The 144,179-nt window shown below is 44.4% G+C and overlaps 2 protein-coding genes, 2 long non-coding RNA genes, 1 other non-coding gene and 1 pseudogene across 7 annotated transcripts; 3 read left to right on the top strand and 3 right to left on the bottom strand.

The window, feature by feature from the left end:
• Positions 1-39,002: 39,002 nt before the first annotated feature.
• LOC693603 (uncharacterized) lies at positions 39,003-102,772 on the bottom strand. 3 transcript variants are annotated; one of them, XM_077964286.1, is made up of 4 exons: positions 102,158-102,772; positions 98,352-98,481; positions 73,790-73,871; positions 39,003-39,233 (listed from the first exon to the last, which is right to left on the bottom strand). In XM_077964286.1, the coding sequence occupies exons 1-2, from the start codon at positions 102,638-102,640 to the stop codon at positions 98,458-98,460; spliced, it is 507 nt and encodes a 168-aa protein (XP_077820412.1). In that variant the 5' UTR covers positions 102,641-102,772; the 3' UTR covers positions 39,003-39,233; positions 73,790-73,871; positions 98,352-98,457. The 3 variants fall into 3 exon arrangements, with proteins under 3 accessions (XP_077820412.1, XP_077820411.1, XP_077820413.1); XM_077964285.1 differs by lacking the exons at positions 39,003-39,233; positions 73,790-73,871 and adding an exon at positions 79,395-79,727; XM_077964287.1 differs by lacking the exons at positions 39,003-39,233; positions 73,790-73,871 and adding an exon at positions 89,775-89,892.
• Positions 42,576-42,682, top strand: LOC114672599 (U6 spliceosomal RNA). The gene has a single exon (XR_003722986.1). It is a non-coding gene; the product is annotated as a U6 spliceosomal RNA (small nuclear RNA).
• A 5,272-nt stretch (positions 102,773-108,044) lies between the features above and the next one.
• Positions 108,045-109,928, bottom strand: LOC144334464 (uncharacterized). The gene is made up of 3 exons (XR_013404297.1): positions 109,807-109,928; positions 109,613-109,698; positions 108,045-108,183 (listed from the first exon to the last, which is right to left on the bottom strand). It is a non-coding gene; the product is annotated as an uncharacterized LOC144334464 (long non-coding RNA).
• A 304-nt stretch (positions 109,929-110,232) lies between these two features.
• On the bottom strand, positions 110,233-110,667 carry LOC144334463 (uncharacterized). Its single transcript, XR_013404296.1, has 2 exons — positions 110,531-110,667; positions 110,233-110,405 (listed from the first exon to the last, which is right to left on the bottom strand). It is a non-coding gene; the product is annotated as an uncharacterized LOC144334463 (long non-coding RNA).
• Positions 110,668-121,817: 11,150 nt separating this feature from the next.
• Positions 121,818-122,856, top strand: LOC106993473 (hsc70-interacting protein pseudogene; annotated as a pseudogene).
• A 7,700-nt stretch (positions 122,857-130,556) lies between these two features.
• On the top strand, positions 130,557-143,832 carry PLET1 (placenta expressed transcript 1). Its single transcript, XM_028833970.2, is given in 5 exon segments — positions 130,557-131,006; positions 135,848-136,049; positions 140,113-140,168; positions 143,529-143,672; positions 143,675-143,832. Coding segments are annotated over 5 exon segments (615 nt in total). The 5' UTR covers positions 130,557-130,822; the 3' UTR covers positions 143,704-143,832.
• The last annotated feature ends 347 nt before the right edge of the window (positions 143,833-144,179 follow it).

Genomic DNA, 144,179 nt, shown 5'->3' with positions numbered 1-144,179 from the left:
GCACAGATCCAGGGACCAAGAGGCTCTCGGTGTGTTTGCGAGACAGCAAGAAAACCAATCTGGCTAGAATAAAGTCTTTAAGGGAAAGAGGGGGTAATAGGTGAGTAAGGGCTCATAGACCAAAGAAATGCCTTTGGATTTCATCCTGGGTCTGATGGGGAATTGGAAACAGTTGGCGATTTAGACAGTGACATAATTTGATTTACATTATTAAACATCTCTGGTAGCTGGGTGGGAAATGAATCCAAAGGCTAGAAATAGGCATCAGCTAGGATGCCATTCTATAATTATCTGCATTATGTATTGAGGGCTTACTATGTCATGTATTATTGTATATTAACTCAAATAATGCTTACAACAACAAAAGACACCTTTTAGTATGTCCACTTCATAGTTGAGGTGCTGAGGCACAGAGAAGTTAAAAAAGGGATAGAGGCAGATTTTGAACCCAGGTCGTCTGCCTCTGCCCTGCGATGCTGCGCTGCCTCTCTGCAGTAGTCTGGGCAGATCATGGTGGTTTGGACAGCGATGGCAGCCAATAGAGGTGGTGAGAAGTGATCAGATCCCAGTTATACTTCAAAATTTGTCACTAGCATCTGAACTAGCTGGGAGGTATGAGACAAAGACACGTGGAGACCATTGCTTCCAATGTGCTAATTTCAAAGTCCTAGTAAGAGCCACACCTCTGACTCAGTAGTTTATAAACCTGGAAACTCAACAGAAGCTTTCACAAACACAGATTCTAGATGCTTATTCCACATTCACTGAAGGAGGCATTTCAGAATGGGGCCCAGGAACCTGCATTTTAAGACCTCTTCTCACATGATCTTGAGGTAGCTGGTCCCTGGGCTGGCATGGGGAGGCCCTGCAGTTGGCCTCACATCATAATTCTTGGAATGTAAGGACTAAGAGCACCTGAGAGATGACAGTGCCACCTACCTACAGATGACAATATCAAGGCCCTGAGATGGAAGGGACTTGACCCAGTTAATAAGTGGCAGCCCTGGGACTAGACTCCTGGGCCAGCGCTGCATCCACTGCCCCATGTTGACTCCTCCAGACAGCACTGCATTGCTCACCTGCCTCAATCCTCACTCAAGGTCAGGCAGAGTACCTTGAATGACCTCTGAAGCCATGGGAAGAGCATTATACTTGGAGCCAGAGATGTGGGTTCAGGCCCAGGCCCAGCCACCTACCAGATGAGAGCTCCTGAGAAAGTCCCTTTACCTCTCCGAGCTTCAATTTCCTCACTTATAAAATGGAAATATAAGGTCCTCCTACTATTGCTATTTTATTGGATGAAGTAATACGTGTAAAACATGTGGCAAGACCTTAATGCTAGTTACTGTTTGGGTTTTTATGGCCATTAACCCAGATTTCCTGGTTCCTAATACAACGTCTTTCTCTAAACATGTGTTCATGAGGATTTTGAAGTTTTGTGTCTCCAGGGTCAAATGCAGGTACTCCAGCAGGAAAGAGCAACTCTAAATGTTGGAACCAATTCTATAAGGAGCTTGAGAGTCAAGCAGCAGGGAAGAGGGCACAGAGGAGCATGTGAGAACTGGGAGAGAGGAGTGACAAATGGCAGAAACACCATCAGCCCTGACGCAAGTACACAGAGATTCCATAACAGGGAACGGGTCCCTAAATAGCTTTCTGCATTCCCAGAAAATATCAGATAAATCTCTTAGATTTACAGGCCACATATATATCCTGTTGCAAATTCTTTTTTCTTCTTCTCTTATTTTACAACCCTTTAAAAATGTAAAATCCATTCTTAGCTGACAGGTTGTACAAAAACAAACCTGGGGCCAGATGCGGCCTGTGGTCGTTGTTTGCCAACTTCTGCTCTAAACTATAAGCTCATGAAAGGCAAGATCCACATGTAATGTGTGCGCCACTGCATCCTTCAGAGCCTAAAATATAGTAGGGCACTCACTAAACAGTTGTGAAATGTAATTTAACTAAAGTAGGTCAGGCAGGATTTATTATTCCCACTTGACAGATGACAAAAAAATGAAATCAGAGTCAATGTGACTTACCCAAAGCACGTAGCTAAGAAACAGAGCTGCAAAACCAGTTACACGTGTATAACAATTTGCATCTCACAGAGTGCTTTCCATAGATTATTTCATTTGAGCCTCAGAACAACCCTATCAATTAGCTGTTACGACTGCCCTCCATTTTAGAAATGAAAAATTGAGGCTGAGTTCAATCATTTGCCCGGATAACACACTAATATGCAGCAGGACACCCATCTAGATCAGTGCTATCCAATGGAAATATTATGTGAGCCACAAATGTGATTTTCAATATTCTAACACCACATTTTTAAAAAGTAAAAAGAAACAAGTATAATTCATGTAAATACTATATTTTATTTAATTCACTATATCCAAAATAATATCATTTTAGCATGTAATCAATATAAAAAATTTAAACTGGGATATTTTTCATTTTCTTTTCCTACAGTCTTTGAAATCCAATATGCATTTTACACTTACAGCGTATCTCAATTTATGAGCCACATTTCAAGTGCTTAATCGTGACAGTGGCTTCTGTATTGAACAGCTCTAGAGCAGGTATCAGCAAATTTTTCTGTAAAGGATCAGATAAGTATCTTAGATTTATAGGCCATATGCTCTGTTATTGCATATTCTTGGGTTTTTTTTTTTTTTCCAACTCTTTAAAACTGTAAAATCCATTCTTAGCTAACAGGTTGTACAAAACCAAGCCATGGGCCAGATTTGGCTTGTGGATCATGGTTTGCCAACTTCTGCTCTAGACTATAAGCTGCTGGAAGGCAGGAGCCACGTCAAATGTGCGCACTGCTGCATCCTCCCATGCCTAAAATATAGCAGGCACTCACTAAATAGCTGTAGAATGGAATTTAACTGAAGTAAGTCAGGCAGGATTTATTATTGCCACTTGACAGATGACAAAAATTAAATCAGAGTCAATGTGATTATCCAAAGCACACGGCTAAGTACAAGCCCCAAACTGTGTGGCTTCCAGCCACTTCTCTTTCCTGCATCAAGCTTCTTTTCATACCTGTTGCCACCTGTTTCATAGCTGCATTGGCGGTCACTCTGATTTTTAGTTCTTCTGTCTCTTTGCCTCCGGATTTGATCTTGAGCTCCCCGGAAGCCCCAGCCAGCCTGGCAGAGAGGAGGAGTTGTGGGTCCTGCATGTTTTAGGAGAGGAGCACGCTCCCGGCGGGCCCCATCATTCATGATGGACAGCCCAGGTCATGCTCCTGTCCCTCCAGTCCAGGATCTCTCTGGAAATGAGTGCTCTTTTATGTTTAGAGAAAATGCATTTCTATTCTCCTTTTCAGGCTAAAAGCATCTGCCTTCTTCACAAAGAAGTTAGTGAACCCGTTATAATTACACACCATACCCTGGGGAGCGTGAAAGTGACATTTAGCAACACTTAAGCCTCGGCTCTGTGGTGGCTGCAGTAAACATTATATAATTGCTGCGGCATCGATCCCAACAATTAACGCCAAAGAGCAGAGACAGAATGGAAGTTCTCCAAGAAGCTGCCACAACCTGAGAGTAACATGGAGCCCAAAGTCTCTCTTGGAGATGATTCTCCCTCCTCCAAATGTTAAGACTTTTTTCTCTTTTTTAAATGTTCTCAATCCAAACAGCCTTTAGTACAGTTTTCCAGGGCTGAGGGGACCACGAAGCAGGCAGGCAGGTGGAGACGCAAACACGAGGAAGTGCTCTGATAGGGTGGTCTGCTTCCCCGCCCCCTCTGTTCCAGCCTATGAAATTGGTGAATGTGGAGAACTGCAAGGTCAGTGTGGCTGGACACCACAAGGCAAGGAGCAGGGCTCAGGAGAGGGGCCTGGAGAGGTTAAAGCCCAGGGAGGTCAATGATCAGTCGTGCCTGGAAGCAATGCAGAGCCTCTTGGGTCAGGGCAGGGTTATGTTCTTAGAAGGAACAGAGCCATTTTACTTTTAAAGAAGCAGGGAGACAAAGAGAGACTGGTAATGGCTGAACTGTGGCTTGGGGAAGGAAAGAAGTGGACATATCCAAGGGGTCTTTAAGAGAAAAAATGGACAGGGCCTGATGAGGGATGGGACGAAGGAGAATCAAGAGCATCCCAGGCTTCTGCCTTTGGTGACTGGGATGCTGGTAGTACTGACCCCTGGAAGGAACGAGGACAGGTTTGGAGGAAAAAAACAATGTGTTCAAGTGTTGGGTACCTTCATCATAAGGTGCCTGTGGGGTGTTCAGATAAAAAGGGAAACTGGAAATGGGGCTCAGAAGAAAGGCTGGATGGAAACCAGGAAATGTGGGTAATCTGCATCCAGGAAGTGACTGACCGTGGAAGTGAGTTGCTGGGACGAGAAAATCCAGTGAGTAGAAAAGAGGATCAGGGACACACCGGTGAAGGATTGAGTAAAAGAAGAGTCTCCAACCATGGAGACTGGGAAGGAACAACCAGAGAAGGCAGAAGAGAAACAAGGAGAGCGAGGAAGTCTCGGAAACCAAAGAAGAGGATTTTGGAAATAAAAGAGGTAAACAGCCATGCCTGATGCTGCAGCAGGAAGAAATAAGATGCACTCAGTCATCAGTCCAAGATTTATCCAGCACTACTATGTACCTGCTACTATTCTAGGTGCCGAGTAAAGCAGTCAAGTGAACGCAACAGGCAAGATGCCCTACCCTCATGGAGATTTCCTTCTAATGTGGAAATACAGATTACAAGCAAATAAATAGGTACATTTATTAGGTATATGTAGTGGGTTGAATAGTGGTCCTAGAAGATATGACCAAGTCTTAACCTCTGGTGCCCGTGAATGGGACCTTATTTGGAACTTACATCTTTGGAAATGTCATTCAATCAAGGATCTCAAGATGAGATCATACTGGAATTAGAGTGAGTCTAAATCCCGTAACTGGTTTTCTTATAAAGAAGAGGGGAATTTCAGACATACAGACACACAGAGGCGAAAACCATGTGAGATGGAGGCAGAGATGAGAGCAATGTCTCCACAAAGCAAGAAATGCTAAGGAGTCTAAACCCCATAACTGGTTTCCTTATAAGATAAAGAGGGGAATTTGACACATATGGACACACAGAGGTGAAAATCATGAGAAAATGAAGGCAGAGATGGGAGCAATACCTCCACAAGCCAGGAAATGCCAAGGATTTTCAGCAGCCACCAGAAACTAGGAAAGAGGCCTGGGACAGATTCTCCCAGAACTTCCAGAAAGAACCAGCCCTGCCCACACCTGGATTCCAGACTTCTGGCCTCTAAGACTGAGAGAACACATTTTTGTTGCTTTAAGCCATATAGTTTGTGATAATTTTTTATGATAGCCCTAGGAAATTACTGCAATGTGTGAGAAGGTGATAAGTGCTATGGAGAGAGAAACAGAGAGAGAGAGGAAAGTGGAAGGTGGGGAGGTGGTCAGAGAAGGCTTCACTGAGGAAATGAGGGAACTAGTCATGCAGCTGTCTGGAAGAAATGATAAAGTGAACAAACAGTGCAAGATCCCCAAGGCAGGAATCTGCCTGAAAGGTTCAAGAAAAGCCAAGGAGGCCGGTCCAACCAGGTGGGGTTGTCAAGAGGCAGAGTAGCAGGCGATGAGTTCCGAGAGAGAACATGGGGTGGGGAGTAAGGTTCTGTGTGCTACGCTTCTCCAACTGCAATGTGCACATGAATCATCCGAGTAACATGTTAAAACACAGATATAAGATTCTCCCTTTATAACAAGCTCCTATACTACGCCACAACTGCTAATGGCTGTGTCTTGAGCATGAAGGTAAAGGACAATGTCTTTCAACCCAGAGTGCTTATCAGAGGCATCTGAGAAGCCTTTGGGGTGGGAGAAGATAATAGAGTCTTGCCCCAGACCAATTAAATCAGAATCTCTGGGAGGTGAGACCCAGGCACAGATAATTTAATAGCTCCCTAGGTGATTCTAATGTGCAGCCAGAATTGACAATCACTGCTCTAGAGCCTTGCAGATTTTTTTTTTTTTTTTTTTTTTTTTTTTTTTGAGATGGAGTCTCGCTGTGTCGCCCAGGCTGGGGTGCAGTGGCCGGATCTCAGCTCACTGCAAGCTCCGCCTCCTGGGTTTTTATGCCATTCTCCTGCCTCAGCCTCCCGAGTAGCTGGGACTACAGGCGCCCGCCACCTCGCCCAGCTAGTTTTTTGTATTTTTAGTAGAGACGGGGTTTCACCGTGTTCGCCAGAATGGTCTCGATCTCCTGACCTCGTGATCCGCCCGTCTCGGCCTCCCAAAGTGCTGGGATTACAGGCTTGAGCCACCGCGCCCGGCAGAGCCTTGCAGATTTTTAAAGGACTTTCTTTTTCTCTGAAAGAACTGGAAAGAGATGAGAGAGTTTTGGGCAAAGGAGTGATGTGATTTGATTTACATCTTAAAAGAATGACTTTGGCTTCTGGCTTCTACTCAGGTTGTAGAAAGCTGGAAAGACCATCCCTTCCACCATTGTAACAACAGAAAAGCCACATAATCTGCAAATTAACAACTTCTTGGAAGCTGAGGTCTCTGGGCAACCAATTAACCTGAAATCTAAAGAAAGGTATGCATAAAGCCTTACCTGGGTTCTTCTTCCCTCTCTCCTCAAAGAAACAGAAGTCTTCAGCCAGTGAGAGGAGAGCAGCAAAACCTTCCCTGTCACTCTCAGGCCAGAACTGAGGATTCATTATAGCTTGGGGAGTGTGTATGAGTCTGCTAGTGCTGCCATAACAAAACACCACAGGGTAGGTGGCTTAAACAACAAAAATGCATTTTCTCACAGTTCGGGAGGCTTAGCGTTCAAAACAAAGGAGTCAGGAGATTTGATTTCTTCTGAGGTCTCTCTCCTAGGCTTGCAGATGACCATCTTCTTGTTGTGTCCTCACGTGGTCTCTCCTCTTGTGTGAGCTCCCCTTGTGTTTCTTTTTGTGTCCAAATTTCCTCTTCTTATAAAAATACAAATCAGATTAGAATAAGGCCCTCCCTAACAGCCTCATTTTAACTTAATTACCTCTTTAAAGGCCCTATCTCCAAATATAGTCACAATCTGAGGTACTGGGAGTTAGGACTTCAACATATGAAGTTAGGAGAGGGAGCACAATTTAGCCCTCAACAGAAGGGAACTCCCCCCAAAACACTTTTAACCTTGGAAGGGGACCAGGGAAATGTACTGGACCCTAATCATTAGAGATTCTCTGCCCCTGAGGAAGGGATATAATTACTGAGGATGTCCTCTCACCAAGATTTAATGTTACAACACCTAAGATTTGGGCTAAACAAGAAAAACAAAGAATGCCCCCTACATCCCCCATCATGAGACTATCAAGCAAGAATTAATATAAATCTAGTATTGGAAGAGGAGCAAGAGCATGGAAAATACTCTCTAAGATGTATGTACAAATGGAGACCTAACCTCTGGCAAAACAGTCACCTCAATAAGCATGGGGTAACACCAGAAGAATTTAAATGATAAAGTGCTCTGGGGATAACGATTAAAACAACAAAACCCAAGCCCAGCTCCACTCTTAACTAGATTGACTCAACCCCCAAAACTAATGATCTAGCAAAGGAAAAGGTCAACTCTTTGCAAGAATAAATATTGTTTACGTCAGTCACTACTGTTGTTACAGTCTCAACAATGCACCACAAGCAGTCTCTTGTGAGGTATCACCCAGAGTTCTTTGTCTCATGACCAAGAGAATCAAGGACTGTGAACACAAAGGGTGAAGTTGGAGCAAAAGTTTAATAAGCAAAAGAAGAAAGCTCTTTGCCACAGAAAAGGAGCCTGGAAAAGCGTTGCCATTTTTACAGTTGAATGCAAAGGCTTTTATAAAAAAACAATGAGGGATGGGTGTCTCATTTGCATAAGGCATGAAGGTCCACCACATCCTAATGTGCATGTGGGTGCTTAGCTTTAGTTACTCTATACTGCTTTGTTCGCCTTACTACTCATATGTCAGGGTATGGAGTTTTCCATTGCAGGTATGTCTGGGCAAGTCACTTGTATAGCCTTTTTTATCTGTGTGGCTGTGGGCATGTCTTAGGTAAGCCCCGCTGTGCAAGTTCCCTTATCTGTGCCTGCAGGTTGTTCTTTTGTTTGAAGGGATTCAAACAAAGACATACCCTAACTGCTTACCTGACTGGGATTTTTCCCTTTCTCCTCTCTCACTGTCTTACACAGGGCAACAACTTTCAACCAAACATCACATGACACACAAAAAAATTAAAAATGAAATCACTGATAAGAGATAAAGTAATCAATAAGACAAGACTCAAATATGACCAAGATGTTGGAACTATCATCTAGAAAAGCTAAAATAATATTAATTAATATATTCAGGCCTTTAGCAGAAAGAGTACACAGCACGCCTGAACAGATGTGTGATTTTATCACAGAGATGAAAACTATAAGAAAAAATGAAATGAAATTGCTAAAAAAAAAACACAGTAACAGAGATAAAGAATGTCTTCAATAGCCTCATCAATAGAATAGACACAAGCTGAGGAATCAGTTTACCCAAACTGAAACACTAATAGAAAAACAGAGTGAAAAAAGAAAGAGGAGGAAAAGGAAGCATCCAAAATCTGTGAGAAAATAACAAACAGTCTAACATACCTGTTACTGAGATTCCAAAAAGGGAAGAGAGATGAAGACAGGGGACAAAAGAAATACTTTTTAAGGCCAGGCACGGTGGTTCACGCCTGTAATCCCAGCACTTTGGGAGGCCGAGGCGGGCAGATCATGAGGTCAAGAGATCGAGACCATCCTGGCCAACATGGTGAAACCCCATCTCTACTAAAACTACAACAATTAGCTGGGCGTGGTGGCGCACACCTGAGGCAGGAGAATCACTTGAACCCAGGAGGTGGAGGTTTCAGTGAGCCAAGATCGCGCCACTGCACTCCAGCCTGGTGACAGAGTAAGACTCCATCTCAAAAAAAAAAAAAAAAAAAAAAAATTATAAGATAAATAATGAGCCTATAGTGGATAAAATGAAATCTTAAAAAAGAATTAATCCAAAAGAAGACAGAGGGGCCGGGCGCGGTGGCTCACGCCTGTAATCCCAGCACTTTGGGAGGCTGAGGCAGGCAGATCAGGAGGTCAGGAGACTGAGACCATCCTGGCTAACACGGTGAAACCCCGTCTCTACTAAAAACACAGAACAATTAGCCAGGCATGGTGGCAGGCACCTGTAGTCCCAGCTACTCGGGAGGCTGAGGCAGGAGAACGGCATAAACCCAGAAGGCGGAGCTTGCAGTGAGTCGAGATAGCGCCACTGCACTCCAGCCTAGGCGACAGAGTGAGACTCCATCTCAAAAAAAAAAGAAAAAAAGAAACAGAACAAATAGCACATAGAATAGAAAACCAGAAATTAAGATGGCAAGATGTTAGATTTTAATAATATAATAATTACATTAAATATAAACAGTCTAAACACACCAATTAAAAGACAAAGAGTGTCAGATTGGATATAAAAGTAAAACTCAATTTTATGCTCTCTAAACATAGGGAGATAAACTAAGAGCAAAAGAATGGAAAAAGATACACCATGGAAAAGAAAACTGATATAAAACAACAAATAAGGTTATTATATTAATATTAGACAAAGTAGAAGTCAGAACAATGAATATTTCAAGCAATAGTGACTTAAAATAACATTAAAGGATTAATTCACCAAGAAGCTATAAAAATCCTCAATGTATATACAACTAATAAAAGAGCTTCAAAATGCACGAAACAAAGAATAATAGAACTGAAAGGAGTAATAAAGAAATCTACAATTATGGGAGGCTTCAACACATTCTCTAAGTATTTAATAGAACAGTTAAACAGAATATCAATAAGGATAGAAAAGACTTGTACACCACCAACAACCAACTTGACCTAACTGAAATTTTTAGAATACTCCACCCAACGACAAGAGAATACACATTCTTTTCAAGTGCACATGAAACATTTGACAATATATAACATATTCTGAGCCACAAAACAAATCTAAAAACTTTGAAAGACTTAAAGTCATAAAAAGTACATTCTCAGATCGTAATGAAATTTAGGTAGAAATCAATAAAAGAAAAATATCTAGAAATTAAGCAACATACTTTGAAATAGCCATGGACAAAGACAAAGACACAAGGAAAATTTTTTAATGTTTTGAATTAAAATAAAAATGAAAACAACATATCAAAATATGCAGAATGCATTAAAGAAAATGCTTAGAGGGAAATTTATAGCCTTAAATATTTATATTGCAAAAGAAGAAAGGTCTTAAATTGAATACACTTTTACATTAAGAAGCTCGAAAAAGAGAAATTAAACCCAAAACATACCAAAGGAAAGAAAGAGCAAAATCAATAAAACAATAGAGAAAATTAATGAAATAAAAAACTGGTTCTTTGAAAAGATCTATAAAATCAATAAACCTCTATCTAGACTGACTAAGAAAAAAGGAGAGAAGAAATGAAATATTACCCTCAGGAATGAAAGAGGGGCCATCATGATTACTATCATTACCACAGACATTCAGAAAATAATAAATAAATATCACAAACAATTCTATGTTTATAAACTTAACAATCTGATGAAATGGACAAATTCCTTGAAAAACACAAACTTCTAAAACTCACTTAAGAAGAAATAAATAGCCTAAATAGTTCTATTAAATAAGTAAAATTTGCATTTTAAAGACCCCAACCAAAAAAACAAAACAAAACAAAACTTTAGGCACAGATGGTTTCACTAGATAATTATATCATACATTTAAAGAAGAAATGATAACAATGCTCTACAAAATCTCTCAGAATCTAGAAGAAAAATGAATACTTCCCAACTCATTTTATGGGGCCAGTTTTATCCTAACACCAAATGAGACAAATATATAACAACAAAAAAAAAACTGTATACCAATATTCTTCATAAATATAAAAGAAACAATCCTCCAGAAAAAGCAATACTAGCAAATTAAACCCAGCAATAATTAAAAAGGATAACAATCAAGTGTGACTTATACCAGGAATGCAAGGGATGCTTAACATTGAAAAGAAAAAAATTAATGGATGAAATTCACTATGTCAACAAACTGGAAGAAATACTCTTATTAGTTTCCTAGAGATGCCATAACAAATTACCACAAAATGAGTGGCTTAAAACAGCAGAAATGTATTCTCTCCAGGTTCTGGAAGCTAGAAGTCTGAAACCAAGATGTCAGCAGGACCATGCTCCCTCTGAGGGAAGAATTCTTCACTGTATCTTCAAGTCTCTGTCTCCTTTAAGGACACTGAGTCATTAGATTTAGGGTCCACCCTATTCAATATCACCTCATCTTAAATTGATTATACTTGCAGTGACCTTATTTCCAATAAGGACACATTTACAGGAACTGGGGATTAGGACTTTTCTATTATTTGAATGACGGTCTCCTGTCCAAAATTCATGTTGAAACTTAATCTGCATTGTGGTGGTATTAAGACATGGGGTCTTTTTTGGGAAGTGATTAAGGCATAAAGGTGAGGTCCTTGTGAATGGATTAGCATCTTATAAAAGAGCTGGAGGAAATTAGCTTAGGCTGTTTTTGCTCTTCCACTCTGCCATGTGAGGACAGTGTTCATTCCCTTTTTGCTTTCCGTCCCTTCAGCCATGCAAGGTCATCTAGATGGTACCATCTCTGAGGAACAGGTTTACAACAGACACCAAACCTGTTGGTGCCTTGACCTTGGATTTTCCAGCTTCCAGAACTGCAAGAATAAATTTCTATTGTTTATCAATTACCCAATCTGTGGTATTTTGTTATAGCACCACAGATGAACTAAGATAGCCTTCAACAAATATTTTGGGGGTACACAATTCAATCAACAAATACCACATAATTATTTCTACAAGTGCAAACAAAGCATTTGAAAAATTAGATACTTACTCATAATAAAAATTTTCCGCAATAGAAGCAATTTTTCTCAACTTGAAAGGCAGCAACTGCAAAAAAAACTTCCAGCTATTAACAGACTTGCTAGGTCAGGGAAGTCCTCCTGGATAGTATCCTGAAGTGTGTTTTCCAGCTTGTTTCCATTCTCCCCATTTCCTTCAGTTACTAAAATCAATCATACATTTGGTCTTTTTACGAAGTCCCATATTTCTTGGAGGTTTTGTTCATTCCTTTCATTCTTTTTTCTCTAGTTTTGTCTGCATGCCTTATTTCAGCAAAATGGTCTTCAAACTCTGATACCCTTTCTTTCACTTGGTCAATTCGGCTATTGATACTTGTGTATGCTTCATGAAGTTCTCGTGCTATGGTTTTCAGCTCCTTCAGGTCTACATTTCTCTCTAAACTGGTTATTCTAGTTAGCAGCTCCTCTAACCTTTAATCAAGGTTCTTAGCTTTTTTGCATTGGGTTTGAACATGCTCCTTTAGCTCAGCGTATTTTTTTATTACCCATCTTCTGAAGCCTACTTCTGTCAATTCGTTCATCTCATCTTCCATCCAGTTTTGCACCCTTGCTGGAGAGACATTGCGATCACTTGGAGAAGAGATACTCTGGCTTTTTCGGTTTTCAGTGTTTTTTTAATTGATTCTTTCTCATCTTCATGTGTTTCTCCAGTTTCGATCTTTGAGGCTGCTGACACTTGGATGGGGTTTTTGTGGGGGCTTTTTGTTACTGTTGATGCTATTGTTGTTGCTTTCTGTTTGTTTTTCTTTCAATGGTCAGGTCGCTCTTCTGTAGGGCTGCTGCAGTTTGCTGGGGGTTCACTACAGGCCCTATTCATCTGATTTGCTCCCGTGTCTGGAGATGTCACTCAAGGAGGCTGGAGAGCAGCAAAGATGGGTGCCTGCTCCTTCTTCTGGGATCTCTGACCTCGAGGGGCACCAACCTAATGCCAGTAGGATCGCTCCTGCATAGGGTGTCTGACAACCCCTGCTGGAGGGTCTCACCCAGTTGAGTGGTACAGGGAACAGGACCCACTTAACAAAGCACTTTGTCCCTTGGTGGAGGGGGTGTGCTCTGCTGGGGGGGAAACCCTCTCGTCTGGGCTGCCCAGATTCCTCAGAACTACCAGGAGGAAAGGCTAACAGAGACGCGGCCAACCCTCCCGCTGGGGGCTCAGGCCCAGGGAGATTAGCATTCTGTCTCTGAGCCTCTGGCTGGAGTTATTGGAGTTCCTGCAGCGAAGCCCCATCCAGTGAGGAAGGATGAGTCAGGGTTAGGCCTGAAGAGGTACTCTGGCCACAGTCTGCCACAGCCCATGTGTTGGGCTGTGAGGGACAAGTCTTCGGACCAAGCCATCCAGCCTCCCTGGCTCCGGCAGGGGAAAACCACAGCCCGGAGCTAGAGATGAATGCTGCCCTTCCCCCACCCAGGGAGCTTAGCGTGTTGGGCAGTTGTGAGCCCCCATGCTGGCTGCTGCCCCTCCCACGAGGAGATCAAATGGCCCAGACAGCAGGCAGCCAAAGCTATGGTGCTGGTCACCCTTCCCTGCTGCAAGCTCGATAGGCTTAAGCAGATTCCAGCTCAGAGGCTGTTGAGAATTTGCCTGTCTCCAGGGTTGGGACATTAGGCCCCAGTGGTGTGGGTTCACAGGTGGGATCTTCCGATCCGGGGGGTGCACAGTTCCGTGGAAAAAGCACTATTTCCTCGGCTGGGTAGCACATTCACTCACCGCCTCCCTCGGCTGGGGGATGAGGGCTCCCCTGTCCCATATGGCTCTTAGGTGGGCCACCGCACTATGCTGCTCTTCCTTCCTTTCCGTGGATCAGGCCAGCCTCCTAGTCAGTTCTGATGAGAGAACCTGGATACCCTGGTTGCCTGTGAAGGATTCACACACTTATTATGGTTCTTTTTGGTGGGAGCCTCGGATCGCGCCTGTTTCTAATCAGCCATCTTGGCCCCGCCCCTGTTGACAGACTTAATGGTAAAAGACTAAATGCTTTTCCCCTAAGATGAGGAACAAGGCAAGGATGCGTGGTCTCACTACTTTTATTCAGTATCACATTGCAAAAATGCAAGAAAAAAATAAATAAAAGCCTTGCAAGATTGGAAAGGAGGAATAGAACTGTCTCTATTTTTAGACAACCTGATTTTCTATGTAGAAAATCATGAAGACTCTTCAGCAAAATTACTAGTACTAATAAGTGAGTTTGGAAAGTCACAGCATACGAAGTCAATATACACAAAGCCATTGTATTTGCACTTACTAACAGTGAAAAATTAGAAATTGAAATTTACAAAAGTGCTATTTGTAATAGCACTAAAAATTTATAAACACATATATGGACAAGTCTAATAAAGTATATGCAAGATCGGTATACCAAAACTAAAAACAAAACAAAACAAAAAAAAAAAACACTGAAATCAAGAAGACCTAATAAGTGGAGAGAAACATTGTTCATGGATCTGAAGACTTGATGTTAAGATGTGAGTGCTCCCTAAAGTGAGCAACAGATTCAATTCAATTTCAGTCAAAGTCTCTGCAGGAATTTTGCAAAAATTAATATACTGATTCTAAAACGTATATGAAAAAATAAAGGAACTAGAATAGATAAAACAATTTTGAAAAAGAACAAAATTTGAGAAATCACACTGCCTGATATCAAGACTTACAAAGCCATAGTGATCAAGACAGTGTGATACTGGAAAAAAGGATAGACATAGTGGTGTGCTGCAGCCAGCTCATATCCGCTCATCAGAGCCAATGTCAAAGTTTCAGAAGTTTTACAGGCTAGTTGTTGTCACATTGATTGCTTGAAATTATGCACTGTAAGAATATATTAAAAACGGAACTCAGCAAACAACTACAAATCAGGACTTTCCTCTCCCACCACCCCCCAGAGTCAGTTCTTAAATATGTACCAGCAGCCAGGTTGCGGTGGCTCACACCTGTAATCCTAGCTGAGGTCAGCGGATCGCTTAAGCTCAGGAGTTCAAGACCAGCCTGGGCAACGTGGTGAAACCCCATCTATACAAAAAATACAAAAAATCAGCCAGGCATGGTGGCACATGCTTATGGTCCCAGCTACTTGAGGGGCTGAGGCAGGAGCATCACTTGAGCCCAAGAGGTCAAGGCTGCAGTGAGCAGAGATTGCACCACTGCACTCCAGCCTGGGTGACAAAGTGAGACCCTGTCTCAAAAAAAAAAAAAAAAAAAAAAAAATTGCCAGCGCACCTCTACATTTAGATCTAGGGAACAGAATTCAGAAATTGACCCAGGTGAAGTTGGGCAACTTATTTTCAATAAAAGTATGAAGGCAATTCAATGGATAAAAAATAGTCTTCCACACAAATGGTGCTGGAACAAATTGCACATCCATACGCAAAAAAAAAAAAAGAACCTCTATCCATCCGTTGTATCATATACACAAATTAATTCAAAATGAATCACAGACCTAAATGCAAAATCTAAAACTATTAGATAAAATCACAGAGAATCTTTGTGAACTTGAGTTAGGCAAATATTTCTTAGATGTTACCCCAAATTAATAAATTAGAAACCTCTGCTCTTCATAAGACACCGTTATGAGAATGAAAAGATAAGCCACAGACTGGGAGATCAAATCATGTATCGAATAAAAGACTTGACACAGGATATATAAAGTATTCTTAAAACCTAAGAGTAAGAAAACTAACAGCCCAAGTTTTAAAATAGGCAAAAGAATTTAACAGACACTTTGCATGTCAATAAGCACACAAAAAGATGTTCAACATTATTAGCCACCGGGGAAAAAGACATTAAAGCCACAATGAGATACCACTACACATCTGGTAGAATGTCTAAAAATATATTATCAGCTAAAAATAATTTTTATAGCTTTTAAAAATAATATTTTTAGCTGATAATATCAGGGGCTGGTGAGGCTGCAGAGCAACTGGAACTCTCATACATTGCTGGTGGAAATGCAAAATGGTACACTTTGCAAAGCAGCCTGGCAGTCTTATAAAATGAAACATACTCTTACCATACAACCCAGCAATCCCACTCCCAGGCATTTACCCAAATGAAATAGAAACTTAAACTTCCAGAAAAACCTGTATGCAAATGCTTAGAAAGCAACTTCATAACTGCCAAAAATTGGAAAGTATCACACATCCTTTATCTGTTGCATATGGATAACAAACTGTGGAATATTCATTATAAAGGAGTCCTATTCAGTATTAAAAATAATGAGCTACTAACACACACAACATGAATTAATCTCAAATGCATTATGCTAAGTGAAAGAAGCCAAACTCAAAGGCTACATACAATATGATTCATTTCCACGCCATTCTGAAAAGGCAAAAAGTTTAGAAACAGAAACCAGCGGTTACCAGGGACTGGGGGTAAGGAAATAGGTTGGTACAGAGGAATTATTTGGAGTGGAAAAAAAAAAATTTTTATATCTTGACTACAGTGGAGGTTAAACCACTGCATGTGTTTGCCAAAGCATGCAGAATTGCGTATTAATACACTTGAGTTTTACTATGTATACATTATTTCTGAATTTTAAAAGGTTCAATTTTTCAGGAAAAGGTCACTTTGGCTGTTGGGTTGGGAATAGATTGTACGGCAAAGGATGGAAGCAGGGGACCATTAGGAGACTACTGCAGTAGGCCTGGTGACGGATGACAGTGACTTTTACCAAAAGAGGCTGTGGAATCTGGAAGTATGAAGGGTTCATCGGTGACCCTCGTGGAGGAAGTTTCAGTGAGGGCGCCAAGGGAAAGGTAGCCTGCAAGGGCCAAAAGTGGGAGGTGAGCATGCGCAAACAGCGCCAGATTCCCTCCCTACTCTTTCAAGAAGCCTGCAAGGACCTGCCCCTGGATGAGCCCAGACTCTGAGTTGGGCCTCCGCCTGGGGTGACCAACCCTCCCAGTTTGCCTGGGACTTTCCTATTTTTAACACTGGAAGTTTTAAAACTTACAGGGAAACCCCTCAGTCCCAGGCACATCCGGAAAGCTGGTCACCTAAGCCCGGTCCCCGGCCAGCCCCTGTGGTCTCCCTGCAGTTCTGCTGTCCCTGTAGGGTGATGTCCCTGCCTTCCATTACAAGCCTCTGAGCTCCTGCTACTGATACGGCTCACTGATGCCGGGATGCAGAAATGCTCAGGAACAGGAGGGACATTCTGCTCCTTGCATGCCACCTTATGAAGGCTGTTCCATGACTCCCAGTATTGGAAAGAAATAAATGAATGATTTTGTCACTCCACCACTACCAAGTCAGGAGCACTGAGCTGGGAACACGCATTTCACCCCCATCATGTTTCTGAAATGCCTGTCTTGAAAAAGATTCATTGTTTTTTGCATTGGTCTTGTCCTTCTATCTTCACAACTTTGAATACAGAAAAGCACTTCCTCCTTCTTAAGATCGCTCCTTTGTTGCCTCCATACTCCTCTCTTCAGTGTCTCCTCCTGCCTTTCTGATATGTGTTTCTCAGTCTCTTTCATGGCCTGAGAAAGCATGAACCTTCCTCATACACGCTGGTGAGGCAGGCCAGGGTTACGTTTGAATGCCTGGACATTAACATCAAATGGGACCAGGACTTGAATCCCAGATTTGCCTCTTTCTGGAACTGCAGCCTTTGACACATTACTCCTCAGACCTTCATGTTTCCCTCTGTAAAATGGGTCTAATGGAGTCTACCTCATTAGATTGCTATGAGAATAAAATTAAATGAGATTATGCGTCAAGGGAAAAAGCTCAGCAAAATACTTGGAACAGAGCAAAGCAACAAATAAAAGCTGCTCTTGGTATTATACAATGTTCCCAACAGTAATGTTCAACAATAGAGAAGTGGTTAATAAATCAGGCTACATACACCATGATTTATTTATAGAATACTATATGATACAGCCATTAAAAATAATGTTCTGAAGAATATTTAATGGCACAGCAAAATGTTCACAATATAATTTTAAGAGAAAAAAATCGGGCTATAAAACTCAAGTCTCAATTCTGTTCTTTAAAGAAAGTATGTGTGTGTGTTTGTGTGTGTGTGTGTGTGTGTGTGTGTATGTGTTATGCATGTATTTAGAAAAAAGAACAAAGAAGAAATATAGCAGTATAGCAAAAATGTTGGCTGGTTAGCCTTTCTTTTTTACTTCTTCTTTATAGTCTTTTGTATTTTTACATTTTCTCTAATAATATGTACAGCTGACCCTTCATATCTGCAGGTTCTGCATCTGTGAATTCAACTGAGGATCAAAATATTTGGAAAAAATAAAAAATATATAAATTATAATCATTTACATAAGATTTACAGTGTATTAGGTATTGTAAGCATCCAGAGATGATTTAAAGTATATGGGAAGGCCAGGGGCAATGACTCACACCTGTAATCCCAGCACTTTGGGAGGCCAAGGCAGGAGGATGACTTGAGGTCAGGAGTTCAAGATCAGCCTGGCCAACATGGTGAAACCCCATCTCTACTAAAAATACAAAATTAGCTGGATGTGGTGGCTCACGCCTGTAATCCCAGGTACATGGGAGGCTGAGACAGGAGAATGGCTTGAATCCAGGAGGCAGAGGTTGCAGTGAGCCGAGATCATGCCACTGCAATCCAGCCTGTGCAGCAGAGCGAGACTCCATCTCAAATAAATAAATAAACAAAGTATATGGGAAAATGTGCTTAGGTTATATGCAAATAAATACTACACCATTTTATATTAGGTACTTGAGCATCCTTGGACTTTGGTACCCAAGGGAGGTCCTGGAATCAATTCCCCATGGTTACTGAGGGACAACTGTCTTATTCTCATAACAATAGATGTTATTTTAACATTTCCATCATCAATTTATTTATTCAACAAAGATTTTTTTTTCTGGCACATACTGTATGCCAAGCAGTATTCTAGACCCTGAAGATACTGTGTTGAAAAAGTCAGCAGGCAGAATTTTCTTAAAACACCCTCTAGCCTTGCATTTAATTCCCCTTAATTGTTTTATGTATTAATTTTGTCTCCAACACTAAATTGTTTACTCCTTAAGGGAAGAGACCTTGTGTTTCCCTTCTCTGTAGCCCTATATCACTCCCTGAATACAGGAAGAAATCAGTAATAGATTTCACTTCAGCAACGGGGCTGGATTGAAAGCGGCCAGTTTTCTGGAATCAGCTACTATAGTAAGAAAAGAGAAGAGGTGCCTTCCTATGTTGGGTTGGTATCTGCCTCTTCCTCCATTGTCTTGGGAATGATGAGGTTGAACATTAAAGACTGCCACCTCCAGTGGATTTTCCTGGCAGCACAGGAGCCAAATGGCTGGCCTGGCCTTTTGTCAAGGAAGCTGCTCTTTCTTCAAGCACCATATCATACACAACACACCTGCCTTTTTGCACGTTAAGCAACTTGAGAGCGTGGCAGGTGATCATGTCCTCTTATATCAGGAGATTTTTTTTTTTTTTTTTTGAGACAGAGTCTCACTCTGTTGCCCACACTGGGGTGCAGTGGCGCGATTTCGGCTCACTGCAACCTCCACCTCCTGGGTTCACACAATTTTCATGCCTCAGCCTCCTAAGTAGCTGGGACTACAGGAACATGCCACCACGACTGGCTAATTTTTGTATTTTTAGTAGAGGCGGGGTTTCACCATGTTGGCCAGGCTAGTCTGAAACTCCTGACCTCAAGTGATCCACCCACCTCGGCCTCCCAAAGTGCTGGGATTACAGGCTTGAGCAACTGTGTGGAGCCATCAGTTCTTTACTGTCTTTATATAGTGGATTCCTTGGGCAATCTGAGGAAGCCTACTGACCTTTCTTAAAATAATGTTTTTTGATGAATAAAATAAAGGCATAGGATTACAAGGAAAACCAAGTATGTATACTGAAGTACTATTACCAAAACAGTATGTTTAAAATATATATTACATAGTAATAGATTTGCTTCTTTGAACCACATTTTAAAAAAATCAGACATTGCATTTGAAATACAGACAAATTAAAGTAAAATTTTATTGTTTAAAAGACATACCCATATAAAGGCTGTTTTTGCCTAGCTTGAATAACAACATGAGACAGCGGGATGTCTTTGATGAGATAATACACTTGTCATGCTGGAGAGCCAATTGATTTTGATTTTTTTATAGTAACGATTAAAAATCCAATCCCCAAATGTATATTGTTGAAAATGGAATTAAAGCTTTTATGGCTCCTTTGCAAAGTAGACAGAGGTTTCTGTCAAGGAGCACCAAAACTCTCCAAGACTTTTTAGCTAAACTCTAGTTGTAGCTGTTTTCCGTCCCAAGATCGATGTTTGCCATCTTTGGCTAGGCGAACACCTTTGAGACAGTTTGTATCAACAAGAAAAAGAATGTGATTCTATGGTCCAACTTTGACACCATCAAGATAGAAATAATTTTTAAAGGAGTTCTACAGTGTTTCTAGGTGTTTGTAGATTTCTCTTTTCAAATAAACTGACAGTATTTTGTATGTCAACTTCATTGAGGTAAAGCACTTCCTCCAGCGTCGCAAAAGTTGGCAAAGATGTCAGCCTCAACTCTCCTTTCGTATTGGCAACTGAGCCAAAAAAACTGGTAAAGATTTCAGGATCATTCATAATGGTGGTGTCAGGGCCTCAAACTGGAAGATTCATCTCATTCAGATGGTTAAAAATATCCGCTGGGTCAGCCAACCCACAGAAAACATTTTTTTTTTTTTTTTTTTTTTGCTACGTGTTCCAGGAGTGGATTTTCTTTTTCTTTTAGAAAACAGTGAATCTTTCCCCTTGAAAGATAGTGAGCTTCTCTGTGGTAGAGAAGCACTTCATTTTTTGCCATCATTTCTTGACAAAACCTGCAAAAATGCTGTGATTCAGAGACTAGATAAAAGTTGATGACTTTTATGGCTGTTGACAAAACTTCTCTTGGGACTTACTGAAGAGCCAGAATATGTTTGTGTGAAATGCGGTGAGTGAGAACAACGTAGGTACTCCGTTTTACTCAAGTGGCGAAGTCACACGCACAGCCACGCATTGCGACAGCACTGTCTGTGCTAGGAAATGAACCTTTTCTGTCGAGTCACTTTTGTTTGACACAAGCAAAACAGAACAAAAACCTTTATACCATCTGCAAAACATCAGCAGCCTTTGTAGTTTCCGAAGACACTCACAAAACAAAATCTTTCTTTGTTGAAGTCAGCAGGCGCATCATGCACAAAACACGCAGGTGGTTACCTGGAAGGATACCTGTAGTTTCACAGAGTGACTTGTGGGAGTAATGGCGAGGCGACCACTTCCTCCATAACTTGCTTCAAGACATGCCTATTATTCTTCATAGAAGCACCTCATCTGACTAAATAATCACCTCCAGTTTTTACCTCTGTTTCTATTCACAAATCTACTCCATATTCCCACTGTATGTGGCTTTAGATAAAGTTTCTCCAGTAATGTGAGGCTTTTTCTGTTTGGCATCTGGTAAGAAATTTCAAGAACGCTTCAAGAAAAGGTTTTTATGCCAAATCCACATTTTGAAGTATCTGAACTTTTTTTTCTTTTTCTTTTCCTTTTCCTTTTTTTCCCCCCCGCGAGGTAGAGCTGAGGTAGAGTACAGTGACGCTATTATTTCGCCCTGCAGCCTTGACCTCCCAGTCTCAAGGGATCCTCCTACCTCAGCCTCCTGAGTAGCTGGGACCACAGGTGCCACACCAACACACCCAGCTAATTTTAAAAAAAAATTTTAGAATCAAGGTCTTGCTGTATTGCCCAAGCTGCAAGCTTTTTCTAACTGAACTTCCTTCATACACATGCACACAAAACTGGGCATTTTGGATACATCTTCCAGATAGACAACGGTGGGTCCTCTTTCAGTCTTCCTGACTTCAAAATTCCATTCCCAATAATTTTTTTCACAAAAGAAAAAAGTCATTGTGACTTTTTCTGTCCAGTCACTTCATTAATGTAAACAAAGCCAAATACACAGTTTTCATCAGGCCTTCCTTTTCTTTTCCCAGCCTGAAGATAAATTGGGTCTGTAAAAAATAAATAATAAATAAAGCTAAAATAAAATGTTTTATGCCACTAACATTCTTTGAAGCATCATATTTTCTTTATGATTCCTAAGTAATTTGTTTGATAGACCTACATAGGAGGCAATCATTTGTATATTAATTAAGTAAAGTGTCAAATATTTGTTAAATTTTATGACCAGTGAGTAAAATAAGACAGGTTTTATGATTACCCAAGGTTTCAGTACTGTTAGTATCTTTTAACCTCTGCACAGATGTGGGATTACCACAGTTGATCACGAGTCCTATCCTACCTGGAATTTAGCTAGTGCTGCATGTGATTTCCTGTGACTTTTTAGAAATAATGATTCTTATTTCTGATATTGTCAGTGTTTCTCACAAAGGTTTTTTTTTTTTTAGGTATGTGATATTTTCACAAAATAATAGTGCAAGAACAACATGTGAGTAACATAGTGTGCAGGTAAGACTGCACTTCATATCACAGACATTGCACAAATACAGAGTAAATCCAGAAAAAAAATAGAGAACACTTCTGCTTCTCCCAGAGCTTATCGCACCGTGCACGACCTGCATCACCGTGCAATCTGTCAGCAATCACAAGAAGTTGCTTTAAATATCACACTCCGACAGTTCACTCAGCAATCAGACGTATCCCAACTCAGCTGTGCCACCCAAGGTGGCACTGCCTACGGAGAGTTAAAAATTCAAGTTAGAACAGTTCAGATTGCAAAACTTCACAAACCATTAAAACGATTCAACTCCTTCTGCAAATTCATCCACAAACAATTCAGTTAAGGGATGCTGGAAAGTCTGGGTCACCTACAGGAAAACACTCAGATCTGCTGCTTGATGACTGCCCTGTTGAGGTACCAAGTTGCCACAAGTGGCCAGATGTAGAGCAGGAGAGTCTGTGGGGAATTCTGAGCTCACATGCTGTCTAGCAGCCAGTCTGAGAGCTACTGTGATTTCAAAATAGTCGTGGGTGTTAATGACATTTCCAGATATCTACAACAACTGTAATGTGATACGAAAACATTTGCGATTCTATTAATGACAAAATCACAGTTAGAGCTAATATGACTGGTTTGTTGCCACATTTGTAATTGAAGGAAATGCTACATTTCACATAGAAGATAGTAAAAAAAAAAAAAAAAAGCTATAATTTTTCTCTACCCAAGTTCATGGAGCCTCTGGCTCCTATTCCACAGACCCCTTAGCAGTAGGGTGGCAATCTACAGACTCAAGTTAAGAACTTCTGCCATATATAGCTCAGAGTGGTCCCAAGAGACTGGTTCCCAAATTTCAGATAAAAGAAATGAAAAAGAGTAAATGTTTAATAATGCTAAACTTATGAAACACAAGGATTCTTTCTTCTTTACTTTTAAGATGTTCTTCTAATGAAATGATAGAGACAGCAGATGGTATTTTTTTAAATATTTACTAGGTGAAAGTGAAAAGTCAGCAATCCTATGTCAGTTCCCCCACCCACTCTTTGTATTGTGTTTATTGATCTAAGAAATTCAAAATCTGAGACGTGTTGGTCCAGGGCACCATGACAAATCCAATGAGCCCCCATGTCTAGTTCCCCTAACAGGACCCTGGGTTAGTTCATTTGTCCACTTTTCAGAGAAGATGACCCCATTTGCAATCCATGGCGAAATTCTTATCAGTCTATGCCTTCACAGTCATCCCATTTTCCTGGCAGAGCACACAGCTTGACTCTGTGTAGCCAGATGAGCCTGAGAAGAATGTGGTTGTGACTGGGTGTCTGATACCTAGAAATGCCAAGGTCACCTTGCCACCACCAGGGAAGCTGGCCCCAGTGGGAATCAGCAGAAAGAGAGAGAGGGAGCCTGAGTCCTTGGTGACATCACAGAGCTGATTCTACCACTGGGGCAAGTGCTACCACCCATGGACTTCCTGCTATGTGAGATGATTTCTGATTGTTTATAACCATTGAGTTGGGGGATTTCTTACCATGCAGGTGAAGTCATCCAGACTGATATAGCTAGACAGCTTGGGAAGCATTAAGAAGGGGCATTTTGGGAAGCATTAAGAAGGGGCATTACCGCTAAAGCACAGGTTCCTAAACCAGGGTATCAAATGTGCTTGCCCATCTCAGTTTATGTAGATTATGTCTCCTGCAACCCTTAATTCAATCCATCCCCCCATGTCTTGCTGATTTTACCTCCTAAATATCCCACTGATCCTTCCTATTCTTTCCATCTCCTCTGCCAACTCTAGCCCAGCTACTGCCAGCTCTTGTTTGGTCTAAGGCATCAGCCCACCAACTCCCACTACAGCCTCTTCCACACAGCAGCCAGAGGGACTTTGTGTTAGTGCAGATCTGTTCACATTGCTTTCCTGATTCAAATCCTGATGAAAACCTTTGTTCTAAGTGTAATAGCAAACTACTTAAGTTACCGACAAAACCCTAGAGAACCGCGCCCTCCACACCCTCCTCCAGCTCCAGCCACACTGGCCCTCCTCCTGCCTTTCCCTCCTGTGTCGGGTTAAAGCATTCAGATCCTATAGAGGTCAGTTCAGAAATCACTTCCTTAAACACAACTTTAACGACCACATTCTCTGCCAGCCCGAGGCTGGCCCCTCAGTAATACTCTCACAGCCCTCCATCAAGCCCTGCCAAGGATTCAATGCGATCTTTTTGTTTCACCATTGAATTCGCAGACCCTAATACAATGTAGGTGTTCAAAACATATCTGTGAAATGAACAGATGGATCTTCACAAACAATCCTAGATACACCTGGGGAGTAGCTTGTCCCCAAGGTGTATCTGGCTTCATAAGCAGTGCACAGAAGCCCTCTTCACAGTTCCCTGTGTCCTGCTCACAGACACAGCAGCCTGCCCTTGACTACTCCCTCTAGAGGGAGGGAGGTGTATGCCTCCTACCCTGCTTCTAACGGTGACCCAGTGTTCCCCACCCATACTTTTTCTGTATCGTGGAAGGAAGCAATATTGCATAATGCATATGATGAATTAAATGTCTGTGTCCTCCCACAATTCTTATGTTGAAGTCCTAACCCCCTTTTGTGTTGGCATTAAGAGGTGCAGCCTCTAGAAAACAAAAGGTTCAGACAAGTCCTGAGGGTGGAGCTCCCATCATGAGATTAGTATCCTTATGAGAAGAGTAAAAGACTCTCTCTCTCTCCCACTGGCTCCCCTACCTTCACTCCCCCTTATGCAAAGATAGAGCAAGAAGGCACCCATCTACAAACCAGGAGGAGAGGCCTCATCAGATTCTGCTGGGACCTTGATCTTGGACCTCCCAACCTCCAGAACGGTGAGAAATGTCTGTTGTTTAAGTAACCCAGCCTGTGGTGTTTTATTATAGCAGCCCAAGCACACTAAGATAATGCATTAAAGGTGTGGGCGACAGAATCAGACACACGAACTCATTCCAGTTCTGCCACTTCCCAGTTGTATTTCCCAGGGCTAAGTTCATAACATCTCTAAGCCTCAGTTCCTCATCTGTAAAATGGGATAATAAAAGCATGAACCTCACACAGTTGCCATGAAGATTAAATGAGATCATATATGTAAAGCTCTTAGCAAAGTGCCTGGCACATGGCCTAAACATTCAGCAATGGGTATCTTCACTGCCACAGAACTGAAACAGAGTCTTAGAGATCAACTGCAGTTGACCCTGGACCAACACAAGGGCCAGGAGTGCCAACCCCTTGCCTCCATGCAGTTGAAAATCCACATATAACTTTTGACTCCCTCAAAACTTAACTCCCTTAAAACTTAACTGATAGCCTACAATTGGTTGGATGCCTTACTGATAATATAAACAACACATATTTTGTATGGCATATGTATCATATACTGTATTCTTACAATAAAGTAAGCTAGAAAAAAGAAAATGTTAAGAAAATCATTAGGAGAAGAAAACACATTTACTATTTATTAAGTGGAAGTGGATCATCATAAAGGTCTCCATCCTCAAGTCTTCACGTTGAGTAGCCTGAAGAGGAGGAGGAAAAGGAGGTCTTGCTGTCTAGGGGTATTTTATGGAAGTAAATGATAAAAGAGACTAGTATCTACACATATTTTATGCATTCGTGACATAGCTTTTCTTAATTTTTTTGACATTTCTAGGCCACATGGCTCATCTGTGAGTTGTTTCAAATTGTTGTACATTTCCCTCCCCTAAAAAAATCCCAATATGTTTGTTGAACAAAATCTGTGTAAAAGTGGACCTGTGCAGTTCAAACCCATGTCATTCAAGGGTCAACCATAGTAAACAAGCTGATTTCACAGAAGAGGAAACATGCTGTGAAGGGGCTCCAGTGGCAGTAGCAGCAGGAGGAGGCTGACGTGATTCCCACCCCGTGCAGTTTCCCTCAGAACCTGGACCCACCCTGATTCTCTGTGCTCTGATGACTCGGGGCCCTCCCGGGACTCAGAGAGGGTCTGCAGAGGGAGCAGCCAGGAGATTCTCTCCCCTGGACACATGGTGAGTTGAGATATTTATTGAATAAATGCAGAAGAGACCAGAACCAGAGGGGTGCTTCTTGGCCCCAAGAGACCATGTATTGCCCCAGAAACACAAAGTGGCACCACCCAGGAAAATTAATTAATCCAGTACTGTTCATCTCTTTCAACAGGCCTTCCTGGGAAGGACATTCCAGACTGTTTATTTATTAGGCTTTCTTTCCACACTATGGTAGCTTTCTCCCCTTCCTGGGATCCACGCAGATGAAATTCCTGCTAATGGCATCCTCATCATGTCGATCCCCAAAGGTTATTTTGCAAAGATGCAATTCAGAAACAGCTTTACATGTGCACGCATCTGAACAAAAAACATACTCCTTGATGCCTGCCTGATGTTTCAGCTGAGGGCAGCTGCTTGACAACAACTGGGAAGATGAGAGAGAGAGGCAGAGAGAGGAAAAGAGAGAGAGAGAAAGAGCCTAAGGAGTGTGGATACCAATGGGAGCAACACAATCAATCACTTCTAAAGGGCACATTTGCCCTGGAGAAAAGGTTTAAGGAAATAAGCAAGCAGATTTAATGAAAAATTCTGAGTCTATTGATTGAAATCTGTTGCCTATTCTTACTATTCAAGAACACACCATTTTTGCATTAGGCAATTGGTTTATGACTTATGTAAACATAAGAATACATAAAAACTTTTCAAGAGACGGGAAAGTTCAGCGAAGATGTTTCATTCAATTGCCCTGCAGTGTTCATGTCTCCTTCCCTGTTGTCTTCATGATGAGACTGGTCCAGGCCCCTTCAGACTGAAGCCCCCTCTGCTCCACTGCTGATAACAATCACAAACAAAGACGACAAAGAGCTGCTCTCAATCACACCCGCCTCTGTCTCCTTCCTCTGCAAAAGCTGCTCCCTCTGCCTGGAACCCTACCTCCTCTGGACTCTTTACCCTCCCCTTGACCATCACTGTTAGCCTAGAAGGCAGCCTTCCAACACTATCTCCTGCCAGGAGCCTTGTCTGGTGTTCCCACACGGCATTAAGAGCTTCCTCCAGTGGGTTCCAGTGGTGTTTTGTTCCCACCCGTTGTGACAATGATCACACCGCTGTAACTATCAATTCCAAGACACATTTTTCCCCACATTTTCATGTCCTGATAGGTCAATGGGCCCACTCCTATTGTGAAAATGATTACTCTGTTCATACTGCTCAATTTTAAAACCTGTTTTTTCACACTTGAGTGTTTCTGAAACCAGAATATTTTGCTAATGTGGACATTGACTGTGGTAGTGTTTCTGACTTTTTTTCTTCTGAAAATCTGTTATTATATTGACAGTACATTTTAAGATCAAAGAGCTGTGTTACTTACTTGTGTGTCTCGACTGAGAACTCTTAGGGAGCAGGAACTGTGTTCTAGTCATCTTTGTATCTCCATCCCTTAGCACAATACAGTTATGCAGCAATTGCTCAATAAAGGTTGGAGGGAGTGAGGAATGTCGGGGGGGGGGGGCTTCTTTTTGTGCTGCTATAACAGAATACCACAGGCTAAGTAATTTGTAAACAGAAATCTATTGGCTCACAGTTCTGAAGGCTGGGAAGTCTGAGGTCAAGGCATCAGCAGGTTTGATGTCTGATGAAGATATTCTGTTCTTCCACGATGGTGCCTTGCACGTTGTGTCCTCACATGATGGAAGGCAGGACAAGAGAGAGAGCCCACTCCCAGAAACCCTTTATATGGCAGCATTAATCCATTCATGAGGGTAGAGCCCTCATGACCTAAACACCTCCCATTAGGTCCCACCTCACAACACTTGCCTTGGGGAGTACCTAACATATGACTCTGGGGGGATGCATTCAAACCATACCAGGGAAGAAAGAAAGGAAGAAAAGAAGGAAGAAGGGGACTGTATACAATTTAGATATCACCTGCTCATCCCTATCTCATTCATTTGGTTTCTCATAAGAAAGCACTGGGGTTTCTCCCCGCAAAACCTTGCCTCTGGGCTTCCCTCCTCACTGTTCTCTGGGCACTCACCTCTGTGATGGATTATCAGCACAACACAAGGGTCGTCAACAACACAGGGCACACACTATGATGAGAGAAAACAATCAAAAGGAAAGTTATAGGTTCAGGGTTATCATTCAATTCAGCTTCACCAGCCAGGAGCCAGGACACCCTTCCATGAACTCTATATTCCCCAGGGAAGAGCTCACCTCCACACCTTCTACCCATCTCAGCTCCTCCCTGGCCCACAAACCACGCCCAGATCTGGGCTTTCCCTTACCTATTCCACCCCATTTCTGAAGACTCCAGTCAGCTGATTTCTTCACCTTGCCCAGCTCATGCCCTGCAGTGACATCTTCCCCAGCCCCTTCCATCAAGGGCCTGCTCAAGCTTCAGCTCCTCCATGGCTTCTTCCCTGGTGACCCCTCACCATCCTCTGAATAGCCCTGGTCATCTGAGCCATACCAGTCACCGGTGTTGATTCTGTGGCTGTTGTTTCATAGCATTTCCCACAGCACAGGGCTATACACAAAATCAGAGCTCAAACACATGACTGACATGAATTAATACAGCAACTGGCTTTTCTGCAATGCTTCATCCTTTATCATTTCCTTGGTGCATCCTTCCTTCTTCTCCTAGCCCTAACAAATCCCTCTCTCTGAGGCCCCCTGGTTAGCTAAGAATTATGCCCCTTGCCTCTGTTTGTTTGTTTTTTATTCAGGTATTTTGTTAGAAACACCCTCCAATCACACGGCATGCAGCTCCCCAACACTCGAGCCTATAAGCCAGCCCTGACTTCCCTACAGACATCTCTCTGAGCTGGCCTCTCTCCTTGGCTGCTGCACTTTTCTTACAGATTCTTCTCTATCCTCATCAGAGGAAGTTTCATGGGTTCCTCTCCAATATCTCGTACATCAAGGGGGCATTAGAAGTAGAAGAAGGTTGTTAAGTTTAAGGTCAGGTTCCAGCCCATGCTGAGGTCTGAAGGGAGTTGGTGGATGAATGGCAGATGGATAGGAGGAACACTTAGGGAGCCATAAGTAGGTGAAATGTAACTTTATTCAGCAGCTCTCTTACACTGTCTGTCTCTGTCTCGGCTGCTTGCTCCAGCAGCTCCCACATACAGCTACACAACCAGCAGTCCCTTCAGGGTAAACAGCTTAACTCTTGCCCTGTGGGCACAAGCGAGCCAAGCTGTGTCCTGGCTCCCCCTCATCCATTTACAAAACGGACAGCTCTGGCTTTCTCTGGCTTTCTCTGGGCACAAGCATGCCTGTACAGTGTCAGCAGGGCAATTACACCTTTTACAGACGATAGTGGCTCCAAGCCAAGTGATGAGCCTTCCCATATTATGGCTACATGGCTGTGATTATACAACAAGTGGAGCTATGCTCCTGCACTACAAATTGGCTGAGTCACGCAGGATGTTTACCTCGGCCTATCCTTGCTTGGCTGCAGCACAGCCATGTTCCTTACAAAGGGGCAGCCACAGCACCACGTCAGCTTGTGTGGAATTCATAGCCAACTGACTCTATTAGGTTCTGTTGACATGAGCTGCTGTTAAGTCAGGTTTTTCATCCTTTACAGAAACAACTGATTTTGCGAACCTAAGGAGTGTAATTTAAATTTATCCCTGTTACATTTCATCATGTTTAGCCTGATTGTTCCAGTTGGTGACGATCATGTTGAAGCTTCACTCTGTCCTTTCGATTTCTCAGTAGGGTGGAAACAAACTCAGTGTTTACAGCCTTAATCGGTGGCCTCAGTGAAATAATTAACACCATGTCTACATTGGGGTTTTAATTCAGTTCTCGACCCTGAGATCATAACAAAGTTGGGTCAGCTGAACTGCCTTTTAGGGCTCATTTTCATCACCATAGATAAGATAATCGTTCATTATCTTCTCCCAACCTCACTTCCACCGTTAGGCTCCTCCACAGCACCCCCTGTCTCAGTAAATGCACTGCCATCCTACAGGTGACCATGCCAGGAACTGGGGTTGGGGTGGGGAGTGCAGATTCCCAACTCCTGTCTCTCCATGAGCCCCACAACTGAATCAGTTCCTTAGCCTTATCGATTGATGATGCCTCCTAAATCAATCCAGTTCCTCAGCCACCAATCTCTCTTACATGTCAGCCACGCCTTTGTGCAGGCTTCCTCCTGGCCTGTGCGCTCTTCCCCCTCCTTCATCTATTTATCTTCTATCCTTCAGGTTTCAGCTCAAACCTTGCTTCCTCCAGGAAGGCTTCTCTGTCCCATAGATATGATCGGAGCCTCCTGCCAGCAGCTTCCGTAACATGGTGCTTTCTCTCTGATTCACCGAACTCACCGCACATTGTTGCTGGTGGAACTCTCCCCAGCTACTCCTAAGTTCCCTGAGGATAGAGAAGGATTCTGTTTTGCTCATTGTATCCCTAGCCTACAGTAGATACTCAATGAATATTTCTTGAATTATTGCATTAAGTATGGTGCCATGAGTTTGGTTGCACAAGGTTTAAATCACTAGCAAGTGAGTTGGCTCCAGACCCTTAAGACCTCTGGCATGGGGAAAGCACACCAGCTTTGCCCTCTACACAGCAGCGGGACCTGGGTGATTCTATGAGCCTCAGTTTCCTCATCTGAAAAGTGAGAATAAAAACGTATCATATGGGATTGTCACAGGGTCAAAGGAAATCATGCACATGAGCTTGCTCCCAAGCTGAAAAGCATGGTTCAAGCACAGGTAAAACCATAGCCACCCAGTCCCTCTGTGAGTGACTTTGCCCTGGCTTTGGAGGCTGTGCCAAAGTTGCATAGGCTCAACCTTGACCACGTGACTCAACAGTGTGGGCTCAGTAAAGTCCAGCAGGTCTTTCTTAGCTCCTTCTCAACCCTTTCTGCTATCCTCATTCTTCTGTACTACTGGGCCACTTCCAGAAACTTTCATAACTGCAACTTCTATTGCACTCTCTTGGTGGAGGGTTTAATGATCCTGAAGGCCCTAGAAATACACTGAACTTAAAACGCCAAATGGAGAGCATTGTGCATTTTAGTGAAACAGCAATTAGGAGCAGCAGTCACCACGTACTTGGGAGGGCAAGAGAGCCGAGGAGAAAAGTAATAAAGTGACCTCATAAAGACACTTAATTTCATTACCACCAGACGCAGTTTCCCATTATTGCTCTTGGTGTTTAATGGTTTTATGATTTCATCTATTGATGCTTAGCTAGTTCATTAACTGTGCTGCTAAAAATACAATTATTTCCAACAAACCCTTCATCACTAATAAATGGGGGGAAAAACCTCCATCATTACCAGAAAGCGGTGGGGTGGACACACCTGTGCAGTAACGCTGCAGCCCCAAAGTTCTCATAGAGACTGAGACTGTAACCACACAGGTTTCATGTGGCCAGTTTAGAAATTCAGTCAAGCAACTGCTTTATTATTTGGCTGATTCCAACTAACTAATGGACTGATTTTGTGCACCCAACTGACATAGACTTTGATTGAGCAGCTGAGTCACAAAGCTGGTGGCCAATGTGAGATCTGAGGATCTGCTTAACTGCTCATTCATTCACCGGGTATTTACTAAGCCCCTACTGGGTGCCAAGCCCCAGTCAGACATGCAGTGATATGTAAACAGGCAGGGGTTTTGTTTTGGGGAAGCCTGTAGCCTAGTTGAGAATCTGTGTCTGCTGGGATCAGGGGAAGGAGAATCCCAGTAATTGAGCTGGGGGTCAAGGCAGAGAGCTCCACCCCTGACTTGGGGTGTGGGGAGGAGATAGCGGGCACTCAGCAGGGCAGAAGGTTTTCCATTTCACTTAGCATCAAAGCTGAAGCCATCATGATGGCCCTGCAGGGTCTATCCTCCAGCCCCATCCTCTGACCGCTCTATGGTCCTACAAGAGGAGGAAGGGGATGTCAGTACAAGTCACCCAGGTCATGAGTCAGAGGGAGCCCAGGGCCTAACAAAAACCTACATAAAGATTTTTTAGGTAGCCCACCTATCCTAAGGAGTGCTCCTTTTTTTTTTTTTAATTTCTGGAGCCCAAACTGCTCAGCTGTATCCCCCTATCTCCTGTATCTCCTACTGCTTCTCCCCTTGCACACTCTGCTCGGGCCTCTTTATTTTTCCTTGTCCAAGGCAGGCCTCAAGGCCTTTGCCCTTGCTGTATCTCTGCCTGCTATGCTCTTCCCCAAACACCTCGGGTCTCATCGCCTGGCTTCATCCAGGTCTTTGCTTAAACTGTTCTTAGTGAGACCTTTCCTGCCCACCCACCCACTCCCACCACTCCCTGCCCCCTTCCTGCGTTCATTTTTCTCTGTAGCTCTTACTGCCGTGTAAGAGATTACATATTTTACTTTTTTTATATGTTTGCTGACTGTCTCCCCAACTAAGATGCTGGCTCCTAGATGGCAGGGAGTTTTCTATTTTGTTCCCTGCTCACTCCCCAGCATCACAACAGTGTCTGGCATTTAAAAGGTACTTAGGAGGCCGGGTACAGTGATTCACGCCCGTAATCCCAACACTTTGGAAGGCCGAGGCAGGCAGATCACAATGTCAAGCGATCAAGACCATCCTGACCAACATGGTGAAATGCCGTCTCCAGTAAAAATACAAAAATTAGCTGGGCATGGTGGCGTGTGCCTGTAGTCCTAGCTGCTCAGGAAGTTGAGGCAGGAGAATCACTTGAACTTGAGGAGTGGAGGTTGCAGTGAGCCGAGATTGCACCACTGCACTCCAGCCTGGCAACAGGGTGAGACTCAATCTCAAAAGAAAAGGTACTTAGTAAATATGTGCCGACTGCCTGAATGTACTTATTGTTTGTCTATTGCCTCCCAGGCCCAGCACACTCTCTGCACACGGCTCGGTCACACTTGGCTCCTTTGCCAGCTGACTTCTTCACAAGCTCTCTCAATAAGAGATGCTGGGAGAGTAGTGCTGATCTTCTATTCCTCTCACTCTTTCTCTCATTCCTTCTTCTCCAGGTGATGTCTCTCAAGCAGCTGTGCCATTTCCATCATCTCAGCTCTAGCTGCAGCGGTCCCTCCTCCACAGCACTGCTCCTCCTCTGCATCCCAGATCCTAATGGTAACCCTCCTTCTTTTTGCTCCCCCAGCTGGGGCAGCAGCTTCCTACAGGTCATAAGCCCTGGGCCACCTCTCGGTCTCCCTCTTGCCATCCCAGCCTTCCAACATCTACACATTCTATAGCCAGTGTGAAATTCCTCTGTCGGATACACCACGCCTGGTTTGTGTTTTCCTGCCTGAATCCTGACAAATACAATGAACCAAGGAGGGAAATCAAGGCACAAGCACAGCCCCAGGGACTGAGCCAACATGGAGAAAGGGCCAGAGAGCTCTGACAGAGGCCCTCCCACCCTTCCCAACTCTGCGAGGAGCAAAGAAGCTCCAACAGCAACGAGAAAGCCCCGCAGTGCAGACTGGTCTGCCAGATCCCAGCTGAAGGCTGACCCCTCTCAGTGGTGGGGCAGACACTGAGGAGCATGCTCTGACTCAATTTGGCTTGACTCCTGAAAGTCTGAACCACAAAGACAGCCAGCCCTGTGCATCCAGCTGAGAGATGCTGGAGAAGAGAGACGCAGGACTGATTCTCTGACACTCCGCATCCCAGGCCTGGGAGATGATGCAGAGCAGTCTCAGTGGCCTCCCAGCATGGTGTATACCAGGTGATCATTGAGGCTGCCGTCTAATCACAGTCATGGTTATTGCCTCACACCACATGGATTTCTCCTTCAGTCCTGTGACCACAGCTGAGACAATGCACAGTCCAGGGGTGCAATTTTTAATGTGCCTGAGGTTGAAATGTATAAATTTAATGGGTAATTGACACATTTTTTTCCTGAGAAGGTGTTATTGGTAGTGCATCTCATTATGAATAGCATCTGGAATTGAAGAATGGAAAAGCTGTCATTCCCAAACATAACTGCTTCTCAGAGTCTCACTGGGAGTGCCTCAAAAATTCACATTCTCAGAACCCAACCTCCAATAGTTTCTATTCAAGGGGGCAACACTGCAGTCCGGGAATGCATTTATATTTTAAATCTCCTTACGGCATTAGCAAGAAAAACTGAGCACTTTAATGTGCTAGATGGTGCCGTGCCCTGTCACTGAGCCCTAGAAGCAGTCCCACTGTTCCCACTTTTATGAATAGGAAATGGAGGTCTGAGAGGATTGCAACTCCCACAGCTTACTAGTGCTAGATTGGGGATTGAGAAGCCCGTGTTCTTTCCATCCCATCATGCCAGCCATACTCACACCTTTGACCAGGGGAAGGGCTGAAAGGCAGATTCTGAAACGAACTTTTGGTGTCAGGACCCTCTCCCAGCCTGGTGGTGGAGAACTAGAAGCAAAGAAGTCCCCCAAGAAAATTCAGATTTTCCCAGGCATCTTCCCAATGGATCCAGGACCCATCTGGCCAATCCATCTGGTGAACTTCTCCTCTGCAAGACAGAAAGAAGTACTGGACATGGCCCCACCCTTGAGGTGGTTCCAGTCTCATTAGGAACAATAACAACAAAGAACAATGGCCAGGCACGATGGTTCACCCCTGTAATCCCAGAACTTTGGGAGGCCAAGGTGGGCCACCCTGGCCGACATGATGAAACCCCATATCTACTAAAAAATACAAAAATTAGCCAGGCATGGTGGTGCACACCTATAATCCCAGCTACTCGGGAGGCTAAGGCACAAGAATCGCTTGAACCTGGGAGGTGGAGGTTGCAGTGAGCCGAGATCGTGCCACCGCATTCCAGCCTGGCCAAAAGAGTGAGACTCCATCTCAAAAAAAAAAAAAGCAGGGTGGGGGGGAACAGAGAGAAAAGAGAAAAAAATAAAGAACAACAGGCAGTACTGTCAAATTCCACAAAAAATAGGACAAGGATCATGCATATAAGGCTCCGGGAGACAAAACTTTCCAGAAACTGAAGGGCATCCTCAGCCTTCACTCTGCCCTTTGGGGAGAGCATTTGAGTGTCAGGAACTCTGGTGGTGCTGTGGCTCCCTTTGGATCCTCACACAACCTCCCAATATAGGTCTTGTTAGTCCCATTTTACAGATGCCCTAGGTCATACTGTTGGTGACAGTCCAGCTGGACTTGAACCTCGGTCTGCCTGCCTTTTGAAATCCATACCCTTTCAACCACACCATGTCCTCAGTGCATGCGTGTGCACGTGTGTGCACTTACACATGCGCGTGTGCACACACACACACACACACACTCCCACACACACACACACTCATGTGTCTTATCTACTGTCTGCAGAGGTAATTGTTTTTTGGAGAATGCAATATAGAATACACTGCCAGGTGCATTCAGAGAAGCCAAATGTCCCATAATCCTTGCTGGGGATATTGTTTGCCAAGAGAATGGATTTTTGTGGGGTTTGTGGGGGTTTTCTGTTTTATAGTCTTGGGGCTTTTTTAATGATTAAAAAATAAAGCACACGGGTTGTAACATTTGAGATTTATTCTTTACCTGGCAAGCAGCTTTGTGCAGAAACAGGGCTATACTCCCAGTGCTGGCCTTACCACCAGGAAGCCTGCTCTGTTGGGCACTGGGCTGAGGGATGAGGGGAACAGCAAGCTTAACAAATGCCAATCAGCCAAGGACTTGACCAGGCCACCAAGTGCCCCAGGAACATCTCTTTTTTCATCTAACAGATATGCATTCAATGCCTACAGGGTCCCAGGCACTAGAGGTAATAAAATAGCCCTACCCTCAAGGTGATCAGTCTGATGTGATAGAACAAAATTAGTCATTACAGGCAGAGCATAGTGGCTCAGGCCTGTAATTCCAGTACTTTGGGAGGCCAAGGTGGGCGGACCACTTGAGGTCAGGAGTTTGAGACCAACCTGGCCAACAGGGCAAAACCCCATCTCCACTAAAAATAAAAAATTAGCCGGGCATAGTGGTAGATGCCTGTAATCCCAGCTACTTGGCAGGCTGCGGAAGGAGAATCACTGGAACCCAGGAGGCGGAGGTTGCAGTGTGCCAAGATTGCACCACTACACTCTAGCTTGGGCAACAGAGTGAGACTCTGTCTCAAAAATGAAAAGGGAAGGGAGGGGAGGGGAGGGGGAGGGGGAGGGGAGGGGAGGGGAGGGGAGGGGAGGGGAGGGGAAAGGAAGGGAAGGGAAGGGAATCATTACAATACAATGTAAGGAGTGATACAGTGCAGGCCTGCGGCAGCATCCAAGCACAATAGCAAAGTCTGCAAGAATGGATGGGGGGGAAAGGTGTTACAAAAACACAAACAAAATTGGAGCTCCAGGACCAGAGCTTTGAAGATTAAGGAAGATTTTCTTTTACATACAGAAAAAAGAGGAAGAATTCCCGAGGGAGGAGACAAGAGAGCAACATGACGAACAATTAGTAAGGCACAGTGCAGTGAGGACTGTAACATACCTGGAGCAAAACTGGGATGCAGGGGAGGTGGGTTGTGGATTGTACCTGGGGAATGAGTCCTAGATTGATGAATTGTCATTTGACTTTTTCCTAATTCATGCTCACACATAGCCTGATGTATTTCAGAACGTGGCTTAATTGATATTTTAATTATATGCTTCTACCCTGAAACAATTTCCAACGACAGCAGGTACATGAAACAAGATAACACAGTGAAACCACTTAGAGGGCTATGATGTGTTAGACCAAGTACTGTTGGTAAGGTTGTTTTCGTGTTTTTCTAAGATTCCTGGGGCAGATTACTCTGCTCATTCCCATACCTATTTACTGAGGCCCTGCTACATGCACAACTGGGGCCAATGAGCTGGGAGGGCCGGGGGGAAGGGACACAGCAGTACTTCCTCAACACCCAATTTGGTGCCATCCATGGCACGGTGCCACCCACCCTGGCTGAGAATGTGTGAATGTCAGCATCTGTCACTTAGACCAGTGAGGAGGCACTGAAATGGTAAACGCATTGGCATAGCAGTGCTGGGTGGCTGAAGGGTAATGGACTTAGCCTCCACTCCACCTCTCTGCCTAGAGGCCTTGAGGGGCAGCAGCTCTGGATCTCAGTGTTCTCATCTGGAACATTCAGAGATAATGGTGATGGCCCCCAGTATCCGAACTCAGAAGCAGAGTCCCCACACGTGCCTCATGCATTCGTACTGGCCGCCCCAGGGAAAGAGGTACAGGAGCTGCAAGAAGCGCAAAGGAGAGAGGTTTGGACACTCCAGATATCTCGCTGAGCAGCACTTGACAGACTTGCTTTCCTCCCCTGACAGAAAGAAAAAAAAAAAAAAAAAAAAACTGCCAAGGAATCTCCAAGTCCCAGCTTATTCATTAGCGGATACCAAATGCCACATCCATTCATTAACTTAGTAAACATGGATGGAGTATCTTCTGTTTATAGGTAACGCACAAGGCACTAGGCTACCAAGATTTTTTAATAAAATATTTTTAAAATAACAAAAAGACATAGCCTCCCAAAATTCACACAGCATTCTAGCCAAGCTAAAAATAAGAATATTTAAATTTTTAAAGTCAGTGATTTACCTGGTGTCTTCTGGGGTAAAGAAATAATTACAAAACAGTGGTAACAAGGGTTACTTACAAGAGAATCTAAATTTTAGAACGAGGCTCTAACATAGGCCTAGGCACATACAGTCACCGTTCAGTATCCAGAGGGATGGGTTCCAGGATCCCCTACAGATGCCAAAATCCAAGGATGCACAAGTCCCTCACAAAAAATGATGTAATATTTGCATATAACCTATGCACATCCTCCCTTACACTTTAAATCATCTTTAGATTATTTATTATGCTTAATACCATGTAAATGCTATGTAAATAGTTGTTATACTATATTTTTTATTTGTATTTTTTCCAAATATTTTAAATCCAAGGTTGGTTGAATCTGCAAATGCAGAATCCACAGATATGAAAGGTCAACAGTAGTTGGTGTTCAATAAACATTTGTTGAAATAATAAAGGATGGCCGGGCTCAGTGGCTCACACCAGTAATCCCAACACTTTGTGGGGCCAAGGTGAGCGGATCACTTGAGCCCAGGAGTTTGAGACCAGCCTGGCCAACATGGCAAAACCCCAGCTCCACAAAAAGCACAAAAAAATTAGCTGGGCAAGGTGGTGCATGTCTGTAGTGCCACCTACTCGGAAGGCTGTGGCTGGAGGATCACCTGAACCCTGGGAGGTTGAGGCTGCAGTGAGCTGTGATTTTACCACTGCACTCCAGCCTAGGCAACATAGTAAGATCCTATCTCACAAAATAAGTAAATAAATAAAAGAAATAAGAGAGGTTATAAGAACAGGGCCTCATGAAATCATCTAGGAGCAGTACCCAGCCCATGGGTGGGGTCAAAGAAGGCCCCCCGGGGGAGCAACTCCTGATGGCTGCAATTGCCTCAGTTGGATCCACTTGGATTTGCTTTGGGGAAAACCCAGGCTGAGGGGCTGGCAAGAGCTTTGCTTTCTGGGGGGCGTCAGGCAAGAGAGCAATGGCCACATCCCACATTGCCTCTGCTGTGAGTCAATGCTGCCTTTGCCAAGAGATGCCCAAGTAGTATACAATGTTTTTAGGGCTGGGGAGGAGGTGGTGGTGGCAGATGCAGCCTCCTCTCAAGTTGAAGTGTTTGCAAACATGGCCAGTTGGCCACACCTACCTGCTCGGAGGGCGCCTTTCTGGCACCTCCTCTCACTGAGTCCCTGGCTATCTCATTTGGCGAGAGCACAGCAGAATCCAGGCCTAAATTCCTTGTTCCATCTCCTTCCTGTAACTTCCTGATAGAATCATCTTGTCAGGCATTTGTCCACATGCCGGAAGAATGAGCTTGCCCAAGGCCAGCTCCATCAACTCACTCTTTTATCCATGTAGCACTCGAGTCAGGCTGAAAAATAGGATTATTTCACTTTTTAGCTGGTGGGAGTACCGCCTGGCAGAACTGTTTTTGGGAAAGTGATTGGTAATGCAGATGGCACAAGGCAGGGAGAAGAGCACCAGCTCAACCACCCACTCACTCTGGGGCCCTGGGCAAGTCACAGAACATCTCTGAGCCCCCATTTCTCTGAAGCAATTGGAAAGGACAGATCACAGAATGCTCAGGAGCCGAGGGACAAATTATAAGCAGCAGCATAGCAGATGCATCACCCACATCACCAGAAGTGCACACTGTTGGATGCTTCACGTGAGGGCATCTCAAAAAACCCACTGTATTAGGGGCATAGCAGAATAGATGGCACTCAAATTAGATCGTTCAGGGAGAGATTAATAAAAAGATTATGTATGAAGCTGTGAGTGGGACAGAAGACCTTGGGGGAATAGTGCAGTGTTCTGAAGCTAATAACAGCCTTAGCATCCTAATAGGGCAGAACTGGGAGCCCAGGTTCAGGGGGGTGTCTGCAGAGAACCTGCTGGGAGCTGCAACCTTCAATGGAGAGATGCAGCCAGACAATGTCGACCCCACAGGGAGGGAACCAGAGGAATAACTACCCCAGCATCTCTCCCCTGATTCTCTCCAGACTCTTGCCTGGGACTCCCACTCACCAAAGTCAAGCAGACACTGAAAGGTAAGGGAGCCCTTTGATACATTCTACATGCGCCAGCCCCGGAAACAAAGCAGGGTGAAGGAGGATGAGAGGTTGGCTCTGGAGAGACAAATAAAGATATCTAGCACACCCCACAAAAGCAACCCACAAGAAAAAGGGTCAACTTTGAATGCCTACCAAAACAATGAGGGCACCAAAACAGCAAGATCATGACAGTCCCAGCCAAGTAAGCTCTTTCCTGCCCCTCCCGCTTCTTCTATGCTCCAACCAACCCTACAGAGTTCAGAAACTGCAGTTAGTAAGTCAATAGGATTAAGGATGGGATGAGGACGTACCAAGGAGGATAGTAGAGAGCTCATTATGCCTCCTTTTCCCAATGCAGGCTTTTAACCTGACACAGACCACAGATGGAGAACGCATCAGTTAGAGTGTGAGAAGCTGCAGTAACAAACAGTCCCAAACATGCAGTGACTCAACACAGTACAAGTCTGTTTCTTGCTCATGTAACAGTACAGGAAGGTGCCAGTTTAGGGTAGTAGGGAAGGCAGTGGGCTATGCTTCATCCACAGAGTTAGGGTACCAGGCTGATGATCTTTAAGAGACAGCTCCCACACGCAGGCTACGTTGAGGACTTAACACACAGCCATCACAGGCAGGTGCTACTGAGAAACAAAAACACTTCAGTGGCAAATTATAGAGAGATGTGGATCACTCCCATCTCAGCCAACCAGAAAGAGGAGATAATATGAACAAGCACACATGGGAAGTGTTTCAGGGATAGGCCTGGAAATGAAACCTATCCCTCTGTTCACATTCCACTGGTTAGACCTCACATGGCCACTTCTAACTGCAAGGGAGACTGGGAAATGGAGTCTGCTGGCCAGCCATGAGATTAGAACTTTTATTATAAGGGAAAATGGATTTTAGTGGACAGTTGTCAGTCTTTATTACAGAGAAATTTTAAATCTTGAATTTTGCTTCTACACAGAATGGACATTTTAATCACTGACAGAGGCCAGGTGCGGTGGCTCACACCTATAATCCCGGCATTTTGGGAGGCCAAGGCAGGCAGATCACTTGAGATCAGGAGTTTGACACCAACCTGGCCTACATGGTGAAAACCCATCTCTACTAAAAATACAAAAACTAGCCAGGTGTGGTGGCAGGCACCTGTAGTCCCAGCTACTTAGGAGGCTGAGGCAGGAGAATCACTTGAACAGGGAGGTGGAGGTTGAAGTGAGCCATGATCTCACCACTGCACTCCAGCCTGCATGACAGAGTGAGTGAGACTCCATCTCAATAAACAAATTAATTAATTAATTAAATCACTGACAGAGTTTGTTTTGTGATTAAAAGTTATAAGAGAACTTTCCTCATTTGACAGGGAAAAAGGGAGTCAAGACATCTGCCCTAGATTTACCAAAGGAACAAAACAGTACCAGGCAGAGAGCAGGTTTGAGTCAACTTGAACAACAGTTTGAAAAATAGTTCGGAGGTTGTTTGTTTACACTTTGGGGATTTCCACTTGCGCAGTGCGCCAGTTATTCTGTGATCAGAATATGTGTAAACTTTTTCTCTCTCTTTTCACTTCTCTGAGAGAAATTTTCTAAATTGCTTAAAATAAATGTTACTTTTAAATGAAGAAAACTATTAAAAATGTATGTATTTTTTAAAAGTCAGTGAAGTTACTTGATCTTCTTATTCTGACTGCATTCAGTTCTTTACTGACCACCAGTCCCCTATGCTTTAAAAAGCCATGTGTAATATCATCTTACATATCATTTTTCCTCCATTAGTGGTGTCTTTTTTGCTCACGTCAACTCAACACTGTTCAATCCCATTTGACTCTTCCTCCCTCACCCCAGCACCCAGTTGATGACTAACACCTTGTTATGCACAGGGAAGTTGGTCATGGCAGCTGGGGAAGGGGACAGAGGGCTGAGGACGGCAGAGCAGAGCATGCAGGCTACGTTTAGGACTTACCAATGCACAGCCATCACAGGCAGGTGCTACTGAGAAAAAAGAAAAAGAAAAAAAAAAAAAAAACCACTTCAGTGGCAAATTATAGAGAGATCTGGGTCAGGATCCAGGTAAAACCAGTAAAGAAGTTTTCCAGGGATGACAGCGCTCATGGATGTCATTCAGAGACCAAGTCCAGGGCATGCAATTTAGACAGTGTATGGCTTAATCCTGCCTCAGTTCTTTTTTTTTTTTTTTTTTTTTTTTTTTTGAGGCGGAATTTCACTCTTGTTGCCCAGGTTGGAGTGCAATGGCACGATCTCGGCTCACCGCAACCTCCGCCTCCCAGGTTCAAGCAATTCTCCTGCCTCAGCCTCCCTAGTAGCCGGGATTATAGGCATGTGCCACCAGGCCCAGCTAATTTTGTATTTTTAGTAGAGATGGGGTTTCTCCATGTTGGTCAGGCTGGTCTCGAACTCCTGACCTCAGGTGATCCACCCGCCTCGGCCTCCCAAAGTGCTGGGATTATAGGCGTGAGCCACTGCGCCCGGCCTCCTGCCTCAGTTCTAAGTAACTCTCCCTACCAACCACACGCCACTCCCAACCCCACCTCCACTGCCGTCATCATCTGCATTTGATGTCCAAGCTATACATGGTGAAGCCAGGAACCAAACCAAGAAGTCAGTTCAAAACTGTAACCACTCTACACTGAAAATAATGCTCCCGTGCTCGCTTCAGCAGCATATATGCTAAAATTGGAATGATACAGAGAAGATTAGCATGGCCCCTGCGCAAGGATGACACGCAAATTCGTGAAGCATTTCATATTTTTTTCTTTGACAAACCTGATAAAAACAAGCAATGGGGAAAGAATTCCCTATTTGATAAATGGGGCTGGGAAAACTGGCTAGCCACATGCAGAAAACTGAAACTGGACTCGTACCATTACGCCTTATACAAAAATTAACTCAAGATGGATTAAAGACTTAAATGTAAGCCCTAGAACCATAAAAACCCTAGAAGAAAACCTAGGCGATACCATTCAGGCCATAGGCATGGGCAAAGACTTCATGACTAAAACACCAAAAGCAATGGCAACAAAAGCCAAAATTGACAAATGGGATCTAATTAAACTAAAGAGCTTCTGCACAGCAAAAGAAACTATCATCAGAGAGAACAGGCAACGTACAGAATGGGAGAAAATTTTTGCAATCTACCTATCTGACAAAGGTTTAATATCCAGAATTTACAAGGAACTTAAACAAATTTATAAGAAAAAAACAAACAACCCCATCAAAAAGTGGGCAAAGGATATGAACAGACACTTCTCAAAAGAAGACATTTATGCAGCCAACAAACATATGAAAAAAAGCTCATCATCACTGGTCATTAGAGAAATGCAAATCAAAACCACTATGAGATATCATCTCATGCCAGTTAGAACGGCAATCATTAAAAAGTCAGGAAACAACAGATGCTGGAGAGGATATGGAGAAATAGGAATGCTTTTACACTTTTGGGAGTGTAAATTAGTTCAACCATTGTGGAAGACAGTGTGGCAATTCCTCAAGGATCTAGAACTAGAAATAGCATTTGACTCAGCAATCCCATTACTGGGTATATACCCAAAGGATTATAAATCATTCTACTATAAAGACACATGCACACGTATGTTTATTACAGCACTGTTCACAATAGCAAAGACTTGAAACCAACCCAAATGCACATCAATGATAGACTGGATAAAGAAAACGTGGTACATATGTACCATGGAATACTATGCAGCCATAAAAAAGGATAAGTTCATGTCCTTTGCAGGGACATAGACGAAGCTGGAAACCATCATTCTAAGCAAACTAACACAGGAATGGAAAACCAAACACTGTGTGTTCTCACTCATAAGTGGGAGCTGAACAATGAGAACACATGGACACAGGAAGGGGAACATCACACACCAGAGCCTGTCAGGAGGGATAGCATTAGGAGAAATACCTAATGATGATGGGTATTTCATTATCATTAATGATAATGAATAGCTTTAGGCAACCTGGAGGTCCTGGTTGGATGATGGATTGTGATTAAAAGTTATAAGAGAACTTTCCTTATTTGACAGGGGAAAAAGGAGTCAAGACGTCTGCCCTAGATTTACTAGATGATGGGTTGATGGGTGCAGCAAACCACCATGGCACGTGTATACCTATGTAACAAACCGGCACATTCTGCACATGTATCCCAGAATTTAAAGTATAATAAAAAATAAAAGAAAAGAAAAAAAAAGAAAAGAATGCTCCCACTGCAATTGATGAAATTATACATGTACAGTGCTTACACTAGCTCTGTGAGTTTGCTAGGGCTGCCATAACAAGATATTGCAGACTGGGTGGCTCAAACAGAAATGTCTCACAGTTCTGGAGTCTGGGAAGTCCAAGATCAAGGTGTCAACTGATTGGTTTCTTCTGAGGGCCATAAAGGAAAGATCTGTTCCAGACCTGTCTCCTCAGCTTGTAAATGGCCATCTTCTTCCCACGTCTTCACGTGGTTTTCCCTCTGTACACACCTGTGCCCTAGTCCCGTTTTGAAGGGATGCAAGTCATACTGGATCAGGGTTCACCCTAATGACTTCAGTTTACCTTACTTGCCTGTATAAAGACCCTGCCTCCAAATATAGTAATGTTCTGAGGTACTGGGGGCTACAGCTCAAATATCAATTTGGCCAAGGGTGGCTAGGGGGTCACAATTCAGCCCATGCTACTAGCTAAGTGATCATAGCTATTACTAGGATCCTGGAATTCAAGGACCCCCATAATGTCAACATCCAAATCAACTTTCCATTCAACTTTATGTTTCTTACCCCCATCCGAATCAGAGGTTTACAGGCACTTTTGACCAAAACACCACAAACATTCCCTCCTGCAAGCATTTTCTCTACTGTGATGGCCCACCCTGTAATCTACCTTGTGAGGACAAACACACCAAACTCTCCTCATAGTGAAAGATGCAGCTCAAGCCCCATCCTGTATTCTACGTCCCCTTTACAGGTTAGGAAACTGAAGCTCAGAGTGGTTAAGTAATCGTGTCCAAGTTCACCCAGCAAGCGAGGCAAGAAATGCGATCCTAACTCCACCCATCTAACTCCAGGTACAACGGTCCCTCCATGCTGAACTCCTACAGCAACCCTGGCCTGAAGCACTCGCAGGGCAGTGAAGCTTGCAACGTCCTGATGTCCTCTTCATCGTCACCTGGAGATTTCAGTTTGAGCTTTTAAATCCTTATTATCAAATTTCTATCCACATATCTTTTCCTCCTACCTATATTTTCAGCACCTTGAAACAGGAATGGACTTTTCACTTATGCAGATCCCTTCATAGCCACTGGCAGGGCTCGATGGAGATGGCTGATGTTGGTGTAGGGCCAGCGTGGGGGTCATTCTCTGAAACCTAAAACACGTACCCACTCCTGCAGGGAAGTGCACACGCTCCTCAGAGAGCTGGCTTTAGCCAGCTGGACAGATGGGGCTCTGCCTCCTCCAAACACAGTGGCTTCATGAACCAATTGATTCCAGAGATGGATGCTCTGCCATCCCCTTTCAGCCCCACGTCCCTCCCAGAGCTGGAAGCTGGAGACCAGGCCTAGAGCTGGAAGCTGCAGACCAGGCCTCATGCTTGAGTGGGGCACCCCAGAGCCCAGCTTCTAGAAATAGGGCTGGATATCCACACTGACACATTTGCCTCTGTCTCCTTCTGCTTTCCCCCTTCCTTTCCTGTCCCCAGTCTCTCCTCTCTCCTCTTTCCAGGACCTCCAGGTTGCCTAAAGCTAACCTCTGCTACTTAGTGGCTACTGTAGGCCAGGCACTACTCTAAGCACTTTAGAGCTGTAACCACTGCATTAAGCAAGAAGGACTCAGGAAGTGATGTCACAAAGGTATTTTTACTCTGAGTCTCACAATTTATTTACGCCTCCTCGGTGGCGGTGGGCTTTCTTGGATAAAAGCTCAGTCCACATGGTTCTTTCCATTAGCTGTGTCACCATGGGCAAAATGCCTAACCTTGCTAAGCCTCCACAACATAGTATCTACATTACAGAATAGTTGTAAAATGAGACTTAGTAAAGGATTTGTAAAGGGCTTAGACAGGTAACCAGCATTTGATAAAAATCAGTGTCTGCTGCTGCCGCTGCTGCTGCTAATTCACGCATTTGTTGTGCTCCTTCCCTGATGTAGTCACTGTGCTGGCTCTGAGATAAAGAATGGAGGCAGATGCGCTCCTTCCCCAGAAGGAGCTCATGGCCTGGTGAGGGAGGCAGGTAGATGAGTTGATGGATAAGAGCGAGGCATGAGGCAGGTGCGATGAGAGGGTGAACATGGGGCCAGGCAGTAGAAAAAGGATCCCCTGTGACCACTTCCTTCCAGGCTTGGCTTTGGCTTTGCTGACCCATCCCTTGCTCAATGCCCCAGGATAAGAAGTCCACCTCTAACTTCAACATCCCGGATCATCCATTGACTCAGAATCACCGAGTGATGCTGTGGTGGCAGGAAGCGGCCCAGTGAGGAGATGGCTGTGTTTGTAGCTATCTGAAATACCTGCTCTCTAAAAAAGAAAAAATAAGTATCTTCTGAACCATAAATGCTGCTGGTAAAGGCTCAGAGATGGCATATGTCCCCCAGATAAGTTAATCAAGCTTATAATGGGCTCCTCACGCATCACCAGAGGCTGCCTGGGAAGGCAGTGCACCTCCCTGGGACTGAAACCATGTCATTCCACCCTTTGAGCCAGCTCAGTGACCGGCTCAACTCAGAGGGAGCTGGCTTCCCTGCCCAGAGAGCTAGCCTCCGGTGCTAGCACCACCAGAGCTCCCAGGCTCTCCTCTCTCACCAGAGATGCTGCTGTATTCCAGGCAGGACCTCCCTAGGAAGAATCAAAGCCTCACAGGGCTGGGGCCCAAGGACGCTCTGGCCTGTTGTGGAGACTGTGACTTTCAGCATGAAAGCCACAAACCTACTGGAGGTCTCCCACCTCATTTTCACTGCACCCTTCCTCCGACACCTTCCAGGCCCAGGCAGGGGCCAGCTTCTTGCCCCACAGGCCTCTGCCAGGTGCCTGGCATCTTTTGTCCATCTGCATCCTCACTGCCCCACCCTTGTTCAGATGTGCCTTATGACCCAGCTGGACTGTGGCAAACAGCACCTACTGGCACTCTTCCCTCTAACCTCATGCCTCCTGACGCCACTTTGATACCTGGGAGACGGGGATATTTAGCTCTCTCCAGGCCATTCCCCTCCTCAGAAATCTCCCCCAGCTCCACCCTGCCCAGCAGAGGGACAGACCCATGGGCTCAGGTCAGACGCAGTGTGCAGATTGGTTTTGTTTGACCTGCGTAGTGTTTTTTAAATTTTTGAATAATTTTAAAATCAGAAAATGCATATAAAACTTCAGGTTTCTGGCTTGTCTCGAGCACCAGGAAAGCTAGCAAGGGTCCGTATGTCTACCTGGAGTCATCAGCCGGATCTGGGTCGCAGCAGCTGCCCACCCCACCAGCTTCACCTGTTCACCCACATCATGGCTGCTGTAGACACGGGAGTGTGGGACCCCAGCCAAACGTTTAAGTCCAGACTCTTTGGGCTCCTTCCCTTAATCCCTTCCTAAGTCTTCCTCCTAACCTGGCCTCTCACTATAGACAGAGTGAGCACATGATGTATCTTTCAAACTGGAACAATTTTGAAAGTAAAAAGGGACACCAGGAATCATTAACAGTTGTTCATTGATCCACAAAAGTCATAAAGTGGGACTTTTTCTGGGCAACCTGGGCATAAGGTCTCCCAAACTACTGGCCCCAACTTGGGCATCACACACCCCAAACTCCAGCCAAGACACACTGCTCATGCTTCCTTAATGGAGCCTACATTGGCAGGTCAGCGCTTTCACCCCTGTTGTTCCTGCTTCTAGAGATATCCTTCCTTCCCATCTCAGCCTGTCAGGATTCAGCCAGCACTTCAAAGCCCAGACCAAATGTGACTGCTTCCTGGAAGCGCTTCCGTGTTTCCTACTTGGAATTCCACTTCCCTCTTCTGAGTGTGTAAATCTGCTACGACCCTTCCTTGTGCCTCACGTTAGAATCATGCCACACCTTCACTCAACAAACCTTTATGGACCACTCAGGATCCTGCAGTGAGCAAGGCCAAAGTTCCTCCCCTCGGTGAGCATGTATTTGACTGCACGTGTCATCCTCGCTCATTAGCTTATAAACTTCTCAAGGCCAGGAATTGCGTGTGGAAGGTCTGGTGCTCTGAACCCAACAGATGATCAAGAATATTTGCCACATTAAATTGTAAAGACCTCTCTGAGCCTTATCCTCCTCATCGGCCACAGGGGGACCATACCCACCCTTCTTCCCTTCCAGCATAGCTCTGAGGCTTCATGAGAAGCCGACGGATGGTGCTTTGTAAAGTTAAAAATATTTTAGCGCTATCGAGTTCTAAAAACAGTAGCTACTGAGCAATGCAAACTGCGGTCAGCACATCCTGTATCACCTCCTTTTAAATGATAGACATTATCATTCCCTGTTAACAGAGGAAGAAACTGAGGCTCAGAGAAATTGATTGGCTGGTGAGGGAGAGGCAGGCTCAGTCCTGAGTCTGTTTGGTGTTTGGCTCTGGACTCTGAATGTTTCTGCCACACCATGCTGAAAATTAACTGGATTCCAGTGTGACCCAGTTTCTCCTCTTAGGAACAAGAAGGACTAGAAGTGCATCTGAGGGAAATCTAACTTTAGCATCCTCCTGGGAAGTACCTTAGCAGAGACCGTTTCCACCCTAAATGACAGTGGAGAACATAAACAGTGACTGGCATGGAGGGACCAAGATGTCTGGGTCTCTGGGCCTAAACCTGTCTGCCCCCACCCCCACTCTGCCTCCAGCATCCCCCATGGACGTTGCCCCCTTGGCCTCTCTGGGCAGTGGGGACCTTCAGAGGCTGCAGCAGGCCTGGTCTAGGGCTGTGACAGGTGATAAATCTCCCTGAAGAGGCGGGTCCTATCTGTGAACGTCCCCTGCCGTACCCCCCAACACGCACACAGGTCTGGAGACTCCATTTAGCACAGGGGAGGGAGGGGATAGTGGCAGGAGAAGCACAGTGTTCTCAGTTCACCTGCTGAGATTGTGAGTACCTTTCACCTGGGGCTGTTTTCCAGGCCTGAAGTCAGTGCCTGGCTCTCTGCAGGGCCTCTGGTCATTGCCAGGAAGAAGCACAAATTGGGTTAAAAAGCCATGCTACCATGATTCCAGAACTCCCATTCTGTGAGGCTGTGCTTCCCATGTCAATGAACAGCCAACTCCCTGTAAATGTCTGGTGGTTTCTATAATTACTTTGGGAAAATGTCATGTTTGCCACTGTGCTATTAGTGTAGCACACAGGCTAAGATGCAAACAACTCCACACCAACATAAATATTTTTAATGGCGCTGTTCCAACTCTCTGGTGCATGTGCTTCCAGATGATCACACAAGAGAAAATCAAAAAGAAGGATCTTCTGTTATGAAATGTAGTCATACGGAGGCTGCGTCTGAAGACAGACAGTTCCAGTCGGCTGTGAAATCCAGTGTGATCCTGCATTTGAAGCCATATTTATTCTCTCTTGCTTGAGACTTGATCACTACCTGATTTGACTGTGAAACAAAATGCTGGATATTTAAGCAGTTTTCACAGGAACCCTTAGCAAATGTATCATAGGAACTGAAAAAGGGAAGAATCAGGCTGACCTTTGGGTGAGTCAATATACTTCCTTGGGCCTAGGTCGTCCCATCTATAAAATAGGGATAAAATGTCAACTGACCAAAGTGAAAATGACTTTCTTGCACTTCCTTCAAGCTCTGAAATACATGATGCATTGAAGGCTTGCGATTTCACGCCAAAATAACCTGCAGATAAATGTCAGGATTAGCCAAGGGGGCTGGCTCACGCTTGTAATCCCAGCACTGGAGGCCAAGGTAGGGGGATCACTTGAGGTCAGGAGTTAGAGACCAGACATAGTGAAACTCTGTCTCTACTAAAAATAGGACAACATGGTGAAACCCCATCTCTGCTAAAATACAGAAAAATTAGCCGGGTTTGGCATTGTGTGCCTGTAGTCCCAGCTACTCGGGAGGCTGAAGCAGGAGAATTGCTTGAACCTGGGAAGAGAAGGTTGCAGTGAGCCGAGATCATGCCACTGCACTCCAGCCTAGGTGACAGAATGAGACTCCATCTCAAAAAAAAAAATTAGCTGAATGTGGTGGGGCATACCTGTAATCCCAGCTACTTGAGAGGTTGAGGCAGGAGAATTGCTTGAACCTGGGAAACGGAGGTTGCAATGAGTCAAGATCGCACCACTGCACTCCAGCCTGGGCAACAGAGTGAGATTTCATCTAAATAAATAAATAAATAAATGCCAGGATGCCCTATAGTTTCTGCTGACTCTAGGAGAAGTGGTCAGGCCTGCCCTAACATTGGCAAGACCCAGGGCAAGATTACAAATGGAGACCCATGTGTTACAGGTCACATTTAGAAGTTAGAAATCAAGTTAATAAACCATTAAGTAAAAGATGTTTTTGTTCTTCTTCCTTGACAAAATAGGCCTTCAAAATGACCTGGAAGGCCAGGATGGACTTTAGAATTCTTGACTCCTTAGGGTTCCACACCACGGTATTATAGTTGGAAGAGCCTGCCCCAGCTTCTACCCTTTTCTCCCACTCCTGTCTCCGTCTCATTATCTCCATCTCAAGGGGCCTTGCACACCTGCTTGTGAGCAATGCAGTGTGCATGTCCATGCTCTATACACGCACACACACACATGCACACATACACAACCAACAGTTCCAGGAGTGTGTGCACTAGCAGCATAATCCATTCTCCAGAGAATGGACCTGGGAAAGTTAATGGACTTGGGGCTCTTTGAGCTGGAAATCCCAGGGTCTTGTGTATCCTTAGAGTAACTGAGAAGAGGGAGCACTTCCACTGGTTCCACACCCTACAGAGAACTCTAAGCCCGTGGGAGGCCAGAGTGGGGCCAAGACAAGGACTCCTCTTGACTGGAACTAAAGGCAGCTCTAGAGGTGGTGCAAATGACGTGCCATTGGCAATGGCTACTTTCCCCAATATATAAAGAACTCCTTCCAATCAGTGAGGGAAAGTGATAGAGACTCCTCTACAGAAAGTGAAGAGACTTCATTTAAAAGAATATGAATGGCAGCCAGGCACCGTGGCTCACACCTGTAATCCTAGCACTTTGGAAGGCTGAGGCGGGCAGATTACCTGAGGTTGGGAGTTCAAGACCAGCCTGGCCAACATGGTGAAACCCCATCTCTACTAAATATACAAAAAATTAGCTGTGTGCAGTGGTGCGCACCTGTAATCCCAACTACTCTGGAGGCTGAAGCAGGAGAATCACCTGAACCTGGGAGGCGGAGGTTGTGGTAAACCGAGATAACACCACTGCACTCCAGCCTAGGGTACAGATCAAGACTTTGTACCAAAAAAATTTTAAAAAAGAATATGAATGACCCCTAAAAACAAAAAGGTTGGAAGTTTGGTAGCACATTTTGTCGACAAGGGTGTGAGCAGCAGACATTCTCATCCCACTGCTGGTAGGAGTGAAGGCGGTGTGAGCTCTTGGAAACACATATTAGAAACTACTAGAAAACTTACAAATGCATATACTCCTTGACCCAGCGATTCCACATCTAGTTATGGAAGCTTGAGAAACTCTTCAACAGGAAAGAATATTAATTGCAGTATATCTTGTGATGGCAAAATACTGGAAGCAACCTAAAAGTCTGCCAGTGTGGAAGTGGTTAACTCAGCAATGTCCTCCGTCCAATAGAATGGCATGAGGCAGATCTATATGAGCCCATACATGGAATGGTCTTCAATAGACATTGCTAAGTGTTGAAAGAAAAGTGCCCAGGACAGTGGCGGTGTGCTGAAATTTGTGTGAAAAGAAAGAACTCACATACACATACATACATATTCATTGTGCAAAAGCTCTCTGGAAGGACAAACAAGAGACTATTAACAGAGGCTACATTCAAGGAGGGGATCTGTCTGGCTGGGGAGAGCTATGAGTTGGAGACTTACTCTTTTATTGTATCTCTTTTGTGCCTTTTGAATTTGTACCATGTGTATGTTTTATTTATTCCAAAATATTCAAGTAATAAAAAATAAAACACTTAGCTCAACACCCTATCTGTTCCTTTTTTTCTCTTTGTTTCTTTCTCCTTCTCCTTCTCCTTCTTCTTTTTTAGAGGAATACAGTGGTATGATCATAGCTCATCTCCCTGGGCCCAAGCAGTCCTCCCACCTGAGCCTCCTGAGTAGCTAGAATAACAGGCACACACCACCAAACCCAGCTAATTTTTTTTTTATTAGAGATGGGTTCTCCCTATGTTGCCCAAGCTGGTCTCAAACTCCTTGAGCTCAAGCAATCCTCCTGCCTTGGTCTCCCAAAGTGCTGGAATTACAGACATAAGCCACCAAGCCTGGTCTGGCCCTTTTTCAACAGTAGTTGTCTTTTCTACCTTATGCCATCATCATTTATACACTATTTTTGCATCCTCATCTATATTTTACAGTTTGTGAGGGCAGAATTCATGTCGAATAATAACTAACATTTTTGAGAATCTATCATATGCCAAGCCCTGTTATCAATTCTTTATGTGCATTATCTCATTTATTTCTCTATAATCACCTCTGGTAGTAGGGACTGTTATTATCCTCATTTTACTAGCAAGGCGTTAAAAAGAAAACTTCCCTAAGGCCACCTAGGTATGTGCTGCAGACGCTGTCTGATCCCAAGACTGTTTGACCCCAGTTCTGTCTGACTTCAAGTTTGCCTTAATCATTGTACATAGCAGCTCATTCTTCCTCTGATACACACACACAGTACCTGAAATCGGTAATGCATAAGTGAATGAGTGAGTAAATGAGTGATGTACCCGCCGCATCAACAGTTATCCTGCTTGTTGTGCTTCTAGGTCATAGCATGCTATTCCTAGATTTAGGGAGGACTTCCTTACAAATAACCAAAGGTTTCCATTCCCTGCTACTGCCTGGAGGGAAATATGGAGATGGAATTTACCAGCTAAGGAAGATGAAGGGGCTGGTGGTTTCACATAAGACAGGATATTTTTTAAGCAACGGTGCTGGGGATTAGACAAGAGCCTGAGGGCCTATTCTATCACTTCTGCATGAAGCATAGGTCACATCTCAAAGCTCTGAAATGTCAGAGAGCTGACTGTATGGTCCCTGGTCCTACAGAGCCCAAGGGTCCCTTCCAACAGCAGGGCAGCCTGTACATGCTTATCCTGCAGTCTGAGGGCCGAGCAACCGTGAATCCCATGTGGGATAGCCCTGTCTGAGCATAGAAACAAAGGTTTCTGGTCCCCTCTACCAAAACAAAATTGCCGACATGTTCGTGTACCTGTTTGTTTTCCACACTCCAAACAAAGACCACTGTGAGCTTCCATAAGACAATTTGAACCAAGCCTCATGATCCTTACACACAATTCTGTCTCCTCCTCTTGCATGATTTATATGGGGTTTAAATAATAAATCGCATGGATGCTGTAGAATTTATAGTGCTCCAAGTAGGTCATTAAATAAATCACTGTATAATTTATATAAACGAACCTAAATCATGCAGTAGGAGGACTTCATTAGAAAATCAATCCTGTGAGTGGATAAACATGAGGACCGGCAGGTGCACTGTTGCTTTTGAAAAGTCCCTGCGTCTGTGACCGCATGTGAAGGTGCTCTGTGCTGGAGGGCACTCACTTCTCCCAACTCCACCCTCCCCCTGCTCGGTTGTGGGTGCTCCCAGGAAGCTGGGTTCAGGCTTGCAGTCTCCAAGAAGATCTGCTTCCACCTCTGAGTTCCCAAGCTCTTCTAGCAGGAGTCCACACAGCCACAAGGACTAGGTCACCTCACAGGCAGCCAGCCTCTTACCATTTCCATGGCAGAACTGAGGATAAAAGATAAGGCTTGGTGCATTCTGAGTAAGGAAATCCACAGGGCTCCTGCTAACTACAAGCCCAGTCTTGGCTTGAACACAGGCCAAGAAAGAAGTCCAAATATCTTTGGCTGGCAGGAGTGTTCACCTTGCCATGGGCAGATGTCTGCTTGATGCTGCTGCCCGCCAGCTGTGCTTCCCCCAGCCTCCCATGGAGAATGTATTCCAGTCTCCATCAGGAACCCATTCTTGAGGGGACATATAGGACAGATGGGTCCAAGAGGCAGGTCTGATTAGGACAGCTTAAACCCCTCAATTCCTCTCCAGATCCATTCTGGGACAGGAGAGCCTTGGGATCTCCACCTGGCAAAGAGAAGCACATCATTAACAGCAGCCTGGGGCAGCTCTGCCAATTAGGGTGGGAGGCAGGAGGCTGACGACTGAAGGCAGAGACATTTTAGGACATGGGAATCTCAGGCGAGAGGAGGTCCTGTATTTTTAAAACCTCTGCTTGAGACAGATCATCGAGATTGAGTTAAACAAGATGGAAGATGAACAAATGGCCTATTAATAACAAGCTCTCTGAGAAACTCTACAGGCTCGGCGAGGCTCCCCAGAACCCTGTGGGAAGTTTGGCAACAAGGGAAGCTGAAAGAGTCATGATGTGGCAGGCCATGGGTGTATCCTGTGCTTTTTAGTCACTCTAAGAATATGAGTTTAAAGACTCTGATCCCCCCAACACCTGACTTCCCTAATTCCTTGACTTGCACACTCTGAAATCCTGCAGGTCCAGGGGTCAAAGTGGCTCTTTGCTCCTGAGAGGGGTGGCAGCTGGGGACATGGCCCCAGAGGGCCTGTGAGGACCACAAAACTGCCCACCCCATGGATTGGGGACACGTGCCAGGCTCCTCTTGCCCTCTGCTCCTGTGGGTCACTGTTGCCCAAACACTCACAGGTGGCTGTGCCCATTGTCTTCATTGAGACCCTTTGGTGTTGATGCCTAAGAAATAAGAGAATGAAGCCCTGATAGCTGGGACATCCTTTGAACTTCCCAGATACTGTACAGTCTCTGTCTTAGTGACCTGAGGCCAACAGCTATAGAAAAAAAAAAAACTACCACCTGAACAGCTCACCATCCACCAAATTTCCCCACTGGATCATTGTCTTAGCCCATTTAGGTTGCTATAACCAAATTCCATAACCTGGACAGATTATAAACAGCAAACATTTATTTCTCACAGTTCTAGAGGCTGGGAAGTCCAAAATCAAGGTATGGCAGATTTGGAGTCCACTGAGGGCCCACTTCCTACATGGTGCCTTCTCCTTGTGACCTCACATGGCAGAAAGGGTGAGGAGCTCGCTGGGCACTAATCTCATTCATGAGGGTGGAACCTCATGGGGCATAAACCATAGCAAGTATCGTGATCACCATGGAGGTAGTGGCAGAGGGGACCAGCACACACTGTGCTTCCAAGATCTCATTTACAGTCACAACTGAGATTTTTCCCATTCTGAAAAGTGAAGGAGATAGAAGAAGAGAGAGAAAAAGAAGGAAAGAGGGATAGGAGGGAGGAGGGGGAAAGACTTCTTGTGAATCTACTGACTCTATTAGTCTCTCAAGCTACTACCCTAGGTTTTTTCTCTTGCCTTTATTGCTAATTATTGTTGTCTGTTTGTTTGTTGTTTGCTTGCACTCTTTTGCCCAGGCTTGAGTGCAGTGGCACAAGCATAGCTCACTGCAGCCTCAACTCCCTTGAACCAAAGCGATCCTCCTGCCTCAGCCTCCCACATAGCTGGGACCACAGGCATGCACCACCACTATGCCTGGCTTTTTTTTTTTTTTTTTTTTTTTTTTTTTTTTTTGAGAAACAAGGTATCCTATATTGTCCTGGCTGGTTGAACTCCTGGGCTCAAGCAATTCTCCCACCTTAGCCTCCCAAAGTGCTGAGAGTACAGGCGTGAGCCACTGCACCTGGCCCCAATTACTGCTTTTCTTTTTTTTTTTTTTTTTTTTTTCTTTTTGAAATGGAGTCTCACTCTGTTGCCCAGACTGGAGTGCAGTGGCATGATCTCCCCTCACTGCAACCTCTGCCTCCCAGGTTCAAGCAATTCTGCCTCAGCCTCCCAAGTAGCTGGGATTACAGGGGCCTGCCACCACGCCCAGCTAATTTTTTGTATTTTTAGTAGAGGCAGTGTTTCACTATTTGGCCAGGCTGGTCTCGAACTCCTGACCTCAGGCTATCTGCCCACCTCAGCCTCCCAAAGTGCTGGGATTACAAGTGTGAATCACCGTGCTCAGCCAATTATCGTTTTTTAAGCAAGCCCCACCTGTTGCCTTTTCTGCTCAGGGGCAACTCATCCCTTGGCTCTGTGCCCACTGCTCTCTGAGAAGTTGCCAGCGCCCTCCTCCTGTGTGCTTCTGTTCTCACACATTTCAGCATCCCCACTGCATTCCAAGTGACTGGGTCCCCACCCTGCTGAAGCCTCCTTCTCCCTGCACCTACGAAACTCACCTGTGGCTCTTGTTCACTCTTTACTTCCCAGGACTCTTTGACTTGTTTTCTCCTTTTCCTTCCCTCAACATCAGCATCTCCATTGGTTTCAAATGTCATGTCTATGAAGATGACTCTCAGATCCACATTTCTGACTCTCACCCCATGTCTGCATGATAAGCAACCACCTCTGGTTATCATTACATTGCTCTAATTGGGTGCCCCACTACCTAAAACTGAACTCACCATCTTTCTCTCTGCAAATGGACTTTCTTCCTTGGACTCATTATCACCATGAGGAATATCTCCATCCTCAAGCTCCTGAGGCCTTTTGAATGCTCCAGTTATTTTAACACCCCATGTCCTTCATAGATGCCTGCCAATTATTCCTATGATGTTTCTCTCACATCCACTCCACTCCCACAGCCCTCACCGCAAATGAGCCCTCATGGTCTCATACGTGGGCAAGAGAAATACACTTTTAAAGCTAAGAGGAATCCAAAGCTAGGAGTTAATTCAACCTTAGCAAAGGTTCAGAGGAAATGTCCCAAGGTCACACAGCTGTTTAGAGTCAGGACTTACACCCAGGCTTCACAGCTCTGTCCCTCGCCTTTCACCTTCACCACAGGTAAACTTCACAGTGGCAGCCTAACTCCTTTCACTTTTCCTTATAACCACTTACCAAGACATTTTTTGGGGTGTCCGCCCATCTCACCCACAAGGGTGGAACCCAGCAGTTATATTGCACCATGTGGTCTCCCTTACTGGTTAGAAGTTACCGGATGAAGGATGGTCATCTGACTATTCAAGACAATCAGATTTTTTCTCCCAATATTTGGAATTAGAGATAAGAAAATTCTAATTCAGTCTAAATTCATCTCTTGAAAGTGGCCTGTCATTCACCCACCCTCTGCTCTAAGGTGCAAAGAAAGGTGGGCTTCAGAGTGATGCAAACACATGGCGAGAAGCAGACAGGAGTGGGAGAGAGAAGCCTAGAGAGTGGCTTGGGGGTAGCAGGACTGGTGACTTTATCTGACCTATTACCTCCATCTATGTCCCTAATCCATCCCCAGGTAAATATATAATCTGAGCAAAAACTGGGTTTGCCATGAGAACAACTTCAAGTCTTCTAGCCCTAGAAGTTTTTGCTTTAAGCGATCTCAATTTGGTTTCTGTTGCTTACAATCAAAGAGTTCTAAGTAATTCACCACCCATCCCAACCAAACCAAACATATGCACACACACACACACACACACACACACACACACCATGAACCTATGCAGGGTAGAGGGTAGTTTCTCTCAAGCCCCTCTAAAAAGCTTCTCCAGCCAGAAGATGTAGGCGAATGTTTTTCCATTCAACTTGCTCTCAGCTCCCCGCCCCTACCTGCCACTCCTGGGTGGCTCCAAAGCCTACCTGAGTTAATGTTCCTTGGAAAAGCTTTCCTGCTGAGGCTCATCCAACTCCAATCAGCACCTCCAGCCTCAGCCCCAGCTCAGCTTCCCCTCCCTGTAGAGAACTTGTCCATAAAAATACACTCAGTAACGTAATGTCAATTCTATGTTCTGGCTTTTCTGGTGTGTGTCCTAACTTCCTGGTGGTCTATGAGCTTTTCAACAAGGAAGACAGGCATCCCTTCCCAGCAGCATCCGGTGCAGTACTTTCTACATGATAGACACTCAATTAATTTAACTGCCTGACTGGTTAGAACAGGAAAGGTAATAAGCCAGCATCCAAACTTGCTCCCAGCAGGCCTCTAACTTCCTCCCTGAAAATGGCAGGCATCAGGAGCTCCGGGGCCCTCCACTCACTTCCAATCCTGAATTAAGATGTGGTGCTGCAGGAATGACTCAGCCCTTTGGAACCATCTGAACAGGGATCAGGTGCAAAGCAGAGCTAAAGGCTGCAGGGCAGGATCTTGGAAAGCAAGGCCTGTCAGAGAGTGCGTGGGCGTGAATGTGAACAACCAAGGCCCTAAACTAGGACAGGGAATAGCCCTAGGATCAGCCCTGGGCATGCACGTGAGACTAGGGACCTCCAACCCAACTCCAAACTATCCCCACAGCCTTCCTCTTCCAAAGCCCACTGTGAGCACCCGTGCTTTTCTTTACTTCAGACCTTACATCCCACCCATCGCTCTTAACTACTTCCTGCAGATAGGGGAACAAGAAAAACCTAATGACTTAGCAGTATAAATCTTCAAAGAGTGTCTTCTTTTTGGCAAAAAAAAAAAAAAAGAAAAAAAAACTACAGCTGCTACTCTATGCCAGTCATTATAACTCTATTAAGTAAATTACCATTAATTATTTCTATTTTACAGAAGGGAAAACTGAGGCTCAGAGAGATTAAGTCTTTTGCCCAAAAGTATAAGTATGCAGAAAGCCATTCAGATAGGAGGTGGTAGATCTGGGATTTGAATCCACATATTTTTTTGTGCAGAAGTTGAATATTTTCCTGTATACTTTGCTGCCTCCTGAGATAAGGCAGCAAGACCCCACGCTAAGAAAAGCTTGGCCAAACTACACAAGGAATCCTTCCTGGACAGCAGCAGGTCAGGAAGATCAGCAGGGATGAGTGTAGGTGAAGGTGAAACTGAGCATGAGAGAGAGTAAGATCATAGTGAGACCCTGTGTCCCACCCAGAGTGCTGCGGCCCACCAGGGCAAAAAGAGCATTAATTGAGAGCAATAGGTCAAATAACAAAGGTCCAGAACAAAGGTCACCTTGAAGGTGACCATCTGTTTCCTGCAAGAAAGAGGAGAAAAATTCAATATATTTTGTTCTCCTTTCCCACTATCAGAGATTAATATATTTGATTTTACCATCATCTTCATCATCATCAACTAACACTTATTAAGTGCTTGTGTACTACATACTTGACTTTTATTATCTCATTTAACCCTTACAACAACCCAGGGCAGGGATATGGGTGTTATCCTCCCCACCTTTAACAAATTAGGAGACTAAGGCTCAGAGTGCTGCATCAACTTTATCCAAGCTGCACGGCAAGCCAATGGAAGAACCAGAATAGAACCTGAAACTGTTTGCCTCTAGAACCCAAGCCCATGACTATGACTACAGCAAGGGCTGCGCTGGTCATCACACTGAGGGGTAGTCGTTGCTAGCTCTGAGGTTTCAATATACTCAGGACATTGAGATGTGTGTGTACTATGGAGAAGCAGGATGGCAGCCCCCACTGCCACCCCACCCCCAGAAGCTAGAAGAGAAGGCCTGTATGAATAGGGGTGGTCATCAAGTATCAGCCCTGGGCAGCCTAGGGGAGCAGCGGCAGGAAGGAAGCAGCACAGGCACTAACCCTTAGTCTTGAAGCATCCAAAGGACCAGTGCTGCCTGAAGCACAGAACCCTGAGTCCCTTTGCTTCCTCTCTGCAGCATCCTATTTTTACCCCATGTTCCAAGAAGATTCCTCTTACACAGTCACAATCACGTGTTACCAGAGCCTTCTCAGGGCTATGACTTTCTCAAGACCAAAATAAAGCCTCCATTTGCTATCCCACCCTGATGCCGTATGAAATACTTCATCACCATGGTTTTTGTTGTGGGGGTTACTTGGTAGAGAATCTGAAAACATATAAAGAGAAAGGTATGGTAGGACTTACATCTCTTTTTCATTCCTTAAGAAGAATTGTTATTTTGGTAAAGAAGGCTTGCAGCAGCATTGATTGCAATGCTGGGGGTTTCACAGTTGTGCTAATGCAGTCCTTTTTCTTTAGAAGCCAAGCCTGTTAAGCAGGGTGGATGCTAATGACTGCATAGAAATTATAGAGCAAAATTTTATTCTAGGAAATTGAAATTGTAACTGATCTCCACTTTTATATTCTGTTGGATACTGATATAACATAATCATCATGAAAAATTCCACAAATACCTATGGATAATTTGCAATCTTAGATAATTGTGCTAGTGTCTTTCTTAAAAATAAACCAGATTTATGGTATTCAGTAAGTCACTGACTGAGACCACATGAAAAGGCAGTACAGTGCCAAGGTTTGTGAGTAGGGCTGGAATCTGAGAAACCAGGGTTCAGTTCTCAGCTCAGCCGCTACTTGGGGTGGCGCCTCAGAAGCTCCCCAGCCTCTGCTCCATTCTGCACCTATCCATAAGGTGGGAGTGATAATAATAACCCACCTCCATGGCTGATCACTGAGATCACATTGGAAGGTTACCCAGCAGTAGCAGAGGATTCCCAAATGTGTTTTCTTCTTAGCAGACAGGTTTATTGTGATAATGTTCAATTTCACCTGAGCCCTATGCTCCTGGAAGCATGAAAGGTTCAAAAGTCCCCCACCTGGCCCACCGCAGTGGCTCACACCTGTAATTCCAGCACTTTGGATGGCCCAGGTGGGCAGATCACTTGAGGCCAGGAGTTTGAGACCAGCCTGGACCAACATGGTGAAACACTGTCTCTACTAAAAACACACAAAAAATTAGCTAGGCATGGTAGTGCATACCTGTAATCCCAGTTGTTCAGGAGGCTCAGGTAGGAGAATCACTTGAACCCAGGAGGCAGAGGTTGCAGTGATCAGAGATCACGCCATTGCACTCCAGCCTGGGCAACAAGAGTGGAACTCCACCTCAAAAAAAAAAGGTCCCCCACCCTTTTGTGTTCTGGTGAATGCCATCCTGCAAAGAACTCCCCCTTCCCCATTTGACTCACATAAGAACCATGGATGCCTCCCTTGATCACCTGTGACAAAGTTAGACACACACTCTCCAAACTCCCATTCTTTGCCTTATAAATGATCTTCTGAACCATTTCATCCCAAACCATTCAATAGGAACAATCCAAACAAAATGCCTGTAAACCAAACATTAGCTAAGTTTCTCCCTTTCATCCAGTCCCTGAACTTTGGCTCACCCTCACCCTAAGCCAGTAGACGGCCCATCTTGAGAGCAGGCAGGTCTCAGGATTATAACATTCTCTGAGCTACTGTCCCGATCCTGTCATCCCACTCCTTCACAGTGGTTCTTTCTAGCCTTGTTTACTCCTCCCTATAAAAGAAAAACCATTTTTGCCTAACCTTTGAGAGACCTGCAGGTACATTAGTCCCCCGGCCTTATCCACAGTTTCACTTTCTGGAGCTTCAGTTACCAAAAGTCAACTATGGTCAAAAAGTAGATGAGTACGTTAAAAACATCCCTGTCTGACTGCTCTGAAGAAAGCAGTGGTTCTCTCAGCACGGCGTTCGAGCTCTAAGAACAGACAGACTACCTCCTCAAGTGGGTCCCTGCCCCACATGTAGCCTGACTGGGAGACACCTCCCAGTAGGGGCCGACAGACACCTTAAACAGGCGGGTGCTCCTCTGGGACGAAGCTTCCAGAGGAAGGATCAGGCAGCAATGTTTGCTGTTCTGCAGCCTCCGCTGGTGATGCCCAGGCAAACAGGATCTGGAGTGGACCTCCAGCAAACTGCAACAGACCTGCAGCTGAGAGGCCTGATTGTTAGAAGGAAAACTAACAAACAAAAAGGAGTCGCATCAACATCAACAAAAAGGACATCCACACCAAAACACCATCTGTAGGTCACCAACATCAAAGACCAAAGGTAGATAAGGCCACAAAGATGGGGAGAAACCAGAGCAGAAAAGTAGAAAATTCCAAAAACCAGAGCACCTCCTCTCCCCCAAAGGATCGCAGCTCCTCGCCAGCAAGGGAACAAAACTGGATGGAGAATGAGTGTGATGAGTTGACAGAAGTAGGCTTCAGAAGGTCGGTAATAACAAACTTCTCTGAGCTAAAGGAGCATGTTCTAACCCATCGCAAGGAAGATAAAAACCTTGAAAAAAGGTTAGATGAATGGCTAACTAGAATAAACAGCGTAGAGAAGAGCTTAAACAACCTGATGGAGCTGAAAACCACAGCACAAGAACTTCGTGACACATGCACAAGCTTCAAGAGCCAATTCAATCAAGTAGAAGAAAGGATATCAGTGATTGAAGATAAAATCAATGAAATAAGGCAAGAAGACAAGATTAGATAAAAAAGAGTGAAAAGAAATGAACAAAGACTCCGAGAAATATGGGACTATGTGAAAAGACCAAATATACATTTGACTGATGTACCCGAAAGGGATGGGGAGAATGGAACCAAGTTAGAAAACACTCTTCAGGATATTATCCAGGAGAACTTCCCTAACCTAGCAAGGCAGGCCAACATTCAAATTCAGGAAATACAGAGAACACCACAAAGATACTCCTTGAGAAGAGCAACCCCAAGACACATAATTGTCAAATTCACCAAGGTTGAAATGAAGGAAAAAATGTTAATGGCAGCCAGAGAGAAAGGCTGGGTTACCCACAAAGGGAAGCCCATCAAACTAACAGTGAATCTCTCAGCAGAAACCCTACAAGCCAGAAGAGAGTGGGGGCCAATATTCAACATTCTTAAAGAAAGGAATTTTCAACCCAGAATCTCATATCCAGACAAACTAAGCTTCATAAGTGAAGGAGAAATAAAATCCTTTACAGACAAGCAAATGCTGAGGGATTTTGTTACCACCAGGCCTACCTTACAAGAGCTCCTGAAGGAAGCACTAAACATGGAAAGGAACAACCAGTAACAGCCACTGCAAAAACATGCCAAATTGTAAAGACCGTCAACATTATGAAGAAACTGCATCAATTAATGGGCAAAATAAACAGCAAACATCATAATGACAGGATCAAATTCAAACATAATAATATTAACCTTAAACGTAAATGGGCTAGCCCCAATTAAAAGACACAGACTGGCAAATTGGATAAAGAGTCAAGACCCATTGGTGTGCTGTATTCAGGAGACCTATCCTGAATGCAAAATGCAAAATGCACCTAGGCTCAAAATAAAGGTATGGAGGAAGATCTAACAAGCAAATGGAAAGCAAAAAATAAAAAGCAGGGGTTGCAATCCTAGTCTCTGATAAAACAGACTTTAAACCAACAAAGATCAAAAGAGACAAAGAAGGCCACTACATAATGGTAAAGGGATCAATTCAACAAGAAGAGCTAACTATCCTAAATATATATTCATCCAATACAGGAGCACCCAGATTCATAAAGCAAGTCCTTAGAGACCTACAAAGAGACTTAGACTCCCACACAGTAATAATGGGAGACTTTAATACCCTACTGTCAATATTAAACAGATCAATGAGACAGAAGGTTAACAAGGATATCCAGGACTTCAATTCAGCTCTGGAACAAGCAGACTTAATAGACATCTACAGAACTCTACACCTCAAAGCAACAGAATATACATTTTTTCTCAGCACCACATTGCTCTTATTCTAAAATTGACCACATAATTGGAAGTAAAACACTCCTCAGCAAATATAAAAGAACAGAAATCGTAATAAACTGTCTCTCAGACCACAGTGCAACCAAATTAGAACCCCAGATTAAGAAACTCACTCAAAACAGCACAATTACATGGAAACTGAACAACCTGCTCCTGAATGACTACTGGGTAAATAATGAAATGAAGGTAGAAATAAAGATGCTCTTTGAAACCAATGAGAACAAAGACACAATATACCAGAATCTCTGGGACACATTTAAAGTAGTGTGTAGAGGGAAATTTACAGCACTAACTGCCCACACAAGAGAAAACAGGAAATATCTAAAATCGACACCCTAACATCACAATTAAAAGAACTAGAGAAGCAAGAGCAAACAAATTCAAACACTAGCAGAAGGCAAAAAAATAACTAAGATCAGAGCAAAACCGAAGGAGAAAGAGACACAAAAAAACCCTTCAAAACATCAATGAATCCAGGAGTTGTTTTTTTGAAAAGATTGACAAAATAAAATAGATAGACCATTAACAAGACTAATAAAGAAGAAAGAAGAATCAAATAGATGCAATAAAAAATGATAAAGGGGATATCACCACCGATCCCACAGAAATACAAACTACCATCAGAGAATACTATAAACACCTCTATGCAAATAAACTAGAAAATCTAGAAGAAATGGATAAATTCCTGGACACATACACCCTCCCAAGACTAAAACAGGAAGAAATGGACTCTCTGAATAGACCAATAACAGGTTCTGAAATTGAGGCAATAATTAATAGCCTACCAACCAAAAAAAGTCCAGGACCAGACCGATTGATAGCCGAATTCTACCAGAGATATAAAGAGGAACTTGTACCACTCCTTCTGAAACTATTCCAATCAATAGAACAAGAGGGAATCCTCCCTAACTCATTTTATGAGGCCAGTATCATCCTGATACCAAAGCCTGGCAGAGATACACACACAAAAAAAGAGAACTTTAGGCCAATATCCCTGACGAACATTGATGCAAAAATCCCCAGTAAAATACTGGCAAACCAAATCCAGCAGCACATCAAAAAGCTTATCCACCATGATCAAGTCGGCTTCATCCCTGGGATGTAAGGCTGGTTCAACATACACAAATCAGTAAATGTAATCCATCACATAAACAGAACCAACGACAAAAACTACATGATTATCTCAATAGATACAGAAAAGGCCTTCGACAAAATTCAACAGCCTTTCATGCTAAAAACTCTCAACAAGCTAGGTATTAATGGAACGTATCTCAAACTAATAAGAGCTATTTATGACAAAGCCACAGCCAATATCATACTGAATGGGTAAAAACTAGAAGCATTCCCTTTGAAAACCGGCACAAGACAAAGACGCTCTCTCTCACCACTCCTGTTCAACATAGTGTTGAAAGTTCTGGCTAGGGCAATCAGGCACAAGAAAGAAATAAAGAGTATTCAGTTAGGAAAAGAGGAAGTCAAATTGTCTGTGTTTGCAGATGACATGACTGTATATTTAGAAAACCCTATCATCTCAGCCCAAAATCTTCTTAAGCTGATAAGCAACTTCAGCAAAATCTCAGGATACAAAATCAATGAGCAAAAATCACAAGCATTTCTATACACCAATAACAGACAAACAGAGAGCCAAATCATGAGTGAACTCCCATTCACAATTACTACAAAGAGAATAAAATACCTAGGAATCCAACTTACAAGGGATGTGAAGGACCTCTTCAAGCAGAACTACAAACAACTGTTCAAGGAAATAAGAGAGGACACAAACAAATGGAAGAACATTCCATGCTCATGGATAGGAAGAATCAGTATCATGAAAATGGCCATACCACCCAAGATAATTTATAGATTCAATGCTATCCCCATCAAGCTACCACTGACTTTCTTCAAATAATTGGAAAAAACTACTTTAAAGTTCATATGAAACCAAAAATGAGCCCGCATAGCCAAAACAATTCTAAGCAAAAAGAACAAAGCTAGAGGCATCACACTATTTGACTTCAAACTATACTATAAGTCTATAGTAAACAAAACAGCATGATACTGGTACCAAAACAGATATATAGACCAATGGAACAGAACAGTGGCCTCAGAAATAACACCACACATCTACAACCATCTTATCTTTGACAAACCCGACAAAAACAAGCAATGGGGAATGGATTCCCTATTTAATATATGGGGCTGGGAAAACTGGCTAGCCATAGCTAGGTAGAAAGTATGGCATATGTAGAAAGCTGAAACTGGATACCTTCCTTACACCATATACAAAAATTAACTCAAGATGGATTAAAGACTTAAATATTAGACCAAAAGCCATAAAAACCCTAGAAGAAAACCTAGGCAATACCATTCAGGACATAGGCATGGGCAAGGACTTCATGACTAAAACACCAAAAGCAATGGCAACAAAAGCCAAAATTGACAAATGGGATCTAATTAAACTAAAGAGCTTCTGCACAGCAAAAGAAACTATCATCCGAGTGAAAAGGCAACCTACAGAATGGGAGAAAATTTTCGCAGTCTACCTATCTTACAAAGGGCTAATATCCAGAATCTACAAAGAACTTAAACAAATTCACAAGAAAAAAGCAAACAACTCCATCAAGAAGTGGGCAAAGGATATGACCAGATACTTCTCAAAAGAAGACATCTATGCAGCCAACAGACATATGAAAAAATGCTCATCATCACTGATCATCAAAGAAATGCAAATCAAAACCACAGTGAGGTACCATCTCATGCCAGTTAGAATGGCAATCATTAAAAAGTCAGGAAACAACAGATGCTGGAGAAGATGTGGAGAAATAGGAATGCTTTTACACTGTTGGTGGGAGTGTAAATTAGTTCAACCATTGTGGGAGACAGTGTGGTGATTCCTCAAGGATCTAGAACTAGAAACACCATTTGACCCAGTGATCCCATTACTGGATATATACCCAAAAGATTATAAGTCATGCTGCTATAAAGATACATGCATGTATATGTTTATTGTGGCACTATTCACAATTGCAAAGACTTGGAACCAACCCAAATGTCCATCAGTGACAGACTGGATTAAGAAAATGTGGCACATATACACCATGGAATACTATGCAGCCATGAAAAAGGATGAGTTCATGTCCTTTGCAGGGACATGGATGAAGCTGAAAACCATCTTTCTAAGCAAACTATCACAAGGACAGAAAACCAAATACCACATGTTCTCACTCATAGGTGGAAGTTGAAAAAGGAGAACATATGGACACAGGGCAGGGAACATCACACACTGGGGCCTGTCGGAGGGGTTGGGGGCTGGGGGAGGGATAGCATTAGGAGAAATACCTAATGTAAATGACGAGTTGATGGGTGCAGCAAACCAATATGGCACATGTATACCTATGTAACAAACCTGCACGTTGTGCACATGTACCCTCGAACTTAAAGTATAATTTTAAAAAAAGTGAGTACAATTCGCTAAGATATTTTGAGAAAGAGAAAGACCACATTCACATAACTTTTATTATAGCATATTGATATAATTTTTCTATTTTTAATTTATTTATTATTAGTTACTATTGTTAATCTCTTACTGTGCCTAATTTGTAAGCTAAAATTTATCATAGATATGTACGTATAGAAAAAAAACATTGAATATATAGGGTTTGCTACTATCCACGGTTTCACTCTCCACTGGGGATCTTGGAACATGTCCCTGTTGGAGAAAGGGGAATGACTCTATTACGATCAGAGCATTCTCCCTATCGCAATAGTCTCTTCCTATCCCACTCCTTGAAATAATCCTTCCAATAAAATCTATTCTAAGTCCAGACTTGTTTTTTATTTGACAATGGCCATGGATGACTCTAAGGAGGTCTTAGACTCAACAACTGTCTTCTAAAACTGATCTCCAGTCCTGGAAAGTGCCATGAGCCAAGCATCTGAGGGCAGGTAATATGGCCACACTTTAGTAAAGACATTTGTCAGGGTACTGCCACCGCCAGATGCTGTTGTGGCTCCCATGGATGAATGCTAATTATCCTTTCTTTCACCTTTCTGTTTGCATCTTTGAAGTCCTGGCATCAGATTCAAAGTCCTGGGAGGGAGTGTGTGATTGGCCTGGCTCAAGTCCCATGCTTGTGTCCTGAGGTCAGGAGCCAGGACAGAGAACCTCCCCAAGTTGGTTTCTGAGGACACAGGCAGGGCCCTGCATCCCAGCAATATTACACACAGTGGGGAAGACAGCTTGATGTCAGGACACCCAAGGAAAACCAATAAATGTCTGCTATCTTTCGATCTAGATCCTAGATGTTTGTTTGTTTGTTTGTTTTTTTGCAGGGGCGAGGGGATGCTTGTTGTTGTTAAAAAAGACTCCAAAACTTGCTCTCTTCATCAATAATGTTGGTATAAAGTCCATAAATAATGATGTGTGGCTAAGGCTTCACAGAGCAGTGTACGGTTTCATAGACAACACATCTCTCAAACTCCCATCCTCAAATTGCCCCCTGTCCACACCTTCGGCTTTGATTAATCAACCCAGATGCTGAGGCAAGAAGCGTTCTTCTTGCTGCCCTCCATGGTCTCCAGCTGCTGATACTGTCCCCCTAAGCCCGAGCCACTTATCACTGAAGAGGATCCTGGGCCCCACGTGACAGGGGGAAGTGAAGGCACCAGCGTTAACCTGCTACCTGATTCTGCTGGGGCCTCTGCCAAATGCCTGTGGGGAGCTGCAATAAATTGTCATGCAACATGCCAACGTAACAGCTGGTGACCAGTCATTAGGGTAATCCACTGAGCATGGGAATTTCAAAAACTACTCAGCACGCACAGAAAATGAGAATTATTGCAAAACCAGGTGTTCCGGTCTAATTGCACCAAGTGGTTTGAAATGTTAATCTGCTCCCAAAAACTGCATTTTGCATGTGAGGAGTGTGGAAGAAATACTCCCAGCCAAGGCTTAATAGAGGAGAGCAAATACTTTGTTCCCTCATCTATTTACTCCATTGAGGTTGTTTCTAAGCTTTTGAGTCATAGAATCACAGAGAATTGTGGCTGGAATTGACCTTGAGGGCATCAGCTCTGTGCCCTGCCATAGTGCACAGCAGTCAAACTGTGCCAACCTGGTCCTCGGCAAGGTGAGCCTATACTTCCTAGAAACCTGCCCCAATCTGCCTCTCAGATGACATAGCAGCCAGACATGCCTCCCATTCACCCAGGGACTGTCATTTTTGCAGTATCAGCCACATGTATCTGTTGTGGGAAGCAGTCAACCCTGGCCATTAAGAGAAGTTCAGAGGCAGACACAACTGGCTTCAACTTCTTGCTCTGTCCTTGCTGGCTGTGTGACTTGGGGCAAGTTTCTTCACCTCTCTGAGTTTCTCAAAGCCTCCATTTCCCTCCCTCTTTTGAAACAGGGATAATGAATCTACCTTACAAACAGAGGTTAGGATTAGCTCAGGTAATGTATGTAAAGCACTTAGCAAAGTCTGTGGTCATGGCAATGAAACAGTAAAATAGCTCTTATTATTAATTCACTGGATTAGCTAACTTTATTCATTTTCAGAAATCAAGGGATCTTCCTCGTGGCTACATATTTAAAGACAGCACAACTTTCCCATGAATTGACGCCTTCATCCTTTCCTCTCCAGGCTCTGTTACTGATGTTTAGGGCTTGCTGTCACTCGGCCTTTGCTGCTGCTTCCGGTTAATCTGCCATGGGTTTGCAACCCCATTCTTTGCCCCCACCCTCATAATCTGCTCTATCCTGTTTCTCAGGCACTGGGATGCTCTTTCTGCCCTCTCTGCCCTCCCAGACCTATGCAACTTCAAAGCCCAGCTCAAGTCCTGCCTTTTCCACAAAACTTCTTCTGGCTGCCCCAGCTTGTTCATTCAACAGCACATGCTGACTGAGCATTGGCACTAGGCTAGGCCTGTGCCTCCCTAAGGCTGGGGTGGAACATAGACAGGACACACTCCATTCAGCCCTACCAAGCACTCCTTTCCCTGAACCACAGTGGCAGATTACAGTTTATTGCCACCCATGTTCATGGCTGATGTGCACATTATTCTTGCCTTTCGGATGCTTAATTCTTTGAAGAAATTATGCAAGGCAAAGCTGTGGAAGAAAGGACGCACACTGTGAGATCAAAGAGTCCTAGATTCAAATCCCAGCTCTGCTTCTTGCTAGCTGTGTGACCCTGGCACGTACGTGGGCTCACTACAGGAAAAGATGTGGTATCCCTGCAGAACCAATGCCCTGTCACAGTGTGAGGACCACTGGCTCCTGCTGAAACAAGCTGCAGACGCTGTCTGACATCTTAGCATCACTGTCCCTTAGCTTTTGTCATTGTAGAATCTGAAGAATACCCCAGCCACTCTAGACTGGACACCAGGAAATGACTTCTCTCTCTCCTCAAAGTCTATGCACAATATACAAGGAATAACACCAGGGTCTTCTTTTATCTAATCCGTTCACAAAACGGTTGAGCCAGTTTTTCTGCAGAGTTCTTTTTCCCCCTTCTCTGCAGAGTTGTTTATGAACATATTTTTTAATTGTCTGAGAAACATATATAACTTGTTATTCCAAAGCTAGGTTACCATAACTCTGACTTCTGCTTGGGGGAAGAAACTAGGAGAGAGTGAAATAAACTCCAAGTACCCTTTCAAACAAATCCCACTGTTTCTGTGCAATATTATTTGAGCATCCTCAGAGCGGTGAGACTGTGGCGGAATCCTGCAAACCTCCCACAGCCACAGGTGTACTCCCTCAGGATCTGCCGTCTACCCAAATCACTTGGACACAGTAAAGGACAAAAGGGCCTCCAGCCCTGCTTGTCATTGCCGCTTTGCCCTATGTTCTCTATTTGTGGCTTGCAGGCTGCTTTGGGGTGTTGGCAATAAAATATACGATGAATTGATTTGCCTTCGATCAGAGAATCTTTGTTCTATTTCCACTCTGAGTCTGACCAAAAAATACACTTGAGTCCATTGAAAGGTGAGTAAACAAAGCAGACCACTCCCAAAATCCACCAAAATGACAATTTTATTTTTTATTTTTTAAATTTTTTTGAGACAGAGTCTCACTCTCTCACCCAGGCCAGAGTGCAGGGGTGCGATCTCGGCTCACTGTAACCTCCACGTCCTGGGTTCAAGCAATTCTCCTGCCTCAGCCTCCCAAGTAGCTAGGAGTACAAGCACACGCCACCACACCTCGCTAATTTTTGTATTTTTATCAGAGACGGGATTTTACTATGTTGGCCAGGCTGGTCTTGAACCTGAATAGTTATATATAACTATTGAAGAAGAACTACAAGAAAATATTCTAACATGGAAAGTAAAAAGACAAAAATTATATGAAAGAAAAAATTAGAGACATAGAAGATTAATTAGAGCCTATATCTATCTCATAGAAGTTGAAACAGAGAGAAAGAACCAAGAGAAAGGAAGGGAGAAAAGAATCAAATAAATATTTCAAGTCTCTATGCCAAAAGGCCCACCAAGTACTAAGCAAGATGATTCTCAAAAGACTCCTACTGCCGGGCGCGGTGGCTCACACCTGTAATCCCAGCACTTTGGGAGGCCGAGGCGGGCGGATCACAAGGTCAGGAGATCGAGACCACGGTGAAACCCCGTCTCTACTAAAAATACAAAAAATTAGCCGGGCGCGGTTGTGGGCGCCTGTAGTCCCAGCTACTCAGGAGGCTGAGGCAGGAGAATGGCGTGAACCCGGGAGGCGGAGCTTGCAGCGAGCCGAGATCGCGCCACTGCACTCCAGCCTGGGCGACAGAGCGAGACTCCGTCTCAAAAAAAAAAAAAAAAAAAAAGACTCCTACTTAGACATAAATATCCTCATGTGGTTTCAGTACATGGAAAAGGGAAAGTTTCTAAAACCACTGGAGGAAGCAGTTTAACCTACAAAAGATTGATCATCTTCTCAACAACAATTCTGGATGCTAGGATGCTAGGAGACAGTGAAGCAATTCCTACAAAATTTTGAGTTAAGTTATTTTGAACCCAGAAGCCACCCAAGGAACAGGACAAAAATAAAGATATTTTCAGACCTGCCAAGATCCAGAAATTTTTACCTGAAAAAAAAAAAAAGTTGCCTGAGGATATGCTCCAGAAAAGCAAACAAACAAAAAAGAAGCTGTGGAAATAAACAAGCACCAACCAAATGAGAACAAGCAAAGGCTATTTATTCAGAGCTTGCTCGAGCAAAAGAGTCAGCTGCCATCCATTGCATTTTGGCGAGACTCAAAAACAAGCAGAGAAATGGGAAAGCTCTATAGTAGAAAAAAGGAAAGGTTTCGGGCATGCCCTGATTGGAGGCTGTCGGCATGGGGAGGTCGCAGGTGGATTAACGAGAAGCTCAGCATCCCACAGGATTGATTACAGGTGCGTATCTGGCTTTCTCTGGTTGATCCCAAATTGGAAGCAGAGACAAAGATTAGGGATGCTGTCAGATATTAATCAAGTCCTGACTGTTGGAGACCCATTGCTTCTGAGGTTATTGTTAGGCTTCTTGGGCTGAGTGCCGGAGACAGTGGTCTGACTTACTACACATCTGACTTATCGATAATAAGCTGGCTTCTTGGGCTGGTTACTGTAGATAATGGATTGGTTTCCTGGGATAGTTGCTGCAGTTTGTGAGTCAATGTTTTGTTTCTTAATATGGTTTGGCTATTATCCATTTATTTACTCAGTCCCTCAAACCAAAGAAAGAAAGATGTGGGACCTATCAAATGGTGGAACTAAAGAGTGCATCAAAAAAGTTCAGGATGACACAGCTAGAAAGTCTGTTTCAAATGGGCCACTTTCCAAATAGAATGATTAAGAAGTTGGAAATTCTTAGTAACATGGTGAAGGCATGTCAACCAGAAAACAGACACACACAATTATAAATTCCAGAATGAGACTCATGTTCCAGATTGAAAATGAGTTCTTATATTGAAGAATTGTTAGCATACAGCAAGATTCTGTTTACCTTGATGCTTGGAACAACCTCCTTTGGACAGCAAAGATTACATCAGAACATAGGATTACATCTCCTCCATAAAGCCAAACACTGTTCTGGTTCTGCAGCGAATAATCTTTACAAAATCACAGTATTGTTAAAGCCATGTATTGATTTTCAATTTTCAGCATCAACTTGCATATAAACAAAGCATGAAAGGGACTAGTTGTGGGTACGATATGAAGTGTAAATGTTCTACACTTTGACAACATAAAAGTAAACTTAGTGCTGACCAATACTGGGGAGGAAGAGAAAGGTGGCAACATGGAGTTAATTTCCTTACATTACATGATAGAGAAACAAGACATACTAAGTTAATGCATCAAAGAATGATGGTTTAGGCACATTATTTTAAATTATAGAGAAAATATATAGAAGAATAAACATATAACAAAAATGGGCAGGCAGAAGTTGGGGAGATACAGGCCTCATCTATCACAGAGAGGAGTCAATAGCTACTGCTTCATATTGATAAATCAAGAAATGCGAATGTAAGCATATTATTTGAGTTATGGACAAAACCACCACCAACGCTTCCTCCCCCCAAGAAAGTCGGGTGAAGAACAGGACTAGCAATGGCAGTGAAGAGAAAGACTTATGTTTTATTTCACACCTTTCTGTACTATTTTAATGATTTTTCCCCAGGCACGTGTACTTAATATTCTTTTCTTCTTTCTCTTAACTTTAAAAGAAGTCAGGATTCAGAGACAGCACTCCAGAACTCCCACAAAGTGAACTCTTTTTTCTCTGTGCCCCAAAACAGCTTGGCTTTATTGTTTGACATGGCCTCACCAAGTTTGTGTTTTCGGCTGCACTTTCTCAGACCCGCATTCTTGGGGACGTAGAAGAGACATTTCATGCATATTTATTGCATAGATGAGAAGACAGTAATTCCTTCCTTGAATAAACACGTTCAGAGAACCTACTGTGTGCTGGGCACCAGAGATACAGAAGTGAACGAAACAAAGTCACTGCCCTCATGGAAAGTGTTTATATTCTTATGGGCGAGATAGACACCAAGCAAGGAAAACCTGCCCTTCCTTCACCTGCTGAGAGAAAAGCTAGACAAACCCACGTCCGCATCTCTGTTACCAGCTGCAAGATCCTGAGCCAATGACTAAACCTCTTGGAGCTTTTATGTCCCCATCTGTAAATTGCAGATGCCTACCTTTCAGGGTCATCAGAAGAGTAAACATGGTTCCAGGTTCCCACGTTGAGTTACACAGACACAAATTGGAGTTTTTAATAATCTAGAAAGGAAATATAAAATCAATTCAAGTTTCAACACTCTTTGGGTAAGAGCTTATAACAATATAAATATCAAACTATTTCTAGTTTAGTTGAGAGAAGTATAGATTTTGAGTCTTTTGGTGTTGATGACTTAGAAAAATCAGCAGGATGAATCTTCATTCAAGTAAGACTCTATTTCCCAAAGTATGTTTGGTGAAACGCTTGTAGCAAGGGCTCTACAGCTAAACAAACAGTAGAAGTGCAGCCTATGATAGCCCTCTCTTAGAAAGTCACAATGCGCCCTGGTGTAATAAAGGTCCTGAGAAGTCCTGCCACAAACAGGCCTGTTCAGCCCACAATTTCCCAATTGACTTCATCACGAAACTCTTCCACCCACTCTCCATCCACAGAATGGGTGGAGTGCTGTCCCACACAAACATCTCCTACCCACCGTAATTCCACTGAATTAGTACTTAGCAGAATACACTTTAGAAAATGCTGAAGTAGAGGGCTTGTGGCCTCTGTTTAGGTCAAGCCAGAGATAATAGTCTTCACGAATTCCCTAGCACTAAAAAAAGCTCACCAGACTCAAGCAAGGCCCATGTGGCCAATAGCAGACCCCACTGAACAGTTTCTCTCTCCTAAAGGCCTTTCACATTGTGTGGACGGCACATGAATGCCGCTAGGACGCGATGAACGTATCTGCACAGCCTGGGAACCCTCCTGAGGCCCCTCTGGGCTCCTGCCATCCCGTCAGGTTCAACAGTGAATCGGAACCATCCTGCCACCTAACCGATGCCAGCAAATCCACCCCAAGAACACCTGTTCCTCAAATAGCCAACTAATCCTGCAGACACTTCTCGAACACACAGCCTAACACGTGAGGGGTGTATGGCAGCAGTTTCCAAAGATGCCACCGTGCCCAGCCCTACAAGCCCTCGAACCTCCCCCTGCACCCCTCCCCACCCACATCACACCCCTACGCACACACACACAGAAAGCTTCCTCCTGGCTTCCAGCACACGCAGAATAAAAGCTGTTCTTGGGCCCTATGGGCTTTGCCAGAAAAAGAGTTTTGGGGACAAAACTGATACTGCTGCTGGAGTAAACTAGCAAATCAAAGGACAACTGACTGGCATTTCCTTCTGTTCCTGTGACATCTTCATTTTGTGCAGAAAGTGCAGTTTGGATACCACTGACAGCTGCTGACCCTCCTGTAGGAGGCTGGAAGCCCACGATCCCTCCAAATGGCAAGCTCTGCTGTTCCCTCCTCTTATGCAGTGACAGGCAGGCTGTCACCTGGAGCCTTGCCTGGCTTTGTTCCCTTCCACAGAGACTCACCACGGCAAGCCGTGTGTGCCGCTGCCACTCACAGCCACTCTGTTCAAACCATATCAAGTAGTTGGAAAAGTAATACAAAGCGGATGGTAGAGGAAGAGGCAACTGCCTCCCAGGAGTGATCAGAGCATGAAAGGCCCTCTTTCCTCCAAAACATTCTCCCCTGCCAGCTGTAAATGCCTAAAATATTAGAGTAAGAGTTTAATTCCTTCGACTGAAAGCAGGTGGTACGTGGGAGGTGCGTGGCGCTTGCCCCTGCCTCCTCCTCTACGTTCGTGGCAGGCGTCGCAACCCAATCCGGGAATCTTTCCTGCAGCTTTGCACCCCCTTCCAGCCACTGCCCTACTAAGTTTTCCATTTATTCCCGTCAAATATACCTTCCCGTATTTGTAGGGAATCGTTTAAAATAATACAGAAAAAAAAGTATAGGGGGAGATAAGTGAAGAATGGAAGCAAAAATGATAGACTGTTGATAAATGTTGAAGCCGGTGGGTATGTATGGGTTCATTATATTTTCTCTCTATTTTTGTGTATATTTAAAATTCCTATAATAAAAATCTAAATTAAAATATATATACAGGCCAGGCGTGGTGGCTCATCCCTGTAATCCAAGCACTTTAGGAGGCCGAAGCAGGAGGATCACTTGAGCCCAGAAGTTCAAGACCAGCCTGGGCAACATGGCAAAACCCCATCTCTACCAAAAAAATACAAAAAAAATTTTTTTAATTAGCCAGACATGGTGGTGCATGCCTGTAGTCCCAGCTACTCAGGCGGCTGAAGGGGGAGGATGACTTGAGCCTAGGAGGCAGAAGTTGCAGTAAGCCAAGATCGCAGCAGTGTATTCCAGCCTGGGTGACAGAGAGAGATGCTGCTAAAAAAATATATACATATATATATATATATATATATACACACACACACACACACACACACGCACACACACATACATATAGTATATGTGTATATATGCCAGTTTCCCTTCCTACCTGATATCACTTAGATATCAACTTAAATTATAACGTGAATGAGTTTCTGCATCTTTTTGAGAGCAAATTTTGACAGTAAAAGAATAGAATAGCTGAATTCTCAGTGAGGCAGGAGGAGGCCACCAATTGGGAGGAAAACAAAGTCAAACATAATTGAAAGGCAAGGGTTCCCAAAAACCTGGAAGGGTATTTACTTTACAAACTGTTAAGTCAATGCTATTCAAGAACAATCAAACTGGATTAGGGAAGTTTGGTGGAGAAACTAAATGGCCATTTGCTCTCTCGGCATTGTTGGTTTCTGAAGTGTGAATTTTTGCTGTTGTCCACCACTGCTTTTTGCATCAAGCAGCTGAGTGTTAGAGGCCAAGGTGTTGATTTAAGGTATGAACTTTAATAGTTTGTGGACCAGCCCCTGTTATTTCAATGAACCCAGTTTTCAAGTTATTGACTCTATACTGTTCTCTGATCCCAAGGACACCAATGAATCTGTTTCTAGCCTCCAGCAGATTTAGAAGAGTTCATTTCTCGCCCGTAATTTACTGAATTATTTTCATTCAAGATTCTTAGATGAAGCCACCCTTCAAAATATTGCGACATGGGAGAAGTTGTCCAAGACCTGCTCTTTCCATTACATCCCCCTTTAAACACCGGCTGTTCCCCCATTCAAAAGTCAATCAATGAAGATGTAATTCTACTATGGGAACGTTAAAGCATTCGGCAATAGGAGTCTGGTTAAATAAACTGAAGTTATACACACAATGCAATATCTATGCAACCATCAAAGAGGATGAATTTGATCTTTAGGGGCTGAGATGAAAAGATCTCTAAGATACACTATTTAGTGTGACGCAAAAGCCCAGTTGCCCTGTGGACGTGAAGGGACAAGATGACCCCCTGCACAGACAGGAAGTGTTTACCGCTAGTCACCAGAACTGAAGGCTCACCAAGCCTGCCCCTGAGCACAAAGACAGATGGAAATGGTGGAGCACAGGGGGATGGCAGAGTTTGAAAAAGGTCATGTGCCTTGTTCCAGAAAAGAGTAAAGCTGCTCCCCTCTACCTGAGACCTGAGAGCAGCTAAGAGGAACAAAGCCTCTATCATGATTTTTGCATATTTGTGCCTGCCTTTTGGAAATAGAAAGCAGTTACCTTAAGATCCAATCATGTAAATTGTAAGTTTCTGAGCATCTGGCATTTTCTTTATTTTCTTCTTTTTATGCCTGAGTACTATATTTAATAAAGTTCTTGGAAAATGCTTGGAGAGCCAATTCATGCTAGAGAGAAAGAAGGAAAGGAGGTGTCACACCCCCTGGGTCTAAATTTCAAAGGTGAAGTTGTGTGCCCTCAGGTGGGGTAAGGTCAAATAAGTGAGAAGATGCACGAAGCAGGTGAACTTCAAAGGTTCAAGCTCTTTCTGTTCACACTCACAGCTGGATATTTTATTTTCCTAACTCTTCTCTGCTGGAAATTTTGTGGTTAGTTTTGCAGGGTGTGGCAGAGACTGCCACATTCTCCTCTTATGCTAATGTGTATTCTCTGATCACTGGCTGGGCAAATAGCTGTGTGGAATAAGGACCAAATGTCCCAGCCTCCCTGGCTACTAGGTGTGGTCAATTGACTAAGTCAAAAGACAAATCAAGAGGGTATGGTAAGTGTAATTGGAACATGTGATTTCTGGGCAGAGCTCTTAAAGAGAGAGATCCCAACTCCTCCCCCTCCTTTTTTCTACTGGCTAGAATGTGAGCATAATGGCTGCCTTTTGGACCAAAAGGCAGAAGCTTCATGTTGAAGATGTAGAGCAACAAGAAACATGGAGTCTGGCTTCCTGATCACTGTAGAACTGACAAACCAGTTTAGGACAGCCTATGTCTACGGGATAAATAAACTTCAATTTAGTTTAGGCCACTGCAGTGCTGGATTTTTCTGTCACTAATAGTCAAGCTTAAACGTGGCTAACAGAGATAGAAAATTTTCTAAGTCTTTTGCCTGAAAGAGTCCAAGGGCTTTATCAGGGCTCTGTGTGTGTGTGTGTGTGTGTGTGTGTGTGTGTGTGCACGTGCACGCGCATCTGGGAATAAGGTTACCATGGATCACTTCAGAGAGGGGGCATGTGCCTCCTCTTCTTTCTGTGGAAAAGTCTCATTTTGGGGGACGTGTCCTCTGTTCCATTTTTCTCCAGCTTGCCCCTGTGAGCACTGGCCAGGCTGCAGAATCTGTGGGCACTGGGTGAGAAGGAGGTTCTCTTAGAATCTCTGCTTCATTCAGAACAGCTTCAACTGATTCCTCTCATAGTCCAGGTGACTAAGTCAGGGTGGTCTCATTACAGGGATGATTGTTTCCTCCGAGTCTTTAAGTAAGAACTTGTGATACTAGACCTCTTATTCTCTTTTCCTGCAATAACCTAGCTTCAATTCAGCTTCAGATAAATTTGAGTAAATTTCATCAGAACTGAATCTTCCTTTCAGATCCGTAGACCCACACTGCCAAGATGCAGTTTGGGCGTCTTGTTAGGACTTTCATGAAAGCCCTAACAAGAAAGACTATTATTCTCAAGGTTGAACCCACAGATACAATAAAAAAATGTGAAAGCTAAGATTCCTCCAATCAACAGGGGTTGATTTTGCTGGCAACTGGAAGATGGATGTACCAATGTCTGATTATAAAATTCAAAAAAAGGCCTCTTTTGCTGTTGAGGCTTCATGGTGCTAAGAAGTTATCCTATCATGCTCCCAAGAAGAATAAGTCTAAGAGAAAGAAGGTGAAGTTATTTGCTCTGAAATACAATAAGGTTGATGGAGATTGGCAAAATGGGTCGCCTTCTCCAAGGGTGTCCTTCCGATGGCATCTTCATGGGCCACCTTAACCCACTTACTATGCGAGTGCTGTCTAGTCCTTGCTGCAACAAACCAGAAGATAAGAACGTGTGTGTGTGTGTGTGTGTGTGTGTGTGTGTGTGTGTGTGAATATAAGACTAGAACTACTTTAACTATTGGATTTTATGCCAACATTTGAAATACAAAGATTTATATTTTATTATTGAAAAGGCAAAATTATGGTGATAGAGAACAGATTAGTGATTTCCAGGGGCTATAGGTGGGGTGGGAGCATAAGGGAGTTTTTTTGGGAGTCATGAAATAGCTCTGTATCCTGATTGTGTTGATGTGGTTCCACAAAGGTATATATGTGTTAAAACTTACAGAACTAGACATCAAACAAATTCAAGTTTACAGAATAATTTTAATTAAATTTTAAAAGGTCTTTCTGAGCATCCAAAAAATAAACAGACCCATAGTTTTGTTTATATGAAACAAGGAACGTACAGCAAATTCTTGCAGGCACTCCCAGTATCTACATATCAGTATTCACACACTGAGGCCACTATGTCACTTAGAGATGGCTACAAGGATGAGCTCCCAGATCATAGGGGACCAGATCACTGGTAGGACAGTGGGACAGTAACCAGTCACAAAAACCATTCCATCTTCTTACAAAGGGACATTCTCTGTGCACAGTGATTCACAGAAGACCCCCAAAGTGTGCAAAATAAAGACACCTGCAACAGAGAAAAAGAAAATACTCAGTTTGTTCGACCTGACTAGTTAACTAGAAGAATTACCACCATATACACACAAAAAATCATGCGCTATGTAAGCATAACAGTGTGCTCTCTATAAATATCTGCCCGGAGGCTTCCAGTGGCTCACAGAAACCTGGAACCAACTATGGAGCTGGGAAGAAAGTTGGCATACAGGGAGGAGAGTCTCAAACGAGTTTAAATTTCTGACTAGCACAGTATGATGGGAACATGGAGTCAAAATTAGGTTTACTTACGGGCAAGGACAGAATTGGAGATTTCTTACCCATCTGAGTTTGGGGACTGGGATTGGTGCCCCCCATCCCAACCAAACTCACGCACCGTCACTCTTGATAACCATGCGGTAACCCTCCGCTCCCCACTTCCTAGCTCCAGGAGTGACTAGGATGTGTTTCGCGCCCCCACATCACTTCCCCTCAGCCCACCAGGATTTCCGCTGCAGCTGTGACAGCCAGTCCCCATGAATGGTGCAGGGGACCACCTCCAGCATCCTGCTGGTCTGTTTGTTACCCTCAGGGCTTTTTATCCGAAATTTCAGGGTCTTAGTGTGCAGGGCAGTCCGCAGGCAACCCCAGAAGGCAACCTCAACCAATGGTTTGGAAATCAGAGAATAAATGCACCCACCTCCCCTCCGGAGTGAAGCGTCCAAGGAGACATTCCTGACAGATGCTCACCAGGACTGGGCCCAGCTGACCGCCATGGCAGCCAACTCGAGACTGACTCTTCCTCCTTCCCTGCCTGGCTCATTCTGCTCCCTCACTCCCTTGCCTTGGATCACTCCACAAATAAACTCACTGCTCCCGAATCCTTGTTTCAGGCTTAGTTTTCAGCGAAACCCAAACTAAGACAAATGGCTAGATTATGACTCTCTACTCTATCTCACTCGCTCCGTGAGGTCCCAGAGCCAGCTCCCGGAACATAATTGCACATTTCCATCAAATGCCATTGGCTGGAAAAACTTCAATCCTCTAATGTCGGTAAATGGACTAAGACGTGGGCTCCGTCTAATGAGGAAGCTTTGCAGCTACCTCCCTATACCATTTCAAGAAGCTGCCACTTTCCAGTTCCAGATGCCTCTTGTCCCCAGCCCCGGGTCCCCTTGGCCCCCAGGCTGTAACCAGCAGATCCTGACCATTCCTGTCTTCTGCCTTCATTTGTGTAAAGAGCCCCAGGAGGCTAATGCTCTGAGCATTTCAGTGCCCATTGGAGGGCTGCAATTTCTTCACTAATTAGGCAGGTGAAAGGGCTGTGCCGAGGGGCCTTTGCTCCTGCATCTAACACCAGCGTTACACCAGGTGGCATAGCTTTCCCCCTCCTTCCTCAGTCTGTTCAAGCCCATTGCCTCCCAGCCACAACTGCTCAGGTTAAGATGCGTCAAGATGGAAAGTTGCCACTTGATTAAGATAAAAATAAAATAATCAAAATATGTACCACGTTCCTTCTTTGAACAGATGGCCAGGAAGCTTGCCTCATAACATTGAACATCAAAAATGAATCAGAGGCTCATCTTCCTTCATAATCAAGAATTTGCTCACTGTTTGTACTACAGCCAGGCAGGGAGTGGAGATTCTATCTACAAAGGTTGAGAAACGACAGAGAAACCACTGGTTCCATCGTGAGGCTCTCCCTAGTCTTTTCCTCAGCCTGTCGGGCAGCACTGGCCTGCATCAGACATCGTGTCAGTGTGTGCAAGAGAAAGAGGAAAGAGGATGCAGAGATACGAAACAAATAAAAGATATGTCAATTCTGCCCCTCAGGAGGGCCCAGAGCAACCCTTTATCAAACCATACTCGTTGCCATTTTTTCTCCAAAGAAAGAGTATTCCAGACACTCACGTTTTTTATCTCATGGAGACATCCCACTTGTCACTTCACTCCAGTTACAATACTTGAGCACACTGTATGATGATTTATGTGTTTACTTGTCTGAGCTCCCTTCAGCTCTTTGAAAACAAGGATCATTTCTTATGTGACTTGATATCACAGAGCCCAGAACAGACATAAATGAATGTTTGATGAATGAATGAATGAAAATAATCAGAATTGTTGAAGGAGTCTCTCAATTGGTCTAGCTTCCTCCATTCTCTTTGCTCTATTCCACCTGGCCACTGGTTTAAATCTGTCTAAAAGCTTCAATTAGATAGACCTATAGGTGCTGTGAAATTACCTCCAAGATATACAGTGAGGTGTAAAAGTAAGATACAAAACAATAGACATGTCCAACTGATTTTCAAGGAGAGGAGGAATATGTACATAGATAGTTTAGATATCCCTAAATGTTTCCAAGATATACAAGAGAAGGAAAAAAATGTTCCATTCTGGGAAACAAGAGTTAGATGCTGGGGATGGAAAAGAACCTTGCTTTTTAGTACACATCCCTCTGAATTTTTATCTTGCACATCTATTTCTACCTTTCCATTTAAAAAGCCAATTAATAATTATTTTAAGAATTATGGTTAAAATTACTCCCACATTCAAAAATATTCATCAACTGCCTATTTCCTTCAAGCCAATTAATCTCATAAACCCCAATTTGACTTTCTAACTTTTTCCTGACAATACCCTGCACAGACCCTCTCAATGGTAAATGAGTCTCTATGTTACAGGATCGTTTATGGTGGCATCACAGCTGCCCACAAATACGCCAGTTCCGCCTCCATGCACATGGTAGGGTTGCACTTCCCTGCCCCCCTGAGGTTAGGGGTGGCCATGTATCACACCTTAATGGGCTAATGGAGGTTGAAGCATACAGAGTCTATGCTAGGCACCTTCCAAAACAGTTCCCAGTGACACTTGCTTCCTGGCATGTGTACACTTGTGTGGTCCCTTCCTCTAGAGTGTAAGTGGGGCCCAGCCAATTGTTCCTGGTGATTAGAATATGGTGAAAAGGATGGAATGTCACCTCCAAGGTTAGGTAATAAAAGACTGTGACTTCCATCTTGTTGCACTCTCTTTCTCTCTCTGGCTGTTTCCACATGGCTTCCCTAATGGAGAAGGTCACCTGCTAATAACCATGTGAATGAACTTGGAAGCTGACCTGGCCTTGTTGAGCCTTGAGAAGACTGCCTCAGCAGACACCTTGATTGCAGTCTTATGAGAGACCCTAAGCCAGACCACTCAGCTAAAGCACATCTGGATTCCTAACCCACAGAAATGGTGACATTATAAGTGCACATTGTTTTAAGCCACAAGTTTTATGGTACTGTGTTATGCAGTGGTAGACAACTAAGATAGAGCCACTGCACCATTCCCTTTCCCCTGCCAGGTGATCCTAAAAGCACAGGTGGAGATGGACCCTGTCCCTGAGTGACTATGATGAGCAGGGCAGACTCACACACAGTAGATGAATGAGATGAAAATAACGAACAAAAAAATTTATGATTGTGTCAAAATGAGTGTATAGAGGAGAATAAGAGTGTGTGAATTCATTCTTTCATTTAAATATTTAGGTGTTTGTGTTAGGTACTGTGGTAGATGCTGGGAATATAATGATGAGTAAAACCCACAGGATCCCTGTCCTCATGGAGTTTATATTCTAGTAGAGATGACAGGCACTGAACAAATGGAATGGATACACATATAATTAGTTACAGTTGTAATAAGTGGTAGGAAAGAAAAAGTGGGGGTGGGTGGTTAGCACTCAGAGAATGGAGCAGATTGCTACGGACCAGGGTAATTAGAGAGTAGTTTGTGAGAGAGGTCCAATTGAAGAATGGTTGATGTGAATAGCTGGAGAGGAAAAATGGGGTCCAAAGTTCAGGACACAGGAACAGTGTTCAGATGTTAGTATTAATAGTTTATACTTGGATTATGCTTTCAGATTTCATGGTGATTTCACACACATGCTGCATTAGTCAGGATAGATCTGCCCCATTCTCTGAGTGCTAACACCCACCCCCACTTTTTCTTTCCTACCACTTATTACAACTGTAACTAATTATATGTGTATCCATTCCATTTATCCAGTGCCTGTCATCTCTACTAGAATATAAACCCCATGAGGACAGGGATCCTGTGGGTTTTACTCCTCATTATATTCCCAGAATCTGCCACAATACATAATACAAACACCTAAATATTTAAATGAATGAATGAATTCACACACTCTTATTCTCCTCTGTACACTCATTTTGACACAAACATAAAATGTTTTGTTCGTTATTTTCATCTCCCACATGTTTGTTATGGATTGTACCTCCCAAGTAGATTCTGAGTCCCTGGAGGCATGAATTGCATCCTTCAATTGGGCAGGACACTTCACAATCACGGCAGTGCCTTAAGCATCATATAATACCCAGTGCAGTGCCTTGCTCATGGCTGGAGCACAATTACTGCTAAATTCATATTATTCCATGTGCTCAACAAATTATTGATAAGTAAATTAATATAAACAAGCATATATCAATATAATGGTGTGAAAATAATTCTTAAGGAAATAGAGCAAATGAGTGAGGAGTGTGAGATGAGGGCAGATGAGAAAGGCTTTCTGCAGGAAGAGAGCTGGAAATAATACATTTGTAAAGAGGCAGAGAAACAACCATGCACATAGCTGGTCACCGTGTCAGGCACCAGACTAGATGAGACGCATGTATTATTTTGTTTAATTTTCAAGTTAGCCCTACGTAATAGGTTCTATTATCTCCACTTTACAAATGAGGAAACTGGAGGACAAAGAGGTTAAGTGCCTTGCCCAAGGTCACAGAGCTAACCAATGGCAGAAGCAACAACAAACTCAGATCTGCCTCTCTCCAAAGCCCATCTCTACCATGCCAGAACCTAAGTTTAGATGTAAGCCTGGTGCTGTCATTTATTGGCTGTATGGCCTTGGGCAATATACTTAACCTCTCTTGACTCAGTTTCCTTAATTTAGTTAGGATTAATCATTGTGCCTACCTCATGGGATTGTTGTGAGTATTAAATGAGATAAAATATGTAAAGCACTTAGAACAGTGCCTAGGCCATGGTACGTACTCAATAAATGTTACCCATTGTTATAACTATTTAAAAACAGATGTCAGAGAAAAACATAATTCCCCTCCCAAAAAAAAAGAATTTTTATAAATGCCCCTTTCATTCACATCTACTTTCGTTTGATATTTCTACACCCAAAGCTTTAGGACTGCAAGAAGAAGGGAGCTTTCAGGACAGAAAAGGCCATGTGGGAAACCCAGGAACAGATCTCATCTCACCTGTCCCTACCAGCCTCTTCTGCCCGCTACACATTGCCCTGTGCAGCCTGGGGTCCCATAGCACCAACTCAAGGTGAGGCATTGGGGGCAGCCTCTCGTGCACTGCCCTCTGACCATCAACACACCCATTCTCACAGATCCTCAAACAGGATCGGCCACATAATTTGGAGGGCTCAGTGCAAAATGAAAACATAGGGGCCTCTTGTTCAAAAGGTATTCAGACTTTCAAAACAGCCACAGCAGAACGTCAAACCAAGCTGAGGGCCCTTCTAACCTCACAGGTCACCTATGAAGCTGTCCCTGTCCTCAAACCTCTCCAGAGGGGGCCCAAACAGCTGGGAGAGTCATAAACAAATGAGACGCACCATCTCCCACCTGGCTTCTCCATCCAGGCAAAACCTGACGTGGAAAATCCTTTCCTACAGAGTACCTCAGTGTTTTCATTAAAAACCATGATAAACTTGTGGGTGCAACAAAAGAAGAAATTGATGTTTTCATACAACTCATTAGAGCACCTTTATTAACTCCAGAAATAGAAAGAGGATATAAAATAGAAAGATTAGTTTAAAATCAACACTGCGCTGGTAAGGGCAGCCACGATTCCAGGAACATTAATTGCTGGGTAGCCTCATTACTGATTAAATAAGAAATCTCAAATACCATTAGACAATTGTGATTAAATGTATGTCATTCTAATTGAATGTGTGGTTTATTGCCTTCCACTGAATCAGCAGGTCACCTTCCTGTTTTGTATATTTGAAAGGGCACATCTATGCAGTGACAGCACAGAGCCATTATTTCTCAGAGAGCCCTAAAACCCTCACAGTTGTATCCTAAAATATGACTGTATGTGCAGGTGGCGAAGGAGTATGCCATACAATAGGGAACCTGAGATGATGAAAATAAATCCCACTTAATGTCACGGCTAGGCACTTTTTCCTCTCATCTCATTACCCAGCTCTAGAGTCACTTGCAGTCCCCCTGCCTTTGCAGTCATTTGAGGACTAGGGGGAGTTGGGCACCTTCTTGGCACAGAGAAGAAGCTCTGAGTCCTTGAAACTGGATCTGGCTGAGATCGTGGGACAATGAAAAACCTCTGGTCTCATCTCTCCCTCACTTCTGCTAAGGAGCCGGGACAGAAGAGTTTTCTAAGGTCCATCCTTCTTGGTTTCCCAAGGATGAAAATACAAAATTAATATTGTCACTGTTCTGACTGATTTTTGTTGCCCACCTATCCCATGGGACACGGGCTATCATCTCCCCCACTCTGCTCTTGGCTTTGCCTGGAATAAGAGCCAAGATGAAGTGGGACAAGCACCTTGCTGCAGGCCCGCGGGCTGCATAGTCCCACACAGCACATCATTCCAGAAGGGACCAGGAAAACACCAATCCCAGGGCCCACCCTGGAGGAAATCATACAGTAGGTTAGGTCATTCCCAGTTGAGTTTTGTTACATGGCCATGCACCTATGTGAGCGTGCACGCATGTGCGCGCGCACGCACACACACACACACACACACACACGCAGAGTTACCACAGTCTTCCTAAGCTCCAGATCCGGTCACATCAGTGCCCTGCTTCGGGTAAATGCTGGGGTTTTTTCCCACCAGCTGTGCCTTCAAGGCCTCCACCAGCTGCCCCAACCACCCTCTCCACCTGATCCCCCAGTGACATCCTATACCCCTGCTCAAGGACTCCCAACAGACCCAGCACGGGGACGCACATGCTGCCTGCTCTGCCTGGAATGCTCTTGTTACGGTTACTGGGAAATTACTTCATATCTTGTTTCTCCAGAGTCCCTGGAAAGGAATGTTTCCCGCTCGTAAGGATTAAGCAGTGTTCCTAAGGTCTAGGCTCCCCAGTCACCAGAGGGTGGTCAATACGGTTCTATATTTCAGTGGAAATGAGGAGAAAGGAGGGTGGGCTCCAGGGCAGCCTGTTGCTGAGGGTTGAGATTGTACAGGCTGCTGGCTGCATGGGGCTGAGTGAAAGGCAGGCACCAAGCCTTGGGAGCTGCAGAGGCGTGGTGAGACTGGTGCCACCCCCAAAGCTGTCCAAGAGACCGGGCTGGTCTAGACAGGAACCGTGAGGCAAGATGGGTTCAGGAGGTGCCACAATACTAGACAGATGGTGGAAGAGCAGCTTTCAAGAGCAGTCTCAGATCCGTGCAGAGTGGAAACCACAGACTGAGACCCAGATCCATTGTGGGGTTCCTGGAAAACCTTGTCAGGGGGGTGCCCCCAAGTAATGACTGGTTTTTAGACTTCTCACCAATCCTGGCTAACAGGAACTCAGAGCTCAACTGACTTGATTAAATATCTATACTTGGCTGGGCACAGTGGCTCACGCCTGTAATCCCAGCAGTTTGGGAGGCCGAGGCAGGCGGATCACCTGAGGTCAGGAGTTTGAGACCCACCTGGCCAACATGGCAAAACCCCATCTCTACTAAAAATACAAAAAAATTAACTGGGTGTGGTGGCAGGCGCCTGTAATCTCAACTATTTGGGAGGCTGAGGCAGGGAGAATTGCTTCACGCAGGAGGCGGAGGTTGCAGTGAGCCGAGATCACGCCACTGCACTCCAGCCTAGGTGACAGAGCGAGACTCCATCTCAAAAAAAAAAAAAAAAAAAAAAATCTATACTTAAGCATCTTGGAGCAGCCATACCAAGTACAACTTTCCCCTTCTTCCCACAGGATGGGCTCCTCACCTTCTCCAGGAAGTCCTCCGTGCTGCTCCCACAGCCACTCATGTTCATGCTGCTAGTAGAACACTGACCACATGGCTCTTGCAAGTAGGGTGTATACAAGCATCTCCCAAGCTACATTAAGCCCATCCTTGGTTCCCAGTACCTAGTAGCCTGCCCAGCACATAACACATGCTCAGGAAATATTGAAGGCAGGAAAAACAAAGGAGAGAGGGAAGGAAACTTCAGCTGCCCAGGCCCCCACTGAGTTACCTCCTACACATCACCAGACCCAGACCTCCCTCAACCACCCCACCACCTCCACCAGGCCCTGCCCCATGTGCCTGTAACACCTGGGATACCCACTACCATGCTTGACCCACTTCGAGGCAGTAAAGCACACCAGTCATAAGTCTGACCTCTGGAGCCAGCTCGTCTGGGTTCAAATCTCAGCTCTGTCACTTATTAGCTGTATGACCTTAGGTAAATTATTTAACCTCTCTGTGCCTCATCTGCAGCAAACTATATAAAACAGCACCTGCTTCCTAGGGTGATCACGAGCATCAAATGAGTAGAGCGATTTTGAAAGGATACATGGTGCTTAGTGAATGCTATCTTATTATTGCATTATGATTATCTACTTCAAAACTCGTCCCCCACTAAACCAGGAGTTCCACAAGGGTAAGAATCATGTCTGGGTTTTTTTTAATAGATCCAATACTTAGCACAACCCCTAGACTGGCTTAGAATAGGCAGCAATAAATGATTTCTGGATGAATGAGTATATGACGCAGATTCTAGTTAAGAGTAGAGAGCTCTGGCAAGCCTGTGGAAGAGAGGGCCTGAGGGCTGTGGGAAGGCTTTAAGACTGCTTGGTAAGGGACAAACAAGTTTGCAGTGGGCTAGGAGAGGTGGGCCTGAATCTCCAGGGGCTCTAGGGCCTCACTGGAGCATTCAGAGAACCTAAAGTATCAGGAGTTAGATGGTAGGATATTGGAAAGGGACAGAGACAGAAAATAGCTGCATTTCCCTGACTTTCTCCCCCTGTTTGGCATTCATGGCCCTCTCCTCCTTTTCTCCTTCTAATTACCTCTTCCTCTCCTCCCAAACTCAGGAAGGGCAAGACATAGCAAGGCTAACAAAGAAAAGTGCCCTGGATCACTACTATTGTATAGGTAGAACACAGACAAAAAAGAGATATACTCGAATAGCCATCCTTCCCGGCCAGAACTTCTGCGGGCAGGGAAGACATCAACAATTCTGTACACCGGAAATACGTGATGTGGGAAGAACCATCACTCAGTGGACAGCCTGCCCTCCTGATGCTCTTACAGGAAGGCTTTCTTTAGACTTTCTTTTCTATTTCATCAATTCTTCCTCAGTACAAAACAAAAATCATTAATAACTCACTTGTAATTTATAATTTTCCCAATTTCAAAGTTGAACTTTTTTTTTTTTGAGACAGAGTCTCACTCTGTCACCCATGCTGGAGTGCAGTGGCACGATCTCAGCTCACTGCAACCTCCGCCCCCCAGGTTCAAGCGATTCTCCTGCCTCAGCCTCCCAAGTAGCTGGGATTACGGGCACGCATCACCAAAACCAGCTTTTTGTATTTTTGGTAGAGACGAGGTTTTGCCATGTTGGCCAGACTGGTCTCGAACTCGTGACCTCCTGTGATCCACCTGCCTCAGACTCCCAAAGTGCTAGGATTACAGGCGTGAGCCACCGTGCCTGGCTCAGCTTTTAAATACGCTTAAAATACTCTGTCCTAACCAGGGCCTCAGATCAAGAGCACAGAAGCCCTCTGCAAAGTTTACCAATGCAGCCAAGAGAGGGTCTGCTGGATTCCAGAGTGACAGCCACCTCAGAGGAGAGTTTCTTCACATTCGAATTAGAAGTCAAAGACCCCAGTCTGCTTGGGTTTAGGAATCTCATTTCATTCCTGCTGTGCACTGCAGGCTGGTAGGTGTGACAAATTGTCTTATCTTTGTCTAACCTTTGTTGGACCCGTGCTTGCTTCAGGGTTTAACTTTAATATATGGCTTCAGTTTAATAGTAAAGTGCTTCTCTTAAAATGTCAGATTGTAAAATGCTGAGTCATTCACCAAGAAAAGGCTGGTCCTGAGTGGAAATTAGATTTGCTGGGGCACACAGAGCAATACCACATATCTTCAGCCTAAATAAAGGAGACAGAGCTTAAGTTCAGATCAAATTTAGAAGGCAGTGCTGAGCTCCAGTGGGGTTGTTTGCTCTGAAAGACAAGAATGAATCAGATGGAATGATCAGGCAGCAGCTGAAATATTGTCACTCCTGAAAGTAAACACAGTGGCAAAGATGTGATATTCAACATTTTATGTACTTAACAACTGACTAAACTCTACTAAATGAGACCAAAATAGTAAGAGAACCAACAAATAGTGTTCCAGATGTAAGAAGTGATACAATCCTGCCAATATGCCTACAAAGTTCTGTTAGTTTTGCTTTATACCCATATTTGTCTTTATATTTATATATGAATTAAATTCCACAGTAATAATTATTTCAGGCCGGGCGCAGTGGCTCATGCCCATAATCCTAGCACTTCAGGAGGCCAAGATGGGTGGATCACTTGGGCTCAGGAGTTTCATGGGCAACATGATGAAACCCTGTCTCTAAAAAAAATACAAAAAAACAAAAAAATTAGCCAGGCGTGGTCCTGGCTGTCCCAGCTACTTGGGGGGCTGAGGTAAGGGGATCGCTTGAGCACAGGAGGTCGAGGCTGCAGTGAGCTAAGATTGCACCACTGCACTCCAGCCTGGATGACAAAGTGAGACCCTGTCTCAAAAATAAATAAATAAATAAATAAAAATAATTATTTCAGGCTGAATTATTAATAAATCCTAAAATCAGTGGGTAGAATATGATGAGAAAAGGATATCTAGAAAGTGTCTCTCCACAAAATGCTTTACAAAAGCAAAAACAGTAACTTTACGGTAGAGAAATCTGGCAGTCCCCACCTTAAACAGGAAGTCAAAGTTACCACCAGTAATAAAACAAATCGATGATGTGCTCCTTAATACGATGCTCTGGGAAGGATACAACATCACTTCCGTAATATTCTTGCCAAAAACGTATGACCTGGATTTAGATCTTGAAGAAACATCACATAAACCCAAATTAAGGACATTCTAGATGATAACTGGGCAGTATTTTTCAAAAATGTCAAGGTAATGAGAGACAAAGAAAAATTAAAGAACTATCCCAGATTATAGGAGACTAAGGGGACGTGACAGCCAAAGGCAATGTGTGGTCCTGGGCTGGATCCTGAACCAAGAAAAGGGCTGTATTGGGAAAACTGGCAAAACTCGAATTAGGGCTACAGATTATGTCATAGTATCTTATCAATGTTAATTTCCTGATTTTGATCATTATACTCTAAGTTATATAAGATGGTAACATTTGGGGGAATCTGGGTTAAAGAGTGTATTGAAATTCTTTGTACTATTTTTGCAACTTTTTTTAAAAAACTGAAATTAATTCAAAATGAAAAGTTAAAAATAAATAAAGCTTTAAGTGAAGTAGAGGATCTCAATTTAGCAGTTATAAGGATGAGGGGAGAGGACTCTTCTTTTGCAAAGCCCTTACTCCCCAGTCTCAGATAAAAAGAATTTTGGTAACTGTGAGACATAATAGAACTATCAAAAATGTATGAATCTAGCTATATAAATAAAGAAGCATACGTCACAGTTCTTTTTTTCCCCCTGTAATTGTGTAAAACGTGCAAATTTTTCAAGATACACAGCTACAAGCTTTAGAGCTATAAGAGCTGGTATGAAGTAAGGTGGAGTGCTGTTTCCCACCCGGTAAAATAGGGCCAACACCGTCACTGGGAAGCCAGCAGACTTTGGCTGAGCTTCTCTTAGCTCCGTCTCTTCCTCCATGAAATGGATTCATCCTAATGCCTGCACTAAGAGGTGTGAAAGGGCAGTGCAAAAAGCGTCACCGTCCTCCTACTGCACAGCAGCACATGGCAATGCTGCCACCATTCTGAGGAGCATGTCGGGCACTGTGCCACAGCTTGTCTGGTTGGAGGGGAAAGTGGGCTAAGTAACCAGTCTCTGGGACAGCCGTATCTAAGGTCTCTAGCCTCAGTCTCCATCCCTCACTCTATGGTTTCCTCATCCCACTGAGCAAGGCCTGGGATGGGCAAGAGTCTACTGCAAGAGACCAGACAAGCTCCACAGTCCCCGTTATTTGGGACTTCGAGCTGCCAGCTCCCTGCAGCCTCCCCAGTCCACTTCCACATTCTCATCAGCACGCTCCCCACTGTCAGGCTGCTTTATTAGAGGCACGATTTACATTTCACATCGACAACCTAGTACCACAGGCGGCAAAGGCAGAGACTCGTGATGGGCAGTGCCCGGGTCTGGCAGATGATGAGATGGGTGAGCTCGGGCCTCTCAGGACTCTTTTGCACGAAGACAGGTGGGAGCCTGCTGGCATGCCCGTTCCATCCCACGCCTCAACCACAGGGAAATCTCATTCATTCCCCACCCACTCTACTCACCCTGCTGCCCCCAGCTCCTTCTTGACCCACTAGGGCACACACACACAAAAATTGCTTTTGCTCTTGAGGAAGACACAAAAGCCTATAGTTCCTGCAGGCCCCACATTCCCTCGCTCACAGGGCAGGGGCCAGACAGGGAGCATTTGTTAGTGTCTCCCATCAAAGTCACTTTCTGACCTGGCTGTTCATCTCTAACCTGCCTGCTCCTGTCTGCCAGTCTGTCCTCCAAGGGCAAATGGAGAGCAGTGAGGCTGCCTGTCAGCCCTCTTGGTGCTGCTTTTCCTCCCCTAAACATCTAAGAAGACAAGTGTTCATTGGGCCCCTCTTCTCTGTCACACCAGCAATAACTCTGTCAAAGAAACCTGCAAAAGGGGCCCACAGGCCTGTAATCCCAGCACTTTGGGAGGCCAAGGCAGGTGGATCACTTGAGGTCAGGAGTTCGAGACCAGCCTGGCCAACATAGTAAAACCCCTTCTCTACTAAAAATACAAAAATTATCCAGGCATGGTGGAGTACACCTGTAGTCCCAGCTACTTTGGAGGCTGAGGCAGGAGAATCGCTTGAACCTGGGAGGTGGAGGTTGCAGTGAGCCGAGATGGTGTCACTGCACTCCAGCCATCAGAGTGAGACTCCATCTCAAAAAAGAAAAGAAAAGAAAAGAAACCTGCAAAAGGTTTCAAAGTTCAACAAATAGGAATGCAAGTTCTGGTCCTAGAGCCTGCTTGCTGTGCAATCTTGGGTGAGTCATTACCCTTTCTGATTTCAATTACCTCACCGGTACCATAGAGAAAATCATGTGTACCTTGCAGGGTTGTTCTGTGGCTCAAATGAGATGATGTCTATAAATCACTTATTGCCACGTAGCACATGCTGGATATTCAATAAACAGTTCCAACCTCCTCAATAGTAGAATGATTGCTTATTGGGCATGCCAGTCTCTGATGTGGGCACCTTACCTACATCATCTAATTTAATCTCACAGTAAACCTCTAAGGCAGCAACCTTCATCCCTTTACATGTGAGGAGACTAAGGCTTAGGCAGGTCAGGTAACTGTTGCTCAAGGTCATACAGCCAGGAAGTAGCACAGCAGGACTCAAATCTTCTGATCCCAGACACCAGACTTTCTGGTCTTCACAGCACAGCCTCCCTCCTGCCCTGGCAGACCTTAGAACTGGGGTGACATCAACAAATGGGGCAACTGGAAGGCACTGGCCCTGGCACCAGAAGCAGTGCTGGAAGGAAGCCCAGTCCGGAAGCCACAGGAGCGAACCCAGTGGTGGGAGGGAAGAGGCGCCGCGGCTCAGGGTGCAACCACACAAACGGGCGGAGTCCCACACCAGCGCGGCTGGGGAATGTGAGTGTGAATACCAGCTGTCCACTTGACTGGACTGAGAGAGGCCGAGGTGGCTGGTGAAGCATTGTTTCTGGGTGTGTCTGTGGGGGTGTTTTCGGATGATGTGAACTTGGGAGTTAGTGGACTGGGAGAGAGAGACCCACCCTCAATGGGGAGGACACCATCCAGTCGGCTGCCAGCACGGCCAGAGCAAAGCGGGCAGAGGACGGCGGCATATTCAGCTTACTGAGCTTCCTCTCCCCCGCCCCCTCCCCTCTCTCTCCTTTCCCACACGGGATGCTTTGCTTTCTCTCCTCCTGCCCTCGGACGTCAGACCCCAGGTCCTTTGGCCTTCTGACTCTGGGACTTGTGCCATCAGCCTGCCAGGGGGCTCTCAGGTCTTCAGCCTCAGACTTGGGGCTGTGGCTCCAAGTGTGGGCTTACCTGCCTGCTCCTTCCCGGTTTTGAGATTTCAGATTTGGACTAAGCCAAGTTACCAGCTTTTCTCATTCCCCATCTTGCAGAAGGCCTGTCATGGGATCTTTGGAGGACCCTAATACAAAGAGGATGGGGAAAAAGGCAGAGGGGCCATGTGGAAAGGGGAGAGGCCACCTGAGCACAGCTGGGGACCCTGGGTCAGGTGACACCCAGCCCTGCAGGCGGTCAATATCAGGGAGGTATATTGGTCAGATTACCTAGATATTCAAAGGTGGTTCCAGGACCAGCAGCATCACCTGGTCGCTGATGAGAAATGCAGAATCTCAGGCCCTCCCAGACCTCCCGGTTCAGAATCTGATGTTTAACAACAGCCACGGGTATGTCTTATGCACATTAAAGTTTGAGAAGCAATAGGTCAGAAGATAACTTGTCCCCTGCCATGAATTTGGGGAAAGCAAGAGCAGTGGTTCTTAACCTTGGCTGGACTTGTTATCCAGATCCTTGCCCGGATTACAGTGACAATAACAAAATCCGGCCCACAGGGTCGCTTGTGAAGATCAGTAGCCCAGCACCCATGAACGCCACGCCCCTGTAAACTAGAACGTGCTCTAACAGTGCTACCTACTCTTTTTGCTTTTCCTGTCATATTTCCTCTGCTGCTTCAAAACCAAAGGAAGTGAGGCCTCATTTCTTCAGATTTTGTCATTTAGTTTAATCCTATTTCACCCCACAAAGTCCCCAGAAGGCACAGAGGAGAAAATCACCCCCGAGACCTGCCTCACTTCTGCTGAGACCCTGCCTACTGCAGTTCTTCTCACCTCCCCCTCCACCCCCGTGACACACTGAAGGAAGAGGAGAAAACGCCAACAGGTCTGATCTCCCAGGCGTACAGATTTACAAAGCAGTCAGCACTTTTAACTAAAAGTCTTGTCCAGGATATGCACAGACATTTATCATGTGGGCAGGGCCTAGCGCCGTGGTTGGATCTCAACATGGAGTCTCCTCTTTTATGTCAGATCAGGACGGGCCAACTGCAAACTGAGACAGGAGGGTCTGCTGGAAAAAACGGGGACCTGGAGAAGACCTGTGTTTAAGCCTTCACCCCAGCTCTGCTTCTAACTTACCTTATATGATTAGAAGGATTATTTAATCACTCTTTCTATGTTCCCACCTCTCCTGCTGCTGTCAAACCTCAAATCTCTATTAACCATTGGAATTTTGTTAGAAAGTGACAAATAGTCCATGCAAAGGCATGTAATAAAGAATATCTTCTATTTATAGAAATTTGATCATATTTAAAGCACTTGATAAGATGATAAACAAAGAAAATATTATCCCCATTTTATTAATTTAAAAACTGAGATTTGGATTGATTTGTAAAATTGCCCAAAGTCTTTAAGTTTTACATGAAAGGCAGTGTCAAGAACAAAATCCGAACTTCTGACCCCTAGGCCAGTGTTCTCCCTACACTGCTAATTTCTGCGGAATGCCATTGCATATATCTATGAAAAACCTATTTCCATTTCTATCTGCATAGAAAAAAGTAATGGTGGCAGAAGGGCCATGTCCACTTTGATTGGTCCTGCTTTAGAACTGAAGGAAGGCTTTGGTTTCCAAATAATGTCTCTGCTAGAAAGAAAGTTTGCAAAATGTGGATCTCTCATTAAAGAGTCTTTCTGATTAGAGGGGAGTGGGAACAACGCCAAGGAAACTGTAATGGGAGTCAGCTGGAGATGCAGGTGTGCAGTCTTATAAATTACTCAACAGTTCTTCACGAGCACCCCCCAAGACCCCACAGCATAACGGGAAGACGAGTGCTCCACTCTGCCCAAGGAACGCATGGCCAAGAACTCCTGCTCACTTTAGGATTGGGTCTAGCGGGTTTGATTCCAAAAGCCAAGGGTGGCAGGGACTTGCCAAGCTCACAATAAGCCCCATTCTCTGACAACTGCCAGTAGTCATGCTTGTACCATCTCATACACAGACACACATCCATATCAACTGGACTAGGGTGATCACATGACCCAAGCCCATCCAATTCTCTCTCTCCCTGGGAGTCTGAAATTAAGACTTAGAGGCATCCAATCAATCTGAGCTGATTACTTGGATAAACAAGAGGAAAACTCAGGAGCTATGAGGCATCCATTTTACAGCATGCACGTGAAGAGCAAAGTCACATGTACACCCTGAACAGGACTTTGTTTGCAATTAATGTTTCTTTTACAGGATGCAGAGGAAGAGAATGAACAAGGACTATGGGCTCCTAGCGGCTTCAGAGCTCCCGGTCCCACCTCTTAAAAGGCCCAATTGTCCTGGGATCTTGTAAGATATCCCAGTATCACAGTGTACTCTTTTCCCTTCCCCTGCAACTGGCTGTAGTTGGTTTCTATTATTAACAACCAAAGAATCTTGAATGAGACCCTAGGTAAAAGAAATTACCCACCATCTGATGACTGCTTGGCATGGCTACACGCTACCAAAAAGGGTCTCTCTCACCCTGCCTCCTCCAAAGGTGCAGGCAACAATGAGATTTAGAAAAGCATTGGAGGGCAACCTTGGAGCCCATGGACAATTCATAAGTGGTTTAAGGCAAGCAGAACATGATGAATAAGTAAACTGAACTCATTCCCAGACCTAATTTTTTTAAGTAAAATAAAATCAGGTCCACTTAGAGTTTAAAATGGCATTTGGCTAGAAGTTCCTGACAAAGGATCTCCAAACTTCTCCCTAAATTATTTATTATACAGAAAAATGACAAAAAGTCACAACAATAATGAAAATGAAGACTAACGACCTGTTACCAGAATCTAGAAGGAATTCCTACTAACTAAATAAAGCTGCTAAAGCTGAGCTGCATTGAGACAAACAGTCCGTGCTGCTTCTTAGAAAACAGAAGAGCACCATCGTCTTGAAAGATGATAGACATTTTCTTTCTCTCCTACTTTCTACCTCCAGTTCAGAGACCCAGGACCAAATCAAATGAAAACCTGGCTCTTTATTATGACTGCTATTCTTTGCAGGAACCAGAGAACTATTACCTCTCCCTCAATCTACATCCATTCATAGAATGCAATTACTGGGAAACCACAGAGCAGGAAGTGGAAGAGGATTACCAATGGCACGTCATGTTTTGGAAGGCATTTTCTCCACACAGCATGCCTTATAGGAAGCACAAAGGTAGTTTGTGCTGGAGAGTAAGATTTTCACATCCTCCATCAGTTCTGGTTGTTAGAGAATGGGCAGAAGAGGTAGGGGGAGATCCTATGCCAGTTCAGCAGGGCTGCACAAGATGAATGCCCTTCAATTCTGGGGAGTTGTGCACCACAACTGCCCTTCAGCTACAGACCTAGGAATAGGGCAGTGAGCAAAGCCAAGGACAATCGGCACAATCTACACTTCCTCTTTTAGCAAGCAAGCACCAAGGCTCCAAGGAGCTCTACTTGCTTAAAGGTAAACAATGTGCCAGGCGGAAGAGGGGATATAGGAGAGGGAATCCTCATGAAGCCTATGGAAAAACAGCATTCACCATAAGAGAATAAGGGAAACAGAGCATCACCCGGAAGACTAAGAAAAAGAGCACATTTCTGAAGATAACTTACTACAGAAACCAGAAGAAAATGTTTTAAAATTGGCATTTATAATATAAAAACATAATGTGGCCCTATGAAATTGAAACTGAAAACCATATATATACACACACACATATATATATACACACACACACACAAATACATATAGATATAGAAAACAAGCTGAGTTAAACTGCTATCAGGATAAGCTTCAAAGACTGGCATGTAAGATGACATTTTATGTTCTTACAAAAGTGTGATGGGGGGCTGGCTCCCTTGTTTATGTTAGACCTAATTGTGATTCTTTTAAAATGAACAGTGAAGCAAAACTTTTAGGATATCAAGAGAAAGCAGTTAGCTAAAAGAGTGGAGTTTTTAGAAATATGTTATTCAAAACAATATTAAACAATATTCAGATATGATCCACTCAGGCTTCAGCTCCTTACTACTTGTAAGTGTTCTTCCCTCTGCAAATGTCCGAGCAAATCAGACCAGCACACACCCACTGGAGAAGAATGGTACTCTAAAGCTGCTTCTGTTTTTTTTATTTTTGGCAGAAATGATGGAACTGTTAAAATTCAGTAATGATTTTATTACCTCATTTGAGATCATTTCATTCTCTTTTTCCAGTAGCAACAGCAAATTGGTTAAGAAAGCAAAATCCAGCAGTTCTCATACAAATATTGCAAGAATTTTGTTAAAATATTTTAGGGTACATGGTGATTTCAGAATATGTATTATTAGAGTACCTTTAGCTGCTGTACAAATACATCTAATGTTTGTATCCTGGCAGAAGTACAATAAAAGCTTATCTGTCACTTACAAAAGCGCTCAAGGCAGATGTTCCCAGTTGGCAAGAGCAGCTGTCCACCCTGAGCACCCAGGCTAACAAAGGTTCTGCCACCTTCACCATGAGGCCTCCGAGGTTGTCACTGTCCTCTCATGGCACTCAGCTGGAAGGGGGGAAAGAGAACAGAGGACAAATCATTAAAGGCTCTTATGGGGAAGTCCTATATGTCACACACATCACCTGCATTCCCATTCTACTAACTAGAATACAGTCTCAGGGTAAATATTAGGGGCTTCAGGCTTATGAAAGAGAATTTGGCCAATGGACTCAAGAAAAGATACAAAGGAAGCTGGTTGTAATAAGAGAAAAATATTCCCAAGAAAATTAAATTATTAAACATAATTAAAAGTCACATAGGAAGCAGTAAATGAGTGGAATGGACATGGCAGAAAACTAAGAAAGCGTTATAGATGGCAAACTGGAGGAACACTTTCGGAATGCCAAGAAAGAGCACCAAGAATTAAAACTATTTCCTTAATTCTAAGATGTCTGTGTTGCCACATCAACACTTCTGAAATCAGGCCAAGTCTTGCAACCACTGGCATCTTATAATCACCCTGGGCCAGGGAGCTGCCATGGTGAGGTCATCAAGACCTGGGCATGGGTGAACTTGGTCTCAGCTGTTCATGTTATTAGCACTTTAATTGAGTTGTATACATTGTTGCAATTACATGTGAGTTTAATTGCCATTTAAAATGTCTTTTAAAAGATTACACTATGGTTTGGCATTGAAACAAGAAGTTATTATGTATGCAGAAAGGCATGGAATTCAAGCAGCAGGATGTAATTTGATATTACTGAAGCAAATGTCTATTATTGGACCAACCACTGCAATTCTTTTTATTTTTTTTTTCTTTAAGAAAAACTAAGAGCTTGACAGGACCCAAGAAAGGAAGGTATCCTTAAGTAGAAGCTGTGTTATGTTTTGTAACTGAGACTCATGCAAAAAGAATTGCCTGTCACATGCCAAACAATGCAACCAAATGCAGGAGCAACTGCCAAGTCCCTCAAAATAGATGAAGTCTATCAAAATAAGAGAGAGAATGGTGTGAGCAACTTACCAATTTCACAGGACTGTAATCATGGCATTATGTCACAGTTTAATTGGCAGCATTTTTTCTTCCTTAGTTGTACTTAAAATAATAGTGCTTCTTACAACAAATACTAGCTTAGATTCAATAAAATACAGTACTTTAAAAAGAAGACGATAGCTGTGGAAGACCAGGAATAGAGATTGAGCCTAAGAGTTATGTTTCTGAAGAAGAATCTAGAACAATCAAAAGAGAACCAATAACTGAAGATATAATTAAAGAAAACTTTCCAAAAAGGGACAGAAAGGGGAAACAGAGAAATGGACTCAGTTCACCAGGTTCCAGGTAAAAGTAACCAAGAGACGCTCAAATCCAGAAATATCCTGAGAAGTTTTTAAATTACAAGCAAATTTTTAAGTGTTTTCTATGTACATCCAACCAAAAGAAAAATGAAGTAAGGAGGGAAGGAAGGGAGGAAGGAAGGGAGGGAGGAAGGGAGGGAGGGAGGGAGGGAGGGAGGGAGGAAGGGAGAGAGGGAGGAAGGGAGAGAGGGAGGAAGGGAGAGAGGGAGGAAGGGAGGAAGGGAGGGAGGAAGGAAGGGAGGGAGAGGGGAGGGAGGGAGGAGGGAATGAAGGAGGGAGGCAAGGAGGAAGGAAAGAAGGAAGGAAGGAATGAAGGAAGGAAGGAAGAAAGGAAAGAAGGGAAGAAGGGAAGGAGGGAAGGAGGGAGGGAGGGAAGGAGGGAGGGAGGGAGGAAGGAGGGAGGGAAGGAGGAAGGGAGGGAGGGAAGGAGGAAAGAAGGGAGGGAGGAAGGAAGGAAGGAGGGAGGGAAGGAGGGAGGGAGGGAGGGAGGGAGGAGGAAGGGAGGGAGGGAGGAAGGAAAGAAGGAAGGAAGGAAGGAAAGAAGGGAAGAAGGCAAGGAGGAAGGGAGGGAAGGAGGGAGGGAGGGAGGGAGGGAGGAAGGGAGGGAGGGAGGGTGGGAGGGAAGGAAGGAGAAAGAAGGAATGAAAATTGTGCTGACCTCTGTCTCTACTACAATGGAGGAGTAGCTTACAGAGTTTTGATATGGAAAACACTTAGATGAAAATTTTACTCACAAATAAGTTTAGTTTTTGAGGACAGACAACCAAAAGAGCTCAGAATGTCTGCCACTCACATATTCTTTAAATCACTTTAAAATATATTTCAACTGCCCAAACGATGACTTAAAATTACTCAAGAATGGAAAAAATAGAGTGTCAAAGGACTAGCAGTGAGTGTTGAAGCCAATTACACACAGAGAGTTGGTCTAAAATAGTTGTTTAACTATGGTTACAAGACAGAATATGTGTCAAAAATACCCTAGAATCAAGAGACATACAACATCAAAAAACAATGCATGAATAATCTGATCCCAAGTCCATAAACTAATCAGCTTTCAAATAGGAAAGGAGAACAGAGGGAATTAAAAGTGTACAGAATTCATCCTACACAGTTGTGAGCTTAAAAATACCATTTTATTCTTGACTTTAACAACCAGAGAAATATTGATTGGTGCTCACATCCATTTTTAGAAACTCATTACGTAGGAGAGTAGGGGCCTGTCCTTTAAAAGATAAAACCTCACTCCTGCCTCAAGGTATTTACAGTTTGAAGATCTCTAACCAACACACAGGATAGGTTTCAATTTGTTACAAGAATAAACAAATGTCAACGTCCTTGAAGAATTTAAGGTTTTATGCGGAACCAGTCCTCAAATGCCGTTTCAATGTTACTGCCCACCAGCATTTTCCATTCCTTCTGGTAAAGCCTCCTAAAGCCTGGTATGAAAGGACGGCAGTTCCTGGTCACTGTGGTGCCCTCTGTACCTGACAGCAGGGTCCCCTTGATGTCAGTCTGCATTGTGACAATCCATGAACCGGACTGCCCTTGTTTAACAGCATCACTGGTGTCACTGAGAATGAGACACACAGATTTGGACTGCAGGGAAGCTCTCACAGTAACCATTACACACAGAGCACCAAGACCTGAAATCAGTACACAAATACCAGATATTTTCCTTCCAGAATTTAATTTAATGCTCACAATCACCATCCAAGTAGGCGGCATTTTTCCCATTTTACAGATAAGAAAACTGAAGTTTAGAAAGGCTGTTTTCCAGAATTACAGAGCCAGTCAACAGATGGCAGACAGGGGTCTCCAAGCAAGGAATTTCTGGCTCCAAAGTTCACGGTACCCTACCACACTATTTTCTTAATTCAAAGAAAGAAGTTACAAGGAACGGAAATGGAGATAATAATTTTGCAATTTATTACAGCACTAGTAAAGATGCTGCCTCTTTTACAAAGTAATAATCCAATGGACTGAACTAATCATACTGTGCTAGTACCCCGTTAACCCTCTCTAAAACATTCACAAAGTGGATACGACGTAGGGCTGCTCCAGGGCCAATGAGTTTTCTCTCTAAAGTAAAATTCCCAGGGAGCGCTCTGGTCTCTAAGGCTTGATTAGCAAGTACCAATTAATGCGCCTTCAGTCCTCTTTGTGTCTTGAGCACTGAGGGCTAACCCTTGCCTTGCCGACAAAGATGAGATGAAATCATTGACTCACCCTAAAGACCTCAAGTTCTAATGCACTGCTCCCTCCCAGGGCCTTGAATTGAGAACAATCTTTAGGACAAAAGACTGCATCTCTAATAGTGAAATTTTAGACGTCAGCAAAGGAGATATTTTTAAGTCACACATAGACACACAAATTTTCCACGTCACACCTTATTGAGACAGTGGTTCCTCATCTGGTGCCGAGGACCGCGGCTCACCTCGGTGTTACCCAACTTAACGTCTTGCCCCGCCACAAACCATGGGTACAGACCAAACCAGGGCGTGCAATGCCCGGAAGACTGGTCCAACCCCGGCGCCCAGGCCTGCAACCCCTGGGAGGCGTGGGCGACCACTGCCAGCACCCCGACGCTGTCGCTGCGTCCCCGCGGCTCCCCCTCTCCGGGGTCCGCCCGGCCAACCCAGGCGCCCGCAGCAGGGACCACGCCCGCCCGAAGCCGGCGCGTCCCCGCCCCCCGGGACGCACCGTGGCTGCCAGAGGGCCGCTGCTGCCACCTCGCGGCGGCGTCTCCCCGAACCGCGCTCAGCCGCCACGCCCAGAAACCGCCCCCCAAAGGACGCTCGGGTCCGAGTCCAGTGGGCCTGGGAGGTGGTGACTCCTGGCAGGGGCTTCCTACGGAAGGAATCGTCTTCATCTCGGGTCACTCACGCCGCGCACCCAGACTGGAGGTGGAGATGAACGCTTCCAGCACCGACCTCCCCCAGGGTTCCAACGGACACGTAATCCACGCCCCTTCCCCGTCTGGGGATCCGAAAAAGCCACACAACCTGGCCCCAGACACAACGTATAACAACTAGGACCCCAGGATCTGGGCAGACCGGCTCTATTTGGGCCATCCTGGATGCCTGAAGAATGCGAGTTGGAGCGGAGATCTTTGAACTCAGATTCAAATGTGAGACCCACTGAATTAGAATCCCCTGGGCAGAGGCCAGGGAACTATTTTTGCAAAGTTCCCCCAGGTGATCCTAATGGTCAGGCAGGTTGGGGACCCTCCCAGTTACAAAATCTAGATGACCTTTTCAGGTTACCCACACATGCACAGAAACACACACCCCTGAGTCTATGAAAAGGCAACAATATAAGGTTGTGTGCTTGAAATGAGAAAGATTTCATGACAGCTCATCACCTAGCCCCTGAGTTTCCAACCTTGTCCGTTTATCATGCCCTTAATGTCTCAATGCTTTTTTTCACAGTAACCCTAGGCCTAAAGAAATACCTAACTGTTCTGTGTATTAAGTAGCTAGACCCAAAGTAAGAAGTATTTCTGTCCTAACAACTTAGTAGCTACTACAAAAAATAATGCATATAAAATAGGAAAAAAAATTATCTTATTCTTAGCCACAACTTCTCACTAATGGGATGTGTGTCCTTTTTGGGCACCGCGCAACTTCTCGAACCTTGGAATTGGATTAGGCACTGCCACCCTCACTCCCTATTCTATACTGATTTTTCCCATAGTACATGTTTTATGTCATAGCAAATGACAAAAACTGAAAATATAGCTTCTGAAAAATATGGTTTTATCAAAAAACATGTAGGGCAGGCTGGGCGTGGTAGCTCACACCTGTAATCCCAGCACTTTGAGAGGCCAAGGCAGGTGGATCACTTGAAGTTAGGAGTTCCAGACCAGCCTGGCCAACATGGTGAAACCCCATCTCTACTAAAAATACAAAAATTAGCTGGGTGTGGTGGCACGTGCCTGTATTCTCAGCTACTCAGGAGGCTGAGGCAGGAGAATCTCTTAAACCTGGGAGGCGGAGGTTGCAGTGAGCCAAGATCGCACCACTGCACTCCAGCCTGGGCAACAGAGTAAGACACCATCTCAAGGAAAAAAAAAAAAAAAATGTAGGGCAATCTAATGTTGAGTCTGCAAGCTATCCTGCACTGCTTAGTAGTTTGCATGGAGAACAACAGAAGTTGAGTGTTGCCTTTGACCTTTAAAATATCCCAAAGAGCCCCTCCGAATTCACAGCAGCACCAAGAACACCTCAGCACAGAGTTAGGGAACATGCATGGACCTCGCTCCTGCTCCTCTCCTCATCCCATACTCCCCAGGGTTCACAGTGCTCCTGCAAGCATCTTCTTTCTTGCCAAATGCTTTCCTACCTCAGCACATTGTGCCATTGCTCTTCTCTCTGCCTGGAATGCTCTTCCTCGGGTCTCCGCAGGCCCAGCTCCTTCTTGGCCTCCAGGTCTTGGTTCAAGGACCACCGTGCTCCCTAAAGCCTCTTCAGGCCTCCCACCAAATCACTTCTATCCTATGGGCCTGTTTCCTTTTCTCTGTAGCTTTTATCACTATCTGAAGTTATCCTGCTTAGTTTACTTACTTATTTTCAAGCTTCCCCACCAGAATGTGAACTTGATGAGAATAGAGACTTGTTCATTACTGTTTCCCCAGAACCTGGAACAATGCTTAGCAATAGGTGGACAATAAATAATTGTTCAATGAATGACTGCAGCCACTACACTCAGCTCAGGGAGATAAAAGGTAGGAAGAATGTGCTTTACATGTGCTATCCCCTTGGATCTTCACAACACCCTTTGGAAATAAATACAAATAGACATGATTAACCCCATTTAATAGGTGAGGAACTCACATTCAAAGAAGTTAAGTGTTCAAAGCTGCACAGCTGAAGTGGCAGAGCCAAGATTCAAGTTCATGTCTACTTGACTGCAAAGGCTGCTTTTCATAAAATCACATTAACATCATGTTGGATACCTTCGATACAGACAATAATTTTTTTTTTTTTTTTTTGAGATGGAGTTTCACCCTTGTCACTCAGGTTGGAGTGCAGTGGCACGATCTTGGCTTACCGCAACCTCCATCTCCCAGTTTCAAGCAATTCTCCTGCCTCAGCCTCCTGAGTAGCTGGGACTACAGGCATGAGCCACTACACCGGCTAATTTTTGTATTTTTAGTAGAGACAGGGTTTCATCATGCTGGCCAGGCTAGTCTCAAACTCCTGACCTCAGGTGATCTGCCCGCCTCAGCCTCCCAAAGTGCTGGGATTACAGGCGTGAGCTACCACACCTGGCCAACATTTATTTTTTTAAAAAAAGTTTAACCACATTGCCTCCCATTATCCTACTATCCACCTAAAAAAGGGAATAATAACAATGGCAAAGTCAAGAAATGTAGCCTAGGGGCTAATAGAGCCCCAGAGTCCTTAGAGAAACTGGCCCATGTTGGCATTTCCCCACTCGAGGTCTCAGCCCCTGCCTCCAGTGGAAAATAGCAGAGGCGCCCACCTGGGACGGACTTGCCTTTATTATTCCTCTGGCCGTAGCTGCTACCAGGGAGACCCTCTTGTAGACATATCTTCTGGCCTGGCCCATGTTACCCTGTTAACCTAATGACACGTGTATCTCTCATTGCTGATTACAACTGCCAAGCTCCTGTTGATCATCCTGACAGGTAACAGGTGAACTCACACGCAGCTGCAATCAAGCACATGATGAGCACACACCCTGAGCTCATCTGCATCCCCCAGGAAATGCTGGGTTGCCTTGACCCCCTGGGAGGAACTGTGAAGGATCCCCATAGGCCAGAGCTTGGATGGCAGGACACTGAGTTTGAGACCCTCGTACAAAGAAAGGGAGATTAAAATGTGTTCTCTAAAGTCAAGGGACTTGTGCTTGTCAATTTCCCCTCTTCATCTGGTTTGGTTGCCCCATGTTGCTCTTAAACAGGTGGTTCAGGCAGGAAAAGAATTCAGCTCTTCCCTCCTCACCTCTATACTCCGCTTGGCCTGGCCCAGCTATAATTTCTGCTTATTCAAGACTCAGTAGTGTTGGTGCCGCCTCTGGCAAGCCTGCCCTGGCCCCTGAGACCTCTCCTCTGTGCTCAGAATAACCCCCATACATCACTGGATCCTGGTACTTGCCCAGCTGCATTATAATTATCTAAGTGTGGGTCTGTCTCCCATCCAGGCCGTGAGCTGAACTGAGGTGGGAACTGTGACCTATTTACTGTTATGTTTCCGGCTTAGCACCATGCCTGGCACAGAGTAAGTGGAATAAATATCTGGGCTAATGGAGTTGCTAAATTACCCGACTACGTGTTCTGACAGGTAGTTGGGAAGATCGGATCATCATAGTTCTAGTCTCTGCGCTGCCAACATTCACAAGCTCCTGGAAGACCTTAGAAGTCATCTAGCCCCATGCACAGGTTCCCACATCCTGAGGTCCCTGCACCAGGGTGGTCTGCCAGAACTACAAAGGCCAAGGGAACAACTTCTCAGGAAAGCCTTGGCCACAGGCTACTCTCATTTCTGAAGGCTCTGAGCCTATCTCACTGACCATGTAGAACAAATTGTTCATGACTCAACCTCATTATCTTCTACCTGGGGTATAGGAGCCCCAGCCTCCTCAGCTCTGCATCAGGTCACTGTTATCGCTCCCTTGTGGGCTTGCCATGTCACTTCCACAAGCAGCAGCAAAACTCACTTGCCAGAAAAAAATGTCAGAAAAGCAATTAACATGAGTCTGGGAAGGAAGAAGGAAGCAACACATAAGAACAAAGGAGATGGCTCCTCCCTGCAAAGTCTCTGATTGCCTGCCAGGGAAGCCAGCTCCGGGAGACCTGGGGATTGGGCTTGAGCCATCAGCCTCTGCCCCTGGTGCTTTATGTCACAAGCACCAGCATCCCTTTAATCATGAGCAGGAAGCTTGACTGCTGTGGGAACCCAAAGGGACCACCTGAAGCCGGTGATGAGAGGGGCTGCAGTTCAGGAGAAAAGCAGAGTCTCCCCCACAGCCTGCTGAGGAATGCAGCTGCTCTGCAGCTGAACTTGGAGAGGTGAGAAAGAGAATAGGCATTTAGGAAATGACAGGCGACCCAGTGTCTGAACCTTGAAGGTCATGGGGAGATACAAGAGACAGAGAATAGGCTGGGCACGGTGGCTCACGCCTGTAATCCCAGCACTTTGGGAGGCCTAGGTGGGTGGATCACGAGGTCAAGAGATTGAGACCATCCTGGCCAACACAGTGAAACCCCGTCTCTACTAAATATACAAAAATTAGCTGGACGTGGTGGCATATGCCTGTAATCCCAGCTACTCGGGAGGCTGAGGCAGGAGAATCCCTTAAACCCAGAAGGCAGAGCTTGCAGTGAGCTGAGATCGCACCACTGCACTCCAGCCTGGCGACAGAGCAAGACTCTGTTAAAAAAAAAAAAAAAAAAGAACAAGGAGGGAGGGATAGACAAAGAGACACAAACACAAAAGGAGAGACGAAAGTCGACAACTTTAAAAAGAACTTTTAAACAGAAGAAGTTTTCACCGTCAGCGAGAGTGTGAGGGGCCTCCCTGAGAGTGGGGGAGGATTATGAAAGCATTACCAAAATGTTCTAGATCTCGCCCTGGAGACCACAAAGTCAGACCACATTTACATTCAGTTCCCAAACTGGGATCATCTAAGCTCTCACCAAGCTGTGGCAGCAGGTCCTGCAGCCTTCTCTGAGAGGCAGCATGGCCTCAGGGACTCAGGAGCCAGCCCCAAAGCGGAAGTCCCTCCGCTGCGGCCCCCACCTCAGGCGGCCACCGTGGCACTCATGAGCTCACCATCTGCAAGGTACGACTGCCCTCCACCACGGCTTTCACCACCACTGCCGCTCTGGCACCTAAGGAAGACCTGCCCTGACCCCCACTTCTCAGTCCTTGCTATGCGATCCATCCCACCCCAGTACCACACTTTTCCCATGGATTTCCTCGAGAACTGGAGGCGACAGAAGGAACCTGTGTGGGGCCTAGAGCAGCCTAAAGCCCCTGACCCACCTGCCTTGTACCTCAGGCCCACCAGCTTTACAGGGCCAGAGGTCAGTCATCTCCCACCATAGAAATAACTGACACCTTCGCGCCCCAGAGCCTGAATCCGAGGGAGATGTGGCTGCCCCCTAGCCTACGGCCCTGGGTCTTGAGGGATGATGCTGGGTTCCTGAGTGACCCTGTGGAATCAAGGAGCTCACCTACTCCCCAGAGGCTGCTAAATGAGGGAGAGAAATAATCCACAACATTTTTTAAACCACTGTATTCTTGGATGTTTTTCTTACAACAGCTTTGTTTTGCACCCTAACAAATAACAAGAGCAGGCAATTTCCTGGCAGGAGTCACATCTGATTTCCACTCACAAGAGAGCCAGCCCTCCAATCCTGGGGTTCCATATCTGAAGATTTTCTATCTGCAGATAGGAAAGATATTTCATATAGATAGAAAATATTCCAAAACAAACCAAAAATATAGAAAATATTCTATTTAGAATATTTTAGAAAATATTCTATTTAGAATATTTTAGAAAATATTCTATTTAGAATATTTTAGAAAATATTCTATTTAGAATATTTTAGAAAATATTCTATTTAGAATATTTTAGAAAATATTCTATTTAGAATATTTTAGAAAATATTCTATTTAGAATATTTTAGAAAATATTCTGAATATTTTAGAAGTATTAGATAGAAAATATTCCAAAACAAACCAAAAATATATATAACAATAAGAAAACACAGGCCAGGCATGGTGGCTCATGCCTGTAATCCCAGCACTTTGGGAGGCCGAGGCAGGCGGATCGCCTGGGGTCGGGAGTTTGAGACCAGCCTGACCAACATAGAGAAATCCTGTCTCTACTAAAATACAAAAATTAGTGGGCATGGTGGCGCATGCCTGTAATCCCAGCTACTCGGGAGGCTGAGGCAGGAGAATCACTTGAACCCGGGAGGCGGAGGTTGCGGTGAGCCAAGATCACACCATTGCTCTCCAGCCTGGGCAACAAAAGTGAAACTCCGTCTCAAAAATAAAATAAAATAAAATAAAATACAAATTAAAAACCCAATAAAAAAGCTAATTTACATAGCATTTACATTGCATCAGGTATTATAAGTGGTCTGGAGATTATTTAAAGTATATGAGAGAATTGCAGGGTATATGCAAATACCACACCATTTCATATCAGGGACTTGAGCGTCTGTGGATTTTGGTATCCACAGGCAGGGAGTATGTTCTGGAATCAATCCCCTGTGGACACTGAGGGATGACTATGATTATAATACCCTCTAAGAATCAACTTAAGATGAGGTGGTGGTTCCGAGCAGGTACTGGGCACTCCCAGGGAATAAGAAAGTGTTCTCAGGGCCTCCCTCCACATCACCTAGTAGAGATAAATGGGGCCTTTCTCTTTGTTCCAACAGCTTAATCACATCTTTCTTCCCACTTTTTGCATCCCCCTCCCCTGCCCTTCAAGGCACAACAGCAAATCCAATGAGGGACCAGCCCACACTCAACAGCTACACTAACCAGCTGAGTGACCTCGACAGCCACTTCTCAATTGAGGGCTGGACTAGATCTGTGACTTGCAATCCCAGCTGTGCATTAGAATCACCAAGGGACCTTTGAAATATTGAGATGCTGAGTCCCTCATCAGACCAACTAAAACCAAATTTCTGTGGAGCAGAGAACCTTTAACTTGGAAACTAAATCCAGTTCCCAGATTAATTTCATCAAATGGTGCTGTTCTGGTCACAATCCAGCCCATGCAGCCTTCGCTGGACTTTGTCTTATTTATAGCCCAACACCTAGGACAGTCACAAGTATCACACAGAGTAGATGCTCACTTTTCCTTCCAAGAGGTTGCTGTCATTGTGGATAAAATTCCATGTTTCCTGCATTTGATTTCAGAATACACGAATGGAACTTTTCTCTAAGAAAGAAAAAAAAAACAAAACTAAGTTTGGTCACTTTTTACTCCTGTGGGGTCTTCAAAAGACTTGTGTAGCAGAGAGAGCATAGGCTTTGGAGTCATTCAGACCGGGTGTGAATTCCAGCTCTGCTCCTCCTTCACTATGCGACTTGGGCAAGTGATATACTGGCTCCCCTTGTAACCAACGAGGTCACTTGAATTACAGGTGAATAGCATTTCCTCAAATATTGCAAGTATGCAATTTGTGCAGCCCAAAGCAGCAGCTGCGGCTGAACCTCTGAGCCTAGTTTTCTTAGCTGTAAAATGAAAGTAACAGTTACAACACAGCTTTCATGCAAAAATATGAACAATGTAAGTAAAATAGTTAGCATAGCCCCTAGCAGATAAAAAATGCTCAAGAAATATTAATTTTCTCCCACTTTTACCCTCAAAGTTTTCTATATCCCCAAATCTATGCATCTGTGTCCTCTGAATGGAAGCATATATGAGGAGCTCCTATTGAGTGGCCACGTGAGATCTCCGCAGGACACTCACAGAGGCAAGGCAGGCTGAGATGGACAGGGTGTGCAGCTTGATCCTGGTAAGGCAGCTACTAACAGCAGTGCAAGTTTTGCATTGCACAATTCTGTTGGGCTCCTTTCACATCATGGTCATCATAGGTTTTTCCGGTTACTACGGCAGTTTTCTAGAAGATGTCAGTGGCATGTCTGAAAGAAATGGTACCATTTTCTAAATTCAACCAAATTTGCCCTGTTGACCAGTTGTAGGCTGCCATCCCCACTCCCTAGCTCCTCTGCCTTAATACGACATTGGACCTCATCCCCCAACCAACCTGTCCACAAAGTAAGTCCTGATGACATCCCTCTGAGGAGCACACAAGTCATTCTTTGTGCCTCTCCTTGAAACTGATGATACAATGAAAATAAGAAACAAAGCAGGACAAATGGAGAAGATGAATCCCACCACAAGATGTCCTGAAACTTCCATGCTGTGGGAGCTCCCAGCCCTCTTCAATGCAGACCAATCACCCAGCTCCCAGACAAGGGCTCCAGCTCACAGCTGCCACATGTGAGCTCCCAGGTGGGATAGCTCTATAGTGTGCTGCACCTACATCTCGCTTTAAAGGAAACCGCCTGCCCTCATCCCCTGCCACAGGTACTCCCCAGCAGGACACTTCTGTTTTATGGTACACCCTCCCCTGCCCAGCTAATTGCAACAGGAGGCAGACTCCCAAAGAGCTCATTCATTGGCTGGCTAGAGACTTTTGATGTGGCCCAGCACCTGAAAAGGGCGGAGGGTGTGTCAATTCGATTCCTATCTCAGAAAGCAAAACTGGAAAATGTCAAGAAAATCAATCCGTTGGTGGCGGGAGCCAAGGCTGAAATGTCATGGAGTGCAGCAAGTGGAGAGAGGCTAAAGGGACCACAATGAGTGAGGGGTGAGCCAAAGTTATGAATCAGCAGAAGCTGTGATGCACGAAAAAGGCAGGTGCAGAAAACAAGGCAAGGGAGCTGCCAGTGGCAAGTGGAGAATGGAGGACCTGCTCACAGAAGCCAGGTTGCCTTACTGGGGGAGAGCCAGAGCAAAGATCCAGGACTCCTGCTGGAGTGTAACCTCAGATCCAAATGCAGGCTCTGTGGACATTCTTACTCCCTTGTTGCTTCCTTCTCCTTCTAGCTACCTCCCCAACTTCACTTAAACTGGTGTGTAAAGGCATCTGCTTATTGCAACCTAAAGAACCCAGCCAGGCACAGTGGCTCACACCTATAATCTCAGCACTTTGGGAGGGTGAGGCAGGCAGATTGCTTGAGTTCAGGAGTTCGAGACCAGCCTGGGCAATATGGCGAAACCCCATCTCTACAAAAAATACAAAACAATTAGACAGATGTGGTGGCACATGCCTGTAGTCCCAGCTACTTGGGGAGCTGAGGCGGGAGGATAACTGGAGCCCAGGAGATCAACGCTGCAATGAGCCAAGATCATGACACTGCACTCCAGCCTGGATGGCAAACTGAGACCCTGTCTCAAAAAAAAAAAAAAAAAAACTCAATTCAACCATTAGCAAGTACAGGTGGGCAGAGAAAATCACACACACACAAAAAAAGTCAATCAATAAGGAAACCACCTAAAAGAAGAACAATTATTCTAGAGTTTCTGGTAATAATACTAATTAACATGTGTATAACCATTTGCAAATTTTGGCTTAGGATAATCATGAGAAATACAGAAACTAAATCTTAGTTCTGTCTCACCAGTCACCATTGCAGAATCAGTTCATTTTAGTCAGAAGGCCAGATGGGGGATTTTGCAATCTACACCTCACCCTGTCACATCTCAGTGGATCTTTTTGAGCTGAAAACATAAAAATTTTAAAAATTAAAAAAAAAAAAAATCCTTGAGAAGCGCGAGGGCTAGTGGGAGAAAAGCATCTTGAAATAGACGATCGTGGCCACTAGAGGGAGATGCTTCCTCGTGAAACATTTCACGGCCCGCTCCTTCCCGGGAGGATTCTCAGCTGAGACCAGAGAACGTGAAGGGACCTGCTCCCCTTCCTCCTCTTTTAGAGACGAGATGAGGCAGCATCCCCTCTGGAACCGAATGGGCTCTCCTCCGCCTTGGTGAAGACGTGGTCGTGTTCTACAAAGTTCATGCATAACCCAGCGTTCCTGCGGACCAAGGCAACAGATATGGCCATCGTCTGGAGGGGCCGGTTGAAAGAAAGAGCCGGAAGAAGAAATGTCTAATGCTGCCCTCAAACAGCTGAGAGGATAAGGGGAAGGGCCACATTTGCTATGCGCAACTTCAAATGGCGGAACTAGGGCCCATGGCTGAGAGCTACAAGGAGAAACCACTCAATACAAGAAGGGCTCCTGGGAAACACAGCTGACCAGTTATGGAGTGGATCCAGCTGACACTGACCATCTTTGGGTGTGGCATAGATGGATGACTATACTGTGTGGGGAGTTGGTCTCACCGCCCCTAAGACCCCCTCCATCTCTGAGAACCTGCAGGAAGAAGTCGCCTTGCGACCCCCACCCGCCCCGCCCACGCCGAGTGCTTCTTTGCCAGCCATCCTACCGCGAGCCACCAGGGGGCGCCGCTACTCTGGAAGACGCCTTACCACTGAGCTTTCAGAACCAATCCCTGAGCGCCAAGTGCCCACCCTCAACCAAAAGACCACCTGTTAGGGCGGGATAGCACAATGAATCTGGCTTGGTTGCACCCCCGCTATTCCAAACACATTTTAATAGTACATAAAGTATAAAAAGAGAAAACCAAAAGATATAGTTCCTGCCTAGTGCCGTGGCTCACACCTGTAATCCCAGTGCTTTGGGAAGCCAAGGTGGGAGGATTGCTTGAGGCCAGGAGTTTGAGATCAGCCCAGGCAACACAGCAAAGCCCTGTCTCTACAAAAAAAAAAAAAAGCCAGGTGTGGTGGCAAGCACATGGAGTCCTAGCTATTTGGGAGACTGAGGAGGGAGGATTGCTTGAGCCCAAGAGTTCAAGGTTACAGTAAGTTATGATTATGCCAATGCACTCCAGCCTTGGGACAGAATGAGAACTTCTCTCTAAAATATATATATATATATTTATATAATATATATATCTTTTATATATATATATATATATTTGGGCTGAAAATGTGTATATCTCTTTGGATCAGAAAAGGAAGATAAACCCAAAGCAGTGAGCATGGCTGAAGCAGCAGGATGGCTGCCCAATGCTACCCGGGGTTACAAATTCCTGGGCAGCCGTGGGCCCAGGGAGGGGAAGGACAAAGCCTCCCTTCCAGGAACTGAACCAAGCCACCCACTGTGCTGTCTCCAGTATCTCCTGTCACTAGCCACCTTCATGAGGCGTTTCTAGACCTGGGGTTCAAAGGGACAGGAGGAAGCAACTGCAAAACCTCAGCTGAAGACAGATGCAGTTGAACAATCAGAAGAAAAAGAAGAAAAAATCCAAACGCCTCGCATTGCACATGAACCTGCAAATCCAAAATTACAAAACACAGGAAGAACCTCATGCTAAGCCTAGCAGCCAGCAGCACCAACACTCTGAACATGAATCAATCCAGACAAAATTAGTTTTCGGAAGTAGCGTGACATCATGCATACATCGAGGCTGAGAAGAGAAAGAAGCAGCATAATGCTGTCATCCACACAGGTGAATGTCCAAATAGCACATGCCCCTGGCCTGCTGGGCAGCACTCCTTGGGGTCCACTCACAGAGAGGACCAGGAACACGTGTGCAGGTCCCCATGACCCTTTTCTCCTAGGCTAGCACTGTACTGCCTGGGAGGGGAAAAGAAGCAAAAGTTGCTTTCTGGGAGAGTCAGGAAAGGACATTCTACTGGTGACACTGCTGGTTGGGGGCCTATCCAGGACTAAAGCAGCCCCTCTCTGGAGCCCTGTGTCCTCAAAGAGAGACTAGTAGATTGAAAAAGTACTGGTTCAAGGAATGTGAAACCTGCTATTAATTGATTTATTACTTTAGACAAGTCACTTTCCTTCCCCTAAGTTCAAGTCCTGAATATCCCTGTTAATTTTCTGTCTCTATTATCTGTCTAACACTGACAGTAGGGTGTTAAAATCTTCTACTATGAAGCAACTACATCAACAAGTTTACAAAATAACCAGCTAGCCTTACTATTATTGTGTGGGGGTCTAAGTCTTTGTAGGTCTTTAAAAACTTGTTTGATGAATCTGGGTACTTCTGTACTGAGTGCATATATATATTTAGATAGTTAGCTCTTCTTGTTGAATTGAACCCTTTACCATTATGTAATGCCCTTCTTTGTCTTTTTTATCTTTGTTGGTTTAAAGTCTGTTTTGCCAGAAACTAGGACTGCAACCCTTGCTTTTTTTCTACTTTCCATTTGCTTGGTAAATTTTCCTCCATCCCTTTATTTTGAGCCTAGGTGTGTCTTTGCATGTGAGATGGGTCTCTTGAATACAGCACACCAATGGGTCTTGACTCTTTATCCAGCTTGCAATTCTATGTCTTAATTGGGGCATTTAGCCCATATACATTTAAGGTTAATATTATTCTGTATGAATTTGATGCTGTCATCATGATGCCCGCTGGTTATTTTGTAGACTTGTTGATATAGTTCCTTCATAGTGTCATTGGTCTTTGTACTTCAGTGTGTTTTTGCAGAAGCTGTTAACAGTCTTTCCTTTCCATATTTAGCATTTCCTTCAGGAGCTCCTGCAAGGTAGGCCTGGTGGTGACAAGTTCCCTCAGTATTTGCTTGTTTGAAAAGAATTTTTTTCTTCTTCACTTATGAAGCTTAATTTGGCCAGATATGAAATTCTGGTTTGGAAATTATTTTCTTTAAGAGTGATGAATATTGGCCTTCAATCTCTTCTGGTTTCTAGGGTTTCCACTGAGAAGCCTGCTATTAGTCTGATGAGCTTCCCTTTGTAGGTGACCTGCTCTTTCCCTCTGGCTGCCCTTAACATTTTTTCCTTCATTCTGACCTTGGAGAATCCAAGGATATTGTGTTTTGGGGTTGGTCTTCTCATGGCATATCTTACTGGGGTTCTCTGGATTTCCTAAATTTGAATGTTGGCCTGTTTTGTTAGGTTGGGGGAGTTTCCTGGATGATATATTAAAGTATATCATCTTGGTTCCATTCTCCAACTTGGTTCCATTCTCCTCATCTCTTTCAGGTACACCAATCAGTCATAGGTTCAGTCTTTTTATATAATCCCATAGTTCTGGGAGGTTTTGTTCATTCCTTTTCATTCTTTTTTCTCTATTTTTGTCTGCCTGTCTTATTTCAGCAAGATAGTCTTCAAGCTCTGAAATTCTTTTGTCTGCTTGATCTATTCAGTTATTGATACTTGTGGTTTCATTGGGAAGTTCTCAGGTTGTGTTTTCTAGCTCCATCGTGTCATTTATGTTCCCATCTAAACTGGTTATTCTGGTTACCAGCTCTTGTAATGTTTTATCATGGTTCTTAGCTTCTTTGCATTGGGTTAGAACATGCTCCTTTAGCTCAGCGAAGTTTGTTATTACCCACCTTCTGAAGCCTACTTCTGTCAATTCATCCATCCTCTGCCCAGTTCTGTGCCCTTGCTAGAGAGGTGTTCTGATCATTTGGAGGAGAAGAGGCACTCTGGCTTTTTGAGTTTTCAGTGTTTGTTTCACTGATTCTTTCTCATCTTCATGAGTTTGTCTAGCTTCAATCTTTGAGGCTGCCGATCTTTGAATGGGGTTTTTGTGGGGACTTTTTTGTTGATGCTGTTGTTGTTGCTTTCTGTTTGTTTTCCTTTTAACAGGCCTCTCTTCCATAGGGCTGCTGTGGTTTGCTGGAGGTCCACTCCAGACGCTATTTTCCTGGGTCCCTCCCACACCTATAGGTGTCACCCGAGGAGGCTGCAAAACAGCAAAGATGGCTGCCTGCTTCTTCCTCTGGGATCTCTGTCCTGGAGGGGCACTGATCTGATGCTGGTGGGAATGTTCCTTTATAAGGTGTCTGGCGACCCCTGCTGGGGGGTCTTGAGCAGTGAGGAAGGATGGGTCAGGGTCCAGCCTAAAGAGGCAGTCTGGCCACGATCTGCCACAACCCATGTGCTGTGCTGTGGGGAATTCCTCCTGGGTCAAAACCATCTAGTCTCCCCGGCACCAGCAGGGGAAAAATGGCAGACCCGAGCTGCAGTGATGGCCACCACCCCTCCCTGGGGGAGCTCAGTCATCTTAGGCAGCAGGCAGCTGCGGTGATAACGGCCTCCCCCACCCCTCTGGAAACTCTTAGCAGAGTTAACAGAACAGAGCTATTAACAGACCTGTGCAGAGTTAACAGAGCTGTGCAGACTCTCAGCAGCCACTTGACTGGAGACTGCCTAAAACTGCAGTCATGTGGCTGCTGAGACTCTGCACAGCTCTGTGCTTGGGACCCAAGGCCCTGGTGGTGTAGCTCACAAGTGGGATCTCCTGATCTGTGTGTTGCGCAGATCCGTGGGAAAGAAAGAGAGAGAGAGAGAGAGAGAGAGAGAGAGAGAGAGAGAGAAAGGAAGAAAGGAAGGGAAGGAAGGAAGGAAGGGAAGGAAGGAAACCAGCTCATCCACCATTTACTCCAAAAAGCATTCTTTCCCTTCCTTTGTACTCTTAAGGCTTACCTCTATCTTAGCATTTACCCATTAATTTGAAATTATCTGTTTATGAACCTGCCTCTCAACACTAACCAAAAGCTATTCAAATGGAGGGATCAGCCAGGCATGGTGGCTTATTCTGTAATTCCTTTGTGAGGCCCAGGTAGGAGGATTACTTGAGGCCGAGAGTTCAAGATCAGCCTGGACAACATAGCAAGACACCATCTCTGCAAAAAAATAAAAGTTTTAAAAAGGAGAAATCATAACTGGTCTTTGTGCCCCTGCTCTAAAGCTTACCACAATGCCTGCCACATACTGGGCCCTCAAAATAAATTATTGATTAATTTTCACAATGGGGCTACAAGGCAGGCATTACAAATGAAAAAAACTAACACCCAGAAAGCCAGTTACATACCAGGAGATGGGAGGGCAGCAACTTGAAACCAACTCTACTGCTAAGGCCTAGGCTCTCTCAAGTACAACCTGGAAGACATGAGTAAGCATGGAGGTGGAGATGAGAATGAGGTGTTGGGGCACCTGCCTGGGACATGATGCGTGAGGAATGGAGGGATATGAAGGTGGACAAGATTCTGGAGGGTGGAAGAGTATGGTCATGAGGCCTTGGCATTGTGGCTTCTAAGCAGAGCCCTGATAAGCTAAACTGCCTGGCAATGTCAGGCCGGGCAGGTTGGTCTGACGTTGCCAGTTTAGCTGCCCAGGCATGTCTGCTAGCTAAATCTAAATCCTGGGCCTGAGGCCCATGTCCCCACAAATACCCACAACTCTGCTGCACAACCATATTCAGAGTCCTGCACTTACTCAGCCTCTGCTTGCTGAGCAAGCAGACACTACCTCTCTTGAGTACAAGCCTCCAGGAAGTTCCTAATGCATATCAAGGCGGGAATATCCAAATTATATTAGAAGGCCAGGCACAGTGGCTCACATCTAGGATCCCAGCATTTTGGGAGGCTGAGGCAGGTGGATCACGTGGGACCAGGAGTTTGAGACCAGCCCGAGCAACATGAAAAAACTCTCTACAAAAAAAAAAAAAAAAAAAAAAAATAGCCAGGCATGGCAGCATGCACCTGTAGTCCTGGCTACTCAGGAGGCTGAGGCAGGCGGATCAATTGAGCCCGGGAAGTTGAGGTTGCAGTGAGCCATGATAGCACCACTGCACTCTAGGGTGGGTAACAGAAGGAGACCCTCAAAACAAACAAAGCAAACTAACACAGTATATTAGAAGATAAATAAATATGGACTTGTGTGGACAAGAGTGTCTGTGCACCTCAGCCTCTCCTGAGAGGTGCCTCTTCTCCCACCCACCTTCCAGGGGCCTTCCCCTACAAACCTAAACACAGAAGGCAGCCAATGAAAGGGACCAAGAGGCAGATTCATGAGATAAGCCAAGGAAATCCCAGGTCCAGGAGCCCATAGAATCAAGAGAATATTCTCAGACAGTAGCAAAACAGGAGGACTGTTCAACACAGCTAAATGCATGCAACAGAACATGGCCATCCCCTGCACGCCCTTCTCTGGAGCTCCTTAGACTAGAAGATGATTTCTTCTGGACAAGGAAGACACAGGACATGGGGTGAAAATAATTCCAGCAAAAGAAAGCTAAATACACCATCCCATGTTTGCAAAACACAGGAAAGGTAGCGAGGGGATGGAGAACCAAGGATAAAGGTAGGGTGCCCTTTTCTGGTAAACCGCATGCTAAACAAAGGTGAGGGGCCACAATTAGCTCATCAGCAGGGAACTCAGGGCAAGAATACCCTGCCCTCTGTTCTGTCCTCACCTGAAACTCTGGGACGAAGCCAACTTGTCACCTCCCTAAATGGTTCTAGAAACAGAAGAGTTCATCCCTTGCCCGGGGAAGGGATTTCTAGGTCTTCAGTTCTAATCATATTTGTTATGCACGAGTGGAGACATTCAGATACATGGCCCCCACCCTGTTTCTGCTCTGCAGACTGAGATAAGAGCCTTACGTTTACAAAATTTCACAAGAAACTGGAATTTGTTGCCCTTCTTTTCCATCTCCCCTCAGCCAGCTCCACTTTTCCTCGGATGTGACAGAGACTCGTTACCAGCTGGACAGCATACATCCCAGAGCTGGAGGGGAGCACGAGCGACCCTGACTCACCTGCCCTTGCTCAGGGAGGGAAGGAAACCTGTGAAACCTGGAAATCCCCTCTGGGGGAGGTGTGGCCAGCTCCTAGGCACCACCTCCGCAGAATTTCTCCAATCATAATAACAAGAAGGAAAACAAGCAGCTATCCAGTGCTTTCTCTCTGCCAGCCATCGTGCTCCACAAGTATTATGTCGTTAAAAGCTCCCAACAGCCTTATGAGCTGGGCACTGTCATTCTCCCCGCTTTGTGGATAAGGAAATAGAGCAGTCGCATAAATTGGTCTGGGGTCACCCTTGGTTTCCCATTGGAGTGTAGGCTTCCTGAGGTTAGAAGTTGTTTTTATGGGCTGGGCGCGGTAGCTCACGCCTGTAATCCCAGCACTTTGGGAGGCTGAGGAGGGCGGATCACCTGAGGTCAGGAGTTCAAGACCATCCTGGCCAACATGGTGAAAACCCGTCTCTACTAAAAATACAAAAATTAGCCAGGTGTGGTGGCAGGCACCTATAATCCCAGCTACTCGGGAGGCTGAGGCAGGAGAATCGCTTGAACCCGGGAGGCAGAGGTTGCAGTGCCATTGCACTCCAGCCTGGGTGACAGAGTGAGACTCCCTCTTAAAAAAAAAAAAAGAAGAAGAGGAAGAAGTCGTTTATATGATGCTTTGGGAGTGATATCAAGAACATAAAATGCTGACTGACCAACTGAAAGATTCGAAGCACCATGGGTATTTAATAAATGTTATTATTGATCGCTATTCAAAAATCATTAATATGATTTTACATGTCTCAGGAAGCAGTACCACAAATAATTCTGAAGTTACTGTATCAATAACAAATTATGTAAGTGACAAAATTGCATTTGTTCACAAGGCTAGACATTGAGCCTATTTGTTTTCAGGAGTGTGGACCTTATTTGTTTTTGTTGATAAGAAAGATAAGCTGCTCTGGTATAAGTAATGATATTTAATTGCTATTACATAGTATCAAATCAGTACAAAAGGAAAAATCACAGGTCACGAGATATATGGCAGAAGTTAGAAGAATGTAAGGGAATTAAATGAATTAAAGGCTGCTTCTGTGACTCAATTAATTGAATGATATTGAAAAGAGAAGGTAGAAAGCTGGATTCAGGGCTGATTTTCAGGAGCCTAGTTGTAAATAATTAGGCCATCCCTTGGATGTATACACGACACCAACACCTCACAGCCTCCACAGGAGCAGGGTTCATCTCCTCCTCCCAGTACCTGCAACAACAGAATCAACACAGAGACACAAGCAAGCATTTCCGCAGTCATAAACCCCACCTTTCTCTTATCATGCTGTTCTACCTTTCTTTTCCCTATATCCTTCACTTCTTACATTTTAAATCTTGTTTTTCTGTAAGCTGCTTCAAATCCTACCTGAATAAGGCAGGGTATCAGAAAATCAATACACTTTTCAGGAACTTAACCGAAGGGAATTTCCTGTGAGCAGCACATGGCCTTGACTTTGCGCCTGGAAAGGTGTCCTCATCACATCATTGTCAGACCACCACAGGAACCCACAGCTCATCCTGCCTCTTCCAATTCATGTCTCACTCATTAAACCGTCCTGTTTGTTTGTTTGTCTGTTTTCTACTGAATCCTCTGGTTAAACAGCAGGAGCAGTGCAGTCAAATGTCTTGATAAAATGTCACAGCTTTCCGTGAAATTTCTAAGTGTAGCTATGCAGCATGGAGGAAAAGCCACTCGGTTTCTAGTTACTGACCTGGGCGGACTTGGTTTTCTTCCGGGTTCCCGCAGTGGGTTTCCTCTCGAGCAGTGAGTTCTTGCCTCTCAAAGGAAGAAGCCACACTGGCCATGTAAAGAGAGTGTCCAAACCTTCCTCTTCCGTACCTGGAGAGACTTCCCAGTTCCTCTTCTGTTTGGGGACTGGGAAGCTCTGAGTCCCAACTTCTCTTGTCTGATTTCACTTTCTCACCCACCAACCCCTGCTCTCACTCAACCACGAAGTGCCCTCAACACTGATCTCTGCCTAAGAATGACTGAAATCGATGTCCAATTTTGGGGGGATGACTGATTCTAATGTTGGGAAGAGGAGCTTAAAAGATCCGACCTCCCACTCAGTGAGAAAGGGGTCCCTGAACACCTTTCTTGAGACATAACCTCCCTACTCCCACTTAAATGCGAGCAATTCCTGCTTTTTGCCACAGCGAGGCAAGGCATTTCTGGAATTTATGCTGCAAAGTAAATCTTTTTAGAGCTCCGGTTTCAAGACTTTGGGTTTTAGGCACCTAGATAGGTGTCAAGTTTTCATTTTGTTAAATAAGGATATTTAAAAAATAAATAGGTGCCCCCTTCTTTGCGGTCACACCGAGCCAGCGCCTAGGCCTGGAACTGGGCCACAGCACCTTAGCTTCTTCATCCACCGCCTCCCAACCATGGACCCCTGGAAAGTGAACGCACTTCAGGCTTTTGTGAAAATATGTAAGCAGGATCCGAGCATTCTGCACACCGAGGAAATGTACTTCCTGAGGGAGTGGGTGGAGAGCATGGGGGGTAAACTACTACCTGCTACTCAGAAAGTTAAATCAGAAGAAAATACCAAGGAAGAAAAACCTGATAAGAAGAAGGGCGCGGTGGCTCAAGCCTGTAATCCCAGCACTTTGGGAGGCCGAGGCGGGCGGATCACAAGGTCAGGAGATCGAGACCACGGTGAAACCCCGTCTCTACTAAAAATACAAAAAATTAGCCGGGCGCGGTGGCGGGCGCCTGTAGTCCCAGCTACTCAGGAGGCTGAGGCAGGAGAATGGCGGGAACCCGGGAGGCGGAGCTTGCAGTGAGCCGAGATCGCGCCACTGCACTCCAGCCTGGGCAACAGCGTGAGACTCCGTCTCAAAAAAAAAAAAAAAAAAAAAAAAAAAGAAGAAGGTGGAGGAAGACTTAAAGGCAGACGAACCATCACGTGAGAAAAGTAATCTATAAATTGATAATGAAGCTGTGATTGAACCAGACCCTGATGCCTCTCAAGAAATGGGAGATGAAAATGCAGAGATAATGGAAGAGATGATGGATCAGGCAAACGATAAGAAAGTGACTGCTATTGAAGCCCTAAATGATGGTGAGCTACAGAAAGCCATTGACTTATTCACAGATGCCATCAAGCTGAATCCTCAGTTGGCCATTTGGCATGCCAAGAGGGCCAGTGTCTTCGTCAACTTACAGAAGCCAAATGCTGCCATCCAAGACTGTGACAGAGTCATTGAAATAAATCCTGATTCAGCTCAGCCTTACAAGTGGCGAGGGAAAGCACGCAGACCTCTAGGCCACTGGGAAGAAGCAGTACATGATCTTGCCCTTGCCTGTAAATTGGATTATGACGAAGATGCTAGTATAATGCTGGAAGAAGTTCAGCCTAGGGCATAGACATTGCAGAACATGGGAGAAAGTATGAGCAAAAACGTGAAGAGCGAGAGATCAAAGAAAGAATAGAAAGAGTTAAGAAGGCTCGAGAAGAGCATGAGAGAGCCCAGAGGGAGGAAGAAGCCAGACGACAGTCGGGAATTCAGTATGGCTCTTCTCCAGGTGGACTTCCTGAGGGAATGCTTGGAATGGGAGGGGGCATGCCTGGGATGGCCAGAATCCCTGGACTCAATGAAATTCTTAGTGATCCACAGGTTCTTGCAGCCATGCAGGATCCAGAAGTTACGGTGGCCTCTTCCAGGATGTGGCTCAGAACCCAGCAAATATGTCACAATACCAGAGCAACCCAAAGGTTATGAATCTTATCAGTAAATTGTCAGCCAAATTTGGAGGTCAAGCGTAATGTCCTTCTGATAAATAAAGACCTTGCTGAAGGAAAAGCAACCTAGATCACGTTATGGATGTCGCAATAATACAAACCAGTGTACCTCTGATCTTCTCATCAAGAGAGCTGGGGTGCTTTGAAGATAATCCATATCCCTCTCCCCCAAATGCAGCTGAAGCATTTACCGTGGTTTGCCATTCATTCAGATAATGTTTTCCTACTAGGAATTACAAACTTTAAACCGTTTTTAAACCTTAAAAATATTTAAAACAAATTTAAAGGGACTGTTAATTCTTATATTTTTCTTTATTAATCATTTTGGATTTTTTCTTTCAATTATTGGGCAGGGAAGATACTTATGTATGGAAGATTATTGCTCTAATTTGAGTGAAATAAAAGTTTATTAGTGCAAGGCAAACATAAAAAAATAAATAAATAGGTGAAGGAAGGGAAAATCTACCATCTATAATCTACAATGATCATAGTTTCATAAAAGAAAGAACAACAAAACATCATAAAGCTATAATGTCAAAATAAAAGGCAGGCCTTTAAACCAAATCAATGTTTCTTTCTTTTTAAAAATGTCATAATTTTGCCCTCATCTCTGTCATGCCATGAAAACAGGTAAACAGTTGATCAAGATCATTGCCAGCCTAGAGTTTGGCAATAATTGCTATAAAGCAGGGGTTATTTTCCCAGAAGGCCTTGTGACCTGGAGCAGCTCAACCACCCAACCCCAGTCCACTGACCCTGGCAGGCCAACAAGGCAACACAAGTAAAGCACAGTGCAGATCCAGCTGTGCTCTTGACACGCAATTTTGGATTAAACGAAGACACAAATATGATCAACAAAAAGTCTTGAGCAAAGACAGAACAATTAACTATTGCTGTGATAAACTTCTCTCCAAGTTCTATCAAATGTAAGCAGATGAGGCACGTGTCCCACATGTACAACAAAATATACACATGGCATATTAAAATTAAAATGTGCTATATCTGGAATACATCTGAATCTGAAATGCTAAGCAGAGCACATGTGTATTCCCTAGGTAGTAGAGCTGTCCGGTGGAGAGAATTCCCAGCCGGTGGGAAGGAGGCCGGGATCTGGCCCTGACTTTGTCACTAAGTGGTTCTTAAGCCTGGGGCAAGTTGTTTAATTTTTCTGTGCTCAGTTTTCTCAGACATAATTAAGGGAGTTAGATTAAAATTATCTCTTAGGGCCAGTCCTGCTTGAAAATACTTAATCTAATACATAACAGCATGTTCCCTCTCTCTGAGAATTTGTAAGGCCTCAGGGAATGAGAAGAATGGTATGCATCTTCTCAAAAGCTGACCACGGGCTATCCCTAAAGCACAGGGATTCTCACTTTGGGCTATTCAAAGGCATAACACCCACAATGCTGAACCAAAGAGCCAGAGGCACAACCCAATTGGCTCATAAATCAATATATGTGGACTTGAGCATCCATTGTGGGTCAACAAATGAGAGTAAAACTTCTCCAGCTACCCCCAGCTCCCTGGTCACCCTTGTCCCTCGAGTTAACACAGATACTTGCCATCGGTGGTAAAAAACTTCTCTTAGAGTGTTGACTCTGTGGCATGCATGTTACATGCATTACCTCTTTTAAACCTTAACACAATCCTGCAAGGTTGGTCAAAGTCTCTCCATAATACGGATAAGAAAACTGAGGCTCAGGTAGGTTAAGTACAGTCCAAGGTTACAATGTGAGGAGCAGGATTCCAGTGGAGGTCTCTTGGACTCTAACATCTGCGCCCCTTCCTCATGTTCACCATATTGCATCCGTCACACCGCTGACATGCCCAAGAGACACATCAAAAACCCCAGGGCCCCTCAGACAAATGATCCCTGCATCCATCAGTGGTCGTGTCTGGTGAATTTCAGAGAATCTCCCATTAGACTTTGACCTTGGAAAGCCAACTGCTTCCTCCTCTCTGACAGCTCTCCTTCCCAGGGAGACCAACAAGGCATTGAAGCACCCACCAGACTTTCTACCGCATGAAGAGCCTCTGCATATAAAGCTGTAGGCAGACGGGCAGGCTTGGGGTGCACAGGGCAGTCATGGAACCTAGCTTTTCCAACTTTGATTAGTCTGGCATTTAATTCTAACCTGGTTTACTCAAACCAGCTGCTAAACGCTTGCTATTCAAAGTGTGGTCCATGGATCAGCAACTTCCTGGTATCACCCAAGAGCCTGTTAGAAATGAGGAATCTCAGGCCCCATATCAGACACACTGAATCTGTGTACTAGCAAGATGCTTCCGGTGACTTGAACATGCATGCATGTTTCAAAAGCTCCATCCAAGAATCACTGATGGGGCTTTTTGAAAGTGTGAATTTCCAGGAACTACAGTCCAGAATTGTAGAAAAGGGGCTGAAGAAATATACAAGGAGGCCCCAAAAATGTGTATTTTATTTCAAAACTTGTTTTCTTTTGGTCCTCTGTCCTCAAGAAAAATCAAGTCCTTTCCAGCTTGATTCAAAGAACAATTTTGTTTTATGAACAGCTGTCCCTATAGCCGTAGGGCTATAGGCCAGTAGACACGCCCCCCCTCCCTAGAGGACATGCCAGTGTCTTCACACAGGCCCTCTCTTAGGCTGAGCCCCATCTTGCAGAAAATGCATGGAACAATTCTACATAAATCAGAGTGTTCCCTTCTGAGTCATTTCCCATCCCCCAATCCCATGTCTCCCAGTTCATAAGATTAGACCATCATCCCCATATCAATAGCAGAACTCCTAAGTTTTATTTTCTACCATCCTGATCTGTATAAATTTAGGAAAGAGGGAAGAAGAAAGGAAGAAAGGTAGAAAACTAATTAACATTTGTTAAAATTTTATATTATATGTCAGGCCCACCCTGTTCCCTAAAATGGTTTTGGGGTTTGTTTTGTTTTCTTTTTTGAGATGGAGGTCTCAATATGTTGCTCAGCCTAGTCTCAAACTCCTAAGCTCAAGTAATTCTCCTACCCCAGCCTCTCAAGTAGCTGAGACTATAGGGGTGCACCAGAGCCAGCTCAAAACAGCTTACATACACCTTTCACTTAATATACATAAAAGTATGTAAGATTGATATTATTGCCTTAATTTTAGAAGTGGAGACTAAAGCTCAGATAGTTTAAAAACTCTCCCAAAGCAAGGATTCTGAACAGGACCCAATACTAAAGTCCTGTCACATTATTTCTGCTACCCCAACTTGCCTACATAACATATTATGTAAATAAAAATTTTGTTGAGATATAATTCACATACCATAAAATTCAATTTGGTAGTTTTTAGTACATTCACAAGGTTGTGAAACCATCCCCACTAATTACCTCCAGAACATTTCCATCATCCCCAAAAGAAACCCCAAATCAATGAGCAGTCATAGTCATTTCCCATTCCCCGCACCATTCCTAGTCCCTGGCAATGACTTTGTGTCTCTATGGATTTGCTTCTTCTGGATATTTCATAGAAATGGAAGCATACAATATGTGGTCTTTTGTGTCTGGCTTTTTTCACTTAGCACAGTCATTTCAGGTTCATCCATGTTGTCGCATGTATTGGTACTTGATTTATTTTTACAGCTGAACAACAGTCCATTATAAGAACATACCACATTTTGTTTATCCATTCATAAGTTGATGGACACTTGGATTGTTTCCACTTTTTAGCTATTATGAATAATGCTCCTATAAACATTTATGTACAAGTTTTTGTGTGGACATACATTTTTAATTCTCCTGAGTATATACCTAGGAGTGGAGTTCCTGGACCATATAATAGTAAGTCTATGTTTAGCTTTCTGAAGAAATGCCAAACTGTTTTCTAAAGTGGCTACATCATTTTATATTTCCACCAGAAATGAATGAGGGTTCAACTTCTCCATATCTGTGCCAACTCTTATTATTATCTGTCATTTTTATAGCAATAATTCTAGCTGTAAAGAGGTATCTCACTCAAGTTTTGATTTGCATTTTCCTAATAACTAATAATGTTGAGCACCTTTTCGCATGCCTATTGGCCATTTGTACATTTCTTTGGAGAAAGTATTCAAATCTTTGCCCATTTTTAAATTGGGACATTTGTCTTTTTGTTGTTGAGTTGTATTCTTTATATATTCTAGAAACTAGGCCCTTTTCAGATATATGATGTAGATTATCTTGTCACTTTTTTTTTTTTTTTTGAGATGGAGTCTTACTCTGTTGCCCAGGCTGGAGTGCAGTGGTGCAATTTCAGCTCACCGTAACCTCTGCATCCCGGGTTCAAGCAATTCCCCTGCCTCAGCCTCCTGAGTAGCTGGGATTACCAGTGCACACCACCACGCCTGGCTAATTTTTGTATTTTTAGTAGAGACAAGGTTTCATGATGTTTGCCAGGTTGGTCTCAAACTCCTGACTTCAGGTGATCCACCCTCCTTGGCCTCCCAAAGTGCTGGGATTACAGGCTTAAGCCACCGTGCCCAGCCCTTTTCACTTTCTTGATAGTGGCCTTCAAAGAACAAAAGTTTTTAGTTTTGAAGTCCAATTTATCTATTTTTTTTTTTTACTTATTTTTGCCTCAGGCATCATGTCTAATAAACCGTCGCCTAAATCAAGATTATGAAGATTTATACCTATGTTTTTTCCTAAGAGTTTTATAGTTTTACATTTAGACCCTTGGTTCACCTTGAGTTAATTTTGTATATGGTATGAGTAGGGCTCCAACTTTATTCTTTTGCATGTGGATATTCAGTTGACCCGGTACCATTTATTTCCCCATCGAGTTGTCTTGTTACCCTTATCAAAACCCAGCTAATAATAAATGCGTGGGTATGTTTCTGAAATCTCAATTCTATTTCATTGATTTATATGTCTCTCCTTATGTCAGTACCACACTATCTTGATTACTGTAGCTACACAGTAAGTTTTAAAATTGGGAAGTGTGAGTCCTCAAACTTTATTGAGTTTTGTTTATTTTTCAAGATCATTTTGACTATCCTGAGTGTGTTGTTATAGTTTTCTGTATACAAGTCTTGCATTTGTTTTGTTAAATGCATTCAAATGACCTATCTTCAAGTTCACCAATACTTTCTTCTACCAGTTCAAATATGCTGTTGAGTTCTTCTAGTGACTTTTTAAAATTGTAGTTATTGTACTTTTCCATTGCAGAAATTTCTATTTGGTTCTTTTTATCATTTTTATCTCTTTATTACTATTCTTTATTTGGTGAGACATCAATCTCATACTTTCCTTTAATTCTTTAGATATGATTTCTTCTAGTTCCTTGAACGTATTTATACGTTCTGAGTATAATCAGGCTGGGCACGGTGGCTTAAGCCTGTAATCCCAGCACTTTGGGAGGCCAAGGAGGGTGGATCACCTGAAGTCAGGAGTTTGAGACCAACCTGGCAAACATCATGAAACCTTGTCTCTACTAAAAATACAAAAATTAGCCAGGCGTGGTGGTGTGCACTGGTAATCCCAGCTACTCAGGAGTTAATATCTACGTTCAGTTAAGTTCAGTGTGTGGGCTTCCTCAGGGACAGTTTCTGTTTACCTGGAATTTTTTTTTCTTCTGTATAAGCCATATTTTCTTGTTTATTTGTATATCTTATAATTTTTCTTCAAAACTGAACATTTAAAAAACACGAAGCCAGGCAAAGTGACTTATGCCTGTAATCCCAGCACTTTGGGAGGCTGAGGCAGAAGGATTGCTTACACCTGGGAGTTCAATAACAGTCCAGAGAACATAGCAAGACCCTGACTCTACAAAAACTATGAAAATTAACCAGGTGTGATGACACATGCCTATAGTCCCAGCTACTTGGGAAGCTGTGGCAGGAGGATCACTTAAGCCCAAGAATTTGAGGCTGCAGTGAGCTATGATTGCACCACTTCACTTCAGCCTGGGCAATAGTGAGACCCTGTCTCAAAAAAATAAATAAATACACACACACACACACACACACAACGTGACAACTTTGGACCACCAGACTCCCTTCTCCTCCCTGAGTTTGTTTTAGTTGCTGTTCGTCGTTCTTTTTTTTATTGTTGTTGCTGCTGTTTCCTGACTTTCTTAAATTAATTCTGTGAAGTCTGTATTCTTTATCATGTGTAACTGCCAAAGTCTCTGTTCTATTTGCTTATTGACCAGCTAATAAATAGAGATTTTTTTTTAATTTCTTGAACTAATAACTCTGGAACCAACAAGTCCCCCAGTCTTTGCCAAGCACTTCTGCATGTGTGTTTTGGGGCATGCCTTCAATGATCAGATAGGCAGTTTACAGCTCTGCCTTAGCCTTCACTTCTTACTTGTGCAGAGCCTCAAGGTCAGCCAGAGGTGAGAGATTAGGGGCTTCTCAGGTCTTTCCTGGGAATGTGTGTAGCCCTGCACATGCACATGGCTTTTTAGATTCCCAGGGATTTGTCTAAGCTTTTCAAACCCCCTACAGACATCTCATTCCTCCGGGGTTTATTTTACATTTTTTACTCAGCCTTTTGTTAGTCCCAACTGGAATCACTGCCTCAGAACGTTACAATGTTGAAAAATTCCAACTGATTATTTTTGACAAACATCTTAGCAATATAGCTGTTCACACAGAGGATGTTCTGAGTCAGGTCACATAAAGAAAAGCCCGGAGGACGAAACTTTACAGGCAACTTCCAAAAAGGTCACAAAGTGACAGTTCTCTGGGGATGAGGCTTTTTGGGAAGCTCCAAACCTGTTCTGTTTCCTTCCATAGGCTGCTAGTTTGCTAATCTTCACAGTTACCATAGCTGCAAAGGCCCTCATGGAAGTGGCGTGAAGTGAGTGTGACCAGGGCTACTTGATATGCCATAACGCTCATAGTTCTTAATGATATTCAACCATTTTTCTTAAATAAATGCTCCCAGATTGTTGCAAGGATTTGGTTAACTTCCAAAATTCTGGAAAACTTATTTTGACCATTTTTTGCTAGTGTTCTCACTGTTGTTGTTTTTTTTTTTTTTTTTTTTTTTTTTTGAGACGGAGTCTAGCTCTGTCGCCCAGACTGAAGTGCAGTGGCGCGATCTCGGCTCACTGCAAGCTCCGCCTCCCGGGTTCACGCCATTCTCCTGCCTCAGCCTCCGGAGTAGCTGGGACTACAGGTGCCCGCCACCACGCCCGGCTAATTTCTTTTTGTATTTTTAGTAGAGACGGGGTTTCACCGTGTTAGCCAGGATGGTCTCGATCTCCTGACCTCGTGATCCGCCCGCCTCGGCCTCCCAAAGTGCTGGGATTACAGGCTTGAGCCACCGCGCCCGGCCTGTGTTCTCACTGTTTTAATGAAGGAGTTGATTTTTCAGAGGTATTTATGCCACCATTCTGTCAGTGTTTCTCTTGAAGGAACACATAGTAAATATTATCTTGATTCTAATCTACATTTTGTTTCTTTCTACTCACAAACTTGCATATTTCTTTCCTCTTCTTCAGTGAGTAAGTCATAAAATTCAGAAAGGAGATGTGAAAAAGCATATTTTCTGATTTGTGTGTGTGTGTGTGTGTGTGCTATGGTGTTATGGAAGAATGTATCAGGACAAGGTAAACCTAAGCTGTTTCTTTCCAAATAAATATAAATAATATATAAGTAGATGTAAGTCCAGAAGCAGAGTCTTTCTCATTCTATGCTAGTCACTAAATGAATTGGGGATTGGAGACTTCTCTGATTAAGGAAGAGTGGAAGAGGGTATGTAATCCAGGAAAAGAGGGTTTTTGTGCCTGGGTTTCCTGCAGTGAGAAGAGCGGAACTTCTCAACGGACCAGGTATGTAATGATTACACAACTCTGAATTTCACTTGCTGGTATTTACGTCTTCTCAATGGCTTTCTTCAAACAGCAGATGCTGAAATGAGAGGTGTAAAAAAACCATATTCAGGACATTCCCCTTCCTAAGCAAAACTGCAATTTGCAAAATCGTCGGTGACAGGTAATGGTGACTGGTGATTCATTACTGATGATGTCTTGGGCCAAATTCCAGAAGCCAATGTATATTCAGAAGGGGCAGGGAGAAGATCTGCACATATGACTTCACCCAGAAGCCCTGGCATATAAACAAGAGGTGAGTCAGTTTTACCCATTACCAGGCCTAGCACTTTCCAAACAGATTGAGACCATGGCAGTCCTCCATGCCATGCTGCTGCAGCCACTGAAGATGTTTCCGTGCCTCAGTCTGCAGCTTTCTTCTGCCACCTTTATAAGGTACAGTAACACCTGCTTCACCTTTGATGAATATTACACCATCACCCTAGACATCAAGGCCAGTTCACATATCTACGAAAGCAATGCAGTCTATTCTGGTGAGTAGAAGCCATGCTCTCTGCTGTACTTTGTTCCCTGAGGGAAATTAACCAGAATTTCAGAACACACTCCTCTATCGTTACTTTCAATTATACAGAACATGTGTCTTCTGAACCCAATGGGAAGGGAAGGAAGAGAAAGAATGAGAATTAAGGGAGTGGGTTGGGGGGGTGGCTATTTCTGCATGTTCCTTGTGAACTCAAGCCACAGGAGTGAGAAAGCCCTAACCCCAGAGTCACTGAGTCCCGGTAAGAGCATGCTTGGGGTAAATCCTCTGACGTAAATAAAATGGGCACTTTTATCATTTTAAGGGATAATCATTGCATTCCAGTGTGTAATCTTTTCTCTTTTTGTTTTTGTTTTTCTGGAGACAGAGTCTCACTTCATCACCCAGGCTGGAATGTAATGGTACAATTTCAGCTCACTGCAACCTCCGCCTCCTGGGTTCAAGCAATTCTCGTACCCCAGCCTCCCAAGTAGCTGGGATTACAGGTGCGCACCACCACACCTGGCTAATTTTTTGTATTTTTAGTAGAGATGGGACTTCTCCATGTTGACCAGGCTAGTCTTGAACTCCTGGCTTCAAGTGATCCACCCACCTCAGTCACTCAAAGTGCTGGAATTACAGGTGTGAGCCACCGCACCCAGCCTCCAGTGTGTAATCTTTTCATATCTATTTGACAAAATGATGCTGCTGGGGATAACTGTATACTGCATTTAGTCCGTGGGTGAAAAAAATCTAATAAACTATACAGGGGAAGTATTACTAACCCACTTTATGTATGAGAAGCCTGAGGCCAAGGGAAATTAAATGACCTGCCCAGAGTCTCCCTTCTAGTAAGTCATAGAACTGGCTCTTGATCTTAGTCTGTTCATTCTTAATCCAATACTTTTCTTAGAGGTGTCCAGTAGATATTTTTTATATATCCCTTTTCGAATCAGTCAAACCTAAAAGTCAAGGAATATGCTTTCTAATTAGTTTCATAATAATAACACTTCATATGGTGTTTACACGTAATAGTGACCTATTAGGGAGATACCATTATCATTTCCATTTTGTAGATGAGAAACAGAGACAGATGCTAAGTGACTCTTGCTCAGGTCCCGGAGCTACTTAAATGGTGAAGCTAAGATATGAACCAGCATTCCAGCTTCAGAGACCCTGCCTTTAACCACTGTATACTCTTCCTTACAGTAATGAGAGCTAACACTTCTTACGATGTGCTGGGCATGTTTTAGGAGTAGATGCTGTTATCATTTTACAGACAAGAACTGAGGCACAGAGAAGTTACAAATTTACACTAATAAGTAACCTAGCTATGATTTGAATCTAAATAGCACAGCCAAAACTCGTACAGCTTTTTGTCCAGCCAGGCTGTCCAGCTTCAGAACCTGTCTTCTTATCTACTGTGTTATCCTGCCTTTCTTAAAAGTCTAACTAACTTTTGCAGAGACCACCAGGGTGATCTCCACACTCACAGTCTAGGTCTCAGACTTCAGCAGGTGAACAATCATGGCATGCCTCACGCACTCACCTTGCTTATCTTTTGTCTTACTTTTAAATGAGGAATGACACTATGTGCTCCAGTTGTGATGGGGCCAGCTACGTCCCACTCCCTCAGGCAGTCGATATTGTCCTGACAGGGCAGGGAGGATAATCTTGTAATTCAAGATGAGCACAGGTGGACGGACATATGTGCAACCTGGGGGAGCGCCTGAGGGGTCAGAGGCACTACTGCAAAAGAGATCACAAGCCTCTGGCATTTAAGATAAAAGATTTTATCTTAAATCTTTAAGGTGAAAGATTTTGCTAATGCAACGGAAGAAAGAGAAATCTATCACTGAGCACGGTGGCTCACACCTGTAATCTCAGCGATTTGGGAGGTCAAGGCAGGCAAATTGCTTGAACTCAAGAGTTCAAGACCAGACTGGGCAACATGGTGAAACGTAGTCTTTACAAAAATCACAAAAATTAGCCAGACGTGGTGATGCGTGCCTGTGATCCCAGCTACTCAGGAGACTGAGGTGGGAGGACGGCTTAAACCCGAGAGGTGGAAGTTGCAGTGAGCTGAGACCACGTCACTGCACTCCAGCCTAGGTGACAGAGCAAGACTCCATCTCAAAACAAAAAAAAGAAACCTATCATGTGAAGATGCTATGGAGGGGAGACATGGGAGCCTTCTGAAAGTAGAAAGACAGGAGAAAGATGAGTCAACGTGATCCACTGGGGTGAAGGGGATCACAGCAGCCACAGAGGCGTTAGGGAGCAGGGAAAGGGAACGGGGAAAGAGGAGAAGAACTAAGGTTCCTTGAATGCCTACTTATGCCATGTACCCCCAAACTTTATCCAATTCCATTTTAAAATAAATGTGCTGTGAAAGCTCCGTGGCAAATTGACTCATGATACAAATGATTTAAGTCGAGGGTCAAAATCCTCACCCACGGAGATGTGAATTGCCAGATCCCACCCCCGTGGTTACACAGCAGGCTCCACGATTGCCTTGTAGGTGTTATTGCCAGAACTCAGGACTTCTGGGGACTCTGAGTAAACGGCCATTCAGGCCAATTGCTTTTCCTTATTTTGATTTTGAAATTCTTTTAAACTCTGGGGCTATGTCAACATTGGTAAATCGTGTATAAATGGCTTGGCAGGTCCCAAGAGACAACTGCAGCTCAAGCAACATCTTAGAACAGGTTCCCTGGGTCTGTTTTGGTATCAGTGAAAGAAACCCTTAATACAGTGACATTTACACTAAGACTGCGCTGAGCAACCATCTGCCTTTTTTTAAAAAAATAAAAACAAAACTTCTATGGGCAAGAGGGATGTGATTTGCTTGCTTTTCTTGCTAAACTTTAAGCCTTAAGGGCACTATACAACATTGGATGCATGACTTTTAAAATCAACCAATGAGTAGTTACTTAGGGCCCTCCAGAGGCACAACACTGGGCTGTCCATATACCAATACAGATGAAACCATAGCATGCAGCACAAAGTAGAATATGATTAAGAACTCAACAGAAAAAAAAGAAAAAAAGAAAAAAGAAGAAAAGAAAAAAAAGAATGAGAGTTAAACAGGGATAAATCGGTCCAGAGGTGGGACATCAGCAAGCTGTTGGAGTGGAAGAGGGGATGTGATGTATGACGAGAGGGAAGGAAGGCTTTCAGGCAGGCTGCCAAAGGTGAGCAAGGATCAGGGGCAGGTGCATTTGCAGAAAAAGGGAAAGCCTGGCTGCCTTTAGAGTGGGAATACAAACAGCAGGCTGAGGCTAGGTTCTTACAGTCCAAAAACATGTGCTGGACACTGTAATCAACACACCAGAGGCAGAAATATAAAAGCAGAAATGTTGACATGCTCTAGAAGGAAGGACCCTTTGAAGGTTTGAACAGGAGTGTGTTCTGATGGACGTGCTGCATAAGGAAGTCTGGTCTGGCTGCAGCATGTTGCAAGGCCACCTAAAGGAGAAGAACCTAAGGCCAGAAATCCAGAAAATGTGGGTGCCTAAGAGGGAAGAAAGAGGACTGAAACCTCTTTAAGGGGAAGGGGAAAAGCAGGACAGGGCACACCTGTGCAGAGCTCACACTGACGATTACCTGGATGACACCGCCTCTGCTCACCTTCTACTGCACCTGACGCACAGATCTAGAACAGCTGTCAGGTGCTCATTGAGCAAGCCGAGGTCTGTGGGATCTGCATCACCCGACCGTGACTGGCAAAACTAACAACTAGAACACAGAACTGTAGTGTGCATGTAGTCACATAATAACAATTGCAACGTATCCAGTACTCCCCAAGTATTAAAATCTTCACATTCTTCTCTTTATTCTCCAGGACCTTTCAAGATAGGTATCACGATCTCAGATAATGAAGGATAACGGCATTATCCCCAGACCTAGAACCAGGCCAGGTGCAAAGTGGGCACGCAAGAAGTATTTATGGAGTGAATGATGAACAATAAGGAAGCCGAGGCTCGGAGGTGAAATGACTTGCTCCTAAGTGTTAGAGTCAGAATTCAGATCCAGGACTGTCTGATCCTTTTGCGTTACATGATCAATTTGCTTCACTTTGTTAAGGAGAAGCCTTAAAGAAATTTTCCGTGGCTGAAAGGGCCCAGGAAAGAACAATAGCCTAGCATTGAGGAATTCACTCAGAAGAGATCTCCTAAGGGAAGAAATGGAGAGACAGATATTTCTTTAAATGCCCTCTCCATTATACATCCCAAGGCTGAAATTAACAAGTGGAATTAACAAGTTACTTGGGGTAACCCTCTAATGAGTTAGGGCCCCTGTGGCTCAAAGGCACTCCTTCCCACACCCTAACAACAGAGACCAAGAGAATCAGCATTTCTGGAACCACAAAAAGGGTTTTGCTTTTACTTGGCCCACCTGGCCTTTCCACACGCATCAGCCTCTTCCGTCCCCACACTCCGCCTGAGAAGGGGACCAAGCAGACTTGTCTTCTCATCTGAGAAACGGGCCCTGGCTCAAAGAGGTAGACATTCACTCCCAGAATCTCACCCCTCGTGTGCAGCAAAACCAGAGCTGGGTATAGGTTTTCTTTTGTCTGCCTTTTACTGTAGAAAATTTGCAAAACACCAAAAAGCACTAGAAAGAAAATAAAAATCATCCACAATCCCACTACCAAGAAATCACCACAATTAATAATCTTCATGTATTTCTTTCCAGACTTTCAACTTCTTTTACAAAAGTGAGACAGCATTCTGTGTACATATTCTTTGTAACTTTCTTGTTCCACGCTTTGTTTTGATGTCACCGCCCGCATCCCTTGAGCTTGGCTCACAGGGAACAGACGGCTGATTGTGTCTTCACCATTTCACCCAGAATTCGTTTCCGTGAATGACAGCGTCTATGCTGTGGTCAGGAAAGCCTTGGACAAGAACGGTGACTCAGTGGGCCTCTGGCAAAGAGCGGATGAAGATTGCTACAGCAACTCCACGTTTTACGTGAATGATCAATACATGACAGTCTTAGAGGCACAGTGGCAAGCTCCTAAATCTGAGAACATAACTGAAGTGGAGATACAGTAAGAACCTAGCTTGCTTTGCTTTGGGCTTTAATTTTCATATTGGGTTTATGCAGTTTTACACTAAGCAAGGAAGACTTAAAATACAATCCAGATGTGATGTGCAGTACTCAGCAGCCACATTTCATTACCGTCTCACAATGCTCTACCACACTTTCCATCTATAGGAGCTTGCAGACACACACATTCACATACACATTCACACACACACCACACACCACACACACACTCACACCACATACACACCACACACACACCACACACACACCACACATACATACCACACACACCACACATACCACACACACACCACACACACACATACCACACGCACCCCACACACCCCACACACACACCCCACACACACCTCACATTTACACCACACGCACATACATACCACACACACCACACATACCACACACACCACACTCACATACATATCACACACACCACACATACCACACACACCACATACATACCACACACACACAAACATACCACACACACCCTACACACACCTCACACCACACACATACCGCACACACCACACATACTACACACACCACACTCACATACATATCACACGCACCACACACACCACACACACCAAACACCTCACAAGCTCGCAGCACACACACACCACACACACACCACACACATACATACCACACACCCCACACACACACCGCACACACCTCACACACTCACAGCACACACACATACACACCACACAAACACCACAAACACACACCACATACACCACACACAACACATACATACCACACACATACCACACACACAGCATACACCACACACTCATACCATACACATACATACCACATGCACCACACACACCACATGCCACACACACACCACATATACCTACCACAAACACCATACACACACCACACATACACCACACACACCACACACACACAACCACCCACATATACATACCTCACACACCACATACACCACACACAGGCCACACACACTCACACCACACACACATACATACCACATGCACCACTCACACCACACACACCCCACACGACACACACACACCATTCACACCACACACGTACATAACACACACCACCACACAAACACCACACACACCACACACAATACACAACACACACACCACACACAACACACACATACATACCACACACACCACAGACACCACACACACACACCACCCACACGTACATACCACATACACCACACACACACCACACACACTTGCACCACACACACATACATACCACATGCACCACACACCACACACCCCACACACACCACACACGACACACACACACCATTCACACCACACACGTACATAACACACACCACCACACACACACCACACACCACACACAATACACAACACACACACTCACCACACAACACACACATACATACCACACACACACACCACAGACACCACACACATACTACACACACATACTACACACACACCACACACACCACACTCAATACACAACACACACACTCACCACACACAACACACACATACATACCACACACACACCACAGACACCACACACACACCACACATACATACTACACACACACCACACACACCACACTCAATACACAACACACACACCACACACAACACACACATACATACCACACACACACCCCACAGACACCACACACACACCACACACACACCACACACACATACATACTACACACACACCACACACACCACACACCACATGCACAACACATACACACCACACACATACATATCACACAGACCACACACAACACATACACACCACATACCACACACACACAACACACACACAAACACCACACACACCACACACACACCACACATACCACACACACCACACACAACACACACAGCACACACACACCACACACACACACGTACACACCACATACATACCACACACAACACACCACACTTTCATACCACACACACCATGCACATGTACATACCATACACAAGTACATACCATACACACACCATAGAGGTACCGCACACACACCCCACACATACACCACACACACCATACAAATACCACACACACACACACACACACACCACACACACCACACACCACCCCCAGACACGTTACTCACACACTACACACCACACACATACCATATACACACACTACACATGTATCTTACAGACACGCACACACCAGACCACATTCCCACACATACCTCGTTTCTACACACACACACACACACACACACACACACACACACTTATGCTCAACATCCTCAGAAAGAACTGAGCACCCTCTTTGTTTCATATTCCTACGTTCAAACTGGAGAACCGTTTTTTAAAACATGGCTTCATTTTGGAAATGGCTCGCTAACAGAAAGTGTGATGATTGCATAATAAAACTGTCTTGCTAGTGTCACACGAAATGGACACACTCAGCTTCTGAGGTAAGGTCACCTGGAATCGCATTACACTTTAACAACAAATCTTCCTCCCAGCTAGGATCTGTCATTAGGTTTACTTTAGGAAACACATGCTGGGAAGTACTTAAAGCTTTCAGATTCCATTCTGTACTGAAAGGGCCAGTCTGACCCTCAGGCTGTGTCAGCTTGAACAGCCATGTCTCTGTGGAAGCTGGTAATGATGACGATGCTGTCGAACCACGCTGCCCTCTCCCTCCACGCACTGGGCCTGGTCGGACCTAACTGGCTTTGGAGGAGGGACTATTGTGCCCACAGAGTGACTGCAAGAGTAGAACCCATGGGAGCTACTACAATCCAGCCTCCCAGTGACAGCAGTTGCTTAGAAGCCAGCCAAGGCCAATTAGGGCAAGGGCTTTCTTTTCATCTCACGTGGTAAAGCCTCCACATTCCAAGCAACAAGAGATGAAAGACCAAACAATGACCATCTGCAAGAGAAACGGCCCAATCCCACTGACAGTGTGCTCTCCAGACCTCTCCTAACTTCCACACCCGCGATAACACGCTGGCCTCCCTGCTCGTTTATACCACGTTACATGGCCTTGATCAGCGAGGCTGAGTCAAGGGGAGTGGAGCCCCACATATTATGGGGGATGCAGAAAGCAGGGGACCCCACAGTGGTGGGCTGGGCACAAAAGGGATGGGAAGAGGTCCCTACTCATGCACTGTTACAATGAGGTTAGGGAGGTGAGGTTAGGGAGGCAAGGCCTATACAGAGATAATGACAGGTTAAACACTTCCTCAAGAAACCATTCCCTGAACTCCCAAATCAAATAGCAGCTCCCAGTTATACACCCTTAGAATTTCTTCCCCTTCATCACAGTGTACATCACAGATCAATTCTTACCTAGGTAACTGATCATCTGTTTAAAATCTGTCCCTCTGAAGACACTGTAAGTGCCCTGAGGGTGAAAACCAGGCCGTCTTGCTCAAACACTGCCCCCTCAGCACCAGGCACAGTGACTGACATGAGGTGTCCTTTCATTAATGATCTAACACAGGTATGAACAAGGGACTCATGTAATAATGGGTTTATTGATAGGATAACAGACCAAGTGGTACCGGTCGTTTAGCAAACATAAAGCACCTATGTATGATATGTCAGGCACTGTTGACAACAGAACCTGCCTTATGAAGTTGGTCCTCCCATGGGGACAGAGGCTCCTAGCAAGTCAGTGCAACACAGTGTCATGCCTAGCTTAGTGACAATAGGGGAAAACAACTTCATAGAGGTTACCATTGAGCCTATGAGCAGATTGACCAGGAGAGGTATTACAGGCAGAGGGACTGGCTCAAACAAAGACCAGAGGTACGTGTACCAGCCTGTGGGCAGTCAGGGTGGTGACGTTGGTGGGTGTGTGGGAATGGGGGAGGCTATCTGGAAGTTGACCAAGATCGTGGAGGATCTTACCAATAAAAAGCAGACCAGTATTTAATGATCTGCTCATTATGCCATACAGAAAGTAAACACAAAAAGAATTAAGAGGCTGGGAAGTCAGAAATGTGAGCTGAACTTGTGAATTCCGCATGAGGTCCTCACCATTCTCTCTCAATGATTTGCCCTCCACAGAGCTTTCTCTGTCCAGACCAGAGCCCTGACTATACTTTCTACTCTGACAGAAAAAGGTGACTTCCTCTGTAGCCCATTTGCAAATCTGGCAGTGAACTCAATCAGCCTGGAAAATTACCTTGTGAGCTCCCTAGAAAAGAGGGTCTTCTTACCACGCATCACTCAGCTATCTATCAGCTGACTCTCCCTGCACCTTGAGACCTACAGAAGATTTGCCCAACCTGTTGTCCCATGCCCTTTGGAAAACAAAAACCCTCCCCCAAGATGTCTGCAAATTCCCAGGGTCCTTATATTCTCAGGGTCATCTGTGTCTCCAAATGCCGCTTCCATAGGAGCTGTTTTTGTTCAATACCACACAGACACAATGTGAAAACATCTTCCTCAGTTTCCACAAATAATTCCCACTCACACAAAGCCTTCATGGATACAGTAGACTTTAACCAAAGGGTTTTTAAGGGATTGGGGGTAGAGGCTGGGGCGTTGTACAAAGAAGGATTGATAACATAGAAATAGCAATAATGTCTGTAGTTCTTAAAGTGGCCTTTGGCCACCACCACTCCACTAGGAATTTCCACAGCTTTTCACAGGCTGTCGCCCCCAGCTTCGCACCTCCCTGAGTTTCCTTGCCTGTCTTCTTCCCTGTTCCCTTTCTTTTCTCTAACCTCCCTCTAAGGAGCTATATATAACAAATTTAAAGCTGGGCACAGTGGCTCACACCTGTAATCCCAACACTTTGGGAGGCCAAGGCGGAAGGATCCCTTGAGCCCAGGAGCTCAAGACCAACCTGGGCAACACAGTGAGACTTTGTCTCTATTTGATTTTTTTTTTTTTTAATTGAGAAGGAGTCTCACTCTGTTGCCCAGGCTAGAGTGCAGTAGTGCAATCTCAGCTCACTGCAACTTCTGCCTCCCAGGTTCAAGCGATTCCCCTGCTTCAGCCTCCCAAGTATGAGCCACCACGCCTGGCTAATTTTTATATTTTTAGTGGAGATGGGGTTTCACCATGTTGGCCAGACTGGTCTTGAACTCCTGACCTCAAGCGATCCACCTACCTCAGCCTCCCAAAGTGCTGGGATTACATGTGTCAGCCGCCACACCTGGCCTAATTTTTTTTTTTTTTTAATTTACAAAAACGTTCAAGAAAGGAGATTCAGAAAAATAGGTAACTTGTCTAAGGCCACACAGAAAGTAAATGGCCAAAAGAAGACTCCTATTCCATATCATATTTTTTCCACTTTTCTTAGACTTACATCAAAACTGTATCTTGTTTTTTTAAATACAAGATTCAACCAAGAACAAGAAACATTAGACTTTCTCACTGTCCAACAATGGGTGGTCCTCATGAGCCCCCAGACACTGAAAGACACGTAGCATGCTGCCTGTTTTCCCACCAGTTACGCATTGCAAAATGTGTTCAAAGGGAGAATTATATTCAACAACAAATTGTAAAGTGATTGTGCCTAATGAAACTATTATACGAATGTCTTAACTGTTTCCTTGGTGGATTTCCCTCTGCAAGAAAACAGATAGTAGCTTTTTCCTCAAGGCCATTGTCAGGATGAACCCTTGTGTAAATGTTACTGGACAAAGGGGGTCTTGATCCAGATCCCAATAGAGGGTTTTTGGATCTCACACAGGAAGGAATTCAAGGTGAGTGGCAGCGTGTGGTGAAAAGAGATAGTTTACTGAAAGCTACTCCATTACAGAGCAGGGTGTTCTCAGAAAGCAGATGGAGGAACACTGTCTCTAAGTTTTTCTTGTAGAGGGGCTTTGTCTATGTAAAGACAAAACTAAGCTGTGCCTGTGTGTGGATGGGCTGATGGCATGACAAAATTTATTACTTTATTGATGTAAAGAAAACTATCCCTGACATTTTAGTGTGTAAGTCCATCAAAGCATAACTGTAATTATCTTGAAAGCATATATTGTTAAGGGTATTGGGACATCTGGACTTTCTGCTGTTATACAAGTGTGTGCTTGTTGGTATCTTCGGTCTGTTTCCTCAACTGTAAACATCTTAGGACCATGGGCTGTGACTGGCAAGGAATGTGCTTGCTAGTTTCAAGACATAGTTGACTTTTAAATGGTGTCACTCTGACTCTCCTAGGCTCCTGCTTCCCTGACATAAATGCCAAAAAGGAAAAAAAAAAAAAAAAAAGGTTTGTTTCTAGCCAAGACTTGTTAGCTCCAGGCTAATAAAATCCAGTTTAAAAAAAAGAAGAAGAAAGTAGTTGCATTCCAACTCTCTGGGTTAGTGGGATGCCAGAGAAACATTTGGCCTGGGGAAATGCTAAAGATTAGACAATGCTACGTTACTGGAAAGCACCCTCCAGGCAGGAAGAAGACTCCACAGGCCGGAGTCGACTCCTGGACATTCCCCTTCTTCCTCTTCCTGTTTTTTTTTTTTTGTTGTTGTTGTTGTTGTTGTTTTGTTTGTTTGTTTTTGAGACAGTCTCACTCTCTCACCCAGACTGGAATGCATTAGCACAACCTCGGTTCACTGCAACCTCCGCCTCCCAGGTTCAAGCGATTCTCCTGCCTCAGCCTCCCCAGTAGCTAGGATTACAGGCCCCTGTCACCACACCGGGCTAATTTTTGTACACTTAGTAGAGACAGGTTTCACCATGTTGGCCATAAGGTTGAACCCCTGACCTCAAGTGATCCACCCACCTCAGCCTCCCAAAGTGCTGGGATTACAGATGCCTGGTCTCTTCCTCTTCCTTATAGACCCCGCTACGGTCCACTCAGAGTCTTGGAGGTATTCCCGCCAACCTCCAGTTTGTCCAGGATCAGACAACCCCTCAGGACTATGGGCCTGGCTTTCTCTGCTTCTCTGCAAGTTAACCTCAGAGAACCAACGTGTGATCAGATCCCTTCATATAAAACTTACCAGTGCCTCAGAAATCACAGAAAGAGTCGGGGCTTTGGACTGGGCACCTTTCCACTAACTTTAAAGCAGGGATGGCTGTCCTGAGGTCTGGATGGGATCTAGTTCTTACAAGCCCTTGAAATTAGCAAGAAGAAAATAAAATTGTGCCATTCTGGATCATATCTGCACTGATTAACCTCATCTATTAAAGACAATATTACATGCAGGAGGAGACTACCCACCCCAACAACAAATGCAGCAGTTGTATAAATTCAGTAGGTCTCTACCTCATCTCATAGAACTATGCAGACCGTAAGGGTAGAAAGTGTTTCTTCCTTATTTTTGTTACTTAACCCTCTGTTTAACCCCCAGCTTTCCCCCTCCTCTGAAAACACTTGGCACTGGAGAAGGGTTGACTGAATTTTGCTCATGAATCTGGCTCTAGCATTCCATCAGATTGGCCTCCTTTCTCAAGTGCCCACCCAGCACCCAACAGAGGTTCCGATGCCATTTTCCAGTGCCAACCACACCCTCAACCGCCTTTCCAGTGTCAACCTTAACCTTAGCCGCCAAGATTCCCCAGAGCTCAGCCTTGAAGCCTTTCTTCTTGATTACGCCCAAGAGTATCAGACTCGAAAGCTTGATCAACCGAGTCTTCAGCAGCCCCATCACAGATGCCATTTATATCCTGCTTGCTTTCTCACCAGCACACTTCTCTTCTAAAGGGAATCTAGGGAAACAATTGTTTCTGCCTCCACTGCAATCTCCTACATTCAGTTCCAAGCCGGTGCTGGGAACCGAATGTGTGTAAATGAAGGCTTTACATTCTCAAATGTGCAACTCTGCTGCCATGGTTTCAGACCAAAACGAAGATCTGGAGGCACTCATTGGTAGGCTTGGGTCACACAGATGTTCATCTGGATCTTTCAGGACAGATATTACACTTTTTGTAAATATTTAGATCTGGCCAGAACGTAGTCACCTAGAGTTCTCCCTATCGGTTGAACAGGTTGGCAGCCAATTCCGCAACCAATCTCAACTTTAGTTCACTGCCAAATGATTCCCCTGCACCCTCTGAGTTTCTGTGGGAAGAATCTTTCCTTGCTTTCAAGATGATCTCAGATTTCTGACCAAACCCATTCAGGTTACAAGGAACTTCTGTGACTCATGTGACTCAAGAAAGAAAGGAGAAAGGAGAA

This window comes from Macaca mulatta, chromosome 14 (genome assembly GCF_049350105.2).
Source record: "Macaca mulatta isolate MMU2019108-1 chromosome 14, T2T-MMU8v2.0, whole genome shotgun sequence".
NCBI lineage: Eukaryota > Metazoa > Chordata > Mammalia > Primates > Cercopithecidae > Macaca > Macaca mulatta.
The sequence above is the reverse complement of the archived record's forward strand: the minus strand, read 5'-3'. Positions and strand labels throughout refer to the sequence as shown.

What these genes read in the sequence shown, in the direction of transcription:
- LOC693603 (XM_077964286.1), bottom strand. Translation starts at nt 102,640, where the DNA reads ATGAAGACGATTCCTTCCGTAGGAAGCCCCTGCCAGGAGTCACCACCT. An exon ending in GGAACCACTGTCTCAATAAG is followed by an intron (nt 98,482 to 102,157) that starts GTGTGACGTGGA and finishes CCCCCCTTCCAG; the next exon opens with CTGAGTGCCATGAGAGGACA.